Source organism: Gigantopelta aegis, chromosome 8 (genome assembly GCF_016097555.1).
Source record: "Gigantopelta aegis isolate Gae_Host chromosome 8, Gae_host_genome, whole genome shotgun sequence".
In the NCBI taxonomy this organism is placed as follows: domain Eukaryota; kingdom Metazoa; phylum Mollusca; class Gastropoda; order Neomphalida; family Peltospiridae; genus Gigantopelta; species Gigantopelta aegis.
Window position 1 is genome coordinate 46,426,143 of NC_054706.1, and position 128,896 is coordinate 46,555,038.

The 128,896-nt window shown below is 38.6% G+C and overlaps 1 protein-coding gene across 1 annotated transcript; it reads right to left on the reverse strand.

Annotated features, from left to right (window-relative positions):
• Nucleotides 1–532: 532 nt before the first annotated feature.
• Nucleotides 533–107,943, reverse strand: LOC121380025 (potassium voltage-gated channel subfamily KQT member 1-like). Its single transcript, XM_041508745.1, has 15 exons — nucleotides 107,188–107,943; nucleotides 78,993–79,489; nucleotides 56,073–56,163; nucleotides 46,882–47,008; nucleotides 42,641–42,719; nucleotides 40,000–40,096; nucleotides 27,340–27,468; nucleotides 26,448–26,558; nucleotides 24,123–24,218; nucleotides 18,496–18,751; nucleotides 16,168–16,291; nucleotides 14,650–14,725; nucleotides 14,135–14,229; nucleotides 12,875–12,977; nucleotides 533–3,207 (listed from the first exon to the last, which is right to left on the reverse strand). Exons 2-15 carry the CDS (start codon nucleotides 79,307–79,309, stop codon nucleotides 3,106–3,108), a joined length of 1,803 nt encoding a protein of 600 aa, XP_041364679.1. The 5' UTR covers nucleotides 79,310–79,489; nucleotides 107,188–107,943; the 3' UTR covers nucleotides 533–3,105.
• Between the last annotated feature and the right edge of the window lie 20,953 nt (nucleotides 107,944–128,896).

The window sequence follows — 128,896 nt, forward strand, 5'->3', positions numbered from 1 at the left end:
AAAAGTATTGAAATAGTGTATTTTATAGTAAAAATAAAATTAATTATGTATACTTGCTTGATTATCAATGTTATTTATAATCTAATGATTGCTTTAGCATTAACTGGGGTGGCTGGAAACTGTTGGAAATTACAGACGGGGTATAAGAGAATTTGGCTCCGCCCACAGGGGTATAAGGGATTTGTCCAACGGCAAAAAACCAATGAGATTAAAGAATTTTACATGAAGGCAAGATAAATATAGTTATTGAATTTATATCAAAGGGGCAGACCCTTGTTTTTAAACACTAAGGCATATTTTTCACTATTATGATAACTGAAATCAAACATAACTTACATTTTATTTTTTAGTTTGTCCATTTCCGTACAACCGAAGTGTCTCTGGTCATCCTTGTTTCTAATACCACAAAATGCATTTTTCGTATTTTTAAAAACGCACGTGCGTCTGAGATGTCATCATTATGGAGTCGCGTTTTAGTGTATTTTAAGGGTATTTCAACGTCACAAACTCTTGTTTCACTCCGTTGTATCCAAATTTGTTACAGGTTTGTACATTAACCAAACTTAGTGTCCATTTTTACGGGTTAAAACTAGGGTCTAGGTGGAAAATATGCCTTAATGTTTAAAATCTAGAGTATGTCCCTTTAATAAAACTTGTTTCTTAATCTCATTAAATCACAAAATTAATAATAATATTCATTTTTCAAAATCTATAAAAAGACAAAACCGATCAATCGTCATCAATCGTCATCAACATCGCAACAGTCTACAAATACAATGAGAATATTACATGATCACAATAATATCTGGTTTGGGGGTATTGTCCTTTTTTTCCTGTTTTTATTTTTAATCTCTGGTTTGAGACTTCAGACTTGAGGGGCTTTCGTCAAAACACCACATTTCTCGATTTATATATTACACGAGCACGTCCTCGTCCTTCGTCAGTTACATAATCTAAACAACGAAACAATTCTCGCGATCAAAATCGTATCTCTGCGCAAGGCAGAGTCTAAGGGATGTTTGGACAAAGTCGTGACTGCTACCACAGATCACTGCCACATGCTTTGTCTTATAGGAGGACTACCAAACTCCGGAACGACACATCCTTCCTAGTCGGCGTCTGTCAAGACTAGTTCGGCAAATGTAGAATGTTAACTAATATTTTACTGCCATGGGTGAGACAAAAAGTGAAAGCCAGCCTTTGACCTTCACATTGCAACATTGCTCGTAACAATATGTCTCAAACTAAATTTACAGAAGGCAGGTTTCTGACTTGCGTAGTTTGTAGAAAATAAAAGCCATATTCCGACTTTCATAGATTATCGCAAGTTGAAGCGTGCGGGGGTCACAACGAGTAGAAGATGTCATCCATCTTTCCTGGGTTACGGAAAGTAGAAAGGGCATCTCCGAATTTCCTGGGTTACAGAAAGTAGAAAAGCATCTATGAATGTCCTGGGTTACAGAAAGTAGAAAAGCATCTCCGAATTTCCTGGGTTACAGAAAGTAGAAAAGCATCTATGAATTTCCTGGGTTACAGAAAGTAGAAAAGCATCTATTAATTTCCTGGGTTACAGCAAGTAGAAAAGCTTCTCCGATTTTCCTGGATTATAGAAAGTGGAAAAGCATCTCCGAATTTCCTGGATTATAGAAAGTGGAAAAGCATCTCCGAATTTCCTGGGTTACAGAAAGTAGAAAAGCATCTCCTAATGTTTAGGGTTACACAAAGTAAAAAGTGCCTCCGAATTTATTGGGTTACAGAAAGAAGAAAGGTGCCTCCAAGTTTCTAGGCTACAGAAAGTAAAAAACCAAATGCTTCCGAATTTCCTGGGTTACTGAAAGTAGAAAAACACCTCCGAATTCTCCAGGTTACAGAAAGGTGAAAAGCGCCTCCGAATTTCCTGAATCACAGAAGGTATTACAGACCATTATCACAACATATTGGAACTGACAGTAGCTCCAAAAAAATGATGAAAACAAAGGCATTTTATGAACGAACGATACGATTGTCTCGCAGTTTAGCAAGCCAATATATATGATATGTATGTTCATTTCCCAGTGGTTGTACGATTCAGACATCACAATAAATGGTTTTATGTGCTGTTTAGCATCTGTTTAGAACTGACATCACAAACAGTGTTTTTATGAGCTCTTTAGAATGTTTGGAATTGACATTACAATAAGTGGTTTTAAGGGCTGTTAAGCATCTGTTTACAACTGACATCACAAAAAGTTGTTTGATATCTGTTTAGAATTGACACCACAAACAGTGGTTTTATGGGCTGTTTATAATATGTATATAAGTGACACCACAAACTGGCTTTATGAGCTGTTTAGAATGTTTGGAATTGATATCACAAAAACTTTATTTCATGATCTGTTTATTTGTTTAGAATTGACATCACAAACTGGTTTTATGAGCTGTTTAGGATATGTTTAGAATTGACATCACAATAAGTGATTTTAAGGGCTGTTTAGCATCTATTTAGAACTGACATCACAAACAATGGTTTTACGAGTTGTTTAGAATATGTTTAGAATTGATATCACAAACAGTGGTTTTACGAGCTGTTTATGATCTGTTTAGAATTAATATCACAAATAGTGGTTTTATGAGCTGTTTTAACATCTGTTTAGAACTGACATCACAAATAGTGATTTTATGAGCTGTTTTGTGTTTTATTAGCTGTTGTGTTGACATCACAAACAATGGTTTTTATGAGCTATTATGCAACTTTTTTGGTCTGACAACGCAGTGGTTTTATGAACTGTTGAGTAGCTGTTTTGGGTTGACATCACAAACAATGGTTTTATGAGCTATTATGTTGAGCAGCTAGTTTTGGTTGACATACAAGCAATGAGCTGCTGTGTTGAGCAATTGTTTTGGGCTGGCATCACAAATAGTGTTTTTTGTGAGTTGTGTTGACCAGCTGTTTTGGGTTGGCATCACAGAAAGGCGCTGTACCAGTCGTCTGACATCTGTTTTGTGTTAAATATCACAAACACGTAGTGCTGCAAGCTGCTTAAGGTGATTTTGGGGTCGACGTCACAAAACGTGGTTGTCTGTGAGTCGTTTAGCAGACGTCACAAACACATATCTGTTTCCACATCAGACTTGATCTTCCTGTGAACTGTCATTGACCTGTCGTTGTTTCAAAAGAGTATTCAGAAGGTATATTACTTGATCAATTTTTTGGTCAAGACTTAAAATCTGAAATTAAAAAAATAATTAAAGGTTATTACAACAGAAAGAAAGAAATGTTTTATTTAACGACGCACTCAACACATTATATTTTACGGTTATGTGGCGTCAGACATATGGTTAGGACCACACAGATATTGAGAGAGGAAACCCGCTGTCGCCACTTCATGGGCTACTCTTTTCGATTAGCAGCATGGGATCTTTTATATGCACCATCCCACAGACAGGGTCGTACATACCACGGCCTTTGATATACCAGTCGTGGTGCACTGGCTGGAACGAGAAATAGCACAATAAACCCACCGACGGGGATCGATCCCACTATTACAACAGAATGCATTTAACGTACAATTCAGACCGACGACGAATGGTGCAGTAGGTTATACCGTACATCATCTGCGTGCTAAATCACGAGCCAAAATAACAGCATTCCGATTTATGGTATCTGAAAATTATTTGGTGTAGTTCATACTCTTCTGCTGAATCGACCTATTACTGATAATTTAAACATACGTCTGCGGAATAGGTTTCTGGGATCAAATTGAGCCTAGTTTTCATAACATCTGTAAAACACCACAGATCGTCACAGACTAGAGGTATGTATCATTGTTCTCTACACTCCACTGGGGTCTCCACGAGTACTCAAGTACTCGAGTACTCGGGCACGGGCCCAGTCTAGTAAGACTCGAGTCCGTTAACAGGACTCGAGTACGAGTGCTAGGAAGAGCACTCTCATTTAATTGTATTGTTACGTCATTTTGCCATATGCTTGCCGCCCAATATATTATAGGACTATGAAACATGGAGGAAAAACAAAAGTCGAATGTGTGAAATGCAGTACAATGACATGATTTTGCATCCATGTTCAGCGCTGGAGTCAAGATGCATAATGCTATTTTACTTTATTGCTTAGTCTCATTGTCATCTAGTAAGTGTCGGGTACTCGGGTCCGGGTCGAGTTTGACCCTCGAGTACTCGAGTCCAACATTCTGGACTCGTGGAGGCCCTACTCTCCACGATTTCGTCTGTTACCGAGTTTCCATACAATGCAGTCTTTTGTCTATAATGATCTACAGTTATATGTGACGTGTTTCATAGTTTATGGCATAAAAGCTTTACTTCTACTTTCTAAGAAGCTACCCCTTTTTCCAGATCGCTGGCTATGGACAGTGACAACGCTCTACATCCATTTATCTGTACAATTGCATGCACTAAGAAAGAAAGAAAGAAAGAAATGTTTTATTTAATGACGCACTCAACACATTTTATTTACGGTTATATGGCGTCAGACATATGGTTAAGGACCACACAGATTTTGAGAGGAAACCCGCTGTCGCCACTACATGGGCTATTCTATTAGCAGCAAGGGATCTTTTATTTGCGCTTCCCACAGGCAGGATAGCACAAACCATGGCCTTTGTTGAACCAGTTATGGATCACTGGTCGGTGCAAGTGGTTTACACCTACAAATTGAGCCTTGCGGAGCACTCACTCAGGAGTCGGTATCCGGATTAAAAATCCCATGCCTCGACTGGGATCCGAACCCAGTACCTACCAGCCTGTAGACCGATGGCCTGCCACGGCATGCACTAACGTAAGGTTGTCAAAACAAAATACAACCTTTCACATAATGGTTTCACATTTGATGGTTAGCAAGTGATAATTGTTATGAGCCTAAATGAGGTTTAACACTAGTGGTCAGTGCCATATTTATAAGGGGACAAAGGGTGCAATTGCTCCCCCCCCCCGCCAGACGGGCCCCCCCAGACTAAGGACTTCCTTTATAAAAAAAATGTAATAATTATAAAATTAGTTCATTTTTTTTTATTTGTCATGTAATTTAATTTCTATGTTGAGGGGCCCCCGAACCTGAAGTGCCCCGGGCCCCTGCCCCGAGCCCCCAAGGTCTAAATCCGGCCCTGATAGTGGTGTCTCATTTCGATTTGTAACAATAGTGGTGACTGTTACAATCTAAATGAGGGTTAGCGAGTGGTGACTGTTATAAACCTAAATGAAACTTAACAATAGTGTTTTCTGTTACAAATGTAAATGATGTTAACGAGTGGTGACTGTTACAATCTGAATGAGAATTAACAGAAGTAGTAACTGTATACACCTCTAAATGAGTGTTAACAGGAGTAGTGACTGTATACACCTCTAAATGAGTGTTAACAGGAGTAGTGACTGTATACACCTCTAAATGAGTGTTAACAGGAGTAGTGACTGTATACACATCTAAATGAGTGTTAACAGGAGTAGTGACTGTATACACCTCTAAATGAGAGTTAACAGGAGTAGTGACTGTATACACCCCTAAATGAGTGTTAACAGGAGTAGTGACTGTATACACATCTAAATGAGAGTTAACAGAAGTAGTGACTGTATACACATCTAAATGAGTGTTAACAGGAGTAGTGACTGTTTACACCTATAAATGAGTGTTAACAGGAGTAGTGACTGTATACACCTCTAAATGAGTGTTAACAGGAGTAGTGACTGTATACACATCTAAATGAGAGTTAACAGGAGTAGTGACTGTATACACATCTAAATGAGAGTTAACAGGAGTAGTGACTGTATACACCTCTAAATGAGAGTTAACAGGAGTAGTGACTGTATACACCTCTAAATGAGTGTTAACAGGAGTAGTGACTGTATACACCTCTAAATGAGAGTTAACAGGAGTAGTGACTGTATACACCTCTAAATGAGTGTTAACAGGAGTAGTGACTGTATACACCTCTAAATGGGAGTTAACAGTAGTGACTGTATACACATCTAAATGGGAGTTAACAGTAGTGACTGTATACACATCTAAATGGGAGTTAACAGTAGTGACTGTATACACATCTAAATGAGTGTTAACAGGAGTAGTGACTGTATAGACCTCTAAATGAGAGTTAACAGAAATAGTGACTGTATACACCTCTAAATGGGAGTTAACAGTAGTGACTGTATACACATCTAAATGAGTGTTAACAGGAGTAGTGACTGTATACACATCTAAATGGGAGTTAACAGTAGTGACTGTATACACATCTAAATGGGAGTTAACAGTAGTGACTGTATACACATCTAAATGAGTGTTAACAGGAGTAGTGACTGTATACACCTCTAAATGAGAGTTAACAGGAGTAGTGACTGTATACACCTCTAAATGAGTGTTAGCAGGAGTAGTGACTGTTTACACATCTAAATGAGAGTTAACAGAAGTAGTGACTATATACACATCTAAATGGGAGTTAACAGTAGTGACTGTATACACATCTAAATGGGAGTTAACAGTAGTGACTGTATACACATCTAAATGGGAGTTAACAGTAGTGACTGTATACACATCTAAATGAGTGTTAACAGGAGTAGTGACTGTATACACCTCTAAATGAGAGTTAACAGAAATAGTGACTGTATACACATCTAAATGGGAGTTAACAGTAGTGACTGTATACACATCTAAATGGGAGTTAACAGTAGTGACTGTATACACATCTAAATGAGTGTTAACAGGAGTAGTGACTGTATACACCTCTAAATGAGAGTTAACAGGAGTAGTGACTGTATACACCTCTAAATGAGTGTTAGCAGGAGTAGTGACTGTTTACACATCTAAATGAGAGTTAACAGAAGTAGTGACTATATACACATCTAAATGGGAGTTAACAGTAGTGACTGTATACACATCTAAATGGGAGTTAACAGTAGTGACTGTATACACATCTAAATGGGAGTTAACAGTAGTGACTGTATACACATCTAAATGAGTGTTAACAGGAGTAGTGACTGTATACACCTCTAAATGAGAGTTAACAGGAGTAGTGACTGTATACACCTCTAAATGAGTGTTAGCAGGAGTAGTGACTGTATACACATCTAAATGAGAGTTAGCAGAAGTAGTGACTATATACACATCTAAATGGGAGTTAACAGTAGTGACTGTATACACATCTAAATGGGAGTTAACAGTAGTGACTGTATACACATCTAAATGAGTGTTAACAGGAGTAGTGACTGTATACACCTCTAAATGAGAGTTAACAGGAGTAGTGACTGTATACACCTCTAAATGAGTGTTAGCAGGAGTAGTGACTGTATACACATCTAAATGAGAGTTAACAGAAGTAGTGACTATATACACATCTAAATGGGAGTTAACAGTAGTGACTGTATACACATCTAAATGAGAGTTAATAGGAGTAGTGACTGTATACACCTCTAAATGAGAGTTAACAGGAGTAGTGACTGTATACACCTCTAAATGAGTGTTAGCAGGAGTAGTGACTGTATACACATCTAAATGAGAGTTAGCAGAAGTAGTGACTATATACACATCTAAATGGGAGTTAACAGTAGTGACTGTATACACATCTAAATGAGAGTTAATAGGAGTAGTGACTGTATACACATCTAAATGAGTTAACAGGAGTAGTGACTGTATACACCTCTAAATGAGTGTTAGCAAGAGTAATGACTGTATACACATCTAAATGAGAGTTAACAGGAGTAGTGACTGTATGCACATCTAAATGAGTGTTAACAGGAGTAGTGACTGTATACACATCTAAATGAGAGTTAACAGGAGTAGTGACTGTATACACCTCTAAATAAGAGTTAACAGGAGTAGTGACTGTATACAACTCTAAATGAGAGTTAACAGGAGTAGTGACTGTATACACCTCTAAATGAGTGTTAGCAGGAGTAGTGACTGTATACACATCTAAATGAGTGTTAGTAGGAGTAGTGACTGTATGCACATCTAAATGAGGATTAACAGGAGTAGTGACTGTATGCACATCTAAATGAGTGTTAATAGGAGTAGCGACTGTATGCACATCTAAATGAGGATTAACAGTAGTGACTGTATACACATCTAAATGAGGATTAACAGGAGTAGTGACTGTATGCACATCTAAATGAGTGTTAACAGGAGTAGTGACTGTATACACATCTAAATGAGAGTTAACAGGAGTAGTGACTGTATACACATCTAAATGAGAGTTAACAGGAGTAGTGACTGTATACACCTATAAATGAGTGTTAACAGGAGTAGTGACTGTATACACCTCTAAATGAGTGTTAACAGGAGTAGTGACTGTATACACAGCTAAATGAGGATTAACAGGAGTAGTGACTGTATACACATCTAAATGAGGATTAACAGGAGTAGTGACTGTATGCACATCTAAATGAGTGTTAATAGGAGTAGCGACTGTATGCACATCTAAATGAGGATTAACAGGAGTAGTGACTGTATGCACATCTAAATGAGTGTTAGCAGGAGTAGTGACTGTATACACAGCTAAATGAGGATTAACAGGAGTAGTGACTGTATACACATCTAAATGAGGATTAACAGGAGTAGTGACTGTATGCACATCTAAATGAGTGTTAATAGGAGTAGCGACTGTATGCACATCTAAATGAGGATTAACAGGAGTAGTGACTGTATACACATCTAAATGAGGATTAACAGGAGTAGTGACTGTATGCACATCTAAATGAGGATTACAGGAGTAGTGACTGTATACACATCTAAATGAGTGTTAACAGGAGTAGCGACTGTATGCACATCTAAATGAGGATTAACAGAAGTAGTGACTGTATGCACATCTAAATGAGTGTTAACAGGAGTAGTGACTGTATACACCTCTAAATGAGAGTTAACAGGAGTAGTGACTGTATACACCTCTAAATGAGTGTTAGCAGGAGTAGTGACTGTATACACATCTAAATGAGAGTTAACAGAAGTAGTGACTATATACACATCTAAATGGGAGTTAACAGTAGTGACTGTATACACATCTAAATGGGAGTTAACAGTAGTGACTGTATACACATCTAAATGGGAGTTAACAGTAGTGACTGTATACACATCTAAATGAGTGTTAACAGGAGTAGTGACTGTATACACCTCTAAATGAGAGTTAACAGAAATAGTGACTGTATACACATCTAAATGGGAGTTAACAGTAGTGACTGTATACACATCTAAATGAGTGTTAACAGGAGTAGTGACTGTATACACATCTAAATGGGAGTTAACAGTAGTGACTGTATACACATCTAAATGGGAGTTAACAGTAGTGACTGTATACACATCTAAATGAGTGTTAACAGGAGTAGTGACTGTATACACCTCTAAATGAGAGTTAACAGGAGTAGTGACTGTATACACCTCTAAATGAGTGTTAGCAGAAGTAGTGACTGTATACACATCTAAATGAGAGTTAACAGAAGTAGTGACTATATACATATCTAAATGGGAGTTAACAGTAGTGACTGTATACACATCTAAATGAGAGTTAATAGGAGTAGTGACTGTATACACCTCTAAATGAGAGTTAACAGGAGTAGTGACTGTATACACCTCTAAATGAGTGTTAGCAGGAGTAGTGACTGTATACACATCTAAATGAGAGTTAGCAGAAGTAGTGACTATATACACATCTAAATGGGAGTTAACAGTAGTGACTGTATGCACATCTAAATGAGTGTTAACAGGAGTAGTGACTGTATACACATCTAAATGAGTTAACAGGAGTAGTGACTGTATACACATCTAAATGAGAGTTAACAGGAGTAGTGACTGTATACACCTCTAAATGAGAGTTAACAGGAGTAGTGACTGTATACACCTCTAAATGAGTGTTAACAGGAGTAGTGACTGTATACACATCTAAATGAGTTAACAGGAGTAGCGACTGTATACACATCTAAATGAGAGTTAACAGGAGTAGTGACTGTATACACCTCTAAATGAGAGTTAACAGGAGTAGTGACTGTATACAACTCTAAATGAGAGTTAACAGGAGTAGTGACTGTATACACATCTAAATGAGAGTTAGCAGAAGTAGTGACTATATACACATCTAAATGGGAGTTAACAGTAGTGACTGTATGCACATCTAAATGAGTGTTAACAGGAGTAGTGACTGTATACACATCTAAATGAGTTAACAGGAGTAGTGACTGTATACACATCTAAATGAGAGTTAACAGGAGTAGTGACTGTATACACCTCTAAATGAGAGTTAACAGGAGTAGTGACTGTATACACCTCTAAATGAGTGTTAGCAGGAGTAGTGACTGTATACACATCTAAATGAGTTAACAGGAGTAGCGACTGTATACACATCTAAATGAGAGTTAACAGGAGTAGTGACTGTATACACCTCTAAATGAGAGTTAACAGGAGTAGTGACTGTATACAACTCTAAATGAGTGTTAGCAGGAGTAGTGACTGTATACACATCTAAATGAGTGTTAGTAGGAGTAGTGACTGTATGCACATCTAAATGAGGATTAACAGGAGTAGTGACTGTATGCACATCTAAATGAGTGTTAATAGGAGTAGCGACTGTATGCACATCTAAATGAGGATTAACAGTAGTGACTGTATACACATCTAAATGAGGATTAACAGGAGTAGTGACTGTATGCACATCTAAATGAGTGTTAACAGGAGTAGTGACTGTATACACATCTAAATGAGAGTTAACAGGAGTAGTGACTGTATACACATCTAAATGAGAGTTAACAGGAGTAGTGACTGTATACACATCTAAATGAGGATTAACAGGAGTAGTGACTGTATGCACATCTAAATGAGTGTTAGCAGGAGTAGTGACTGTATATACAGCTAAATGAGGATTAACAGGAGTAGTGACTGTATACACATCTAAATGAGGATTAACAGGAGTAGTGACTGTATGCACATCTAAATGAGTGTTAATAGGAGTAGCGACTGTATGCACATCTAAATGAGGATTAACAGGAGTAGTGACTGTATACACATCTAAATGAGGATTAACAGGAGTAGTGACTGTATGCACATCTAAATGAGGATTACAGGAGTAGTGACTGTATACACATCTAAATGAGTGTTAACAGGAGTAGCGACTGTATGCACATCTAAAATGAGGATTAACAGAAGTAGTGACTGTATGCACATCTAAATGAGTGTTAACAGGAGAAGTGACTGTATACACCTCTAAATGAGAGTTAACAGGAGTAGTGACTGTATACACCTCTAAATGAGTGTTAGCAGGAGTAGTGACTGTATACACATGTAAATGAGAGTTAACAGAAGTAGTGACTATATACACATCTAAATGGGAGTTAACAGTAGTGACTGTATACACATCTAAATGGGAGTTAACAGTAGTGACTGTATACACATCTAAATGGGAGTTAACAGTAGTGACTGTATACACATCTAAATGAGTGTTAACAGGAGTAGTGACTGTATACACCTCTAAATGAGAGTTAACAGAAATAGTGACTGTATACACATCTAAATGGGAGTTAACAGTAGTGACTGTATACACATCTAAATGAGTGTTAACAGGAGTAGTGACTGTATACACATCTAAATGGGAGTTAACAGTAGTGACTGTATACACATCTAAATGGGAGTTAACAGTAGTGACTGTATACACATCTAAATGAGTGTTAACAGGAGTAGTGACTGTATACACCTCTAAATGAGAGTTAACAGGAGTAGTGACTGTATACACCTCTAAATGAGTGTTAGCAGGAGTAGTGACTGTATACACATCTAAATGAGAGTTAACAGAAGTAGTGACTATATACACATCTAAATGGGCGTTAACAGTAGTGACTGTATACACATCTAAATGAGAGTTAATAGGAGTAGTGACTGTATACACATCTAAATGAGTTAACAGGAGTAGTGTCTGTATACACCTCTAAATGAGTGTTAGCAAGAGTAATGACTGTATACACATCTAAATGAGAGTTAACAGGAGTAGTGACTGTATGCACATCTAAATGAGTGTTAACAGGAGTAGTGACTGTATACACATCTAAATGAGAGTTAACAGGAGTAGTGACTGTATACACCTCTAAATGAGAGTTAACAGGAGTAGTGACTGTATACAACTCTAAATGAGAGTTAACAGGAGTAGTGACTGTATACACCTCTAAATGAGTGTTAGCAGGAGTAGTGACTGTATACACATCTAAATGAGTGTTAGTAGGAGTAGTGACTGTATGCACATCTAAATGAGGATTAACAGGAGTAGTGACTGTATGCACATCTAAATGAGTGTTAATAGGAGTAGCGACTGTATGCACATCTAAATGAGGATTAACAGTAGTGACTGTATACACATCTAAATGAGGATTAACAGGAGTAGTGACTGTATGCACATCTAAATGAGTGTTAACAGGAGTAGCGACTGTATACACATCTAAATGAGAGTTAACAGGAGTAGTGACTGTATACACATCTAAATGAGAGTTAACAGGAGTAGTGACTGTATACACATCTAAATGAGGATTAACAGGAGTAGTGACTGTATGCACATCTAAATGAGTGTTAGCAGGAGTAGTGACTGTATACACAGCTAAATGAGGATTAACAGGAGTAGTGACTGTATACACATCTAAATGAGGATTAACAGGAGTAGTGACTGTATGCACATCTAAATGAGTGTTAATAGGAGTAGCGACTGTATGCACATCTAAATGAGGATTAACAGGAGTAGTGACTGTATGCACATCTAAATGAGGATTACAGGAGTAGTGACTGTATACACATCTAAATGAGTGTTAACAGGAGTAGCGACTGTATGCACATCTAAATGAGGATTAACAGAAGTAGTGACTGTATGCACATCTAAATGAGTGTTAACAGGAGTAGTGACTGTATACAAACCTCGTTTTCCATTCTAACAACCCGTGCACTGACTGTCAGTTTTTCTTTATCACGACTCTGACTGGAGTAAAGTGTGTTAGGTTTTCCCAACGTCTGATCCAACCTGTTATATAATCAGAAACATATCTGTATGTTCATGGACACTTCACCGCATTTTAAAATATAGGTTTCGTCTCCATCCTTCGGTCTGTCCGTCTATCTGTCCGCCCATCTGTCCTGATATATAGTTTTCCAAAAGTTTGTTTTCACAATGCCTCAAGATATTGATCAAGATACTGATCTGAAATTTTGTTTATAGCTTTGTCAAGTACTATTACAGATCAAGTTTAACTCGACTTTAGAGATACGAAAATGTGTTTTCCGGACATTTTTGTTTTTGAAATGGCTCAAGATATTGAGCTGAAAATGTTTGTATAGGTTTACCATGTACTGTTATAGATCACGTTTGAATTTCACGGCAATATACCAATTGTTTTGCAAAGTTATTGCTCCTGAACTTAGGAAATACGAAAAAAAATTGTGCCCGGAAGGGGACATGTATTGCTTTAGCAGTACTCTCAGACTGTTTGTTTCAACACTTGGTCGAGAGAGAAGAGGAAGAAACCCGCTGCTGCCACACACTCTGATCATATAGATAAAGCAACAAGGGATTTCGTTTTTTATATTCACTTTTATATTAGGACGACCAGAAACGCGTCTTTAATACGAAATTTGAAACTTAAAATGATAAAGGGACATTCCTGAGTTTGCTGCAGTGTAAGATGTTTTTGACTAATAAAATATTTCTACGATTAAACTTGCATATTAAATATATTTTCTTGTTTAGAATATCAGTGTCTGCATATTCAATGCGTTTCTGATCGTCTTAATATTTGTAAGAAGCCCAAACCGGATTTTGTCTTCAAATAATTTCGTACGTACCAAGAAAAAATATTTTAGGAAATAAGATGAAATTTAACCTAGTACAAATATTAGAACGATCAGAAACACGTTTAATATAGAGCCACTAATATTTTATGCAGAAATATATCTGATATGTAATTACAATCGTTAAAAAGTATCTGTTAATCAATAACATCTTGAAAAGTGCAGCAAACTCAGGAATGTCCCTTTAATAATAATAATAACAAAAAGTAATGGTCTATTAGTCAGAAACATGTTTCAATAGCAGAAAAAGTCAGAACACTCGCTTTACAAAATACAAGCTTAGCCATCTGATATAAAAATTTAAATATGATAATGTTGAAGATCACAAATTACCTTCTCTGAAGTTCTTTTATCCTGACCATCATATTTAAATGTCCCTGAGAATACTGCTCTATGACGTCGCGCACATCGTAGGGTTTACGAGCTTGCTAAAATCATAAAGGTCTAATTTCAGATCAAGAAACAACAACAACACCCCTCCCCAATTATCCCCCGCACCCCAGAAAACCTTATTAAAAAAAAACCCAGAACAAAAACAAAACAACCCCCCCTCAAAACTGCAAGCGCGTTTGTAGTGGGGTGGGAATCTATTCATGCTCCCCCAAAAATATATATTGAAAAATAATAAAAATCTGCTTGAACACGGGAGTGGGTTCGACCATTTCTTTGTTATAAATTAATAAAAATGTTATTGTACATAATACGAAAATGTGTATTTCTGTTTAAAATTACGCAACAATTTTAAACACAACTTTTGAAAAAGAAGTTATTTGAAGCAAGCATAGCAATACTTATACTAATAATTGCTCAATTATAACTAAAATAAAACGAAGAAATGAATATCATACCTCGAATTTTCTTCTAGCTACGAAGTATTTTATCTTTCTCAAAACTCTAATTGCTGTTTTGTGCGCCTCAGTCAGTCTGCAATTGCAAAAAATTTATTTATTTATTTATTTATTTATGTATAACAGAAACAAAACGCATAAAACCACATAGAATAGCGAAGTAATCACCGCCGTTGATATATTTCTTAATTGATGACTACGTAGATTCATCAGATTATACAAAATCTCAGTGTTGGCCATTTTCATGCTTCTGTCAAGATAGGGGGACGGGACGTAGCCCAGGGGTAAAGCGCTCGCTTGATGCGCAGGTCGGTGTGGGATCGATCCCCGTCGGTGGACCCACTGGGCTATTTCTCGTTCCAGCCAGTGCACCACAACTAGTATATCAAAGGTCGTGGGATGGTGCATATAAAAGATCCCTTCCTACATTAGGAAAAAATGTAGCGGGTTTCCTCTGATGACTACGTGAGAGAATTACCAAATGTTTGACATCCAATAGCCGATGATTAATTAATCAATCAATCAATGTGCTCCAGTGGTGTCGTTAAACAAAACAAACTTCTAACATCTATCAAAATAGAGATTTGTTTTATCCATATTATGATCAGGATAATACCGTAACAGTACAGGGTCTCGCAAGGGGAGAGGGTGCAGTGTAATAACCAGCAGACACTCGTTAATGATATACTAGCACTCAGGCAATGCCGAAAAAAAAGAGGAAAAGAAGAATAGTGCCTTAAAAGTAACACATACAAAATGGTATTTAAACAATGATTGTTCTTGACAATACAAGCAAAGCGAACGTTTAAAGGGACATACCCTAGTTTTTAAGCACTAAGGCATATTTGTTTCTATTAGAGCCGTTTTTGATAACTAAAATCATACTTTACTTAGAGTTTATTGTTTAGATTATCCATTTCCGTACATTCGAAGTGTTTTTGGTGATCCTGGTGTTTTTAATGCATTTGTCATAGGTTACAGGTTTGTAGATTAACTAAACTTAGAGTGCATTTTCATGGGCTGAAACTAGGGTCTGTACCTTTAAGGTCTGACATGGTCAACCGACTGATCAATCTGAGCCCCTCTAACCACTCATCAGCCAAAATTCCAAGTCAGTGTGCTGTATTGTCAACATCATACACGTAGATATCCAAGGTCAAGTGAAGGAAGGAAGGAAGGAAATGTTTTATTTAACGACGCACTCAACACATTTTATTTACGATTATATGGCGTCGAACATATGGTTAAGGACCACACAGATATTGAGAGAGGAAACCCGCTGTCGCCACTTCATGGGCTACTCTTTTCGATTAGCAGCAAGGGATCTACTCTTTTCCAAGGTCAAGGGATGCCAATTATGGCTAATAAGCTCAGAATGTGCATATGTTTGTGTGTGTATTATGAATTTAATATGTTCCCTGCCCCCCCCCCCCCCCCCCAAGCAAAACTTGGCATTGTGACAAAAACCCTAAATTATTATGCCATCTTTCATACTGATAACTACTGAATGGAACCTACTTGACAACTTTTTCTGTGTTATCGTCTACATCGAAATCTGTGTCGTCGTATTGTTCATTGCCACCACCATTACCACCGCATATACTAGGGCGGTGACTGTCTTTGCGGTTCCCGCGATGAGTACCTGCAGAATACAAAGACAAATATAACCTTTATCAAGGGAAAAATACAATATTTATTCATCATCTCAGCGCAAGACAATTTACCACCTAATATGGTTATTTCCTTTGTGAAGGCTAACAGTAAAAAAATCTACAATAATTAAAATAAAGTGTATGATTTTTGCAGATTTACAGGAATTAAAGGGACATTCCTGAGTGTGCTGCATTGCAATATGTTTCCGACTAATAAACTATTTTTACGATTAAACTTACATATTAAATATATTTTCTTGTTTAGAATATCAGTGTCTGTATATTCAATGTTTTTCTGGTCGTCTTAATATTTCTAAGAAGCCCAAACTGGATTTTGTCTTCAAATAATTTCGTATGTACGAAAAAATAATATTTTAGGAAATAAAATGAAATTTAACCTGGTACAAATATTAGAACGACCAGAAACACGTTTAATATACAGCCACTAATATTTTGTGCAGAAAAATATATTTGATATGTAATTACAATCGTAAAAAAGGCTGTGTTAGTCGATAACATCTTAAAAAGTGCAGCAAACTCGGGAATGTCCCTTTAATACAAAGACAAATATAACCTTTATCAAGAGAAAAATATAATATTTATTTATCACCTCAGCGGAAGACAATTTGCCGTCTAGTATGGTTATTTCCTTTGTGAAGGCTAACAGTAAACAAATCTACAATCATTAAAATAAAGTGTATGATTTTTGCAGATATACAGGAATTAAAGGGACATTCTTGAGTTTGCTGCATTGCAAGATGTTTCCGACTAATAAAATATTTTTACGATTAAACTTACATATTAAATATATTTTCTTGTTTAGAATATCAGTGTCTGTATATTCAATGTGTTTCTGGTCGTCTTAATATTTGTAAGAAGCCCAAACTGGATTTTGTCTTCAAATAATTTCGTATGTACGAAAAAATAATATTTTCGGAAATAAAATGAAATTTAACCTAGTACAAATATTAGAACAACCAGAAACACGTTTAATATACAGCCACTAATATTTTGTGCAGAAAAATATATTTGATATGTAATTACAATCGAAAAAGTTTCTGTTAGTCGATAACATCTTTAAAATTGCAGCAAACTCAGGGATGTCCCTTTAACAATATGTGCTGCTATATACTAAGATAAACAAGTTTGGCAATTTGATACTACTGGATTGTAATTTAAACCCCAAGCTACATTAACTGACGTGACAGTTACCAATTTCATTTTGTATTGAAAATCTCCTGTTATATTACTTGTACCAACAAATTATATGCACCAATTAAATTCGATGTCTGATTTCACTCTGAAAGTCAAAATTTTTCTTTTATTTAAAAATACATTTTCCAAATTGCTAAACATTTTTGGTCTTAATATAAAAGTGTTCCAGCCAGTGCGCCACGACTGGTATATCAAAGGCCGTGGCATGTACCGGTACTATCCTGTCTGCGGGATGGTGTATATATATAAAAAATCACTTGCTATTAATGGAAAAAATGTAGCTCAGGTTTCCTCTCTAAGACTATATGTCAAAATTATCAATAGCCGATGATTAATAAAATCAATGTGCTCTAGTGGTGTCGTTAAACAAAACAAACTTTAATATAAAAGTTTAACAATCTGTGTTGATAAACAAGTTTAACAATCTGTGTTGATATGCACGTTTAACAATATGTGTTGATATACAAGTTTAACAGTCTGTGTTGATATGCACGTTTAACAATATGTGTTGATATACAAGTTTAACAATCTGTGTTGATATGCACGTTTAACAATCTGTGTTGATATACAAGTTTAACAGTCTGTGATGATATGCACGTTTAACAATATGTGTTGATATACAAGTTTAACAGTCTGTGTTGATATGCACGTTTAACAATATGTGTTGGTATGCAAGTTTAACAGTCTGTGTTGATATGCACGTTCAACAGTCTGTGATGACATAAACGTACGTGCATAGGGCAACTGCCCCCCCCCCCCCTCCCCCCGTGCTGGAGCAAAGCCTTAAATTGGGGCAAACAGTATAAAGATATTCGTTTGCAACCCTATATAGCTGTTTGGTAGTTATGCTAATATAAATAAATGATGTTACCCAGACTGAGGCATTTTTCTTTTATTCGGGCAAAAACCAGCCTGTCCCCTCCGCCGCCTGCAAAAATGTGTGTTAATATGCAAATTTAACAATAATCTTTGGACCTACCGAATTTTTCATCAGTGAAGGCCAAGGACGAGCAGCTGTCTCGGTGGTGAAAAGCTGCAGGGTTGATGGGGCTGAGCGGGTTGACGTTGGTGGCGTTCGAGTCGAGACGAGACATGCGGCGCTTACGCAGAGTAAGACTGGCGCGTCTCGCGACCCGCGCGAACATCGTCTCCTCGTTCCCGGGGTCGTGCACGTGGATCTTCCACGTGGCCTCCGACTTGGAAGATGGATCTGAGGCGTAGCACCTCCACAGACACTGAAAAATAATAATAAAAAATCCCACTGTATGCTGATGGAACTGACACCATGTAATCTCCCGATTTGCAGGATCTGAGGCGTAGCATTTCCACAAACAATGAAATATATTAATAAAAGTAATAAAAAAAACACTGTATGCTGACGGAATTGGCACCATGTCATCTCCCGATTTGCAAGATCTGAGGCATAGCATCTGCACAGACACTGAAACAATTTATCACACACACACACCCTACACATTGTGTAAGCTGACGGGATTCGAACTTACTGCACCACGTGACCTCCGACTTGGAAGATGGATCAGAGACGTAGCATCTCCACAGACACTGAAACAACACAATAAAAACTTAAATTGTGTAGGCTGACGGGATTCGAACGTTATCTTTTGATGTCCCTAAGCACGACTTCATAGAATATAAAAACAAAACAATATTTTGGACGACATTTTCCAGCTATTTACAAAGGTTCACATATATGTAGTAGAAGATTTCAGATCCAGTTATCACTGGATTTAAATCGAACGCCGGAATAATGTACAAACCCCCAACCCCCCCCCCCAAAAAAAAACCCCCACACAAAAACAACAACAACACACAACCACAACAACATTTGTGTCGAATTATTCTTACGTTATATGGCTCACCTAGCTTATTATAAGTGGAAGGAAGGAAGGAAGGACGGAAATAGTTTATTTAACGAAGCACTCGACACATTTTATTTAAGATTACATGGCGATGGACATATGGTTAAGGACCACACAGATATTGAGAGAGTAAACCCGCTGTCGCCACTTCATTAAAGGGACATACCCTAGTTTTTAAACACTAAGACATATTTTTGACTATTAAAGCCGTTCTTAATAACTGAAATCATACTTTACTTAGATTTTATTGTTTAGATTATCCATTTCCGTACTTTCGAAGTGTTTTTGGTCATCTGAGTGTTTTTAATATCACAAAATACATATCTCATATTTTTAAAAACGCACGTGTGTCTGAAAGGTAACAGTTATCGAGTCGAGTTTTAGTCTATTTTAGATGGTATTTCACCATTTGAAAGTCACAGACTTATGTTTCACTCAGTTGTAACTTTATCCAAATGTGTTACAGGTTTGTAGATTAACTAAACTTTGTGTTGATTTTCATGGACTCCCAAGCGAACTAGCGATGAGACTAGACGTTGTTTCGTGTGCTCTCAACCTACCCCCGCCACCTGGGGGGATTGATGGCTAGCTACGGCTTGCTGTTGGAATACCGCGTCGCGTACACCGGGTCACGGGCAACCGTGACCTTGGTGTACGGAGACGCGGTTTCAAACAAGAGGAAGAGGACAAGGAAGAAGAAACGTGCGCCAGGGGCAGCTCAGGCGGGGACAAAGCTGGTGGCTCAAACGCCAGCGGCGGTCCCGTCTGCGTCGCTGCCCCCACCACGACCAATCCAGACGGAGCGGAAGGAGACGACTCGTCAACCGACCGCACCGACCGTGCAGAAGCGGAAAGAGGAGCATCCCAGTGCACCACGGCCCGCATCACCTGTTCTCGCCCGTCGCTCATCAGCGTCGAGACCCCCATCCACGGGGGACTCCGCGATGGCGACATTGGATGTTGGAGTTGCCAAGCGGAAGGCCGTGACCCCCCCGGGGGACCAACCAGCCAAGACGCGGCCCTCTGCTTCCGCCAGGGACCAGTGGCAGCTCGCTAAGTCGAAGATCAAGAGTCAGTACTCCAAGTACTGGATCGGTGACGTCTCGGATCCCTACAAACTGCCAGGCGGGATCCAAGAGGAAGAATTCAAGATCTTCCCGGATGGCAACGAGATCGCCATCCATCCTGGGGATCTACGGGGAATCGGGAAGGTACTGGTCATCACCTCGCGCCGGGAGGGATTGTATAGACAAGGGATCCTCTACAAAGAGATGGACAATCACACCGTCCACAGGATCATCAAGATCATCGCCGGCGCCCAGTACCTCCCACTGGCCCAATGCCTATGGGCGCACGACTTCAGGAAGTTGGTGCCCCATTTCAACGACGGTTACATCATCTCGTCCCCGTAGACGCCAACCCTAACTAGGACAGGTAACCTCCTTTTTGGGCTTAGTTGGACTTTAAACATTTTTCGATCGAGCTTCCAAATTCTTATGTTTATTTTTTTTATAAATAGTCCAACGCATTTTACTTTGGCGCCCGTTCAATTGCTCAAATCACCTTAAAACCTTTTCGGCCGAGCAGTCAAACTTATTTTTGGGTTTAAATTCTTAGTCCGGACATGATGTTAGGTGCAGTTATTCTCCGTAGACATAGGTTTTTCTAGTTAGACCCGAAGGAATCGAAATTCAGCCAGTCAGAACACGGCCCATTTTCGGTGTCTACTAGTCGGTCCGCGCAGTCGCTGGACGCAACTAAATACTTATTCAAAATTCTGCCCACTTCAAACTCAATCCCCCCCCCCCCCCCCCCCCCTTGTCCTGGACTTAGTCACTGGCAAAGGCCAGAGATTAAGCCCAGGACAGGCGTGTGTGAAACCTTCGTGGTATATACGCACGTTAAACCTTATACCTGACCCTGATTTTCATGGGCTGAAACTAGGGTCTGTCGCTTTAACTACTTTTTTCGATTAGCAGCAAGGGATATTTTATATGCACCATCCCACATACAGGATAATACATACCACGGCCTTTGTTACATCAGTTGTGAAGCACTGGCTGGAACAAGAAATAGCCCAACGGACCCACCGACGGGAATCGATCCTAGATCGATCGCGCATCAGGCGAAAAATAAGTGAAGTGGCAGTAAAAGAAAGAATAAGGGCACAGAAATAGAGATGTCTTCTTCAGGTGCACAAGCAACAGATTCCAGTTTTTAAACACTCAGGCATATTTTTGGCTATTAGAGCCATTTTTGATAATTAAAATCAGATACACATTATCCCTTTCCGTACATCCCAAGTGCAATCAACATCCGATTTGTTGTCGTTTGCTTGTTGTTCATTTGTGGGATTTTTCTTTACAGTTCATGAACATTTTCAGTAACAATAAAGTTCAGACAAGTAAGTATCTCAATACAAAACGTTACAAACCCTAAAAACCAATAATTTTGCTAAGTCTTACGATATCTGGAGAGGGGATACAACCAGGACAGAACAGTTGGAACATGTCCAGGAGAGGTGAAAGGAACGCACCCCAAATCTGTGCGCACTCTGTGAAATTTGTCGTGACGTAGGCATTGTTGTGCTTCGAGCGACATCTACCGGTGACATCAGAATACTAACTTTCAAAATTATTTCAAGCAATTGGGACATGGGGATTCCCATGGTATTTATCGATATAAAACCTGCTTTTTCACTCCATTTGATAAAAACGTGATCTAAGTGTATTACAGGTTTGTAGATTAACCAAATTATAATTTATTTTCGCTGGATGGAACTAGGGCGTGCGGCTTTAAACACGTAAAAGGCACTTCTTTTAATTTGCTTGGAGTATAACTGTCACCGTGCACCCCCGCCATGAACGCCCTACACTAATACTATTGTGATGCGCAATCTGATAATCTGCCGTTGCACTGGTACCAGGGCTGAGTTCAGCCAGACCGAGCAGAAAAAACATCCACTGGACTGGTTTATGGCTTCACGTTAAACCAAATGACCACGTTGGGAACCAATCAAATATACTCTTCGAAAAAATACTCTTGGTAAAAATAATGCTATCGGATTATTTTTACAGAATTAAAGACATCGTAAAGACAATCAAGTATAAGTGAGCGAATGGTGATGTAAAAACACTATAAAACACGTTCGATTCGCATAAACGTAGCCATAGTCAACGTTTGTACTAAAAAGCAAAAGCGCAATCCTCAGAGAAGCACGTGCATCATGAAGTTCTGTAACTTTGCATGCCGAACCCTCTGTTGGTGGGGCATAAAAGGCCACATCAGCAGTGATTCAAACAGACGACACAACGACACTGTAGGTAACGCAATAATGCCAAGATTGAAGTCAGCTCAACGCAATAACGTCATTGGGAGATTGCAAGCAGGGGCAACTCAACAAGCTGTGGCAAGGCACTTTGGCGTCTCCAGACAGACAATCTCTGCTTGATAGGCACGGTATAACACCACCCAAAGTGTTAATGACAGGCCAAGGTCAGGTCGTCCCAGAGTAACCACCGCCGCTCAAGATCGATACATCCTGGTGTGTCATCTTTGAAATCGAACCACAACAACCACAGCGACACAAATGACACACATCCCTGGACTACGCAGAATGTCTGACCAGACAGTTCGTAATCGGCTGAGGGAGGCAGAAATTTTCCCTAGAAGACCAGTGCGACGTAAAGTTTTGACCCCACGTCACTTAGCGGAACATTTGCAGTGGTGCCAACAGAGGGTGAGATGGACACGTGCCAGGTGGAGGACTGTTTTGTTCTCAGATGAGTCTCGTTTTCTCCTGTCACGTGCTGATGGACACACGCGTGTCTAAAGACGTCGAGGGGAACGTTATGCTCCAAACTGCGTGCAACAAGTCGACCAGTTTGGTGGTGGCAGTGTCATGGTGTGGGCATGAATCCATCATGGTAGTAGGACGGCCCTTGTGCATGTGGCAGGAACACTGACGGACATCCGATATCGAGACGAGGTCCTGCAGCATCACGTAATTCCGCACATGAACGGTGGAATGTTTCAGCATGACAATGCCAGACCACATGTTGCACGTGTCAGTCAGGAGTTTCTACAGCGTCACAACCTTGACCTGCTCGTTCACCGGATTTAAACCCAATAGAACATCTATGGATCAGCGTGTGCGCCGGATGAATCCACCCCCCCCCCCCCCCCGACACTTTCGCAACTTCTTACGGCACTGCAGCATGTTGTGCAACGTTTGAGTGCTTCCATACGTCGCCGTTGTCAAGCTGCCATCAGGGTTCGCGGTGGTCATAACCGACACTGACATTTTGCCCACCCCTATGTCACACATATGCCTGCATACATGTTTCAGGTGGATCCCCAGAGATACTCTTTAGGACATGTACAGAGTAATCCCCTTCCCATGGCGTCTTGATCTTTGGTTACTTGTATCATGTCTACCAGGGTTTTTTTATGATTAAAGTTTGAAAATCAATGTCAGGTTTATTTTTGTTTGAAGAGTATAGTTCGCAAACATCAGTGAAACGTTTGCTGGCTGAACTGGGGACAGTACTCTCTTTGAATCAATAGCCATAAAACGTGAACAGACAAGAGACCCGTCATTTAAAGGTACGTTTTCGTAATGAATATTTAAAACTCAATAGACATTTGTTACAAACACGAATGAACACAATATGAGCATGAATAATTCAACGCGGTTTAACCACATGACAGGTCACACGGTACGTACTTGTATGAGTGTAGCCGCCGCCGGAATCTGCCGGTTAAAGTGCTTCTGTCTTTGCTTCTGTTGGACCTTCAAAGCAAACCCAGAACCCAGGATTCCCTGAAAGACAAGCAATGGGTCAACATAAGTAATTCAGTGTGCGATTTTGGTTTTAAAAAAATTTACAAATCTTTAGAACCCGCTACCAACCCAAACCGAGCCCTACCACGCGTCTCTAATGGAACAGAGGATACACTAAATCTTTTTCATGAAACCATTGAAAAGATCGCTATTCAAGACTGTGGTTTCCTAGGATTTTGAGATATACGTTGACTGTGTCATTTCGAAGAATCAATGTAATTTGGACAAATCAATTTTACGAGTCATGCGGGCTCGTATGCTAGCCAGGCTGGAGAGTCCTACATGCTTTTTGCGAGCCTCGGGCTCACGGACACGCCTCCTCAAAATCACACACTGTAATTTATATGTTTTGTACAACTGTAATTTTGTTCTTCAAATATTTTACGGCATCACAAGAGTACACTGATTAATAAATCATTGGCTTTTGGATGTCGGATATTTGGTAACGGCGACACGTGATATATACCAGTTGAGTGCTATTGGTTGGGATGAGACCCTCCTCCTCACCCCACTCATATAATGGGTCTACCTTCAAAGCAAACCCAGAACCTAGGATTCCCTAAAACACAAGTAATGGGTCGACATAAGTAATCTATGTTTTGTACAACTTGTACAACGTTACACTAATGCTGTTTAACGACATCAGTAGAGTACATTGATTAAATAGTCACAGACTATTGGATGTCAAACATTTGTTAACTGCAACACGTAGTATATCAGCTGTGGGGCATTGGTTGGGATGAGAGAGAGAGAGAGAGAGAGAGAGAGAGAGAGAGAGAGAGAGAGAGAGAGAGAGAGAGAGAGACAGACAGACAGACAGAGAGAGAGAGAGAGAGAGAGAGAGAGAGAGAGAGAGAGAGAGAGAGAGAGAGAGAGAGATGAGGGGGGAGGAGATATAGTTGTTTTATTTAACGACACCACTAGAGCACATAGATATATTAATCATCGGCTATTGGATGTCAAACATTAGGTAATTTTGACATATAGTCTTAGACCCGCTACGTGATTTCATTAGTCACAAGGGATCTTTTATTTGCACCATCCCCTATACAGGATAGCACATACCACGGCATTTGACTGGTTGGAACGAGAAATAGCCCAATGGACCCACCGATGGGAATCGATCCCAAAATCGACCGCGCATCAAACGAGCGTTTTACCACTGTAATTATGTTTTGTTAACATTGCTCAACTGTTTAACGGCATCACAAGATTACACCGATTAATAAACCATCGGCTTTTGGATGTCGAACACGTGATATACCAGTTGAGGGCTATTGATTGAGATGAGGGGGCGGGGGCGGGGGCGGGGGCGGGATGTAGCCCAGTGGTAACGCGCACGCCTGATGGCCGATGCGCGGTCGGTCTAGGATCGATCCCCGTCGGTTGGCCCATTGGGCTATTTCTCGTTCCAGCCAATGCACCACGACCGACTGGTATATCAAATGCTGTGGTATGTGCTATCCTGTCTGTGGGATGATGCATATAAAAGATCCCTTGTTATTAGTGGATCAAAAGTAGCGGGTTTCCTCTCTATGACTGTGTCAAAATGACCATATCTTTGACATCCAATAGTCGATGATTTCTCGACGAGAGAAGAAAAAACAACCCCTCAGAGAATGGGTCTACTGAGGAAATTCGATAATTCGACCTAAACCCCTCGGGTGAGCGCTCTACTGAGTTAGCTAGATCCTTCTCCTAACAATGTTTAACGGCCAGTTCAATATTTCATCAATGCTTCTAGAAGAACGATATTCGTCCCGGAACCAGCCACTGGCGATACCAGACGCTGTACTCGAGAAGGGCGTGCCCAATTCAACATTGATTTGATATGATCACATATACAAGGTGACTATGGCTATATATACTCGTATGTGAGAAACCAGGTTCTGAGAGAGAGAGAGAGAGAGAGAGAGAGAGAGAGAGAGAGAGAGAGAGAGAGAGAGAGAGAGAGAGAGAGAGAGAGGGAGAGAGAGAGAGAGAGAGAGAGAGAGAGAGAGAGAGAGAGAGAGAGAGAGAGAGAGAGAGAGAGAGACAGAGACAGACAGACAGACAGACAGACAGAGTCGGAGAGAGAGAGATAGAGAGAGAGAGTCGGAGAGAGAGAGAGAGAGAGAGAGAGAGAGAGAGAGAGAGAGACAGAGAGAGACAGAGAGAGAGAGAGAGAGGTTAATGTAGACGGTTATGCAACATATCATTTACACTTACTGCTGGAAGAGCAAAGAATGAAATTGCGAAAACAGCAAAACAGGAGGCAACTATTTTCCCCATCCATGTTTGTGGAACTTTGTCTCCATATCCAATAGTCATCACAGTAATCTGAAATAAATCAAACAACAAATAAACATAAGTATGTGCCACCATCCACAAATGTTGTACCCATGGCCTGATTAAATTAAAATATGAAGAGACTTAGATTCTGAAGAACTTATAAATTCACTACGATCTAGTTACGTCTGCTGTTGAATTTAAAAAACGCTACCAATTTGTCTACCTACAAAACACAAGCACACACCAAGGCATACACACATGCACACGTATGTAATACTAAATTGAGTCTTTGTATTAATTGTTCTTATATTAAGATTTTGCCCTATGAACACAGTTGTAAGTGTACTGCACTTTCGTCTATATTTCAACTTATTTTCGTGCTTATATCCAATTAAAGTTCAAACATGCTGTCTTGGGCACACACCTCAGCTATCTGGACTGTCTGTCCAGGACAGTGAGTTAGTTTTTAGTGAGAGAGAAGAAGGTGTAGTGGTCTTACACCTACCCATTGAGTAATTTAAAACTCGCTCTGGGTGGGAGCCAGTACCGGGCTGCGAACTCTGTACGTAACCAGCCTCACGTCCGATGGCTTAACCACGACACCACCGAGGCCGGTTTCGTCAATAATATCCCGCGCTCATTAAATGGACGTTTACCTATTTCATGTGTAGACCGTACAATATAGTAACAACAGATATCCTTAGCACATAAGTAGAATCGGTAACGGTTCAAACTGCATATGGGTGTGGTAGACATTGGTAGCAGTTTGACGAAGTTCTCCCTTCTATCTTTATATACACTGGACGTAAATGCATAAAGCGAAACTTACTACTCCCCACCAGAGAGCGTCTGCATAGCTGGAAAAATCTTTTCTCCCATCCTCTCGCTCGGCTAGGTACACGAAGTAGGATGAAAATATAAGGCCTAGAAATCCTATATACAGTGTTGTTATTAGTTCCTGGAAGACAAAGAATAGACATGAAATGAATTGGAGTAGAATAATAATTTAAACCAAATTCTTTGTCTTAAAAAAATTATACACAATCATATTGGTTCGTATCTTGGCAGATAAAAAAGAGCACATTTTAAAGGGACACACCCTAGTTTCAACCCGTGAAAATTAACACTAAGTTTAGTTAATCTACAAACCTGTAACACATTTGGATAAAGTTACAATTGAGTAAAACATGAGTCTGTTACTTTAAAATGGTGAAATACTCTCTAAAAATAGACTAACACTTGACTCCATAACTGTTACTTCTCAGACGCACGTGCGTTTTTCAAAATATGAGAACTGCATTTTGCGATATTAAAACACCAGGATGACCAAAAACACTTCGAAAAGAGTAGCCCATGGAGTGGCGACAGCGGGTTTCCTCTCTCAATATCTGTGTGGTCCTTAACCATATGTTCGACGCCATATAGCCGTAAATAAAATGTGTTGAGTGCGTCGTTAAATAAAACATTTCCTTCCTTCCTTCCCTTGACCTTGGATATCTACGTGTATGATGTTGACAATACAGCACACTGACTTGGAATTTTGACTGATGAGTGGTTAGAGGGGCTCAGATTGATCAGTCGGTTGACCATGTCAGACCTTAAAGGTACAGACCCTAGTTTCAGCCCATGAAAATGCACTCTAAGTTTAGTTAATCTACAAACCTGTAACCTATGACAAATGCATTAAAAACACCAGGATGACCAAAAACACTTCGAATGTACGGAAATGGATAATCTAAACCATAAAATCTAAGTAAAGTATGATTTCAGTTATCAAAAACAGCTACAATAGTAACAAATATGCCTTAGTGTTTAAAGACTAGGATATGTCCCTTTAACCATTAACTAAAAAGGCACTTTGTCGAAGTTCTGAGGCGGGGAAAACTCACCTTTGTCTCCATAAGCGTAAGCAAGCAACGGGATGGGGAAGGGGTGATGCAATTACAGGAGTAAATCCTCAAATTCGTGCAAAACACGGTAGAGATATTCGGGCAAAATTAACTGACCTGAAACCTTTTCACCATATATTTCCATCATTCTACTCATACTATTGGTTGTAATCCATGTAAGAATGCGTAGCAATTTAATTGCAACCCTATCTAGCTGTTTGGCAGTAATGCTAATAATAGTAATACGAATAAATGTTTTCGTTTAATTCAGGCAAAAACCCAGCCTCCCCAACCTACAAAAATGGGAGCTGTACGTCTGTTAGCCCCATCCCTCGAGGTATGGATGGACAAGAAATAGAAAAAAATGCCAACAGATTTTACATTGCTTTTTATTTACTTATTTATGATTTTTACCTATTTAACACTTTATCAAAATGTGGCAGTGAAAATTTGACTTTACAAAAGTCTGGGGCGGGAGGTAGCCCAGTCGTAAAGCGCTTGCTTGATGTGCGGTCGGCTTCGGATCGATCCCCGTCGGTGGGCCCATTGGGCTATTTCTCATTCCAACCAGTGCACCACGACTGCTATATCAAAGGCCGTGGTGTGTGCTATCCTGTTTATGGGATGGTGCATATAAAAGATCCCTTGCTATTAATTAAAAAATGTAGCGGGTCTCCTCTCTCAGACGATATGTCAAAATTATCAATTGTTTGACATATGTATGCTACTACTAATGGAAAAATGTAGCGGGTTTCCTCTCTAAAACTAAATGTCGGGTAGCATTATTGAATCTTCACACAACAGGTTCAATGTCCTCACGGCCTCCCCGCCCCAACGTTATCATCTATCAACGTCTAGCCTTTCGCTTCACGAGACACATTGAGAATATCAAGTGTTGAAAAAGAGAAACGATTGCTGAAGAATACAATGCAATCGTTTGTTGACCGAGTTCTGATTCTGAATCTTATTCCAGAAAGGAAGGGTTGAATATAGACAGTTAAAGACGCTTTACGTCATGATGGTATCATGTTAGTTAATGACTGTCTGTTCGTATATTGTTTTTACATCGCGTAGGAAAGGGGAAAAAAAAGAAAGGAATATTTGTTTGCCACCAGCTAAATTTTAAACCAAAAGTTAAAGTTTGTTTTGTTTAGCGACACCAGTGGCGGATCCAGAAAATCCATTTAGGGGGTTGCAGTGACATGAGGTGGAATGCCAAGGGAACTTTGGGGAATGTTTGGAGGGGGTCGTAAAAAAATTAAAATATATAATAAAATTATAACTATCGCAAAATTTAGAAGGGTCCGGGCCCCTGCACACCCCGCCCCCCCCCCCCCCATCCGCCTCTGGACACCACTAGAGCACATTGATTTATTAATAACGGCTATTAGATGTCAGGCATTTAGTAATTATGACACACAGTGTTAGAGAGGAAACCCGCTACATTTTTCCAGTAGTAGCAAGGGATATTTTATATGCACCATCTCACAGACAGAATAGCACATACCACGGCCTTTGATATACCAGTCGAGATACACTGGCTAAAACGAAAAATACCGCAAATGGGTCCACCGACGGGGATAGATCATTGACAGACCGCGCATCAAGCGAGCGATTTACCATTGGGCTACGTCCCGCCCCATTGGAAATTACGGATGTACAGTGTCTAACATGTTGTTCAATCGATACTTAGTAGAGAGAGAGAGAGAGAGAGAGAGAGAGAGAGAGAGAGAGAGAGAGAGAGAGAGAGAGAGAGAGAGAGAGAGAGAGAGAGAGAGAGAGAGGAGAGAGAGAGAGAGAGAGGGACAGACAGACAGATAGAGAGAGAGAGAGAGAGAGAGAGAGAGAGAGAGAGAGAGAGAGAGAGAGAGAGAGAGAGAGAGAGAGAGAGAGAAGAAACCAACTGCCACTACATATGCTCCATCCTACCGATAAATCACCTAGGAATTTTATCTGCACTTTCACATAGACATGACAATATATACCACGGCTTGGAACATTAATTGGGACGGGAATCCACCGAGGAAGATCGACCTTGCGACCAATCGCACCTGAGGCGAGCACTCTACCACTAAGCTAACCCCCCCCCCCCCCCCCCCACCCCCCCCCCCCCCCCCCCCCCCCCCTCCCCCCCCCCCCCCCCCCCCCCCCCCCCCCGTCTGGTGAAGCCTGATTGGTAGGTCGCATGATACATGTATGTCCTCACAAACACACCCACTGTGTTAGTTTTCATACCAGTCCGTCTGGCAATCTCGGCTATTTTATGTGCACTCTTGTCTGTGACATATCTGCACTCTTGTCTGTGACATATCTGCACTCTTGTCTGTGACATATCTGCACTGTGATATATATATATCCCGGAAGAGACCAATGTCTTGACATCTTCATACACATTATAACACAAAGCATATTGAAAGAAAATAACAAAAAGAAACATTTTGGAAATATATCAAAAAGTGAAAGGAAGGCTCTAAGGAAACTAATAATGGATGATTCAATTGTCATAAAAAAAAGCCGACAAAAGTTCTACCATTGTAATTATGAACAAAGACAGTTATATTGCAGAAGTCAAGAGACAGCTATCAGACAAACGATTTTACAAAAAAACAGAAACAGATTTAACTGAGGCTCATATAAAAACTGTTAGCAAAATAATACATCAAATGCGCAATAATCAAGAAATTACAGAGGATGTATTTAAATGTTTAAAACACGAGGAACGTCAGACTCCACAGTTCTACATTTTACCTAAAGTACACAAAACTGTTAATAAAGACCTCCCTCTGGGATATCCAGGACGCCCAATCATATCCGGATGTAATTCACCAACAGAACGTATTTCGTGTCTCATAGATGACATTCTGAAGCCACACGTCGAAAAATTAGACTCATATGTACGTGACACATCGGACTTTCTTACAAAATTGCGTAATATACCAAATGTATCCAAAGAATCATTCCTCGTAACTATGGACGTTTCATCTTTATATACAAACATTCCTCACAACAAAGGGATTGAAGCAATAGAAAGAACTCTAACTGGTGATAATTACAACTCCAACATACCCATTAAAACAATTAGTAAACTAGTTGCAACAATATTAGAATCAAATAATTTTCAATTTAATGGTGAAAACTTTATCCAAATACAAGGCACTGCAATGGGTACAAGAATGGCCCCTAGTTATGCTAATTTATTTATGGGTTGTTTTGAAAAAGTTCTGCTGAGCAAATGTGTTAGATCGCCGCTACTTTGGCGTAGATATATAGATGACATATTTTTTATTTGGGACCATTCTGAACAAGATCTTAATAAATTCATTGAATCTGCCAATCAACAGCACCCTACCATTCAATTTACATACACATATTCAAGGAATAAAGTTACATTTTTAGATGTCGATGTCATTAAAAACAGATAGTGGGTCTTTTTCATCAACTGTTCACACAAAAGTAACAAACACACACCAATATTTACATTTCAAATCAGCTCACCCCAAGGCATGTAAAAAAGGAATTCCTTTCAGTCAAGCTAAAAGGTACACCAGAATCATTTCAAACAGTGACACGTTACCAACTGAACTAAATAGTTTGAAAAAACACTTCTTGAATAGACTTTACCCTCCTGCCATTGTAAATAATGCTATAGAAAAAACATTAATTGGACCCAAAGAAAAACATATCGAATCTCCTGCATCTACGTCTGAACAAGAAACAATGATACCTTTTATCGTAACATACAACCCATGCCTACCAAATATTGGCCATATATTACACAGATATTGGGGAATTCTCGAACAGTCAAGTAAACTCAACATACTAGCACAAAGTAAACCAATTGTTGCTTTTAAAAGACCACATAATCTTAAAGACATGCTTGTTCATTCTAAACTACAATCTAATTATGATAATAAAAAGCACTCTGCATTAAAATGTGGTAAAAATAAATGTAAAACTGACAAATTCCTTGAAGAAAAAACGCACTTTGAAAGCAGTCAAACTGGACGCGTTTATCCCATAAAACATACTATGACATGCTGTTCTTCAAACGTGATTTATCTTATCACTTGCACAAAATGTAGTATGCAATATGTAGGACAAACAGGGGGTAAGCTGTCTTTACGTATGAATGGACATCGTAGCGACATCAATTTATATCCTAGCAAATCTACGTTGGTTAATACCCACTTTAATACGAATTATCATTCCATATCTAACTTTTCGTTTATGGCTATTGAACAAGTATTTAGCAATGATGAACATCATCGACTAGTTAGAGAAACATTTTGGATACACGAACTGAGAACCAAAACGCCACATGGACTTAATGATAACGTTTTATTTCATGTAAACACATCTTAGGCATTCAGTAACGTTATAAATATCCAATGCAGTACAGTGACATTACTTTGTGTTTCCATGTTCCATAATTAATTAAATAATCTTGTCTTTATAGTAATTTAACAAAATTGCTATAAAATGCATTTATACACTTATTATTACCTTTTTGTATTTAAAATGTGACATTGTTCTTTAAAATTTCAATATGTTCAGTTAGTGGTCTAATGTCTGTTTTGACGGTTACTTTTCAATGCATTAACCTGCTGTTTTTAGACTACTGTTGTATCTACGCAGATCCTGTACAAATTGATAAAACAATATTACAATAATGGAAATGAGAGTGTATAAAAAATAAAAAATAATCTGTTTATCTCAATGACGTCATGATGAGAATGACGTCAGGATGACTTTACGTCATCTTATTGTTAATTTGAAAAAGGCAATATGCCGAAACATGACCATTATTAAATAACTGAACTGTTGGTAGTAGTTTTATTATTATTATTTTTTTTAAATGTAATTTTGTTATATATATATATATATATATATATATATATATAAATATACTGACCCATAAAGGAAACGCGAATATATTATTTTTAGTTTCCTCTAAATTTCTTTAAATTGTTCATTTTGAATCCCAGTATTTTGTGTGTGTGTGTGTGTGTGTGTGTGTGTGTGTGTGTGTGTGTGTGTGTGGTGTGTGTGTGTGTGTGTGTGTGTGTGTTGAAAGTATCAATATCTTGTGAACATTTTAGGCCCAGATTGACAGTCAGCTTCACCTATGTTATTTCAAACTGTGAAGGATTTTGTAGTAGAAAATAGAACTGAATCAAAACATTTACCAATAAGTCTAACTATACATACAAGAGATGGACACATTTCTGATAGTAGTAGTACATATATAGAAACATTTATTTGGGATGATGATAAGAAGAATGAGTATATTGCAAATATTGTTAACACTACAAATTCTAGTTTGTTAATTAATGCTATATCAGTGGTGCGAGTTTAAGGTGGGCGGAATACGAATTTAGTAGTTAGGTCAAAGACCTAAAGCCAAAATGAGCTCATTCATACAACTCATGTCTGGACAAAAATTTAAGTCCAAAGAACAAAATTAGACTGCTCGACCGAAAGGGTTTTAAGGTGATTTGAGCAATTTAGACGGGCTGCCAAAATAAAGTGCGTCGGACTGTTTACAAAAAAAAGAGTCCAACTAAGCCCTTGGAACGGTTGGCGACTACGGGGACGAGATGAATTGCTTGGCGTTGAACTGTGGCACCAGTTTCCTCCAACGGTGGGCTAGCTAGCTCGACGTAATGGGCGCCGGCGATGATCTTCAGTACTCTGTGGATGGTGTAGTTGTCCATGTCTTCGAAGAGTATTCCCTGTCTGTAGAGATCATCTCGGCGCGACACGTCTTTCCTCATCGAAGGCATAGCTCGGTGAGATGGTCAAGTATTGTGAAAGAGGTATCCAGATGACACCAGATCTTACAGAAATTATGATGTTGTTATTTGCAGACGATATTGTTTTACTTTCAGATACACGAGGGGGGCTACAAAAGCAACTAGATATACTGTATAATTATTGTCAAAAATGGAAGCTGATTGTAAATTTACAGAAAACAAAAGTAGTAGTATTTCGAAGAGGGGGAAAACTTTGCTTTAATGAAAAATGGTATTATGGAAAGGAAATACTAAATGTGGTTCACCAATATATCTATCTTGGGATATGTTTTAATAGTCAAACAAGTTTAGCACAAGTAACTAGTTATTTAGCAGTTAAAGGTAAAAGGGCATTAATAGAGGTTTTGAGAACAATGTCAAACTACAAAATATTCCCATTTCATATTTACTTTAAAATATTTGATACACAGGTATTACCTATTTTATTGTATGGATCTGAACTAGGGGTTTTTCAACAGTTCGAAAGTATAGAAAGAGTACAATATATGGCGTGTAAACGATTTTTAAATGTAAGTAAATATGTACCAAATGTCATGGCACTAGGGGAATGTGGAAGATATTTGATATACCATAACAGTCTCATTAGGTGTATACAGTATTGGATAAAATTGTTGCAAATGCCAATTTTCAGATATCCTCATAAAGCTTACAACATGTTATATTTCTTAGATAATGCAGGAAGATATACGTGGGCTACTGCTATCAAGAAAATTATGTTTTCTTTAGGTTTTGGATATGTGTGGATATCTCAAGATGTTGGGGATAAGTCATTATTTATAGCCACATTCAAACAAAGAGTAAAATATATTCAAACACAACACTGGATTACGAAAATTAATTCTAGTAGTAGGTATGATATATATTGTAAATATAAATTAAATCTAGAACCTGAATTATATCTTACGTCGTCTGCACTTGACATATATAAAAAGGATATAGCACTAGTTAGAATGGGAGGAGTGGGTCTAGCGGTGGACGAAGGTAGAAATATAGGTTTAAATAAAAGGGATAGGATTTGTAAATTATGTAATAAAAGAGAAGTAGAAAACGAATTCCATTTTATTATAAATTGTCCACTATATGAAACTTTAAGAGAAATGTATATACCTAGAAAGTTTTTGACAAATAGATCCTTGTATACTTTTAGTGAATCGATGTCTACAAGAAATGAAAATATACTAAAAGGTTTAGGTATTTATTTAGCTAAAACATTGCAGTTAAGAAAGGAAAGAAGTGGTGAAAGTTACAGATCTGGTGTGTAATGTAAATACATAGAAGATTATAGCTATGATGTTCATATAGTGGTACTTTGGAATAATGTCACCTGCACAAAGGTCCAGTTGTTCAACAATCATAAGCTGACTACATGTTGATAAAGAGTGTGTATGTGGGTGAGGGTGGGGTATGGTAATAAAGGAAAATAATAAATATGAGAATAAATGACATTAATCAAAACTATAATAGTGGGATATAAGTTAATTTGTAGACATATATCAGATAATGTACACCAAAAATAATTGTTAGAAAATACAAATATTGTTATTCTTCCTAAAATCTATATACAAACTAATTGCAGTTAAATAATATTTAGTTTACTGTATGAATTGTTGAACAACGGGTCCTTCAAATGTCACCTTTTGTTGTCTGTAAATAAAGAAAGAAGTGTTTTATTTAACGACGCACTCAACACATTTTATTTACGGTTATATGGCGTCAGACATATGGTTAAGGACCACACAGATTTTGAGAGGAAACCCGCTGTCGCCACTACATGGGCTACTCTTCCGATTGGCAGCAAGGGATCTTTTATTTGCGCTTCCCACAGGCAGGATAGCACAAACCATGGCCTTTGTTGAACCAGTTATGGATCACTGGTCGGTGCAAGTGGTTTACACCTACCCATTGAGCCTTGCGGAGCACTCACTCAGGGTTTGGAGTCGGTATCTGGATTAAAAATCCCATGCCTCGACTGGGGTCCGAACCCAGTACCTACCAGCCTGTAGACCGATGGCCTGCCACGACGCCACCGAGGCCGGTGTCTGTAAATAGGTTATGGCCTAATAAAACGGAATAAAGAATTGAAAAAAAGAAGAAAAAGAATTAAGTTTTATCATGAAATTATAATAAAATGTTTTTTTAAATCTTCGAGGTTTTTTTTTTTTTTCTTTTTTGTTGACCGGCCTCGGTGGCGTCGTGGTAGGCCATCGGTCTACAGGCTGGTAGGTACTGGGTTCGGATCCCAGTCAAGGCATGGGATTTTTAATCCAGATACCGACTCCAAACCCTGAGTGAGTACTCCGCAAGGCTCAATGGGTAGGTGTAAACCACTTGCACCGACCAGTGATCCATAACTGGTTCAACAAAGGCCATGGTTTGTGCTATCCTGCCTATGGGAAGCGCAAATAAAAGATCCCTTGCTGCTAATCGGAAAGAGTAGCCCATGTAGTGGCGACAGCGGGTTTCCTCTCAAATCTGTGTGGTCCTTAACCATATGTCTGACGCCATATAACCGTAAATAAAATGTGTTGAGTGCGTCGTTAAATGAAACATTTCTTTCTTTCTTTCTTTTTTGTTGGGTATATTTGAAAGATCCCTTGCACTGTTAACATTACCTGTCTAGGAGAGCATTGAACCCTTGCTGTGAAATAATCCGTACTGAAATAAGGTCTACATGTTTTGTCGTTATCGAAGTAATGCTTCAATCGATAACAAACCCACGTTTTATCGCAGGTTAATGATACATGCTTGTTTGTGTGTATGGTTTCTGATGCAGGAATAAATATATTTACATCCGTTCGAGGCACATCAATATAACGATAATTAGAGTATTCTAGTTTGAACTGATATTAGCGCATAATATTAAACTTAAAAGCCTTTAAATTTGATAACTCATTATAAATGTAGAAACATCCCCCAAACCCTTCCCCCCAAAAAACCCCCCAAATAACACCCCAAAAACAACAAAAACAAACAAAAAACACCAAAGCCACAAGAAGAAGAACAACAAAGGCACACAAACCCCCACCCCAAACCCGAACAAAACCCCGAACAAAACAATAAAAAACAAAAACAAAAAACAACACCACCCCCCCCCCCCCCTCCCCCCCAAAAAAAAAAAATAACACACACAAAAAATCAACCTTTGAAACAACAACAAATAAACAAAAAAAAAAGTAAATGAACATTCTAGCGAAGTCAGAATTGTCTCCACGACTGCCGTGCTTGAAGAATCTTCTGATGAAAGCATTCCAGAAACTGACCCCACACTCAGTGACAAACAACTGTCTAATTACCTCTCTAATTTAAATGACATAAATTTTATCCTCACATTATTTAACAAAAACCCGACAACAAATACAGAATATTTAATTTTGCAAAAACAAATACAGTGTATGTTACAACTATGTCTAATGTCAAGATTGTTCTTCGTTAAGCAAACATCATAACGAATCAATTAATTAATGTTTAACAACACCCCAGCACGAAAAATACATCGGATATTGGGTGTCAAACTATGGCAACTATTTCTCGTACACCATGACTGGTATATCAAAGGCCGTAGTATGTGCTGTCCTGTCTGTGGCATGGTGCATATAAAAGATCCCTTGCTACTAATGGAAAAATGTAGCAGGTTTCCTCTCTAATACTATATGTCAAAATTACCAAATGTTTGACATCCAATAGCCGATGATTAATAACTCAATGTGCTCTAGTAGTGCCGTTAAACAAAACAAACTTTAAAAATGGCAAATATGTAAATGAAGTGATAATTAAAATCTATAAAAAAATTCAAGATTGCAAACATCAGAAGAAGTTTGTTTTGTTTAACAACACCACCAGAGCACATTGATTACTTAATCATCGGCTATTGGATGTCAACATAGGAAACCCGCTACATTTTTGTAATGCAGCAGGGGATCTTTTATATGCACTTTCCAACACACGGGAAAGCACATACCACGGCCTTTGACCAGTTGTGGTGCACTGGTTAGAACGAGAAAAACCCAGTCAGTTGAACGGATTCACCGAGATGGTTCGATCCTGCGACGCAAACACCTCAGGCGAGCGCTCAACCGACTGAGCTAAATCCTGCCCCCTCCCCACAAACATCAGAAAGACAAACAAGCAAAATCAAGAACATTGTGATGTCATAAAAAATCTAAACTTTAAACAAAAAGAACGTATGCATAAAAAAAATTCTGCAGGTATTTCTTAAATTAAAAACATCAAAATATCGAAATCCATTGAACTGTGAAATTCATTCAACTGGGTAACTACTATCAACATGTTATTTTATTAATGTAATCACGGATGCGACTACTTTGACGGTGTGAGCTGGTATCTGTGAATGACTAAATAGGAATGTAATGTGCAAACTAAACAAGAGAAACCACGGGATTTAATGGAAAGATAATGTTCTTTAGAAAGCGGCCCGCCACAAAATCAATAGTTTCCATTAACGCGTGTGTAGTGCCACTACAATAAATAAATAAACATATAAATGATGTTGAGATACACAGGTTGTCGTGGAGTGACCCGATTAGAGATAGGTCACGCAAGAGAACAGTGACAGGTTATGACCCGATTAGAGATAGGTCACGCAAGAGAACAGTGACAGGTTATGACCCGAGTAGAGATAGGTCACGCAAAAGAACAGTGACAGGTTATGACCCGAGTAGAGATAGGTCACGCAAGAGAACAGTGCCAGGTTATGACCCGAGTAGAGATAGGTCACGCAAGAGAACAGTGACAGGTTATGACCCGAGTAGAGATAGGTCACGCAAGAGAACAGTGACAGGTTATGACCCGAGTAGAGATAGGTCACGCAAGAGAAACAGTGACAGGTTATGACCCGATTAGAAATAGGTCACGCAAGAGAACAGTGATATGTTATGACCCGAGTAGTGATAGGTCACGCAAGAGAACAGTGATATGTTATGACCCGAGTACAGATAGGTCACGCAAGAGAACAGTAATAATTTTTTTTTTTTTTTAACGACACAACTACAGCACATTAATTTATTAATCATCGGCTATTGGATGTTAAACATTTGGTAATTTTGAAATAGTCTTAGTAGAGAGGAAACCCGCTACATTTTTCCATTAGTAGCAAGGGATCTTTTATATGCACCATCTCACATACAGGATAGAACATACCACGGCCTTTGATAAACCATGTGCACTGGTTTTGAACGAGAACAGAAAAGATATGCTATTGTATTCATAAATATCTTAAACCATCTCAATACGGACAGTGACCGGAGTAGAACATAGGTCACGCAAGAGAACGGTAATATTTACTGTGATAACCTCGACCTTAGCGGTAGCCCGGGGTTTTTGGCTACCGATTTCTTACTCGGAACCAGTAACCCGGTAGTCCGCCGGGCTACTAGATTATACATATTTTACATATATGTTTAAACATCTCTGTCTTGTTAAATACGGAAAAGTGACCGGAATAGAAATAGGACACGCAAGAGAACAGTAATATGTTATTGTATTAATAAATACGCTTAAATATCTCTGTCTTATTAAATACGGCTCTGACGTGACCAATACCAATACCAACAACTTTTATGCTTATCTCGAACCACCGATATCTCGATCAATTTGGATTGGTACCTTCAATCTCAAGATAATTGGGCTTGATTGTGTTTTAAAATTTGTTGTTTATTTTGTTTTGTGTTTGCTTGTTTTCCACAGACGACAATCTTGCAAAGCACCTGACTAGGTATCCCCCTCCCAAAACAAACAAACAAACAAACAAACAAACAGATAGTCACTAACCTGTCTGTGAAGATATATGACAGATCCTAAAAGTCTCCAAGTTCCTCCTTGTCTATCTACATGAAGCATTCGCAATATTTGTAAAAATCTCACACCCCTGTAGAGTAAAAAGGTATATCAGAATTGAAAATATTGCAAAAGATAATTCCGAAGCTACATGATACTATAAATAGAATGCGAGCGTGATGTGGCAACACACCACCATTTGTCGTGTCGTGTCATGTCGTGTCATGTTTTTTTTTGTTTTTTGTTGTTTGTTTTTTAAATATAATCCGGTTTAGAAAATAGTTCCTCATAAAATAAAAAAACCCTTCAAAATTCTGATATGCTTTTTGAAATCTTTCTTTGATGATTACACGTAGGTTGACCTCTGTAGTTTGAAGTAATTAACTTGATATATGTAGTACTGATAACCACTGTGCAAGTGATATGGTGCACAGGGGCCATTAATTGAAACATTTACGGTGGTCGACCTATGTTGATTTTTTACATGGTACTTTTCAGTCGAGAACACTCCCTTAAAATTAGTAGTGACATGACCCTCTCGACAGTATTGATTTTTTCACAGAATATATTCTGACGTAGAAATTGTATTGAACTGCATGGAGTAATTAATGGTGGTGTGTAACCTTGAGTATGATGTGAAGGAGAATGAGTACAAGGACAGAGAGAGAGAGAGAAAGAGAGAGAGAGAGAGAGAGAGAGAGAGAGAGAGAGAGAGAGAGAGAGAGAGAGAGAGAGAGAGAGAGAGAGAGAGAGAGAGAGAGGGAGAGGGGGGGGGGGGTGGGAGAGAGAGAGAGAGAGAGAGAGAGAGAGAGAGAGAGAGAGAGAGATAGATAGAGAGATAGATAGAGCGAGAGAGAGAGGGAGAGATAGAGAAAGGGAGAGAGAGAGAGAGAGAGAGAGAGAGAGAGAGAGAGAGAGAGAGAGAGAGAGAGAGAGAGAGAGAGAGAGAGAGAGAGACAGAGGGAGGGACACACACATATATATATATATATATATATATATATAGAGAGAGAGAGAGAGAGAGAGAGAGAGAGAGAGAGAGAGAGAGAGAGAGAGAGAGAGAGAGAGAGAGAGAGAGAGAGAGAGAGAGAGAGAGAGCTACAAGATAAGAACGAAAAACTAGAAAGCGAGGAATAGAGAGACTAATTGTAGGTTATGTGATAAACAATCCCAACACAGATAATCCGATGCAGGTGCCTGCACCACAGACAGATCAAACTTTAGATGATAAGGAATCTGCGACATTGATTCATGTTATGCGGTGAGAAACAATACGGAATCATTTAATAAAGTATTCGGTGGAATTACTGCAGGCATAGTTTTAAATAAGTCAGTAATCCTCATGGATTTTCCTTCAATGTCATCAACGGAAGATGCAATCTGTATCGTGAATATCAGGATACCGGAGACAGAACATCTGCGCGAATTGTGGTCCATGAAAAGGTCACGAGAAAATCATTAGCATACTAACACATGTCTATCTGCACACAATGCAGTTAAAGTTTGTTTTGTTTAACGATACCATTAGAGTACATTGATTATTTAATCATCGGCTGTAAGATGTGTAAAACATTTGATAATTCTGACTCGTAGTCATCAGAGGAAATTCGTTACATTTTTTTTTTAATTTTAAATTTTATTAGCAGCATGGGATCAAGATAGAAATTACTGATATATAGAGAATGATACATGAGTGGCCGTTAAATACCATTTATCTCACAACGAGTTGTTTTAAAACGTATCTAACGAGCGAAAGCGAGTTTCATATGTTTTTAAACAACGAGTTGTAAGATAAATAGTATCTAACGGACACGAATGTATTATTCTATTTCTTACATATCCTCAAAAACCAGGTTTCAAGCAAATATTAACATCCTTTTCGACTAAAAGTTATTTACAGCCGTTGCACGTGTATCTAACTTACGCGTCACAGACCCATGGTTGTCAGGTTAACTATATGTCACAATGTAATCAATTGCCATCGTGTAGTTTTTCATTGCATGTATGGCAGTGATGACCTGGTCATCACCTAGGAACAGTCACTCTTATGTCTTGAAATTGTTAACACGCGTACGTGTGTAAACAACTATGTGTTATCAAAAAATAACTACATGGTGTTCTCACCAACGGGTGTAAGAATTTAAGCAATTGTAACATGCCTATGTGAATCGGTCATTTCACAAACCGGCCTCGGTGGCGTCGTGGTTAGGCTATCGGTCAATAGGCTGGTAGGCACTGGGTTCGGATCCCAGTCGAGGCATGGGATTTTTAATCCAGATACCGACTCCAGACCCTGAGTGAGTGCACCGCAAGGCTCAATGGGTAGGTGTAAACCACTTGCACCGACCAGTGATATATAACTGGTTCAACAAAGGCCATGGTTTGTGATATCCTGCCTGTGGGAAACGCAAATAAAAGATCTCTTGCTGCTAGTCGGAAAGAGTAGCCCATGAAGTGGCGATAGCTGGTTTCCTCTCAAAATCTGTGTGGTCCTTAACCATGTGTCTGACGCCATATAACCGTAAATAAAATGTGTTGAGTGCGTCGTTAAATAAAACATTTCTTTCTTTTGTTTCGGTCATTTCACAAATTGACACATTTTACGCGTTTAAATATTCATATTTTGCGAGCTTACCTAATGGCAGAGGTAGCAAAAACTTGGCCTTCAGAGCCTATGCTGAAAACGACGCATGATGCAACAACTACAATAAAATCTGAAATAAAGAAAACAAAACATTAGTTGAACATGAAACCCGTAGACCAAGAGGCTGATGAACTCATACTTTAGAATAACGACGGAAGATATAACAGCTTATATCCTGTGAAAGTAATAATGGGAGAAAAGGTCAACGCAAACAATACAGAATTGCAATAACTAATGATCCATATAATGCAATGAATTGTCTAAAACCTCATTGGGGGTTTGCAAAGTCTACATAAAATCTATAAATCCAATTAACCTGGAACTGAACAGTTTGGACGAACATCAAACCGTATATCTTATGGGATTAAGCTACGTTTGACACATTATGAGTTACGAGATCGTAATATTCACTTATGAGCACCAGGTTCCATGACCAGATGACGATGGTGATTAAGAGATCGGCTGGTTGGTGATGGTGGTCAAGAGATCAACAGGTTGGAGATGGTGGTCAAGAGATTGGCTGGCTGGTGATGGTGGTCAAGAGATCGGCTGGTTGGTGATGGTGATCAAGAGATCGGCAGGTTGGTGATGGTGGTCAAGAGATCGACAGGTTGGTTATGGTGGTCAAGAGATCGGCTGGTTGGTGATGGTGATCAAGAGATCGGCAGGTTGGTGATGGTGATCAAGAGATCGGCTGGTTGGTGATGGTGGTCAAGAGATTGGCAGGTTGGTGATCAAGAGATCGACAGATTGGCGATGGTGGTCAAGAGATCGACAGGTTGGCGATGGTGGTCAAGAGATCGACAGGTTGGCGATGGTGGTCAAGACATCGGCAGGTTGGCGATGGTGATCAAGAGATCAGCAGGTTGGCGATGGTGGTCACTGTACAAGATTGGCTGGTTGGCGACTTCTGTATAAAAGCCATTTGCACCCACAGACATCCCTGCTGCTGGTAATAACTTGGTACTTGGTGATGCCTCGACCAGAAGCGGTCAGGCCCTTTATAAGGGCCCTATGGGCAACCTAGGGAGACATCACATCATCGTAAAGGTCTAAAATTAACGAGCTACTCTCGATTCACTAATATCAAAACCTATATTAGCTCGGCCATTTACCTTTCGACCGACCGTTCAAAATTGCGCCAAATTCCCTCAATTTAAATTGCGCACCCTTTTCTCTTTGGCATTTAACTGCTCCATTCAAATTCCATAGCACCACCCCCACCCCCACCCGCCTGCTACCGATTTGATCGGGCTGCTGGTGCTCCCTTGCACCTGCCAGTGCAGCCGGTCCCTCCTCTCCCCTCCCCCCACCTTTCCTGTCATGGACGGAGGAGCCGGCCAAGGCCGGCTCTTGTGTCCACGACAGGCGTGCGCTACAACAGCTTGTTCTGAATGTGCACGTAAAACCCTATGACATGACATGACACAGACATCCCAGATAGCTGTAGTATTTGTACAGAAGCACGTACATAAATACATTGAAATAAAACACCATCACGTATGACCAACTATGATAATGCAAGTAAAACCCACCATTATCCTTTGTCTGATAGACTTTCTATTTACATACGGCTATTTACATAGCTTCCAAAACAGAAATTCAGTTAATGGATTTCCAGTACATTCAGGCACGGCGGAAGCAAGTAGATATTGTGTGTGTGTGTGTGTGGGGGGGGGGGGGGGGGGGGGGGGGGGGGGGTGGGGGCTCAGATCGAGAGCACAAAGCAACGTTTCTAGGGGGTTCAGGTTCAGGATCCCCTGTAACTTTTGTAAACTAGATATCATGAAATGCTATTTCCTGCATTCTACAAGCATAATTCATCTCTGCCTTAAGATTTTCTATCATGCCTGTACTTCTTGAAAAAAAACCCAACACCAATATATACATATATATTAACTTAATTATGTTTCAGTTAAATGTGTTAAACGTCATAACAGTTATGAGCAGAACGTTGTCTTTTCCATATATAACTAACTTACAGTGTGTATAAAAGTGGCCAAAATGAACTGTTAATAACGAAATGCTATGCAAGTACCTAATTAGATTTGTAAAATTGTATATACGTCATTCATTCAAAGTTACTCTCAGAACAGACTATTCTCTGCGTTTCTAATATTAACAGAACATGTTATTAGTCAGGCGGTTATATCATTAAACGGATTTTTATATAATGCACTGCAAATAGAAGCTTCCAGCTGCCGTTCACTTTAATTAGCTTATTGAGCTGGTCTGACGAGAAGAAAAAAACCAAACAAGTCGATTTGTTGTACTTTTAACCAGCGCCTTTGAAATTCAGGGTTATTAAAAGAAAAATAGGACAAAGTCATACACACATGTCGGCGTAGTTATTTTATTCTGTTTTGTATTTTCCATGATCGATATTGCCATTTACACCTTTATTGTGTGTGCGTTGTGTGTGCGTGTTATATCTCACCACATTTATGATTTCATGTTCATAGCCACTTGAAGGGTAAGCACACTGTCTAGGGCATACGTATCACTTTCCAGGATACAAAAATGTCACGGATTTTCCATGATCGATATTGCCATTTACACCTTTATTGTGTGTGCGTTATGTGTGCGTGTTATATCTCACCACATTTATGATTTCATGTTCATAGCCACTTGAAGGGTAAGCACACTGTCTAGGGCATACGTATCACTTTCCAGGATACAAAAATGTCACGGATTTTCCATGATCGATATTGCCATTTACACCTTTATTGTGTGTGCGTTATGTGTGCGTGTTATATCTCACCACATTTATGATTTCATGTTCATAGCCACTTGAAGGGTAAGCACACTGTCTAGGGCATACGTATCACTTTCCAGGATACAAAAATGTCACGGATTTTCCATGATCGATATTGCCATTTACACCTTTATCGTGTGTGCGTTATGTGTGCGTTATGTGTGCGTGTTACTCACCACATGTATGATTTCATGTTCATAGCCACTTGAAGGGTAAGCACACTGTCTAGGGCATACGTATCACTTTCCAGGATACAAAAATGTCACGGATTTCCATGATCGATTATTGCCATTTACACCTTTATTGTGTGTGCGTTAATATCTCACCACATTTATGATTTCATGTTCATAGCCACTTGAAGGGTAAGCACACTGTCTAGGGCATACGTATCACTTTCCAGGATACAAAAATGTCACGGATTTAATGATCGATATTGCCATTTACATGCATTGTGTGTGCAGTGTGTGCGTGTTATATCTCACCACATTTATGACTTCATGTTCATAGCCACTTGAAGGGTAAGCACACTGTCTAGGGCATACGTATCACTTTCCAGGATACAAAAATGTCACGGATTTTCCATGATCGATATTGCCATTTACACCTTTATTGTGTGTGCGTTGTGTGTGCGTGTTATATCTCACCACATTTATGATTTCATGTTCATAGCCACTTGAAGGGTAAGCACACTGTCTAGGGCATACGTATCACTTTCCAGGATACAAAAATGTCACGGATTTTCCATGAACATATTGCCATTTACACCTAATTGTTTGCGTTGTGTGCGTGTTATATCTCACCACATCCCACTTGGAGGGTAAGCACACTGTCTACGGCATACGTATCACTTTCCAGGATACAAAAATGTCACGGATTTAAATGTCTCGTCTACCGTAATAAACAGATGTAGCGGATTAAGAAATACACGCACTAGTAATTTGTAATGTAAAATTCAAGATTAATCTGGATCTTAAAATTAAAAAGTCGAAATCTGGTAAAACGTTTTAAAAGCTGCATTAATTGACCATTCATGCAGTCATTAACGAAATGTACGCACGTCTTTTCGTATTTAGGATTTTCAACACAATCCTAGATTTCGTAACTACAATTTTGTTTTTGTTATTGTGAATCCCTAAACGAAATTTCTCAGATGAAAACATTACGTTTTTTGGGGGGGGTGGCCGGGGGGGGAATGGCTACAAATTGCCCTCAGATTAGGTTAGAAAAGTATGTTCGATATAAGCCTAAATTAAAAAAAAAAAAAGGAAAAAGCTCGTACATCGATAAATAAGCGCTTTTCTTGAAAATGGGACCTGACTAATATATTATTCAATTAAAAACATGGTGCATTGATCTAGGAAAAGTAATATATGTACCTATATTCTCACCATTTAACATCGTCATTTTCATTTATTAAATGTTTTCCCACATTAACATACCATATGGATGATTTATATTAGGAAAACGAAAGCCTCACCTATTATTGAAATTGGTTTTGATGCAAATTTAATTCGTCCTCCTAAACCCATATATTTACTTCGACACCCAGCTGACCACAGCCGTACCACGTATTCAACACCAAAAAATATCACTAGAAATATTTCCTGAAAAAAAGAAAAAAAAAGAAAGAAAGAAAAATGTATTCGTTTAAACATTCCAATAATTATAATATTAATCGTGATATTTCCGTAAAAGACAAAATATTAAATTATACTATTATTTTGGAATGAATTAATGAATGAATGCATACGCGTACGGGGGGCAGACTGACTTTTGCCCGAATTAAACGAAAATGCACGAAACTGAATAACAACATTTATTCATATTAACACTGTGACCAAACAGCTATATAGGGATGCAAATGAATCACTACGCATATTTACGTGGATTACAACTTACTTTCAGGGCAGAATGATGGACATACATAGTACAAAGTTTCAGGTTACCGAATATCTGTATAATTTTTGCACGATTGAAGTTTTGCTCCAGCACTGCAGGGCGTGGAGGAGGGTGTGTGTGTGTGTGTGTGTGTGTGTGTGTGTGTGTTCAGTTGCCATCTCCTGTGTCGTACGTAATGCATGAATGCTTAACGACACCCCAGCACAAAAATACACATCGGCTGTTGGGTAAATATTAGTATAGTATGGAAATATTATTTCATTAAGAATAAAAGAAAGAAAGAAAGAAAGACATGTTTTATTTAACGACGCACTCAACACATTTTATTTACGATTATATGGTTAAGGACCACACAGATATTGAGAGAGGAAACCCGCTGTCGCCACTTCATTTTTTTCCGATTAGCGGCAAGTGATCTCTTATATGCACCATCCCACAGGTCAGGGTAGTACATACCACGGCCTTTGATATACCAGTCGTGGTGCACTGGCTGGAACCATTAAGAATATATATTATGGGCCAACAGAACAAAGCGTGTTTATGTCTTACACGCGTGTAACTACATACATTTACAAAGCTTAAACACCCGTGTTAAGAAAAACAGGCTTCGTAAATTTGGTACTATATATACTGATGGAAAGAAATAAAGGATCACACAGATAGCAACAAGAAATAATGACTGCATCAAAAATCAATTCATATTGTCAGAAGTTGACTGGGAACATATAGGCAGCACATTCAACACTACAGACATTCAATCCCACATTACAACTTGGTATGAAATACAGAAATTACTACGCTAGTAGTGAATTAAATTTGGTCTACAATTTGATGTGTTCCCTTATTTCTTTCCATCAGTATATATTTAGCATTTCAAAATGTGTTCCAGGTAAAAAGTTTGGTTTGTGTAAAGACACAACTAGAGCACATTTATTAATTAATCATCGGCTATTGGATGTTAAACATTTAATAATTCTGACACATAGTCATCAGAGGAAACCCGCTACATTTTTTTTTTAATGCAGCAAGGTATCTTTTATATGCACTTTCCCCACAGATAGGAAAACACATACCACAATCTTTGACCAGTTGTGGTGCACTGGTTGGAACGAAAAACAAATCCAATCAGTTGAATGGATCCACTGAGGTGGTTCTATCCTGCGATGCAAGTACCTCCAGCGAGCACTCAACCGACTGAGCTATATCCCGTCCCATGTTCCAGGTAATGCTGATTATGGTAGGCCATGGTTCGTGCTATCCTGCCTGTGGGAAGCGCAAATAAAAGATCCCTTGCTGCTAATCGGAAGAGTAGCCCATGTAGTGGCGACAGCGGGTTTCCGCTCAAAATCTGTGTGGTCCTTAACCATATGTCTGACGCCATATAACCGTAAATAAAATGTGTTGAGTGCGTCGTTAAATAAAACATTTCTTCTTCTTCTTAACCAGTTGTGATGCACTGGTTGGAATGAAAAAAAAAAATCTAATCAGTTGAATGGATCCACCGAGGTGGTTCGATCCTGCGAAGCAAGCACGTCAAGCGAGCACTCAACCGACTTAGCTAAATCCCGCCCATTGTAACCATTCAATATTATGTGATTCTTAAACAGGTTACTTATATGTATGTCGATCAGTTTAGGTATTTCGGTGCTGTCTCCCGCAGTTCCTTGAATAACTCTATGGAGACTGCCTTTAAACCAAAGATTGATTAGCAAGTGATTGGTGATTTTTGGCTCCTTGGATTGCTCGTGATAAATGACAGTACACTTTAGACTGGCAGCCGTCTAAACCGCTCAGTTTCATCTGAAAAACTTTTGGCAGAGCAGCAAAAATGTTTGTTTAGCCTTAATGTTTGAGTTCGGTAAAACAAAAGCCCGTTTGTATATTTTTATTGCAAATTCTGTATATATATACCCCCCCCCCCCCCCTTTCTGCTCTGAACCTTAATTGGATGTAGACATGTAATTATTGTTTAGAATTTAAGTTTGATTTCTCTCAGTTTCTTTCAAGTTCATTGCTGTCATTGGCCATTTCTTTCATTTCAACTTAATTTCGTGCTTGTATCCAATTAAGGTTCAAGCACGCTGTCCTGGACACACACACACACACACACACACACACACACACACACACACACACCTCAGCTATCTGGGCTGTCTGTCCAGGACAGTGGATTAGTTGTTAGTTGATTAGTGGTTAGTGAGAGAGAAGAGGATGTAGTAGGCTTACACTTACCCACTGAGCCCTTTAGAACTCGCTCTGTGTTGGAGCCGGTACTGGGCTACGAACCCTGTACCTACCAGCCTGTAGTCCGATGGCTTAAGGCCCTATCTAACGATCTAACAGAACATAATATCCAGAACAACACTGAACACAACATCACACTTAGTGTTCTATTGAGGAAGGAAGGAAGGAAATATTTTATTTAACGACGCACTCAACACATTTTATTTACGGTTATATTGCGTCGGACATATGGTTAAGGACTACACAGATATTGAGAGAGGAAACCCGCTGTCGCCACTTCATGGGCTACTCTTTTCGATTAGCAGCAAGGGATCTTTTATATGCACCATCCCATAGGCAGGATAACACATACCACGGCCTTTGATGTACCAGTCGTGGTGCACTGGCTGGAGCGAGAAATATCCCAATGGGCCCAATGACGGGGATCGATCTCAAACCGACCGCGCATCAAGCGAGCACATTACCACTGGGCTACATCTCGCCCCCTCTTCTATTGAGGAGTTCAGATATACACCCACAAAAAACACAACAACAATGAGGCAATTTATGATGGACATGATATCTTTTTGAATTGCAATTGTATTGAAACAGATGTCAGTTCTTGTTCAAATTATGGTACTGATATTTTTTTTTAGTGTTTTGGCACAGGCATGTATGTATGTTATATTACTGATATTGTTAAAATAAGTCGACATACTGTTTGAGAAAAATGATATATGAATAAAACCTTTAGTTGCAGCCTACATTTTGTGGGGGGAGTTTATGTCAGTTATAGGTAGTACTAAACCAAATAACATACGTCTGCCATTGGTGATAATGTGACAGTGTTTGTTGTGAAAGAAACTTAGTTTCATCTAGTTATTAACTTTTATATCAAAGGCCGTGGTATGTGCTTTCCTGTCTGTGGGATGGTATATAAAATACCCATTGCTACTAATGGAAATATGTTGAAATTACCATATGTTTGACATCCAATAGCCGATGCTTCATAAATCAAATGTGCTCTAGTGGTGTCGTTAAACAAAACAAACTATAGCGAAAAATGTTTCAAAATGGCAGCACACTCTTTAAATCGTTACTACAATCTGTTACTTGGTGTTAATTTGTAATTTAATTACTGAATTAAATCTCATTTAAATAGGCTGGAAATATTTTCAGCATTAATGCAGTAATGCATTGAAACGAGGCTTAAGTTAGCTTTCAGTAGCATTGTTCGGTTCATTCCTAGAGTTTAAAGAATGACAATGATATATGTACATACAAAGAATGTTTGATTCAAGACATTTTTGTTGAATTAACCGTTTTCAAATTAGTCTCGTCATTACATGTTTTCTAAACAGCTACAACATTGTTCACTGTCGAAAAAAGCCAATCTTGTATGCAAAGTCATTTTATAAAATGATCTGTGTTTAAATCAACATCGTCTGGATCCCAAGAGATGTGAGTAATTTTGTGTTCTAAACATCTGCCGCATTGTTCCACGCCAAATAAAATTGCCAATTAAGTATGCAAAGTAGAGGCAAGCTGTACGAAACCGACCCGTCGGGAAATAAGCTGTTTTTCTGTTCATTATATCAGAAGAATAGGTGTATGCCTTTTTGAAAAAAAAGATCTATTGAATTCCCTTGCTGCTAATTAAAAATAATAGTTAATTTATCGGCAACATGATTTGCACTTCTTAATCTTCGGCTTTAAGGTTCTAAAATCTTTATTATTCAAATAGACTTCCTTAAAAACCTTTTTGACATATTGCTAAATTCTAAATGTGGTAATAATTAGTACAAACATTCTAGTCACGTTTGAACACGTGTCATGTCATGTGTTTAAAGACTTGTAAAATTGAGTTCGTCTAACGTGGGTTGCAGGGTCGATCCTCTTCAGTGGACTCTCGTTGTTTTCAGGCGCATATGTAGGGATTTTAGCAAGGGATGAGTGGTGGGGGTGGATGTGGTGGTCTAGACTGTAGCAAGCGAAGTTTAGAGGAAGGATCGAGACATGCTGCACGGAAAAAAGGTATTGAAAAAAAGAAGACAATGTCCTTGAGACACCCCCACCACCCTCCTTCCCCTGCGCACGCGCCTGGATCCCTACTCAAACCAAAGCTCCACGACTTGGACATCAAACCTGTGGTATGTACTGTCTTGTTCATGGGAAAGTACATATGAAAGACTCCGTGCTGCTTTTCTTTTTATTTGAGTATTATGTGTGACAGCAGTGGATTTCCTCTATTTCTCTCTTTGAGTATTATGTGTGACAGCAGTGGATTTCCTCTATTTCTCTCTTTGAGCGCGTCGTTAAATAAAACATTTCCTTCCTATTTCTCTCTTTGAGCGCGTCTTTAAATAAAACATTTCCTCTATTTCTCTCTTTGAGCGCGTCGTTAAATAAAACATTTCCTCTATTTCTCTCTTTGAGCGCGTCGTTAAATAAAACATTTCCTCTATTTCTCTCTTTGAGTGCGTCGTTAAATAAAACATTTCCTTCCTATTTCTCTCTTTGAGCGCGTCGTTAAATAAAACATTTCCTTCCTATTTCTCTCTTTGAGTGCGTCGTTAAATAAAACATTTCCTTCCTATTTCTCTCTTTGAGTGCGTCGTTAAATAAAACATTTCCTCTATTTCTCTCTTTGAGCGCGTCGTTAAATAAAACATTTCCTCTATTTCTCTCTTTGAGTGCGTCGTTAAATAAAACATTTCCTTCCTATTTCTCTCTTTGAGCGCGTCGTTAAATAAAACATTTCCTCTATTTCTCTCTTTGAGCGCGTTGTTAAATAAAACATTTCCTTCCTATTTCTCTCTTTGAGCGCGTCGTTAAATAAAACATTTCCTCTATTTCTCTCTTTGAGCGCGTCGTTAAATAAAACATTTCCTCTATTTCTCTCTTTGAGCGCGTCTTTAAATAAAACATTTCCTTCCTATTTCTCTCTTTGAGCGCGTCGTTAAATAAAACATTTCCTCTATTTCTCTCTTTGAGCGCGTCAAAACATTTCCTCTATTTCTCTCTTTGAGCTTTAAATAAAACATTTCCTTCCTATTTCTCTCTTTGAGCGCGTCGTTAAATAAAACATTTCCTCTATTTCTCTCTTTGAGCGCGTCTTTAAATAAAACATTTCCTTCCTAGCGCGTCATTAAATTCTCTCTTTTTGAGCGCGTCGTTAAATAAAACATTTCCTCTATTTCTCTCTTTGAGCGCGTCGTTAAATAAAACATTTCCTTCCTATTTCTCTCTTTGAGCGCGTCCTAAAACATTTCCTCTCTCTTTGAGCGCGTCGTTAAATAAAACATCTTTTTCTCTCTTTGAGCGCGTCGTTAAATAAAACATTTCCTTCCTATTTCTCTCTTTGAGCGCGTCGTTAAATAAAACATTTCCTCTATTTCTCTCTTTGAGCGCGTCGTTAAATAAAACATTTCCTTCCTGTTTCTCTCTTTGAGCGCGTCATTAAATAAAACATTTCCTTCCTGTTTCTCTCTTTGAGCGCGTCATTAAATAAAACATTTCCTTCCTATTTCTCTCTTTGAGCGCGTCGTTAAATAAAACATTTCCTTCCTATTTCTCTCTTTGAGCGCGTCGTTAAATAAAACATTTCCTCTATTTCTCTCTTTGAGCGCGTCGTTAAATAAAACATTTCCTTCCTATTTCTCTCTTTGAGCGCGTCGTTAAATAAAACATTTCCTCTATTTCTCTCTTTGAGCGCGTCGTTAAATAAAACATTTCCTATTTCTCTCTTTGAGCGCGTCGTTAAATAAAACATTTCTCTCTTTGAGCTTTTCCTTCCTATTTCTCTCTTTGAGCGCGTCATTAAATAAAACATTTCCTTCCTATTTCTCTCTTTGAGCGCGTCATTAAATAAAACATTTCCTCTATTTCTCTCTTTGAGCGCGTCGTTAAATAAAACATTTCCTTCCTATTTCTCTCTTTGAGCGCGTCATTAAATAAAACATTTCCTTCCTATTTCTCTCTTTGAGCGCGTCGTTAAATAAAACATTTCCTTCCTATTTCTCTCTTTGAGCGCGTTTCTCTCTTTGAGCGCGTCGTTAAATAAAACATTTCCTTCCTATTTCTCTCTTTGAGCGCGTCATTAAATAAAACATTTCCTTCCTGTTTCTCTCTTTGAGCGCGTCATTAAATAAAACATTTCCTTCCTATTTCTCTCTTTGAGCGCGTCGTTAAATAAAACATTTCCTTCCTATTTCTCTCTTTGAGCGCGTCGTTAAATAAAACATTTCCTTCCTATTTCTCTCTTTGAGCGCGTCGTTAAATAAAACATTTCCTTCCTATTTCTCTCTTTGAGCGCGTCGTTAAATAAAACATTTCCTTCCTATTTCTCTCTTTGAGCGCGTCGTTAAATAAAACATTTCCTTCCTATTTCTCTCTTTGAGCGCGTCGTTAAATAAAACATTTCCTTCCTATTTCTCTCTTTGAGCGCGTCGTTAAATAAAACATTTCCTTCCTATTTCTCTCTTTGAGCGCGTCATTAAATAAAACATTTCCTTCCTATTTCTCTCTTTGAGCGCGTCATTAAATAAAACATTTCCTCTTTGAGCCTATTTCTCTCTTTGAGCGCGTCATTAAATAAAACATTTCCTTCCTATTTCTCTCTTTGAGCGCGTCGTTAAATAAAACATTTCCTTCCTATTTCTCTCTTTGAGCGCGTCGTTAAATAAAACATTTCCTCTATTTCTCTCTTTGAGCGCGTCGTTAAATAAAACATTTCCTTCCTATTTCTCTCTCGAAAAAAGTATCGAAATTATCACGCGTTAGACATGTAATCGAAGGGGGCAGGATTTAGCTCAGTCGGTTGAGCGCTCGCTTGAGGTGCTTGCGTCACACGATCGAACCACCTCGGTGGATCCATTTAAAGGGACATTCCCGAGTTTGCTGCAGTCTTTAAGATGTTATCTACTAACAGAGACTTTTTAACGATTGTAATTACATATTAAATCTATTTTTCTGCATAAAATATTAGTGGCTGTATATTAAACATGTTTTTGATAGTTCTAATATTTGTACTAGGTTACATTTTATTTTATTTCTTAAAATATGTTTTTTTCGTACGTACGAAATTATTTGAAGACAGAATCCAGTTTGGTCTTCTTACAAATATTAAGACGACCAGAAACACATTGAATATACAGACACTGATATTCTAAACAAGAAAATATATTTAATATGTAAGTTTAATCGTAGAAATATTTTATTAGTCGGAAACATTTTACAAGGCAGCAAACTCGGGAATGTCCCTTTAAATGATGGGACTTTTCTCTCGTTCCAACCAGTGCACCGCAAGTGGCCCCAACACTACCGCTAAGGCACACTGATTACTTAATCATCTGCTATTGGATATCAAACAGATGATAATAATTCTGTTACGTAGTTTCCATCAGCAGCTAGGGATCATTTATATGCACTTTCCCACAAACAGGACAGTACTAACCGCGGCCTTTGATATACCAGTCATGGGACACTGGTTGGTTGCCTTGATGACTTCTGGCATACACGTTTTATAACTGCAGCTAAAACAGCGACTAAAAAAAAAAAAAGTTTTTTTTAACGACACCACTAGAGCACATCGATTATTAATCATCGACTATTGGATGTCAAACATTTTGTAATTCTGACATAGAGTCACAGAGAGGAAATCCGCTACATGTTTTCCATTAGTAGCAAGGGATCTTTTATATGCACCATCCCACAGACAGGATAGCACATACCACGGCCTTTGATATACTAGTCGCGGTGCACTGGCTGGAGCGAGAAATAGCCCAATGGGCCCACTGACGGGGATCGCTCCCAAATCGACCGCGCATCAAGCGAGCACTTTAACACTGGGCTACGTCTCGCCCTCTAATGGAGAATTAACGCCAAATGTGAATTCGTGAAAAAAGAATTAACGAGCCCCATGGGGTCGTATTAATTGTGTGTTTTTTACGAATTCTCACATTGGAGTGCATTCTCCTACTTAATCGATTATTCATTAAATTTTTAACGTGACTGCAAAAAGTAGCTGATATTTACATTATTTATTGAAAAAAAAGAAGTTAAAATGGTAAGGAATATTCACAATACTTATGACCCCAAACGACAGGATCTTTTCGGGCCGAATCTGAACGATTCGTCCAGCAAATTCTTAGCTGTGGATGGCTGGTATTAAGGCATGTTACACGTGCTAAATGTGTACTCTATTTATAATTTCTGATTCATGTTTTTAAAACTCAAATTACAATTGTATGGCCTCATGGGCTAAAGTGATGTCCTTGTTTACAGTGTAAAAGTTCAGTCAGTTGTGGGATCGAATTAACACACACACACACACACACACACACACACACACACACACACACACACACACACACACACACACACACACAGAGACACACACACACACACACACAAATCAAATTGTATTGTTCTCATCTGTAGGTTCTTTACAGTTAGAACAATAATGTGACGTCGCATGTATGGATTAAATTTTGATAACATTCCACAAAATGAATAAAGAGACGTGCAACTTAAACCCATACCTACCATCCAAAATAAAGTTTCATTTGCAAATGATGTATATTGGTCAATTGTTGATAAGACACTGAAGATGAGACAGACAAGCACCATCATGAATCTGCAACACAAAACGCAAGACATCAAGATAATACACGATAAATAAACAATATGAATTAATGAATGATTGATTACTTGAACGAACTAATGAATTAATGAATGCATGAATGAATAAATGAAAGAACGAATGAATGAACGAATGAATTTGGAATACAGATCAACATATGGCATCGAAATAATTCTTATTAACATAAAACAATATGAATAAAGGGAAGAATGAACAAATGAATGAATAATTTAAAGAACGAATGAATAAATTAATGAATTAAAAGTTTGTTTTGTTTAATGACACCACTAGAGCACATTGATTAATTAATCAATCGGCTATTGGATGTCAAACATTTGGTAATTCTGACTCGTAGTCATCAGAGGAAACCCGCTACATTTTTTCCTAATGCAGCAAGGGATCTTTTATATGCACTTTTCCCACAGACAGGAAAGCACATACCACGGCCTTTGACCATTTTTAATGCACTGGTTTGAATGAGAAAAAAATCAGTTGAATGAATCCAACGAGGTGGTTGGATCCTGCGACGCAAGCACCTCAAACGAAACACTCAACCGACCTGAATAAATGAATGCATCTACAACACCAACCAACATTTATATTCACATTCAAATGATATTTGCTAACATAAAACAATACGAATGAATGAATAATGAATGAATGAATTAATGTATGAATGAATGAATGAAATCAACAACAAAACAATTATTATATCTTAAGGCGTTTCTCTGCACAAGACAGAGCAAAAGGGATGTTGTGACAATGCCGTGGTTGCTATCATGAATCATCATTCAAGATATTTGTCTATAGTCCAGCTGCCACCCCGACCCCCCACCCCCAGAACGAACGAATGAATGAAATGAAACTATCGACGACCGTACTGTATGTCAAACAAAAGTAAGTGAATGAAAGCATGGACGATGTATAACAACATAACAATATGAATATTACATAGCTATACAAACACACACAGGCGTCAAAACGGAACAGATGAACTGGCATGTAACGCCACACTGATTAACATTATAACTTACATAAAACAGCATATTATTAAGTTTTAAAACTGCATCCACACACAAAATTTATAAGACCGATTAAAAAAAATCTCGACAAATTACAATCAAATTAATAAAGTAATGAAGACAATGGGCTGAACGGCCAGATTAAAGTAATTGCACGTGCGTTTTTGTTATCCTATGCGTACTGTATATCAATTACTAATACAAATGCAGGTGCATTTGCTTTTTTTTTTTAATCACGCACAGGACAGATCACAGTGGATATATATATATATATACACACACACACTCACACACGCACGTACGCACGCACACACACACACCCTCGCACGCACGCACGCACGCACACGCACACACTCGCGCACGCACACTCACACGCACGCACGCACACACACACACACAGACACACACACCTGTAAATTAATTGGGCACCATCTAGGTTTGACCATGTGACTTATACTTTGTGACCATTTCAGATACCAAACAAAGAAATTAATGTTCAAAGAGCCTTTGTTGCAAGCGACTGGAGCGTAAACGCGCCGGAAGTAATTTAGTGCATGTTTGGGCCGCTTAGCGCACATGCAAATCAAGGGCAGATAAGTATGTTTCTAATGGAGGCTATACGGAGGATGTTGAAGAAGACTGACAGCAAGTGACACTGTCATTACGTCAGTCTTTAATGAGTTCTAGAGAAAACGACAGGAACTTTAAATATGCATGGGAATGTATGACAAATAACTATGGAGTTGGAATCACACTGATGTACTTCTCTGAAGTAAAATTTATTTATGACATCTCGGTAAATACCAAGTAGATACAGGATATGTAAAAACTATAAATATCAGGTTTAAACCTCGTCGGCACGGACAGTCACTTCTAAGCGCATTGTTTCGGCTGCAATACAATGTAGGCGATGCTTAATTAATTTCCAGATGTATACATAGACATTTAATTTCAACTTATTTTCGTGCTTATATCCAATTAAGGTTCAAGCACGCTGTCCTGGGCACACACCTCAGCTATCTGTCCTGGACAGTGGGTTAGTTGTTAGTTGGTTAGTGGTTAGTGAGGGAGAAGAGGGTGTAGTGGGCTTACACCTACCCATTAAGCCCTTAAGAACTCGCTCTGGGTTGGAGCCGGTACCAGGTTGCGAACTCTGTACCACTGCGCCACCGAGGCCGGTTATACATAGACAGCTGCGAAAGCAGAAGCGTACCAGACAGGGGACGGAGGGTGTGTGTGTGGGGGGTGGGGGTGGGGGGGGGGGGGGCGGTGGTGTTGTGTGTGTGTGTTCAACTGTCCACCTAGTGCTGAAGCAAATTCTCAAATTCGGCCAACAATGATAGAGATATTTGGGGAAAATGTGTTAACCTGAGACCTTTTTAACCATGAATTTCCATCATTATATCCGCAAAATTAGTTTGTGCAACCCTATATAACTGTTTGACAGTAATACTAATATAAAGAAATCTTGTTATCCAGATTCGGGCATTTTCATTTAATTCGGGCAACCCCCCTGCCCCCCCCCCCCCCCCACCTACAAACAATAGGGGCCTATCCATGCGCCTATGTGCGAAAGAATCTTTTTGATACAAGTAGCCTATAACAAGTTCTCTAGGTCACGTTAGACACTTAATGACTCATATCGTGCTGCTAAACCAGCATTGTGTTCCATTTCCACTGCTAAACCAGCATTGTGTTCCATTTCCACTGCTAAACCAGCATTGTGTTCCATTTCCACTGCTAAACCAGCATTGTGTTCCATTTCCACTGCTAAACCAGCATTGTGTTCCATTTCCACTGCTAAACCAGCATTGTGTTACATTTCCATTCATTTCAACTTATTTTCGTGCTTATATCCAATTAAGGTTCAAGCACGCTGTCCTGGGTACACACCTCAGCTATATGGGCTGTCTGTCCAGGACAATGGGTTAGTTATTAGTTGGTTAGTGGTTAGTGAGAGAGAAGAGGGCATAGTGGCCTTACACCTACCCATTGAGCCCTTAAGAACTCGCTCTGGGTGGAAGCCGGCACCGGGCTGCGAACCCTGTACCTACCAGCCTGTAGTCCGATGGCGTAACCACTGCGCCACCGAGGCCGGTTACATTTCCAGGGCAAGGATTAGTGAGGATCAAGCGATCTTCACGTCTCTTATTTGGTGATTTCGACATAATATATAGTCTCAGAAAGGAAACCCGTTACACTTTTGCATTAGCAGCAAGGGATCTTTTATATGCACCGTCTCACAGACAGGACATCCCACGACCTTTGATATACCAGTCGTGGTGCACTGGCTGAAACGAGAAATAGCCCAACGGACCCACCGACGGTGATCGATCCCAGACGGACCGGGTATCAAGCGAAGGCTTTACCACTGGGCTACGTCCCGCCTGGTCTCTTACAAAGAACATTATTTTAAGGCGCCTGCAAATCCTATGTGTTATAATATTAGTCACTGCCGTGTCTCCATCACGAACACTTATCTCCATCTCCCACGTATTTCTATTCATCATTCGAGCACACACAAATCAGGACCTGGATGAATTGCATGGCAACTAAATCAATATAGGCCAGGGATGTTTTTTTTATGAGTGTCTCAGAACTAGACTTTCTGTATGTAAGGGAGACATTCCGACAATTTTTATTTGTCGAGGATTTTGTTTTTTTCGTTCAGAGCCTGAAGCGGCTGTATGCAAAGCTAGCCTGGTAAGCTATAGACCGAAATATTTCTGTCTCTGTAAAGCTTTATTTCATGTTTAATATTTAATTGTTTTAGATTTGTCTATTTTATGTAAAATTTATATTTTAGGCACAAAAAAAAAAAAAAAAAAAAAAAAAAAAAAAAATCGGTTTCAGGTCAGACCAAAGTTCCAGAATTGACGCGGTGATGCGGCGTTTTTTTATTTTATTTTTATTTTTTTTATTTGTAAAGCATGGGTTACACAGAAAAGGTGGGTATATTTGATACCAAAATAAGAGGCATATTTAAATTGAAATCGGAATGCATGTTCTAGTTCATGCACGATGACCTTTCGGCAAAAATCGATGTCACACCGCGGGAAATAAACAATAAAAATGAACAAAATTGACGCACGAGGATAAAAATCGACGCGTGCACTGACAGAGATTTATTTTGATTGTCCTTATTTTCAATATAAAATAGACAAATCATTAAAAAAGATACATATAAAACATGAAATAAAGCTTTACAGAGACAAAAATATTCGGTCTTGGTAAACCATAACTAGAAAATTCTGAACCAAATTAGTCTGGCTATTCAACAATATGCATGGCTACTTTAGTTTAATAAAATAAATACTTGTTTTTCTAAATTATGAAAAAAAGAAGAAAGAAATGTTGTTCTAACGACATCCCAGGAAATGTATAAATTGTGTACGGGTATTAGGAATCAAACATCAGTGGTGTAATGATTAAGCCATCGGGCATAAGGCTGGTAGGTACTGGGTTCGCATCCCGGTACCGGATCCCAACTTGTGCGATTCTAACGACTCGATAGAAAAGTGTAAGGCCACTTACAACGACTTCTCTCATTAACAACTAATCCACTGTCTTGGACGGACAGACAAACAGCCCAAATAGCTGAGGTGTGTGTGCCCAGGACAGCGTGCTTAAACTTTAATTTATATAAGCACGGACATAAGTATAACTGAGTCTGACTGCAACTGCAACTCTGGAGACTAAATAATTTTATTATATAGGTAAATTATATATTTTTAGACCTCCCCTTCTAAAATTGCGTCAAATTAAATTTTTATTATTAATATAGAATAGGGTTACATATGTATCAAGGACGCAGTCAAAAATTATTAATGATGGCGTAGTGTTATTTAATATTTTGGCCTTATATTAAAAATTTTTTTATTTTTTTTATAGTAGTTAGGTTTATCCTGCCCCGAGTCAGACCACCGATCATATCGGAGGCCGGACTCTGGGTAGGCGTGTTCGAAACCATAAAGGTATATGAGCACCTTAAAAACATATCCAAGTTCTAAGCAACTGCAACAGTAGGAAACTCTCAGTCCATTCGTGCTGTTCGTGTACAGACATCTCAGTATATTATGTTTGTCTGTTGTTTGCGGGCGAGATTTAGCTCAGTCCGTTAAGTGCTTGCTTGACGTGCTTGCGTCACAGGATCGAACCACCTCGGTGGATCCATTCAGCTGATTGGGTTTTTTCTTGTTCAAACCAGTACACCACAACTGGACAAAGGCCGTGGTATGTGCTTTCCTGTCTGTGGAAAAGTGCATATAAAAGATCCCTTGCTGCATTAGGAAACATGTAGCGGGTTTCCTCTGAAGACTGTGAGTTATAATTACCAAATGTTTGACACCCACTAGCCGATGATTAATTAATCAATGTACTCTAGTGGTGTCGTTAAACAAAACAAACTTTTTTTTAACTGTTGTAGTTTTGTTTATTTAAAATTCATACTAGATGTTGATTAAAGGGACATTCCTGAGTTTGCTGCAATGTTTAAGATGTTATCGACTAATAGAGTCTTTTTAACGGCTGTAATTACATATCAAATATATTTTTCTGCATAAAATATCAGTGCCTGTATATTAAACGTGTTTCTGATCGTCATAATATTTGTACTAGGTTAAATTTCATTTTATTTCCTAAAAAACATTTTTTCGTACGTACGAAATTATTTGAAGACAAACTCCAGTGTGTGCTTCTTACAAATATTAAGACGACCAGAAACACATTGAATATACAGACACTGATATTCTAAACAAGAAAATATATTTAATATGTAAGTTTAATCGTAGAAATATGCTATTAGTCGAAAACATCTTACAATGCAGCAAACTCGGGAATGATCCTTTAATATTCTAAATTTTATTATACTTATCTGTGATATTTTTATTTAGCAAAACGTACACTGTATTTAAAATTAAACTGATAATTAATATGCATATACTTACCTTTCTTTGACACCCAACAACCGATGTATTTGTCGTGCTGGGATGTCGTTAAACACCTTCATTCATTCATTCATTCATTCATTCGGTTTTGTTTAATGTTTTCTTACTGTTTATTTTTTTAAACGCACACAAGCACGCTCGCATCCCCTCCACAAACCCAACACACACACAGACACACACACACACACACACACACACGCACGCACACACACACACACACACACACACACACACACACACACACACACACACACCACGCAAGCACAAACACGCACACCACATCCCATGCTATGACATTTGATTAGTCCGGCAGAGTAATGCGATTTTTCTCGAAAGTCGAAATTGGGGTATTAAGTTTTTTTTTTATCGTTTATTTTGTTTAATGAAATATCCCAGAATGTATTTCCGGAGGATGACATGATGTCATCTTTGAGCATTTTTAGATATATTGCTTTAAACTACCCACCGTTCCCAATGTTTAATTTATTTATTATTTTGTAAAGCTATTTTATTTCCCTCATTGGTGATACATGACCCCAGGTATTTGTTTCAATCTATAATATAATACGCAAGGGCATTTAAAAAATCTGGCCGCTTATCTTCTTTTGATTTGCACTGCCGACAACCTTCTTCGTATTTACCCAAATGCCGCATTTCGTAAGGATCCTTTTGCGCTCAGGACCAGTCGACTACAGTACAAACATCGTGCTAAATATTGTGTACAAATATGAATTGTATAAATACAACCGTCATGGAGGTCGCCATATTTGTTACTTAACACATAAGTCGCTACATACACGTAGGCCTACACGGCGGCCGTGTATATAGCCTCGGCTAATGAGCGTTTGTTATCTACATGGCAGTCGTATTTTGGGGGAATGCCCTGTGTAGGACCACCGCACCCCATGGGTTACATCTATTTCAGATATAATATGAAATATATTTAAATATTGCCGTGAGTTTCGTGATCTTTATGTTTAATCATTGCAGCAATCGTGTGGTGATATTCGATGTGCAATGTTGGTTTTTGTTCGACTATGTTCGAAAGTAAATCTACAACAAATTATGAATTATCAACGCATCATTATCACATATACAATACTGGTGATAAAGCATTCCAAAATGTCTTTGGAATAGCTTGACACACTTTCGTTTGAAATTGTCCAAGATCTACAAGACTGACCGGCAAGGTGAAGTCTTCTTCCAAATTCATTCCGTGTGTGTTCTACTAGAAAGAAACTGAGTGAATACAATAACCAGTCCATTCTGTTTGTAACATATAGCTGCTTCAGATTGGGTGGGATAGGGGTGGATATAATGTGCTTTCATCTGTAGTCTGTTTAAAAAGTAATAATGTGCATGTTATGATTAAACTATTGTATTGTTCGAAGAGTGACTGAAGAAGGAAATGTTTTATTTAACTATGCACTCAACACATTTTATTTACAGTTATATGGCGTCGGGAAGAGTGACTGAAGACATGTGATTGGCCTACGGTCTTTCGGTGTATATATGCTGGTTACATGATGTTCCGCGTCTAGGAGGCGACTATGAATATACCATATGAATGCAAATAACAAACATATTCAAGGCTATAAACAAAAATAATCTGGACAATAGGATATACATTGTCTGACAAGTGATTGATTTTGTGTCAGGAAGAAAGGTTTAAAAATAAGTCAGCTTGAGATGGTCGAAATATCATTACAGGAGATATATATTTTTAATGTATCTTCTTAAACTATTGTGAAACATAATTATGTTGAATTTTACCCTAACCAATTTATGAAAAAGATATTCATGTGCCAATGAAGGCTGCAGTGTGATAACATAGCAGTTGTAATGTAAATTAATTTAATTAAAGAGACAGATATTCCTAGTAAAGGCCTGTGAGATATTTTGAAGTTTCGAAGGTACTTGGCTATATATCGCATTCAAAACATGAATGGCATAACATGTTATTAAACTATGATAATCATATGGGTTTCATCTAGAAAGCAACAAAGCTGTCATTACTAGACCCAGAAGTAGGCAACACAAAGCCTGACATGAGTAGCATGGATCAATGCATCTAGTGCACTCCATCAACAAACGTAACGGGCATAGGAAGGATCCTCTGTAGAGAATGTCCATTACCCATGTTGCAACACATATGTTTTTTTCTGGTTGTGCAAGAGGACAACCGTCGCTGCCTGGTCTTTGGAAAATAAACCACAACAAGAAGAAATATCTGAAGAAAACAGTTTGTACACAGATAATCTTGCACTGCATTTGAAAAACTCAAACCGAGGAAGGCTGTTTGGACAATCTTGAATCACTTGTTTTTAAAACGAAAGGGCAACATGGAACTGATGTCATCAGACATTGGGTTACTTTAAGAGATACATGCCTGTACATCAGGGTATCAATTGGCCCTCGTTTGAGAGATAATGTTGTATCTGGCCAAGGTAACGGTTAAGGATAAAATGATATTCACTTTTCCAGAAGCGTAATTGTTGTTTAATTAAACATGGTGGCACTAGTTTTTACACTATTGAATGGCACAACCTAAACAAAACAGTCACTATTTTCTTTAAAACCTTTGTCAGCGCTCGCTCTCTCATGGTTGCTAATATACAATAGTATTAGGGGAGATATTCCTACAAGCACTATTAAACACAGTCCAGAAAGGCCAAGAAGCAATGATCTTGAAAGCAGATTCACCTATGCCAGGCCTGGAATCAACTGTACAGGAAGTATTGTAATCTGTTATCAAAGAGTGTGTACCATAAGGAACAAACGGTAGCGGGTCCACAGTGTTCCATACCCTGACTAACCACTGAATATCGTATACTTGTAATACTACCCTAGACACGCCGTTAGCAGCAACCATCAGCAATAAGAAGGTTTACACCCACTGGTGTAGCCTGGATGGTGGTGGAGGGGCATGGGATATTGCTCCCTAAATCACACCTCTTGTTTCTCACCACAATGTATATTTGCCTGTCGTGTAGGAAACTCAAAGACAGTGTGGTTGCCCCCTCCCATGTGGGTGGCCCCCGATAAAAAATATGCCGATGTTTACTGCTAAAACAATCAAATGCAACATGTTTTACATTTAATTTCTATAGTTATAACTTTCACCTGAATTTGATTCTAACTATAAAGTGCACAGTAAACAACACAGACTTCTCAATGTTCTGTCTAAATACAGTTTAACCCAACTACACACCATGTAGAAATCCTTCCTAATTTGTATCTACTACTGAGACAATATTACAAGTTACTGACAATAAAATGACTAAATATATATGTTACAGTCAGTCTGAGAAACCAGTCATTACGCGTAATGCCTAAACAAATCAGTCATTTCGAGAAGTGCATGTGACCACCAGGCAATACGCGAATGACTGAAAATTCCAGGCATTTCACGAAATGACTGAAAATCATGGCCAGCCATTACGCAAAATGACTAAAGTGCTATCTATAATACCACACACCACTCAGGCTTCAGGTCTTAAATATTGATAAAATCACATTTTAAGAATAAACAAGGATAAGTGTATTGATTATACGATTTAAAATACTATTTAATATTAATTATTTATTATTATACAATAACTTAATATTCACCTTTTGCTATAGTTTCAGATTAAAGAATCTTATAGAAAATATGCTTAATAACACTTGAATATTACTAGCAAAAGGTTCTGGTAATTAATGTTTCTCTGGTTTATTCTCAAACAAACAACACAGAATCTGCTATATTACAAACAAAAGGTTCTGGTAATTAATGTTTCTCTGGTTTATTCTTAAACAAACAACACAGAATCTGCTATATTACAAACAAAAGGTTCTGGTAATTAATGTTTCTCTGGTTTATTCTTAAACAAACAACACAGAATCTGCTATATTACAAACAAAAGGTTCTGGTAATTAATGTTTCTCTGGTTTATTCTTAAACAAACAACACAGAATCTGCTATATTACAAACAAAAGGTTCTGGTAATTAATGTTTCTCTGGTTTATTCTTAAACAAACAACACAGAATCTGCTATATTACAAACAAAAGGTTCTGGTAATTAATGTTTCTCTGGTTTATTCTTAAACAAACAACACAGAATCTGCTATATTACAAACAAAAGGTTCTGGTAATTAATGTTTCTCTGGTTTATTCTTAAACAAACAACACAGAATCTGCTATATTACAAACAAAAGGTTCTGGTAATTAATGTTTCTCTGGTTTATTCTTAAACAAACAACACAGAATCTGCTATATTACAAACAAAAGGTTCTGGTAATTAATGTTTCTCTGGTTTATTCTTAAACAAACAACACAGAATCTGCTATATTACAAACAAAAGGTTCTGGTAATTAATGTTTCTCTGGTTTATTCTTAAACAAACAACACAGAATCTGCTATATTACAAACAAAAGGTTCTGGTAATTAATGTTTCTCTGGTTTATTCTTAAACAAACAACACAGAATCTGCTATATTACAAACAAAAGGTTCTGGTAATTAATGTTTCTCTGGTTTATTCTTAAACAAACAACACAGAATCTGCTATATTACAAACAAAAGGTTCTGGTAATTAATGTTTCTCTGGTTTATTCTTAAACAAACAACACAGAATCTGCTATATTACAAACAAAAGGTTCTGGTAATTAATGTTTCTCTGGTTTATTCTTAAACAAACAACACAGAATCTGCTATATTACAAACAAAAGGTTCTGGTAATTAATGTTTCTCTGGTTTATTCTTAAACAAACAACACAGAATCTGCTATATTACAAACAAAAGGTTCTGGTAATTAATGTTTCTCTGGTTTATTCTTAAACAAACAACACAGAATCTGCTATATTATTGATGTCTTATTATCTAGGAGCTTCTTTTCATCTTTTAAAAATATTATATTAATCACTTTTCTAGATGACGATGATTGTGTGTGTGTCTATCAAGATTAGTACTGTTTTAATAATTGTACAGTCTGCCTGTTCTTCCATACAATAGACTTTATACCTAAATATGTAGAGGATAAATATTCCTTGATTATAAATCTATGTATGTCCAAATTATGACTATGATTGATCAATAATCTTTTAGTGAGAGGATTTTTTTTTCAAAAGTCTAATCTTTACCTAGAAACTAAATAAAATGTGCATATTGAAGATTTATATGATTTCCATGGATTTTTGCATATTATAGACCGTGATGAGAACGATATGTACGCAATTTGTGTGAAAGCAGGGATTCTAAAAGGGAGGTTTACACGCAATCAGTTTGATTTGTGCCCCCAGCGTTTACTTACTGATGTTGATGTAAACCGTACAAAGTCAGTGACCTTACACCAAGCTGTTAATCACGAATCCAACTGTGGTGGACAGGGATATGTTAGGTGTAACTGTGCTGGTCCTAAGAGATGCGAGTCCAGTCGATGCAAAATGTTTCAAAACCAAAATTCAATGTTCCAGCCGTTGTCATGGTAGTCTTGTGTGCAAAAACAAGTGACCTTTCTATACCAATATGTTACTTTCATGATTTGACACTAACTATTTGGTAACATTCAACTTCATCTTCATGTACAACTTCTGAAATGATTTGATTCGAGTTTAAATAAAGCGTTACATTAGGACTTGAGTGGTGTGGTATTATAGATAGCACTTTAGTCATTTTGCGTAATGGCTGGCCATGATTTTCAGTCATTTCGCGAAATGCCTGGAATTTTCAGTTATTTCGCGTATTGCCTGGTGGTCACAGGCACTTATCGAAATGACTGATTTGTTTAGGCATTACGCGTAATGACTGGTTTCATAGATTGACTGTAACATATACACTTTAAAATCTCAAAATGCCCAAAGGTGGCACGAGGTCATCCTTCAGATCTGTGAAATAGATGTCCTAAACAAGTATAATCAGCAACATAAATAAACTTAACACCTTTAATTTGGGGTTTAGTGGTTCGCTGCCGGACTAAATCAATACGTTATTCTGAACGAACACAATCTGTGAGTAATCAACAGAACGGAATCAAAATAATTAATTATCAACATGGTATTACATAACCGACTGCACATAATGGTGATTGGGACATCAATGTGTCACTTTCAAAACAACTAACCTACTGCTGGTAGATTTTGTTTTCAGATTAATGAAGTAACCATTCAACTGTTTAACTTCGTTCAGAGTGCCGAGGCTTGTTTTTCAGTTTCACAGATTAAACCAATTTTGCATTTTCCAGTGAGCACATCGGTGGGTACATTGGGCTGTTTCTCGTTCCAACCTGTGCAGCACGACTGGTGTATCAAAGACCGTGATATGTGCTATCCTATTTGTGGGATAGTACATATAGAATATCCCTTGCTACTAATGAACTAAAAGTAGCGGGTTTCCTCTCTAAGACTATATGTCAGAATTACCAAATGTTTGACACCCAATAGCCGATTATTAGTAAATCAATGTGCTCTAGTGGTGTCGTAGAACAAAACAAAACTTTAAACATATTCCAGTGAGCACCGTGGTCTAATAAATAAAACATTAAACACTGAAGCATCGGTGGTGTAGTGGTTAAACCATCGGACTTAAGGGCTGGTATATGCTGGGTTCGCATCCCGGTACCGGCTTCCACCCAGAGCGAGTTTAACGACTTAATGAGTAGGTGTAAGGCCACTACACCGACTTCTCATTTCATGTTATCTTATTTTCGTGCTTATATCCAATTAAGGTTCAAGCACGCTGTCCTGGGCACACACTTCAGCTATCTGGGCTGTCTGTCCAGGACAGTGGGTTAGTTGTTGGTGGTTAGTTGGGAAACCCCGCTACATTTGTAGGAAATGATCTTCTATATGAACCATCCCATAGAAAGGATAGCACATACCACGGCCTTTGATATGGCAGTCATGGTGCACTGGCTGGAACAAGACATGGTCTTATGGGCCGCCCGAATGGGCATCGATCCTAGACCGACCGCGCATCAGGCGAACGCTTTACCACTGAGCTTCGTCCCGCCCCTATTCCTCATCATGCGTGACGTGACGTAATTCGACTCTGTAGCAGACCAACATGTTCCAGTAGCCCAGAATGTTCCAATTTGAACATCTTGGGCAGTTGAGACATTTTGGGCTGCTACACTTTCGCCAAATGCGCAATCGATTTAGGATTGATCCCCATCGGTGGGCGCATTGGACTATTTCTGGTTTGGGCCAATGCTGGTGTAACCAGTGTAACAAGAAGGAACGAAATGGTTTATTTAACGACGCACTCAACACATTATATTTACGGTTATATGGCGTCGGACATATGGTTAAGGACCACACAGATATTGAGGGAGGAGACTCGCTGTCGTCACTTCACAGCAAGGAATCTTTTATATGCACCATCCCATAGACAGGACAGTACATACCACGGCCTCTGATGTACTAGTCGTAACGGTAAGAACATCAGTGTTGATGGTCTATTCAAAATTGATAAATAATAATAGTGATAATACACAATCTTACTAAAACCTTTAGTTACGTTCTTATTCTTTTGTACCACGGCCTTTGATGTACCAATCGTGGTGCGCTGGCTGGAGCGAAAAATAGCCCAATAGGCCCACTGACGGGGATCGATCCCAAACCGATCGAGCATCAAGCGAGCGCTTTACCTGCTGTGCTACGTCTCGGCCCTCTGGTGTAACAAAGGCCGTGTTAAGAAAGAAAGAAGTGTTTTATTTAACGACGCACTCAGCACATTTTATTTACGGTTATATGGCGTCAGACATATGGTTAAGGACCACACAGATTTTTTTAGAGGAAATCCGCTGTCGCCACATAGGCTACTCTTTTACGTCAGGCAGCAAGGGATCTTTTATTTGTGCTTCCCACAGGCAGGATAGCACAAACCATGGCCTTTGTTGAACCAGTTATGGATCACTGGTCGGTGCAAGTGGTTTACACCTACCCATTGAGCCTTGCGGAGCACTCACTCAGGGTTTGGAGTCGGTATCTGGATTAAAAAGTCCATGCCTCGACTGGGATCCGAACCCAGTACCTACCAGCCTGTAGACCGATGGCCTGCCACGACGCCACCGAGGCCGGTCCCGTGTTAAGAAGTACACAGGTGCTGTCATGTGTGTGGGATGTTTGTTTTGTTTTAAGACACCACTGGAGCATATTGTTTAATTAATCATCGGCTGTTGGATGTCAAACAAATCGTATTTCTGACACAGCCATCAGAGGAAACCCGCTGCAGTTTCTTAACGCAGCAAGGGATCCTTTATATGCACTTTCCCACAGACAGGATAGCACATACCACGACCTTTGACCAACTATGGTTTGAACGAGCGAAAACCCCCAATCAGTTGAATGAATCCATAGAGGTGGTTCGATCCAGCGACGCAAGCACCTCAAGCGAGCACTCAACCGACTGAGCTAAATCTCTCCCAGTGTGTGGGATGGTGCAAATGAAAGATCCTTTGCTGCTAATCAAGAAAAGCAGTCCACGAAATGGCGGAAGCGGGTTTCCTCTCTCATTACCTGTATGGGCCTTAACCATATCCGACGCCATATAACCGTAGATAAAAATGTGTTGAATGTGCCTTGTTCAATAAAAATGTGTTGAATGTGCCTTGTTCAATAAAAATGTGTTGAATGTGCCTTGTTCAATAAAAATGTGTTGAATGTGCCTTGTTCAATAAAAATGTGTTGAATGTGCCTTGTTCAATAAAAATGTGTTGAATGTGCCTTGTTCAATAAAAATGTGTTGAATGTGCCTTGTTCAATAAAAATGTGTTGAATGTGCCTTGTTCAATAAAAATGTGTTGAATGTGCCTTGTTCAATAAAAATGTGTTGAATGTGCCTTGTTCAATAAAAATGTGTTGAATGTGCCTTGTTCAATAAAAATGTGTTGAATGTGCCTTGTTCAATAAAAATGTGTTGAATGTGCCTTGTTCAATAAAAATGTGTTGAATGTGCCTTGTTCAATAAAAATGTGTTGAATGTGCCTTGTTCAATAAAAATGTGTTGAATGTGCCTTGTTCAATAAAAATGTGTTGAATGTGCCTTGTTCAATAAAAATGTGTTGAATGTGCCTTGTTCAATAAAAATGTCTTCCTTCCTTCTTTCATATTTCTCAAATAACATAATTAATTTTGTCTTTGTTTTTGCTTAGGGGAGAGGTTAGCTCGATGGTGGAGCTCTCGCCTGGGGTGCAATGGATCGCAAGTTAGACCACCTCTTTTTTTCCCGTTCCAACCAGTGTCCCACGAATTGTACCTTAAAGACCGTGGGATGTCCTGCCCACTTTATTGGAAAATGGGAAATAAAAGATAACTTCTGCTGTTTTTTTCGGTAGGAGCGACGGTAAAGCGCTCGCTTGATGCGTGGACGGTCTAGGATCGATACCCGTCTGTGGGACCATTTGGCTATTTCTCGTTCCAGCCAGTGCACCGCGACTGGTATGTCAAAGGTTGTGGTATGTACCATCCAGTCTGCAAGATGGTGCATATAAAAGATCCCTTGTTATCAATGAAAAATATTTCCTTTCTAATACTAATTCCGACGCCATATAATCATAAATAAAATGTGTTGAGTGCGTCGTTAAATAAAATATTTCCTTCCTTCCTTCTAAGACTAAATGACAAAATTATCAAATGTTTGACATATAAATAGCCGATGATTAATAAATCAATGTGCTCTAGTGGTGTCGTTAAACAAAAGAAACATCAAATGGACATCGAATGGTCATAGTTTAACGTGTGTTCAGGATTCGTTAAAGGGACATTCCTGAGTTTACTCCATTGTAAGATGTTTCCGACTAATAAAACATTTCTACGATTAAACTTACATATTAAATATATTTTCTTGTTTAGAATATCAGTGTCTGTATATTCAATGTGTTTCTGGTCGTCTTAATATTTCTAAGAAGCCCAAACTGGATTTTGTTTTCAAATAATTACGTACGTACGAAAAAGCTATATTTTAGGAAATAAAAGGAATTTTAACCTAGTACAAATATTAGAACGATCAGAAACACGTTTAATATACAGCCACTAATATTTTATGAAGAAAAATAAAATATATTTGATATGTAATTGCAATCGTTAAAAAGTCTCTTAAAAAATGCAGAAAAGACAGGAATGTCCCTTTAAACAAACTTTCATTTCCTTTCTTCGTTATTATTCTATTAACGGACTGTTTGTTTTCCTTTGTGGTGCTTTATTAATATTAACGGGTTCTATTCGTATAAGCGGACTTTCTTAATATAAATTTTGAATGTACTGTCAGTCTCTCCGCTACTTTGCATTGAGATCTGAACTGTCGACTAAACTGTATCGATCTGTCCGATGAGTGAATTCCACTTCTGCGGTGCCGTTAATAAAGCAGGCATGACCCATTGGTGGTGAATGCTAGCTGCAAGTGCCTCTTAACGATATGAGAAGAGAACCCACCACGTTGGTTTGTTTGCTTGCTTAAACAGTTACGTTTTAGAATACGGTAACCGTGTTGTCCTTCCGATTTAAATACGGTTATTAGGCGTAACATGATCAACACTTGACTGAGAGAAGAGCAGCCAAAGTCGCCACATAACCACAAAGGATAAAAGAATACAGGAAATGAACATTTAAAGGTCCACGGATATGGCATATTATTAATACACAGTATATATAAAAAAGTATTCTTCTGAATTGAATTTTAAAGAAGAGTCTGGCAACCTAGAGCCGTACCACTATATTTTACACTGCCGCCTCTGCTCTGGTACCCTCACCACCCCTCCCCCTCCCCCTTTTGAGCTCTAGTTTAGCTGGTGCTCGTCGTGGTTTCTTGTTTACTGTGTCATACGCAATTGTAGAATATGTGCCGGTGGGGATACTTATCGACCACCTTAAATAATTGTCGTAATCCCCAGTGATGAAGTGGTCATTGCAGATTCTATTCCATCGTGATGGTCCTTTCCATTACGCACGGGTTCTGTTTAAGAACCGCTTCCACGTAAACCTGTGATTGTCGGTTTGTCTAAAGTTCGGAAAAACTGCAGCTTTGATACATCCAAACACGAAACCATATTTTCACCATATTTTACATTTGAAAACTATCTCCAAAAGAATATTCCATCCATACAATTCAATTCAACAGAATAAAATTTCCGCATTTTAAAAATACACGTGTTCCACCTTACAAGTAAAATGTCTAAAAGGCTGCGAATCACGCTTTCATGTTACGCCTGTTAACACGTCACGGAGTCACGTGACTTAGCTCTTGGAGTCGAGAGGCGTTTTGGCAAGCGATGGGAAAAACGCGACTTTTTATTGCGAATATATTAAAAACGGGTCAAATTTTTGAAACTTGTTTTATTGATACTTCATATATATTGTAAAAGGTATACGTAGATACCAAATAATAGTGAATTAAGTTTTCGTTGAGCCTGGACCTTTAAGAGATTTAGAGAATGTGTTTATTAGCATTCCTCACTTCTGTAGAAAGTTAAAGTGTGTATTGTTTAACGACATTGATTTATTAATATCGGCTATTAAATGTCAAACATTTTGTAATTTTGACACATAGTCTTATAAAGGAAACCCGCTACATGTTGCCATTAGTAGCAAGGGATCTTTTATATGCACCATCCTACAGACATAATAACACATATCATGGTCTTTAATATACCAGTCGTGGTGCACTAGCTGGAAAGAGATACTGGTTTCAACGTCTTATTTACTCTGCACAGCATTAAGTATGTGCATGTTAATTTATTGGGAATAGTTAATGATATTTGCACAAAAACTATTACAAATTATATGTTAATTATTATATAGTGATCGTAAAGCGTTTTAGCCATATGTGGGTTTTGTTTTTATGCTCTAGTGTTTTTAGTACAGATGTATGGTACAGAAGTAGGGCTAGTTGATTCATAATTATGGCTACTGAATTTTAAAAAGCACCGAATCCACTGCTAGTGAATTCTAGAAGCCCTGACATGGCTAGCATACATGCAGGTGACGGCGGTGTTTTCCTAGGGAAGGGATACAATATTCAAACAGGAACCTACAATACTACAAAGTACACTAACATGTATTATATACAGGCAATCTTCCTGTAGAAACACCCAACATACCAAGTTATCACATCTCCCCAACTAAATAGAATAAATTCAATATATTTATACATTAAACGCTGTTAGTGTTTTGATAGTGAGGCAGTTTGGGATAGGTGTACGCCCTTCAGTTTCGCGCCTGAACCAGGATACCATAAACCACATTTGTCATATACCCTTTGTCAGAAAGAAGTTGGAACGGGAAATTTCCAACTGGGTCTCTTCCACTAGGTAAGAGGAACATCCTAAGCCATATCGCAGCTCCAACGAGCCTCACCCACTTTCATTATAAGGGGCGGTATGTAGCTCAGTGGTGCGATGGGTTGTAGGATCGACGCTATGGCTATATAGTAAAAAGTAAAGTTTGTTTTATTTAACGACGCCACTAGAGCACATTGATTTTTTATATTATCATCGGCTATTAGACGTCAAACATATGGTCATTCTGACACTATTTTTAGAGGAAACCCGCTGTCGCCACATAGTCTACTCTTTTACGTCAGGCAGCAAGGGATCTTTTAGTTGCGCTTCTCACAGACAGGATAGCACAAACCATGGCCTTTGTTGAACCAGTTATGGATCACTGGTCGGTGCAAGTGGTTTACACCTACCCACTGAGCCTTGCGGAGCACTCACTCAGGGTTTGGAGTCGGTATCTGGATTAAAAATCCCATGCCTCGACTGGATCCGAATCCAGTACCTACCAGCCTGTAGACCGATGACCTAACCACGACGCCACCGAGGCCGGTCTATGGCTATATAGAGAATACTACATGAATGGCCGTTAGATACCATTTATCTTACAACGAGTTGTTTATATAGAGAATACGATATGAGTCGCCGTCAGAAACCATTTATCTTACGAGTTGTTTGTGTAACGATACGACATGAGTGGCCGTCAGAAACCATTTATCTTACAACGAGTTGTTTGTATAGAGAATACTACATGAGTGGCCGTTAGATACTATTTATGTTACAACGAGTTGTTTGTATAGAGAATACTACATAAGTGGCCGTTAGATACCATTTATCTTACGAGTTGTTTGTATAGAGAATACTATTTGAGTGGCCGTTAGATACCATTTATCTTAAACGAGTTGCGAATGTATTATTCTATTTCTTACATATCCACAAAGACCAGTGGGCCCCATTTCACGAAACATCGTAAGTTACGTCTGCTACTAGCAGTTATGCCGGCCGTGCGTTTACACTTGTTTGGCATCAATTTCACGTAGAAAATTACATCATTACGGAAGCTGGAGTATTTTAAAGACAAAATAAAATAAAATATGTGCTCTTCTAACTATATTTGTTAAACTATAATAGTAATAAGAATCGTAGATTTACGTTTACGTGCAAAACGTAACTTACGATGTTTAGTGAAATAGGCTCCAGGTTTTAAGCAAATTTTAACATCTCTTTCGACTAAAAGTTATTTACAGCCCTTTCACTTGTAGCTAACTTATGCGTCGCAGACAAATTATTGTCAGGTTAACTATACGTTACAGTTTAATCGATTTTCGACCGTGTTTTTTTTTCATTGGATGGTACGGCATTGGTGACCTGGTGATCATCTAGGAGCAGCCAGTGGTATGTCTTGAAATTGTTAACAAACGAACATGTGTTAGCAAATATTTGTTATAAAAAATCAACGAATAATGTTCTCACCAACGGGCGTGTAAGAAACGTTTTTTTTTTTTTTTTTTTACCCGTCCCAACCAGTGCCGCACTACTGAAACTTCATAGGTAGTCGTATATGTACTGTCCTGTTTATGGGAATGCGTATATAAAATATCCCTCACTGTTTTATCGGTAGGAGTCAGCTGTGTGACGGCAGCGGGTTTTTCTATCTATTGACCAAATGTCAAAATAATCATATACGTTGGACACCAAATATTTGAAGTTTTAAATGTTTCAAGGTGCCGTTAAATGTCCAACGCCATTAATAACAGCAAAAAAGAAGAAGAAAAACCCCACCATCGAACACTGTCTCAAACGGCTAAACAAAAAAAAGTTTGTGTTGTTTAACGACACCACTGGAGCACATTGATTTATTCATCATCGGCTATTGGATGTCAACCTTTCGGTAATTTTGACATATAGTATTAAAGAAGAAACCCGCTACATTTTTCATTAGTAGCAAGGGATCTTTTATATGCACCATCCCACAAACAGGGTAGCACATACCACGGCCTTTGGTATACCAGTTGTGGTGTACTACCTAGAACGAGAAATAGCCCAATAGTTCAAAGCACGAATGACAAAAAGAAAGAAAGAAATGTTTTATTTAACGACGCATTCAACACATTTTATTTACGGTTATATGACGTCAGACATATGGTTAAGGACCACACAGATTTTGAGAGGAAACCCACTGTCGCCACTACATGGGCTACTCTTCCGATTAGCAGCAAGGGGTCTTTTATTTGCGCTCCCCACAGGCAGGATAGCACAAACCATGGCCTTTGTTGAACTAGTTATGGATCACTGGTCGGTGCAAGTGCTTTACACCTACCCATTGAGCCTTGCGGAGCACTCACTCAGGGTTTGGAGTCGGTATCTGGATTAAAAATCCCATGCCTCGACTGGGATCCGAACCCAGTACCTACCAGCCTGTAGACCGATGGCCTACCACGACGCCACCGAGGCCGGTACGAATGACAAATAATAACATGTCTGTGGTACGAATGGTATAAATTCACCGTTCTAAGACAGATCAGGCCACACGAAAAATTATCATGTCAAACCAGCTACACCACATACAAATTGGTTATCTTTACCAAAATGATGACAAAGTCTGCACAGTGCTAAAACAGGGTATTGTACCAATAAGCATCAGTAATCAGTATCACGCACGCTGTGATTCCGTGAAAGGAAGTCAGGAAAATCAACGGTTTAACGAGTCATTAGATGACTCAGACCTAGATAGAATAACCTTTTTTGTGTGTGCTAGAGTGACAAGGTTTTGTTAAGAACTAAAATACTGTTGACAGCCCGGAAGCTAAGACTAGTATAAAATTACCAGATGTTTGATTCAGCTGATGAGTTGTAAGTAAATCTCAAGGCAAATAAAGAACTTGAACATGACATCCAATAGCCGGTGATTAATAACTCAATATGCTCTAGTGGTGTCGTTAAATAAAAACAAATTTTAACTAAGAATAGTAATCCCCAAACGATGGAGCAGAATGTATACTGAATCTGAACGAAAAAATTGTAATACGTCATCAAGGCCGTATCTCTGCACAATCCAGAGTCAAATGGTTGTTTGGCAAAAATTTAATAGTGGTTCATTCCATGTATCTTTATCTTGTGCCTCGTCTATAGGAGGATAGCCACACCCGAGGAAATCCTTCTTGCACCGCCACAAAGGAGACCCCCACCCCCACACTAGTTTACTAAATCAAAACGGTCATGGGAATAAGTACAGGTATGATTACATGCACTCATGAATCACTTTCAAAACAGTGATGAAAACGCACCACCCAATTTTCAACTGTTATTGCCATCGCATGTGTAAGGTTCCTATAAAAATACACAATAACCCTCTTTGTTTCCTGCCATAATACCTTCAGTTATACAAAATCAGTTTTAGTATTTCTTCTCATATCCCTTTTAAACAACTACCGCATCCCTGTGGTTAAGCGCTCGCTTGATGCGTTTCGGTTTCGGATTGATCCCCGTCGGTAGGCCCATTGGGCTATTTATCGTTCCAGCCAGTGCACTACGACTGGTATGCCAAAGGCCGTGGTATGTGCTATCCTGTCTGTGGTAAAGTACATATAAAAGATCCCTTTCTGCATTAACAAACATGTAGCGGGTTTCATCTGATGACTACGAGTCAGAATTACCAAATGTTTGACATCCAACAGCCGATGATTAATTAATCAATGTACTCTAGTGGTATCGTTAAACAAAAACAAACTTTAACTTTTTTTTAAACAACTACAAATCTGATTGCTGCGTTTATAGGGGACTCCAGTATATTGGTCGATGTAAAAGGGAAGTTAAAGCCATCAGTTTCAATGTTCAGGCTTTTTTAACGCGGAATCTCAAGTGAAAAGGTCAATGTATGGAACTGACATCGCGCCCACAGTAGCTTCCTCTAAGTTTATCCTTTGCTGGGTAAATCAGTGGATGATGATATACAATGTATCTACTGAATGACATTATATGATCATTATGTGATCATATAATAGTGTACAATTAACCTGTTTGTGTTGATATTTATTTCTCTAAGACTTGGAATGATTACTTAGTAAGTCGTATTGATATCCCTGGAATGAATGGATTTTCTGCTAAAAGAATGGTATGCATTATGCAGCATATATATGAAATACATCTACCTAACTACCAAACTACCAACCTATGTACCCATGTACTTATGTACATATGTATGTATGTTTTTATGTATGTATGTATGTATGTATGTATCTTTCTACCTACTACCTATCTAGTGTCCAAAAGAATAACCTATAGTCAATATTATAAAGGTGGTGTAAGTCAAGGTCACGATGATACAGAGAGAGAGAGAGAGAGAGAGAGAGAGAGAGAGAGAGAGAGAGAGAGAGAGAGAGAGAGAGAGAGAGAGAGAGAGAGAGAGAGAGAGAGAGAGAGAGAGAGAGAGAGAGAGAGAGAGAGAGAGAGAGAGAGTTGCACCTGTTTACATTTGCCACACCTGAATTAAATACTGAATGTAACATTTACAAAACCAATGTATGTTCATTCTACATTATATAACAACAACATAAACTCAAACAACCGTGACGATTAAAGCTATATATATATATATATATATACTTACACTGTAAAGTGATATATAAAACACTTCCACCCGGTTGGTCTCTCCAGGAAGTTGTAGATCCGCGCCTGGGCCGAAGTCTTTCCCGCGTACAACTGAGGGTACGTCTTGGTTTCCGCTGACTGCAGTGCCTGCTGCAGACTCTTGCAGTCGACCGAGTGACTTGTCGACGCCGGGTACTCCACCTGCAGTCGGTCCGGCAACAGAGACGGGTAGCCATTTCCTGACACGCTCGATTTGCCCCGCTTAAGAAATCCGCGCAGATCTCCCTTTGGCAAGATGGCTTCCGACACGAAGACATCGGGGCTATTCTTTTCCATGTCACAGAGTGCGGGAGATATCCAGATTTATCGGTTAGTGGTACACACGGGAGCAGGAATTAAGTGTTAGAACCATTAATCACAAGGACTGAAGAATATAAGAACTCCAACAACGTTAATGCTTCCTCGTTTTGATTCTGCTGGCTGTAGTAGGTCGGCATCGTCACATCTGCCAAAGATCTAGTAAAAAAACAAGAACAAAGAGAGAGGAAAAGATCAACTGTCATCAAATGATATATGTAAACTTGCAATAATCATAAACAAAGGGTAGACATGTTGGTTTAACGATTCTGCGGATATTTAATAGAGTTAGTTCGACATTTGGTCGATAGATAGAACGCGAGGAAATCTGCTGACATCACATAGCCTTCTTCTACCGATACAGCAGCAAAAAGAACTTTCATAATATTATGTACTTTCCCCATACGCAGGACAGTACATACCACAGCCTATGATGTATCAGTCCTGCGGGCTCGGTTGGAACGGGGGATAAAACAGAGAACACAGAGGGTGATTAGTCCTGCAAACCTCAAACGAGAGCTCTAAGGTAGGCACTAAGTTCGCATCTCGGTTCCGGCACCCACCCTGATTGAGTTTTTTTAATGACTCAGTGGGGAAGATGTAAGAAGATGTAAGACTTCTACACTCGATTTTCTCTTTTCGTACTTATATCCAATTGAGGTTCAAGCACGCTGTCCTGGACACACACACACCTCGGCTGTTTTGGATTGGCTGTCCAGGACAGCGGGTTAGTCGTTAGTGGTTAGTTAGAGAGAAGTTAGGTACCGGTACTAACAACTAACTCATTAACCCACTCTCCTGAACAGACAGACCAGAAGGCTAAGGCGTGTGCCCAGGACAGCGTGCTTGAACCTTGATTGGAGTTAAGCACGACGATAGCTTTAAAACAACAAACCGAAGAGAGCCTGATGTTTTCGTGTACGCTTCACCACAATATTGTTATCAGAAGAGAGAGCGAGAGCGAGAGAAACAGAGAGAGCAGATGGCATTCAATAGCCGGATCAGCCCGATCACGGATATGAATAATGAAGTGGACAAGATAGCCAACAGGGCTGTTACCATATAATAATGATGTGTGTCTCTACAAGCAATCAAATGTATGCCATAACCGTAAAACGTATTCCCCTGTCGTGGATCGTATGTCAGGCACCACCAGATTGAAAACCTGATTCAAAGTAAACGTTTTTCACTGCTCAGACTAATAAATGAGATTGACGCTTCTCCAGCTAAATGGTGCATTTCACCAAATCAAATCACACGGACAACAATGCCAACACTGCTGTAGTTGAGATGTGGTGGTTTCCTTCCACCAAATCAAATCACACAAACGACAGTTCTACAACTACTGTAGTTAAATCGTGTTTTCCCCACCAGAAAGAAATGTTTTATTTAACGACGCACTAAACACATTTTATTTACGGTTACTGTCTAGACATAGTTGTACGGACTTCCATTTTTGGAAGGGGGCAGGCTGGTTTTGCCTGAATTATACAAAAATGTTCAAATCTGGATACCATTTATTCATATTAGCATTACTGCCAAACAGCTATAATTATAGGGTTGCAAACGAATCACTACGCATTTTGACATGGCTTGCAACGATTTTTATTAGTAGAATGATGGAAATGCATGGTAAAAAGGTCGCAAGATTTTGTCCGAATACCTTTATCAGTTTTTGCCACCCCACCCCTCTGCACCCCTGTCTCTTACGCGTATATGTCTGGATGAAACGATAGCAACGTTACGCCTCCAATAATTATGAAACGGGAGTAGATAAACGTGGGTTCCGGTTCATTGGTTTGGCATGCGTTACTACATTGTCTGGAGGTTTTATAGACACCAGGACAACCAAAACCACACCTGAAGTAGATAATTTATTAAATGGATATTCTTAGCAAGATACTTCAATCTTTAAGGACGTCACACGCATACGATTTGTAAGACGTTGCCATGCCATTAAAAGCTCAAGACCTTCGCTAGAGACACAAGTACCATACTATTTTATTTTTAAGGGCTATTATCTTCGCAAGTCAAAAATTTACTTTTCCGTGACGTTACTCCATAATTACACACTGATCAGTCAACACGGAATAAGGACTAATATACACCTGGTCTGGGTCTGGCTTTGGTTCTGGGTCTTGGTCTGGGTCTGAGTCTGGCTACATTTTGAAAATATCTTAGCTACAATTTCGTAAAACCGTCGTAAGCTATAACATCTTTACGATATCTTCGAAAATCTGGTCTGGCGAGTATGGTACCAGTCGAATGTGACAGAACACAGCGTCTGTGCTGGCATGAAATAGAGACCCGGCAATGACCACTGTGTGGGACCCACACCAGATATTGGTACTGTTGGGGGGGGGGGGGGGGGGGGGGGTCACTTACCATAATCAAGTTCGTACACGTTCATATAACTTTAACATTGCAGAACACAATTATGTATAATAACCCCTTTCTTTCATTAAAAATTTAAATTGCGACTGTACGGCGAATTGTAATACCAGGTTATTTTTACAATTTGAACGACGTTTAAATTTATTACGTATTCAGACTTACCTGTTGGCGTCTTTATTTGCTAAAAGTCTCAAATATCAAGATTTTAAGTTATACAGTTATATAGAACGCTCATAGCTACTATAGTACCAATATCCGGTGTCTACCCATCTTCATAAATCAAGGCTAATATTCGTTCCTCGTATTCAGCCTTGATACATGTAGTCAAGATTACTGATATCCACTACTATTGGAAGAAAATTTGTAATACCGATTATGTCCCTTACACGATGACATCGCTGACCAATCCTTTTTTTTTAACATATCGTGACAAACACGACACGTTTCCACGGACGCTGACGCTGCCATCTTTGTTTACGATAACAAGGGAATCTATAAGGAGCGTTGCGATTCGTTGCAATCAGATCTCATCGCATCCAGTGAAATTTAAGCATTTTGTGGCACGATATTTTGACGACATGTATCAAGGCTGAATACGAGGAACGAATATTAGCCTTGATTTATGAAGATGGTGTCTACCATACACAGTGCAGACGTTTGTCGGCAGACGTCGTTATCTTTAACCATCCGTGCTACAAATGAAAAAAATGTAGCGGGTTTCCTCTCTGACTATATGTCAGAATTACCAAATGTTTGACATCCAGTAGCCGATGATGAATAAATCAATCAGTCTGCTGTAGTGGTGTCGTTATACAAAACCAAATATTTTATTTATCGTCTGGTTCCACATTCTCCAGACACCGACCCAGACCCAGTCTAGGGGTGTTTTGGACCTACGACTATCAATCTCTACACCTACCATAACTCATTTCATGTTTTTGACATAAAGGTTGATCTGTTTCCATATTGTTTTTAATATTATTGTTCAAACATTAGATAAGTCAGCGCCTGTGTCGGATTGTTGCAGCGTGGTCAGCGATACACCAATACACCGAGTCACAATCCGGGAAATCGCAAACCAAGTGTAATAATGGATTTGACGTTTTATTATTACCTGCGAGTCGACATTGCTTTTGCGTCGATGCATCCGGAACTAAAGAAGACGAGGAAATATAGTCAATCGATACAATTCAGATTTTCATTTCCATAACTAACGGAATTAGAGCAACAGATTTTTTTTTTCAATTAATTTTTATCGTGGGAAATATAATCCCGGCTACATCTCGTGTTAATTAAGTCAGCAAGTTAAAACATGTAAATATCTCACAATTTTAAAGGTGCATATACCACCACATGTTTATCCATATACACATTGATTAATCGGCGTCTGTTTCCGTACAGTATATATATATATATATATATATATAGATAGATAGATAGATATATATATATATATATATATATATATATATATATATATATATATATATATATATATATATATATATATATAGATAGATAGATAGATAGATAGATCCGCGTTTGCGTATGATTTGTTTTGTGTGTCCCAGATGGACGTAAAATAAAATAAATAAAGTTTGTTTTGTTTAACGACACCACTCGGCTATTGGATGTCAAACATTTGGTAATTTTGACGTATAGTCTTAGAGAGGAAACCCGCTACATTTTTTCATTAGTAGCAAGGGATCTTTTATATGCACATCCCACAGACAGGATAGCTCATACCACGGCCTTTGATATACCAGTCGTGGTGCACTGGCTGGAACGAGAAATAGCCCAATGGGTACCACTGGGCTACATCCAGCCCTTGACGTAAAAGAAATAACGGACAATCGTTATAAATAATAATTAAATTTGAAATATACCTACAAATAATAACTCTTAACAGTTTAAGTTTTAGTTTGAATTGTATAAATTTTTTTGGTTCTTAAACAAGCCTTGTGTACACGAACATACTTTTGTCAAAAAACCCCAACAACAAACCACCCCCCCCCCCACAAAAAAAAAAAAAAACCAAAAAAAAAAAAAAAAAAAAAAAAAAAAAAAAAAAAATGCTGGGCATGTGGTGAAAATTGTTCCCACTTGTTCACGTTTATATAACTCTGTATACACGATGCAGCTTCTTGGACTTTGTTCACATTTGTTGCAGGCTGTTGACGTTTGTATAGAATTTGCATAATAAACAAAAAATGGTGCAAAAAGGAAAACGGGAGATATATAGATACTGATACGGTAGGTAAACAAATAGTCAGACAGAGAGGGAGAGAGAGAGAGAGAGAGAGAGAGAGAGAGAGAGAGAGAGAGAGAGAGAGAGAGAGAGAGAGAGAGAGAGAGAGAGAGAGAGAGAGAGAGAGAGAGAGAGAGAGAGAGAGAGAGAGAGAGAGAGAGAGAGAGAGAGAGAGAGAGAATACATGCGCGTTCGTTAGATACCATTTATCTTACGGCGTTTGCACTTACACGTTTAACTTATATATAACGGATCATTCAGTTTTTGGTGATATTAATTTCATCGGACAGCGTGGATTTTGCGTCTGCGTCATGACTGTGATAAAGACAAACACAATCTCTTTAAATCAATCATCGTATGATATCACTCGTCTGACATAGTGGTCTCCACATTTTGAAATGTTCGCAGCTGATACAGTTAATGTGGTCTTGTTACAACGCTGTAGTTTTGAGCAAAAACGTTTAAAGTGTGTTTTGTTTAACGACACCACTAGAGCACAATGATTTACTAATCATCGGCTATTGGATGTCAAACATTTGGTAATTCTGACATATAGTCATCAGAGGGAACCCGCTACATTTTTCCTAATGTAGCACCGGCCTCGGTGGCGTCGTGGCAGGCCATCGGTCTACAGGCTGGTAGGTACTGGGTTCGGATCCCAGTCAAGGCATGGGATTTTTAATCCAGATACCGACTCCAAACCCTGAGTGAGTGCTCCGCAAGGCTCAATGGGTAGGTGTAAACCACTTGCACCGACCAGTGATCCATAACTGGTTCAACAAAGGCCATGGTTTGTGCTATCCTGCCTGTGGGAAGCGCAAATAAAAGATCCCTTGCTGCCTGTCGTAAAAAGAGTAGCCTATGTGGCGACAGCGGGTTTCCTCTAAAAACAGTGTCAGAATGACCATATGTTTGACGTCCAATAGCCGATGATAAGATAAAAAATCAATGTGCTCTAGCGGCGTCGTTAAATAAAACAGACTTTACTTTTCCTAATGTAGCAAGAGATCTGTTATTTGCACTTTCCCACAGACAGGAAAGTACATACCACGGCCTTTGACCAGTTGTGGTGTGCTGGTTTGGAACGAGAAAAAACTCAGTCAGTTGAATGGATCCACAGAGCTAGTTCTGAGCAACGTCATTCTCCTATGGAAAGAACTGCAATAAGTTTGATAACATGTATAAAATGTGTAAATAGGTACACGCTGGTGTACTAGAATCTTATTAGTGGTAAAAAGAAAAGACAAAATCCATACTGCGATACTGATATGTCGAGAATTATATAAGTGGCGTGTTCTTATGCGGCACGTCGGTCAACAACTTTTTAATATGAAGGAAGGAAGGAAAGAAAGGAATGTTTTATTTAACGACGCACTCAACACATTTTATTTACGGTTATATGGCGTCAGACATATGGTTACGGACCACACAGATTTTGAGAGGAAACCCGCTGTCGCCACTTCATGGGCTACTCTTTCCGATTAGCAGCAAGGGATCTTTTATTTGCGATTCCCACAGGCAGGATAGCACAAACCATGGCCTTTGTTGAACCAGTTATGGATCACTGGTCGGTGCAAGTGGTTTACACCTACCCATTGAGCTTTGCGGAGCACTCACTTAGGGTTTGGCGTCGGTATCTGGATTAAAAATCCCATGCCTCGACTGGGATCCGAACCCAGTACCTACCAGCCTGTAGACCGATGGCCTAACCACGACGCCACCGATAGATAAGGCAGTTATGTAAATTTGCATTTTTTTTTGCTCAAGTCAGTAAAATGTATTTATTTTTATTTTTAAGACTATCCAGAATTAGAAATCCATTGGTAGCATTTTTCTCAGTCATTTGATCATGGCGGCCATCTTGAAATTCAAAATGGCAATAATTTTGGGATATTTTACATATATTTTGACTCCCAGTTAACATAGAAAACAAATTCTTGTGTTTATTTATATTTTTGGGGGCAATGAACTCGCTGATAACATTTAATTTAGTCATTTGGGCACGACAGCCATCTTGAAATTCAAAATGGCTGCCAATTAAATATTCTTATATATATATATATATATATATATATATATATATATATATATATATATATATATATATATATATATATATATATATATATATTTACTCACAGTTGACCCACAACAACAATTTAGGTATCTGTTTACATTTATGAGCTCAGTGAATGAAGTTGTCAAAACAAAAATTGTTGCCTGACCTAAGCATCCATCTTGAAATTCAAAATGGCCACTCTTTTAGTATATTTTCCCATATATATCAACTCTCGGTTAACATAGAAACATAATATTTTTTTGTCTATATGTAAATTTATGTAGCCATGAATTTATTGGTGACATTTTTATAGTCATCCAATTGTGGCAGCCATCTTGTAATTCAAAATGGCCACCATTTTTTATATATCGTAACTTCCAGTTAAGCCAGAAGCACAATTATTTTTGTCAATGATCAATGAATTAAAGGGTGACATTGTATAACCATCCTCCAGTCATGAAACCACGTTAAAATTCAAAATGGCAGCTATATGGAGATTTAAAAATGGCCACCAATTTTATCATTTGGCAAATACTTTTCCTCCTAGTCCACATACATTTTATATGAAATAATAAAAATATTGCATTACTAATGACTTTCATGTTCTAGATTTTAAACTAATGAAATAGAGGAACAGACCAATTGTAAACTGTAATTCACAATGACACATTAGCAGGGCTATACCCATTTAGAATATGGCTAATTGAATGTTGTTAAGATTAGCCACTTTTTAATAATTTCTAAAGAAATATCCTACATACGTGTATCTGAAAATTGACTAAAACTAATTATTTTGCTATTGTGACCCCTGATTAGGCATCTACTTCGTTTGTAATGGCATGTGTATTGCAGCAACCATCACCGCTTATAGAGTTCTATACATTGCAGGTTGTATTCCTTACATGAAAACTTATTGATACCACAGTTGCATCTGATCAGTTCTATCACAGCCTCAACCACATTGACAAATATATCCTCCTTAATCCAACCATGGGTCTAGATCACTGGATGTAGCATGGAATCCTAAGCTAGGATATTTGCTTGGAGATATGCTCTTTGGGTATACTGTTAATATATATTTGGCAGTGTTTCCACACTTTGGTTTGGTGATGGTGTCTTGAACTTCTATCCTCTCAGAATAGCTGCATCAATTATACAAATGACGCTTGAGCTTAGTACCATGGAGTATTGACCTCTTTGTATAATTCATCAGTAATTCCAAGCTGGCTAAGAGCTTCAGATATAGCCAGTGGAGCTTTCTCGAATACATTCAATAACATTTGTTTGCATACACCACCAATTTGTCCTGTTGTGTCACATCCAGTTACTACATGCAATCCTGGTAATGTTGCTTTTCTTTCTGAACCCAGTTCATCATCAATTAGTTGCATGTTGATCTGGTTGCGACTTACGTCTGTGCCGATAATTAGTGGGATCAGTGTGTGTGATCTTCTCAGGATAAGAACTAAGTCTGTGTCTGGTGCAGAAATTCACTTCTAATCTGACATATATGTTGTCAGTGAACAGAAGCATTTCCTGCATGCTTTGATTCACTATTAGATGGTTACATGGGTGTAAGATTTATTTTTGAACACAATAATATTTTTGAAAGATATTTCCACAAACCAGGCTACAAATTTTCGAAGCTATCTGAGTGCTACGATATCGAAAACTACTGCAGGCCATGATGTGACAATGACACATGATTCCCCATACTCATGAAGTAATCGGGCCAGGCAATGAGGTGGATTTCCACATCAAAGACACAGACTGTTGGAGTTTTATCACCATTACCATTGTAAGTCACAACCAGATCAACCTGCAAACATTGTATAATGAACAGTATCCAGAGATAGACTCGGATTACCAGATGGTCATGCTGTAACTGAATATGACACAACAGGACATTTGGTGATGGTGGACATCAATAAAGAGAATTCAATGTATTCACAAAAGCTCCATATATAAGTAACACCAAAGTCAGGTTGGAATCGGTAATAACCATACAAAGAGGTCAGTGAAACAATGTGAAGATTTTACTGCATGAAGCCAAGCACAAGGGTCATGATGCAGCTACTCTAAGATGAAAAGTTCAAGAAACCATCAACAAACCAAAGTGTGGAAACACTGCCACCTACCTCTGGGGTAAGAAAACAGCATACCCAATACAAAGAGCATATCTCCAAGCACATTTCTGAGCTCAAGATACCATGCTACATCTGGACATTCTTGATCCATGCAAACTTGGTTGGGTCAAGGGGGTTGGTATATTTGTAACTGCTGTTGGAGGTGCAAGCTGCACCAGAATCTGTGGTAGAACTGATCAAATGCAATTGTGGTGTCAGTAAGTGTTCAGATAGATCTACTATAATTTAGTGTAAGCAACACAACATTCAATGTACAGAGTGTTGCACACATGAAACTGATGATGACTGCTGCAATGTGCATACTATTATAGATGAAGTAGATGCCTAATATGCTATTATGTTTATGTATTACAATTTACAGTTGGTATGTTCCTTTATTTCATTGGTTTGCCATTAGTATTGCAATATTATAATTATTTGACTTAAAAATGTACTAATAAACACAAAAGTTGCATTTTTATGTAGACTAGGAGAAAAAGTATTTGCCAAATGATTACCTTGGTGGCCATTTTGAATTTCCATATGGCTGCCATTTTGAAGTTTAAGATGTTTGCCATAATTGGATGACTATAAATCTAAAGAAGTTGATTCATTGACCACTGAAATATACATCTAGACAACAAAATTGTGCTTATCCATTAACCATGAGTTGAGATATAAGACAAATGTATTAAAATGGCGGCCATATTGAATTTCAAGATTGTTTTCATGATTCATTAACTATATAAATGAAAACCACCCAATGCATGGAATACAGAATTGGACATGGACAAAAAATTATGCTTCCACGTCAACCGGGAGTTGAAATATTTGAAAAATATATATTAAAGTGGTAGCCATTTTGAATTTCAAGACGGCTGCCAAGATCAGACAACAATTTTCCTTTTTACAAAATAATCATCTGAGCTCATAGATGTAAACTGACACCAAAATTATTTTTCTGTCTTTAATGGGAGTAAAGATAGAAAGAAAAAATATAATGGAATGACGTCCATTTTGATTTTCATGTAAGATGAATAATAATAATAAAAATTAATTCACTAACATAACATGTTTACATAGACCCTAAAAATATGTGTCTATGTTAAATGGGAATGGAAATATATAAAGAAAATATATGAAAATGACGGCCATTTTGAATTTCAAGATGACTGACATGATAGTGGTCAGAAAAAATGCTACCAATGGATTTCTAGTTCAGGTAGGTCATGGGAACATATGACCAAAATTTTATTAACTTGAGCAAAAAAAAAAAAAGCAACCTTCAAAAACATGAACATAACTCCCTAGACTACGAGGCCGGTATGAAGGAAGGAAGAAGGAAATAGTTTATTTAACGACGCATTCAACACATTTTATTTACGGTTATATGGCGTCGGACATATGGTAAAGGACCAATCAAATATTGAGGGAAGAAACCTGCTATTGCCACTTCATGGGCTACTCTTTTCGATTAGCAGCAAAGGATTTTTTATATGCACCATCACATAGCCAGGATGGCACACACCACGAACTTTGATGTATCAGTCGTGGTGCCCTGGCTGTGGCGCTTTTAAATATGAAGCCCAGAGGTACATATTACATTATATATCGCTACTTAGAGTGATGATGGCCTGTACTTACTCTGTCTAAAAATATATCCATCCATCCGCCTATTAATCCAACCTTTTATCCAACCACCCACTCATCCATAGATCCATCGAAAAATTCCTTCTGTCCATCCATCCATCTATCCTTCCATCCATCCATCCATCTATCCTTCCATCCATCCGTCCAATGTTCCATCTTTCCTTCCATCCTTCCATCCATCCGTCCATCCACCCATCCATCCATCCATTCATCCATCCATCCATCCATCCATCCATCCATCCATCCATCCATCCATCCATCCATCCATCCGTCCATTCGTCCGTCCATCTATCTATCCATCCATCCATCCATCCATCCGTCCATTCGTCCGTCCATCTATCTATCCATCCATCCATCCATCGATCCAGTATGTGTCATGCATGATTAGGAACTGGGTTGACACAAACATACTGAATTTAACGGCAGAAATTTCAGTTTAATTTGTGTTAAACAAAAAATCTGTTTTTAAGCTTTACAAAAATGTTATTTTATATTTATTTTGAATTTCTAATCTAGATTTTTTTTTTTACAATAATCAACATGTCGAGTTTCGATATAGTTTCATTTGAAAGGGGGGGGGGGCGGGGGGAGGTCTAATGCTGTATTTTTCTGAATGTAGCAATTCAATACGGAGCAATTTACAATTTGTCGCTTTCTATTAAACTGATTTGCGTTGCAGTCTGTTTTCATACATGGTCAGGAACTAGTTTGGCACCCAATAAGTGACTGACAGACTGAGTGACTGGTTGAGCGACTGGAAGACTGACCGAGACAAAGAACCAACTAACGAACGGGTAATGATATCGCAGCTTTTTAGAGGCTTCGGCCGGGATTTTCAATCTAAATTAAAAACACAGGGTTATCACATAAAACACACACTATCGATCGCTTCTACGTGTTTTATAAATACAGAGCATTGAGCACTGTCGCCGTTGTCCGATATAGCGCTGGCTATTGTTATGTCCATTAGTACCGGTCTCTTTATTGTCCAAAAGTCATGGAAAAACACCAGTTCCGTTTTACCGTCTCTAGGGTTTTTACACTGATTTTATTGGTAATGATGGTGAAAAAAAAATACTTCCTGGTTAAAAGAGTTTGTTTTGTTTAACGACACCACTAGAGCACATTGATTTATTAATCATCGGCTATTGGATGTCAAACATATGGTCATGTTGACACAGTCATAGAGAGAAAACCCGTTACATTTTTCCATTAGTAGCAAGGGATCTTTTATATGCATCATCCCACAGACAGGATAACATATACCACGGCCTTTGATATACCAGTCGTGATGCACTGGCTGTGACGATAAATAGCCCAATGGGCCCACCGACAGGGATCGATCCCAGACCGACCGCGCATCAAGCGAGCGCTTTACCACTGGGCTACGTCCCGCCCTTGGTCAAAAGAAAAACATCCACCATTTGAAACATGCATCCATTCATTTATTCATTTATGGTTATTTTCGTGATTTTATACACAATTAAAGTTCAAACACGCTGTCCTGGGCATACACATCAGTTATGTGGACTGTCTGTTAGGAACAGTGGGTTAGTAGTTAGTGAGAGAAAAGTCGGCGTAGTGGCTTTACACGTACCCACAGAGTCATTAAGGTCGCTCTGGGTAGATTCCGGTACCGAGAGGCGAACCGAGTACCTACCAGTATTAAGTTCGATGACGTAACTGTGTAACACTAAGGCATATTTTTTACTATTAGAACCGTTTTTGATAACTGAAATCATACTTTACTTAGATTGTATTGTTTATATTATGCATTTCCGTACATTCAATGTGTATTTTGGTCATCCTGGTATTTTTAATATCACAAAATGCATTATATTTAACGACGCCACTAGAGCACATTGATTTTTTTATCTTATCATCGGCTATTGGACGTCAAACATATGGTCATTCTGACACTGTTTTTTTTTTTAGAAGAAACCCGCTGTCGCCACATAGGCTACTCTTTTACGACAGGCAGCAAGGGATCTTTTAGTTGCACTCCCCACAGGCAGGATAGCACAAACCATGGCCTTTGTTGAACCAGTTATGGATCACTGGTCGGTGCAAGTGGTTTACACCTACCCATTGAGCCTTGCGGAGCACTCACTCGGGGTTTGGAGTCGGTATCTGGATTAAAATTCCCATGCCTCGACTGGGATCCGAGCCCAGTACCTACCAGCCTGTAGACCGATGGCCTAACCACGACGCCACCGAGGCCGGTATATTTTTGAAAACGCACGTGCGGCCGAGAAGTAACAGCTATGGAGTCGAGTGTTAGTCTATTTTTAGAGGGCATTTCACTATTTCAAAGTCACAGACTCGTGTTTCTCTCAATTGGAACTTTATCCAAATGTGTTATAGGTTTGTAGATTAACTAAACTTAAGTGTTAATTTTCATGGGCTGAAACTAGGCTCTGTCCCTTTAATTGATTCCGAAATTGTAATGTGTAGCCACTATAAACAGTGTTTTCCCTTATATTAGAAGCCGCGTCAATCTGTTGGACACCCTTATTGGGTGTTCCAGTAATATAAAATTTATAAATAATAGTCATCGAAATTATTCGGTTATAATTTGTATGGGCACACAAATCAAGGTTTAATCTTTACAAAAAAAAGAAGTAAAAAAAGTAAAAAAAGAAAAAGAAATCTATTTTATAGTCATTATGCGATTTTGAGATTGCCTCTTTAACACCGGTGACCGCTTAACAGAAGTGGCCACTAAAGCAGGTTTGGTTGTATTAGCTTCGGCTTCTACAAGCGCCGTCTTAGCAATCAGTTATCCAGTGATGAATCTATAATCGATCCGCATGACGTGCCCTTTAAACATAACACATAAACAATCGTTTGTTTAGCGACACGCGCATGTTTTCAATTAACACATGTCAAATTAGACGTGAAATATATGGTGATTGCGACACTTTACTCAAAAGTGAGAGAAGAAAGTCGCCTCCGCCATACAGGCCATTCTCTTCGATTAGCTTCGTAACACTCTTCTCTATAGCACATCCCCACAGACGGGAAATATTATTCCATTGCATTTGATATGCCACTCGTTCCGTGGCGTGGAATACGCCTACGTAATTACGGAATGGGTATAGCAGTTCATGTTTATTGGCATTTTATGCCCGTTCCAAACATGGACGGCAATCATACGCTTTTGTCAGCATAATGTGTAAAATAAGATATGAGTGACCCCGATCTTCAACGCTGATGTACCCCGTAAAAAAAACCCTAACCAACACCCCCAAATACCCCCACAAACACAACACACACACAAACACAACACACACAAACACGCACGTACGCGCCCACACACATATACACACACGCACGCACGTACACACATACACAAACACACACACACTAATTATAAAGGGAACATTTTGTTTTCAAAATCTTGATTAGCGATTGGCAAGGAATCTCCCGCAAATTGCTGACTAACCACGATGCGTTCTGAGCTATCCATACATATGTATGTATGTATTGATGTATACATATCTATATATTGTATGTATGTCGAGGTTGACTATTACATACATAGATATTAACGCACTGGCGCAGGGGATAATTAAATCCTTTCTGGCCTCACAAAATTGTCCCATGCCGTTGCTGGGACTCGAACCTGTGGCACCGATTCGCCCGCAAATTGCAAGACTAACCACGATACGCTCTGAGCTATCGAAGCTTCCATAAAAAGGAAGTATCTTTGTAACTGTGTGTTATATATGCATGGGGCCTACAATCTACGCGGTCGATCCCGCTTACGTGCATGAAACAGTGGGCAGAACCTGGCACTGTCTAGTATGTATTAAACCCGGATGTATGTATGTATGTATGTATGTATATATGTATGTATGGAGATGGATGGATGGTGTATGTAAAGATGGATGTATGTATGATTTTTAAAAATGGACTATATATTGTATGTATTCGAGGTTGACTGTTACATACATAGATATTAACGCACTGGCGCAGGGGATAATTAATCCTTTCTGGCCTCAAAAACACACACCCATGCCGTTGCTGGGACTCGAACCTGTGGCACCGAACACGCCCGCAAACACAAGACTAACTCACGACACGCTCACACTATGTATGTACGTATGGATGGATGTAGGATGTATGTGTGTATTTGTTATATGTCAAAACCATGTATGTATGTATGTAACATGTATTAATGTATATATGTATGTAGTATGTATGTATTAAGTATGTAAAATGTATTAATGTATATATGTATGTAGTATGTATCCTGCATGTATGTAAGTATGTTTACAAAAAATATATAAGCCACACATGTGTATATAGTATGTACACTGGGTACTTATGCATGTATGTAAATCCTATGTAGTATGTATCATATGTATGTATGTATGTATGCATGTATAAAGCAGTGAAACCCGCCATCTAAACCGGACACCCTCGGGACCAAGGAAAATAAATAACACTTAAGAGGTACATCCGGTTTAAAGAGGTTACGCTCTGTACTGATTTTTAAAAATGGACTGTGAGTGGGATTCCTGTTCACAGAGGGTACCGGTTTGAGAGGTATCACTATATATATATATATAGACACACACACACACACACACAAAAACTCACTCACACACACACACACACAACACACACACACACACACACACACAACCACACACACACACACACACGTGCAGAATATATGTGTATTTTTATAGGTCAAAACCATACACATACATCAATACATTATTTTGGGTTAGTTTGCCTAAGCGAAAAAAAAAATCACGTTGCTCGAGTTCATCCTGCGGAAAAAAAATCTATTTACAAAAAATCAATAAGCCACACACGTGTATGAGCGACCAGTGTCACACTGGGTACTTATGGATCCAAATCCTGTGAGTATGAAATCAATGAGTGCGGAGTAATTGCATTTAACACCGCCATTGGTAATCATAAACACATCTCACGTGATAATAAATAACACTGGTGACTAATGTAGCGGTTTGAAATCTGCTGTTATCGAACATGTGTCAACAGTGTATATTATTATATAATTTATTTTAATCTGTTGCGGTGAATATTGGTAAACAAAATGTGTTGTTGTTTTTTTTTGCTCCATAAAAATGGTCGTAAAGAGAACATCAAATAACATCGAATATGCTTTGCTGTTAGTTAGCATTAAGGTGTGGTTTTTTTATACTATTCTATTCTATTCTATTCTGGGGGCGAGACGTAGCCTAGTGGTAAAGCGTTCGCTTGATGCGCGCTCGGTCTGGTATCGATCCCCGTCGGTGGACCCATTGGGCTATTTTCGTTCCAGCCAGTGCACCACGACTGGTATATCAAAGGCCGTGGTATGTGTTATCCTGTCTGTGGGATGGTGCATATAAAAGATCCCTTGCTGCTAATCGAAAAGAGTAGCCCATGAAGTGACGACAGCGACTTTCCTCTCTATATCTGTGTGGTCCTTAACCATATGTCAGACGCCATATAACCGTAAATAACATGTGTTGAGTGAATGAATGAATGAATGAATGAATGTTTAACGACACCCCAGCACGAAAAATACATCGGCTATTGGGGTGTCAAACAGGTGGTAAATGCAAGCCGCATATGTGTTTTATGATCAACATGAATATAAAAATTTAACAGTTAAATAAAAACACAGTGTAAAGGACTGTGTAAAAATACAAATATCACAGATAGATATAATTAAAATTTAGAATAAAACTCGGTGTCACGTAAAAATTGTAAAATGCGTTCAGGATGGAATCGAAATGATTTCATCACATTACTTTGACGAAAAATATCTTTTCGAATTTCATGAAGATGCTTACACTCCACCAAAATGTGGCGTACCGTCAGAGTACACTGACAGTGCTCACACTGAGGTGGAGGATCTTTCTTTAAGATAAATGAATGGGTCTGTGTTGAGTGCGTCGTTAAATGAAACATTTTCTTCCTATTCTGTTCTATGCTATTCAGACAGAGAATATTAAAAACGCATTCTTCAAGATGCAAGTGTAATGTTTCGTGATTTCCACATGTATCTATGCTGATGATGATAACTAGTTTAACGTGCCCATACACCACTAGGGTTTCGAACACGCCCATCCCGAGTCCGACCTCCGATAAGATCGGTGGCCTGACTCGGGATGGAGGGGGGGGGGGGGGGGGGGGGGGGGATTGAAAATGGGCAGAATTTTGAAAAAGTTAATAGAATAAATTTAAAAAAAGAAAAAGGTTACAAGCCAAAAATAAAAAGAATTGACTGATCGGCCGAATATTGACATAATTTGGAGCATTTTAGAAGGACAGTCCAAAACTAAATAAGAGAAAGAAGAGAGGATCAGACTATTTAATAATATTTAAAAAAAAAAAAATGTAATTTCGACATAAAAACACGTCTTACCGCGTGGAGCTCCAGACTGGGAATGCATGTATCTATGATAGGTAGTTACAAATTCATGGATCCTACCACGACTGGCATATCAAAAGCCGTGTGGTATGTGCTCAAAAGTTCCGCGAAGAAGGTTTGATCATTTTACCCAATCACCAAATGCGAGCGCTCTACCCAATAGACTAAATCCCGCCCTTGAAAATATAAACAATTCTTTCACAAGGTTATACAATGACAAGAAATGATTATAACGGTTGGTCTAGGATCGATTCTCATCAGTGGGCCCATTGGGCTATTTCTCGTTCCAGCCAGTGCACCACAACTGGTAAATCAAAGACCGTGGTATTTGTTATTCTGTCTGTGGGATGGCTCATTTAACGTAAAGTGTAGCGGGTTTCCTCTCTAAGACTATATGTCAAAATTACCAAATGTTTGACATCCATTAGACGATTATTAATAAATCAATGTGTTCTAGTGGTGTCGTTACAAAACAAAACATTTTTTTTTATCGATCATACATATACAGTATTTGCGTATTTAACTGAACAATACCTGTGGCGGCTGGAGAGACAACGACTGGGATGTGGAGGTGGACAGCGAAAGAATTTGAAAGATAGGACGAATTGCCAGATCGGGAAGAATTGAGACGGAATTCAAAGGAGAGAAAGGAAAGGGGGAAGTGGGATAAAACAAAATTGTAATGTGTTGCAACTGGGCGTAAACAGTAGTTTTTTTTTACTGAGAATCAGCTAGCGCACCACGACTGGTATATCAAAGACCGTAGTATGTACAATCCTGTCTGTGGGATGGTACAAATAAAAGATGCGTTGCTACTAATGAAAAAAAAATGTGGCGGGTTTCGTCCCTATGACAGTGTTAAAATGACCATATGTTTGATATCCAATAGCCGATGATTAATAAATCATTCTGCTCTAGTGATGTCGTTAAACAAAACAAACTTTCATCGGTAATTCTTGCGAAGAGTACGGTACATAGAAATTATTCATAGCGTATTCATTAAAACATCGGCCAGTTCTTTGATAATATGGAGATGCTATCCAAGTTAAAACTGTGATACGACATAAAAACATTTTTGTCACCCTTATTGAACTTTACAGTAATAATTATACATATAAATTTATAAATACATATAAAATACATATTGTAGTAATGAAATTATTTGGATTTGGATTTAATTATAAGGTATAATTCAAGGTATAATCTTTACAACTGACTACAAAAACCCCAAAAACTTTTGATCATTATACAATTTTTAAACTGTCCCTTTAATCCCGATTATTCTCAACAAGGATTGAGTAGTTTACGCAATGTAAAGTTTACTCAGATTGCATCCAAATACTACTACTACACAATGTAAAGCTAAGTAATATACATTTATATTAAATAGCCATAGCGTGCATGCAAAACGAGCTCATGGATAAGTTAAAGGGACATTCCCGAGTTTGCTGCAATGTTTAAGATGTTATCGACTAACAGAGACTTTTTAACGATTATAATTACATATCAAATATATTTTTCTGCATAAAATATTAGTGGCTGTATATTAAACGTTTTTCTGATCGTCCTAATATTTGTAGTAGGTTAAATTTCATTTTATTTCTTAAAAACGATTTTTTCGTACGTACGAAATTATTTTAAGACCAACTCCAGTTTGGGCATCTTACAAATATTAAGACGACCAAAAACACATTAAATATACAGACACTGATATTCTAAACAAGAAAATATATTTAATATGTATGTTTAATCGTAGAAATATTTTTTTAGTGGAAAACATCTTACAATGCAGCAAACTCGGGAATGTCCCTTTAATGCAAAATAATTTAACAAATATTTAGGATATTTCATGTTTTAAAATCTTTTGCATGCTTAAAACAATAAAGTATTCATCATTCCCCACTCCCATTTTAACGGAATTTAAATATAATTATGTTGTTATAATGTGAAATTACTTTTTATGTTTAAAACAATAAAGTATCCATCATTTTCCACCCCATTTTAAATGAATCCAATTATAATTATGTTGTTATCATCTGGAATTACTTTTGTATGTTTAAAATAATAAAGTATCCATCATTCCCCACCCCCATTTTAAAATAATTTAATTATAATTGTGTTGTTATAATATGAAATTACTTTTGTATGTTTAAAACAATAAAGTATCCTTCAATCCCTACCCCCATGCTAAATGAATTTAATTATAATTATAATGTTATAAAAAAATCTTTAAAATATTTCCCATCATCAAACACAAAGTAATAATATTCCGTCTCGATGGCCCTGAAAGCTGATATTCCTCTATAAAATAATGTTTCGACGAACAGCATGGATACTGGGTACATTCAATAACTACACAGGCCTCGACTTACAACTGCGCGGGTGGTTATCCTTTGCAAGAGCGAACACTATTGGAGAAAATAATTATATACAGTGTTTTCCAGTTTATCAAGGACATTGGTCTTAAACCACAGACCCATCAATACCAGCACTGTTAGAATTTCCTACATGGTCTGTGTCTTGTTTGGAAACCAAAAACACGCCTGCGTTCAGCAACACCGAACATCTCTAACGCCAGTGAACAATTTCACGGTGTTCCTCTATGTGGTTAAGCGGTTTAATGTTACAATCTCTCCTCGCCATATTTATGAACGCAAGTAGCTCGAGTCACTTCTAGCCATCCACTTATTGATATGTTATATCAATAAGGGGAGGGCTAGAAGTGACTCGATACAAACACAGCTATGGTTTTAATAAAACTCGTGTTATCGCTATTAACGGTTATAAAGTTTATTTGTTTTGTTTAACGACACCACTGGAGCACATTTATTAATTAATCATCGGCTACTGGATGTCAAACATTTGGTAATTCTGATACGTAGTCATCAGAGGAAACAGAACAGAACAGAACAGACTTTATTTACTCTCATGGCCCCCATTCAGTGGCATCAGAGGAACATAAATAATTATAAACATACAAATTGTCAAGATGATTTCAGAAACATATATACCACAATACAAACAGATGAGCAGCTAAATATTAAAAACAGTTAAAAACCCACCACATTTTTCATAAGCAGCAAGGGATCTTTTATATGCACTTTCCCACAGACAGGAAAGCACATACCACGTCCTTTGATCAGTTGTGGTGCATTGGTTGGAACAAGAAAAACCTAATCAGTTGAATGGATCCATCAAGGTGGTTCGATCCTGCGACGTAAGCACTCCAAGCAAGTACTCAACCGATTGAACTAAATCCCGCCCCCTATTAACAGTTATCGCCAGCGGCCTTCATACAGCGTCTGTCTGTCACCAAAAATACTTTGTAACACAAACAATTTGTGATAAAATACGATACATTTCATCAATTAATGGTGATTTAATTTTTCTTAAATAGACGCGTAGGCAGGGATGGGCATGTTGGGCATCACCCCTCCCCCACCCCAACCCCGGAAAAAAGACTAGCCACTCTTAGATTTTGCTGTTCACTTTTGTATTCAAATTTGATGTTTGGTCTTTCATTATTTAAAAAACCCACATGAAAGATGTTCGTACCAGAATGGACAGACCCAACAATCTATAGTCCGTCCCATCATTCTATAAACAATCTATAAAGACAGTGCAAAACGGAATTAATTTTAAAAAAGAGCAGTAACGCGGATGACCGTTTCGTTATGTAGACCTGACTAGGATTGGGTGTGGAAAATCTCAGAGAGACATGGCAACCGTGCAGTGACCATTGTTATATCCAAGAGGTAAGTCCCAAGTATAAAGATCTGCAAGATCTACTCCTGGCCCCAAGTATAACAATCTACAAGATCTACTCCTGGCCCCAAGTATAAAGATCTACAAGATCTACCCCTGGTCCCAAGTATAAAGATCTACAAGATCTACCCCTGGTCCCAAGTATAAAGACCTACAAGATCTACCCCTGGTCCCAAGTATAAATATCTGCAAGATCTACTCCTGGTCCCAAGTATAAATATCTGCAAGATCTACCCCTGGTCCCAAGTATAAAAATCTACAAGATCTACCCCTGGTCCCAAGTATAAAGATCTACAAAATCTACCCCTGGTTCTAATTATAAAAATCTACAAGATCTACCCCTGGCCCCAAGTATAAAGATCTACAAGATCTACTCCTAGTCTCAAGTATAAAGATCTATACGATCTACTCCCGTTCCCAAGTATAAAGATCTACAAGATCTACTCCTGGTCCCAATATAAAGACCTACAAGATCTACCCCTGGTTCTAATTATAAAAATCTACAAGATCTACCCCTGGTCCCAAGTATAAAGATCTACAAGATCTACTCCTAGTCTCAAGTATAAAGATCTATACGATCTACTCCTGGTCCCAAGTATAACGATCAACAAGATCTACTCCTGGTCCCAAGTATAAAGATCTACAAGATCTACTCCTGGTCCCAAGTATAAAGATCTACAAGATCTACTCCAGGTCCCAAGTATAAAGATCTGCAAGATCTACTCCTAGTCTCAAGTATAAAGATCTACACGATCTACTCCTGGTCCCAAGTATAACGATCAACAAGATCTACTCCTGGTCCCAAGTATAAAGATCTACAAGATCTACTCCTGGTCCCAAGTATAAAGATCTACAAGATCTACTCCTGGTCCCAAGTATAAAGATCTACAAGATCTACTCCTGGTCCCAAGTATAAAGATCTACAAGATCTACTCCTGGTCCCAAGTATAAAAATCTACAAATCGACACCTGCGCCCATGACAGGCATGTGCTACAACAGCTTGTTCTGAATGTGCACGTTAATACCTATGGCCTGACCTGACCTGACTCCAGTTCACACTGCCAATACGTCACTCTTTCTACACAAATCTGACAAATGCTGAAGATGCTCTTTGCGAAGGTTTGTTACATGACTGAGTTGAGGTGGACAACTGAAATGTTCAGTATTAGTTCCACATCCGTCTCTGTGTGCCATTAAGCAATAAAAAAACCCCTCATTATTCTTGCTTCAGTGTCAATTAAATTTTATCTGTGCTTGTAATGAAGGAGATGTCTAACTTTGTTCAAATGATGAATATGTTCACATTCAGCACGCAGACATGTCTTATCCAACCAAAACCAAAGTTTGTTTTGTTTAACAACACTACTAGAGCACATTGATTTATTAATCATCGGCTATTGGATGCAAAACATTTGATAAGTTTGACATAGTCTTAGAGAGGAAACCCGCTACATTTTTTCCATTAGTAGCAAGGGATCACCACGAAGACAGGACAACACATACCACGGCCTTTGATATACCAGACGTGATGCACTGGCTGTAACGAAAAATAACCCAATGGACCCACCGACCACAAACCGACCGCTCATCAAACGAGCGCTTTACCACTGGGCTACGCCCCGCCCCTTATCCAAACAGTTTACAATGCTAATTTATATCTAATAAATAAATATTTAACATAAATTCACAGCTGACTGCTATTATAATACTGCTTATATCTAATGGCCCAAATGTTTGCTTTTGGTTTTGTTTAACGACACCACGGGAGCACATTGATTTATCAATCACCGGCTATTGGATGTCAAACATTCAGTCTAAGAACAGAAACCCGCTACATTGTTCCATTAGGTTAGGTCAGGTCGTATGATTTTACGTGCACATTCAGAGCAAGCTGTTGTAGCACACGGCTGTCGTGGTCACAGGTGCCGGCCTTGGTCGGCTTCTCTATCCAGGACAGGTTTTCCCATTAGTAACAAGGGATCTTTATATGCACCATCCCATAGACAGGATAGCACATACCACGGTCTTTGGTATACCACTCGTGAGGCACTGGCTGGAGCGAGAAATAGCCCAATAGGCCCTCCGACGGGGATCGATCCCAAACCGAGCGTTTTACCACTGGACTATATCCAGCTCCGTATGCCCAAAGATACAGTAAAAACTAAACAACAACAACAACAAGGACATTGAAGTCGTTTTCCTCAAAACGTCTCAAAAATGTGATGCGGGCGAATCACGTTTTGAGTGGTTCTACTAATCGTTACAGTGTCCACAACACAATGAATCCAATCAGAGCGGTATATGTTTACTTATCGATTAGCTGATCATTTTGTGCAGAACGCCTCATTTCATATTAACGTGAAACGACAGCTTATTGACAGCGTTGTATCACCGACAATTCGTTTACCTCTCCGGTTTAGCCAGCTACATGGCACCTTCAGTACATCTGAACGATATTTGTTTTATTTAGAAAGAAAGAAAGAAATGTTTTTATTTAACGACGCACTCAACACATTTTATTTACGGTTATATGGCGTCAGACATATGGTTAAGGACCACACATATTTTGAGAGGAAACCCGCTGTCGCCACTACATGGGCTACTCTTCCGATTAGCAGCAAGGGATCTTTTATTTGCGCTTCCCACAGGCAGGATAGCACAAACCATGGCCTTTGTTGAACCAGTTATGGATCACTGGTCGGTGCAAGTGGTTTACACCTTCCCATTGAGCCTTGCGTAGCACTCACTAAGGGTTTGGAGTCGGTATCTGGATTAAAAATTCCATGCCTCGACTGGGATCCGAACCCAGTACCTACCAGCCTGTAGACCGATGGCCTGCCACGACGCCACCGAGGCCGGTATTTGTTTTAATTAGAGTTACAACGACGCGTCACCATATTTAGTAATGCAAAATGGAAAATGTTTTATTTAACGACGCACTCAACACATTTTATTTACGGTTATATGACGTCAGACATATGGTTAAGGACCACACAGATATTGAGAGAGGAAACCCGCTGTCGCCAATAATGCAAAATGGACAATAAGCATTTTCCTTTTTGATAAAGGAACGGGACGTAGCCCAGTGGTAAAGCGTTCGTTTGATGCGCGGTCGGTTTGAGATCGATCCCTGTCGGTGGACCTATTGGGATATTTCTCGTTCCAGCCAGTGCACCACGTACGACTGGTATATCAAAGGCCATGGTATGTGCTGTCCTGTCTGTGGGATGGTGCCTACAAGATCCCTGGCTACTAATGGAAAAATGTAGCGGGTTTCCTCTCTAAGACTATATGTCTACATTACCAAATGTTTGACATCCAATAGCCTAACCGATTCAACTGATTGTTTTTTCTCGTTCCAACCAGTGCACCACAACTGGACAAAGGCCGTGGTATGTGTTTTCCTGTCTGTGAGAAACTGCATATAAAAGATCCCTTGCTGCATTAGGGAAAATGTAGCGGGTTTCCTCTGATGACTACGAGTCAGAATAACCATGTTTGACACCCAATAGACAATGAGTAATTAATCAATGTGCTCCAGTGGCGTCGTTAAACAAGACAAACTTTTTCAATAACCTATGATTAATAAGTCAATGTGCTCTTGTGGTGTCGTTAAACAAAAACAACCTTTTTTTCATTAATAAACTCACGAGTTATCGCTGTTAGCAGTTATTTATCAGCGATCTTGATAAACCATGCACATCTGTCGCCATGTTTTTAATACCATGTAATACAAACCAGTGAATGGCGGCCCGCTTAAACGTTTTATATCTGACAGTAATACAATTTGTGTCCGATGTAGCGAATATAGCACTGGCCTCGGTGGCTTCGTGGTTAAGCCATCGGACATAACATTGGTAGGTACAGGGTTCGCCGCCCGGTACCGGCTCCCACCCAGAGCGAGTTTTAACTAGAGCTAGGCGGTATACCGTATATACCGTTCGGTATTGGTATCATGTCAATACCGATTTATGTACCGAGCAAATTTCAAAATACCGAAATTAGGTATTGAAAAATGTTATCCACGATTTAGTAAAGCACTAACAATATATCTGACGAACGCAAAGTTGCTGAAAGAGATGAAATTAGCGGGGGAGACTTAACTCAGACATGCATTTAAAGCCGAGTATACCGAAAATACCGTTCGATATCAGTATAGGTATTGTATCAATACCGAATACCGCACCGATAAATCACCCCCAAAATACCGATACCGATACCGAACCTGAAGTTTTAACGACTCAGTGGGTAGGTGTAAGACCGCTACACCCTCATCTCTCTCACAAACCACTAACAAACTAACCCCTAACTCACTGTCCTGGACAGACAGCACAAATAGCTGAGGTGTGTGCCCAGGACAGCTTGCTTGAACCTTAATTGGATATAAGCACGAAAATAAGTTTAAAAGGAAAAGCGAGTATAGTCAAATGATATCGAAGAATGGCGTTCATGGGTATTATAGTATTAATCTGAATGGGTCAGGGTCAGATATTGTGCCCAGGAGAGACGTGCTTGAACATTAATTGGATATAGGCACGTTAGTATGTTATCCAATCCAATCCAGTCCCATGGACCAGGACAGTGGGTTAACTTAATGAATGGTTAGTTGTTAGTGGTTAGTGAGATGACATTCGGTGTATTGCTATGCACGTACCTACCAAATGAATAGTTAAACTTAAAAAATTCGTTCTGGGTTGTGGCCGGTGCCGGAATTTGAACCCAGTACCAACCAGCCTTAAGTCCGACCATGGTTTGATCACTACACCACCGAGGCCGAGGTCAGGTCAAGTTAGGTCAGGTCAGGTCAGGTCAGGTCAGGTTAGGTCGACTTATGCTGGCTCCTCCTTCCAAGACTGGAACCGAGGACGACATCGTCCACGTCTTAAATTTCATTTCAACTTATTTTCGTGCTTATATCCAATTACGGTTCAAGCACGCTGTCCTGGGCACACACCTCAACTATCTGGAATGTCTGTCCAGGACAGTGGCTTAGTTGTTAGTTGGTTAGTGGTTAGTGAGAGAGAAGAGGGTGTAGTGGCCTTACACCTACCCATTAAGCCCTTAAGAACTTGCCCTGGGTTGGGGCCGGTACCGGACTGCGAACCCTGTACCTACCAGCCTGTAGTCCAATGACTTAACTAACTCGCAACCGTACGACATACGCACACGTTCGTATTTTTACACTGCTACAAAATAACAAGAACCGTCGAGCTGTAGCGACCGCTTTTGAAGCCGAGTTACATCACGGCACATCTGCTGTCTCGTAATGCGATTGCCGTCTCCTGGATACTGATTCCAATTTCATTCAATAAATAAGGCCATGTTTTGCATAGAAAAAAAAAACCTCACAAAAAACCTCACACAGCGTGGTTAAGCAGTGAAGCAAATCAAAGGAGTCAAACAACGACGCGGCATGAATACTCGCCAACACCAAGTTGCCTATGTAGGGATTCTTGTGAACAGAATTATGTAATTTTGCATTAAAAAAAGGCTGCATATATCCCCCAAATAATCATCAATTATCAATGGTTAAAGTAATACATCATACTCACAAACTGAAATCCTGAAAAGTGAGCCTACTTTAAAAAAAAATTAATACATCATCCCCGTGAAATAAATTTAACTTAACTTTGACAGAACCAAAATCCTCCTTTAGCTAGAATCTAAAGCTAAATTATATTGCATACTTGCTGTCAATTTTTCCCGGTAATTGATGAAGCCCGACTTCAGATTCGCTGTCAAGTCTCCTTTTGAATATATGCATTGGCAACACTGACCTGGTTTATATTGATCTGATGACATTTTCTTGGACTTTTATTTTAAAAAGTATATTTTATCATCAAATTGGGTTTCTTAATGATTTAGGTTGGACGTTTTTTTTAATGTATGAAAATTTGACTGCATAATTTTGTGTGACAATGATTAATTGGATGGCAAACATTAATTGATTCCGACACGCAGTGTTCAGAGGAAGTATGTTAGAAAGAAATGTTATATTTAACGACGCACTCAACAAATTTTATTTACGTTATATGGCGTAAGATACACAGATATTGAGAGAGGAAACCCGCTGTCGCCCCTTCATGGGCTACTCTTTTCGATTAGCAGCAAGGGATCTTTTATATGCACCATCCCACAGACAGGGTAGTACATACCACGGCCTTTAATATACCAGTCGTGGTACACTGGCTGGAACAAGAAATAGCCCAATGGGCTAACCGACGGGGATCGATCCCAGACCGACCGCTCATCAAGCGACCGCTTTACCACTGGGCTACGTCCCGCCACTAAGTATGTTAGAAGCAAAATATTATTTTATATGCAATTTACCACAGATACGACTGGTAGCTCAAAATACATTATATTCCGCGACCTTTGAAAAGAGTATCATTACAAAAAATATACATAAAATTCTATGGCACGAAAGATAACAAGAGAGTTGCCACTGAACACGTATTTTCCATACAGTGCACATAGAAAGACTATCTCAGGTTTTTAGTAGATGTAGCAATGTATCATAAACATGCATTATGATTTTAACTATTAAAATGAAAATTATTATATACTGAAGTACAGTGTGACTGTCGATAGCTATATTTTCGTAATTCATCTAAGCAAAGTGTGAAATACCAAGAACATTAAAAAACCACGTCACAATTCATATTAATTATCGAGAAAACGATTTCTGTCAACAATATTCCGGTACACCCTGTACATTAATTAATCGTTAGGTGTCTGTCGCGTCTAAATAATTAAAAAAGAAACCCGCTATCACCGGATGGAAAATGATCTTTCGTACGCTCTTTTTCACATACAAGATACATACTACCATTATGTTTGACATACAAACGATGGATGGAATGAGAAAACCAAAACCCATCTGGGTTTGATCCTTGATTCAGGGTGTGGGGGAGGGTGTCGATCGTGCGACCTATTGCCCGTAAGATGATCACTTAACAACCGTACTACATTCCTCTCAAAACGAATGAAGAAAAACAATATTAAGATAAAAAAAAAAAACATTTGAAAGCTGCCATTCTTTACATTTTAAATTATCGATTGCATGTGGTTGTTATAGCAATGTCTAAAAAGCACACTGCGTCAAGGTATAATTTGTCTACGTCCGCCCGTCACAGAAGCTATTATTATTATTATCTTTTACTGAAAAGTGTTCGGCGCTACACGGTGAATGGCAATACTTTTAAGTAAATACTTACGTTCGGCTAATCCGTTGTCTCGCGGGCTTTCCGCCAGCACGTTGCGTTCAGGGTTGACGATAATGCAGTCGAAGCGACACCGCCATTGAATACGATTTCTAATGTGTACGCGCGACATTAGCCTGCTTCCCGACACTTGCTTCCACAGAGCTGGTGATCTTTCAAAAAGAATCGAACGTGTTCCTCGCGTATCCCATGAAATGAAAAAAAAAAAATCACCAGGAGAAAAAAACCGAGACCACTATTATCATCCACGGTCGGCAAACAAATCTTCAGCTCCGATCCAGCATGCGTGATACACGACAGGGGAATTAATCAACGCTCTGTCATTACGTTGGTATACCAGAAACGATTTTCAGAACAGAGATAGATAGATAGAGAGATAGAGAGAGAAATAAATAAATAAATAAAAAGCTGAAAACACAGACACGGCGAGAGTTTACCAGTGTGATCCAGCTGTCGTATATCGCTCTGAATGCGGATATTGAATGCTACGGGAAGCAACAATTCCACGCTGTACCTCTATTGATGTGGTGACAACCAATACTGAATCAATGTATGGACGAATCTTCGTGATTATCTCGTAAACAAATCACACTTTTTTTCCCCCGCTCGCACTCAACATTCGCTTTTGATTTAAATTTTTGTTTTCAAAAATGTTTTTTCTTTCTCTCTTGGTTTTTGTTTTTTTAGTTTAACTTGTTGTAGCACCTACAGACACTGCCTGTAAGTGGTCAGTTATTTCAGAAGAGTAACTTTGACACCACGAGTCGTTATTGATCCGAGCCATTCAAGAGGGCTTTGACAACCCACTGAAGGCTGTCGGCTCCGCTATGAGGTATGGGCAAGCTATTGGATAATGGATTTGTTTAAGCAGTCGCAAGTGATGATCGTACAGTACCAGATGACGCCAATCAACAAGCGAAATAAGATGGTTCGTCAAAACGAAACGCCCATGGACGTCATCAGCGGTGAGATATCAAATTTGATCTTCTCATATTCGCTATTTTTACATGTATCTGTGATAAATAACTGCAAATTAATCGATCCCACACACACTCTTTGCATAACTAACTCGGGGGGTATCGAACTTATTGTAATTGTGCTTACACGCTGCGTAAACAAAGTCACACTGAGTATGACTTTATACATAGTAACGAAACTTATCTAATCTGGGAATCCACCAGTTCTGTCATGCTGACCGACGGCAGCTATATAGAGTCAGGGCATATTTCAAAGTAGTTGTTTTGGTGTTGGCTTAGCTTAACTTAATTGTTTTAACATGCTTATATACCACTAAGGGTTCAAGCATGTCTGTCCCGGGTCCCGCGACTTCGATTCACACTTCGATTCTCACTTCGATTCTTACACTTCACTTCGATTCTTGAGACAATGAAGTTGACTAGCGAGAACGTGGTGATTTCTCTGCCCCCCACCCTGGGGGCTGTGTTGCGTGTACTTGGCCCACTAGTCAAGTACCGCATTGAACACAACGGAGACAGTGCTGTTGTAACCTTGAGTTACGGAGCTACCAAACTCATCAGTATCGAAGAGGAGGAACCGGAGGCGGCGACCTAAGACTTCGCAGGGGGGACCAAACCTGGCGGCTCAACCGCCAGGGGCGGTCCCACCTGCCCCGAAGAGGAAGATTAGACCAACGGGAGCGAGACAGGGTGATCCAAACCCGGTGGCTAAACCACCGGGGGCGGTTCATTCTGCGCAGCCGCTCCCAGTTTCTGACCGGAAGCACTCGCCAGGAGCGGAACAGGGGGGACCAAAGCTGTCAGCTCCACTGACAGTGGCGATCCCTCCTGACGACCCACCTGCTGATATGGAAACTGGACACGTCATCGTGACGGACCCCCCAGCGAGCCCACAAGCGCCTTCCATTGCTGTTGTTGCTGACCCTGCAGCCGGACGGGAGTCCAAGAGGAGGAAGATGTCAACGGTGTCCGAACCGGGGAGACTCGACCAACCCGAATGGACTATCGTCTGTGACAACATTCCATCCAAATGGCAGGGAGCTGTCCACGGCGATTTCACTGACACCAACCAACTGAAGGGACTCTGGAAAGAAAACAATTGGCGAAAACTACCCAACGGAATTGGAAAATACCAACTTCACACATCAGGATCTGGCAATCAGATCCACGTGACTGCACAACAGGACGGACTGTTCAGGCAAGGACTCTTGATACCGGATATGACCAACTCTACGATTCATCGTATCCTCAAGATAGTGTTGAGAGATATATATCCGGCAGCCATCGACAGGAATATCAAGGTCTTGATTGAAGGACTCCCCAACTTCAGGCCTGAGCAGTCCATCACCTCGCCATGAGTCCTGTTATACCAACCTCCTACCAACCTCCTTTGCCTCTGTGAGTAACCTCTTTTTTTGGGCTAGTTAGACTTTAAACGTTTTCGAAGCAGTTCAAAATTCTTATGTTTATTTTTTTATAAGTAGTCTAACGCACTTTATTTCGGCGCCCGTTCAATTGCTCACAATCACCTTAAAAACCTTTTGGCTGAGCAGTCTTAACTATTTTTGGTTAAATTTTAGAGTCCGGACATGTTTTGGATGCAGTTACTCTTTGTAGACTTAGGTAAAATACAGGCTTCACCGAGGAATCGAAATTCAGCCAATCAGAGCACGGCTCCCACTCGGTGTACTTCAAGTTTACGAAGTGTCTGCTATTTGGTCCGCGCTCGCGTCGACCTTACTAAATGGTTTTATTCCAAATTCCGCCCACCTCAAACTTACCCCCCCCCCCCTGCGAAGTCAGAGGCTAAATCCGTGGTGGGCGTGCCTGAACCTCTGTGGATAGGGGCACGTAAAAAGAGTTTCCCGTTCCGTTCCCGGGTCCCGCTCCTGGATAACTAGGGGTCTGATCCGTGACAGAATAAGTTAAGGGGACAATTTAGAATATTAACAACAAAAAAAGAAAAGGGGAGTTTATTTAATATGTATGCGCAACCAAAATATAAATATTATTAAAACATAAATAAGTACTCATTATAATTTTAGGCGCAGTTTAGAGCGGGCTGCCTAAATTCAAAGATATTTAAAAATCACTTTATTTAGTGTTGGATGAAATTTGAAACTTTGTTCTTGTATTCGTTTTAAGTCATTCACATTAGGAAGTAAAGTAATATAGTTGTGTAGGAGGCAGGATGAGCTGCAGTAATACCATGCATAACAAATTTCTTAATTAACCCATTTTGACTCAATGAAGTTCAAATAGTTTTGATGTCGGAGATTGATGGAAATCAAAGATGCCAACTTAACAGAATCAGTGCAACGTTCTATCAAAAGTATATGGGGGGGGGGGGGGGGGGACATTGAATGTTTGAAATCTAGATTAACTGTCTTCTATAGGCACTTTCGTTTTGGTGTCGGATGAAAATTATATTTTGGTGTCGGATGGAAATAAAATTTCATATATTTCATCAGTATAATTTTAATGAACACTTTATACCACATCTGTATATATAATTTAAAACGCTTTCTTCATCATTATACTTCATTAAGAAATGACAGTCATGACTCTTAAATGGGAATTCTTGACTTTATAGACATTTAAACATATCACCTGCTAACAAGGCTTTTAATGAATAAAACGGGATATTAATTACATTTTCTTGCTCAGAATAGACCGGCCTCGGTGGCGTCGTGGTTAGGCCATCGGTCTACAGGCGGTACGTACTGGGTTCGGATCCCAGTCGAGGCATGGGATTTTTAATCCAGATACCGACTCCAAACCCTGAGTGAGTGCCACGCAAGGCTCAAACCACTTGCACCGATCCATAACTGGTTCAAGAAAGGCCATGGTTTGTACTATCCTGTCTGTGGGAAGCGCAAATAAAAGATCCCTTGCTGCTAATCGGAAAGCGTAGCCCATGAAGTGGCGACAGCGGGTTTCCTATCAAAATCTGTGTGGTCCTTAACCATATATCTGACGCAATATAACCGTAAATAAAATGTGTTGAGTACGTCATTAAATAAAACATTTCTTTTGCTCAGAATATTAATGTTTGTACACCATGTGTTTATAATAGCTTAAACTGTGTTCTTTTTGTACATGTGCGCAATTATTGAAGGCAAAATCTAGTTTGAGCTGCTAATTAAAAAATTTGGGTCTTTTAAAATATGCCCGCCACCAAGACAGGTGAATTGCACAGAAACAACAAACATATCGGCAACTCCCGACTGTCATAATGTTACGGAATATTTGTCTTAAAAAAATAACTCGCTATATTCCGACAGTTGTTCTAAAATAAAATTCTCCAATAACATAATTTTTTTCTGATAAATAGAGAATATTTCATGTTTTTTGTCAAATCTGATTTATACTTAATCAAGTGTGATATGATTGCAAACTTCACGAGATGAGATATAAATCATATTTGACAAAAAATATGAAATTTTCTATTTTTAATAACTTTTGGCAATTTACCTTTATTTTTAAAATGCCAGCAGCAAAATAATTCCGGCTCTCTTACATTGAAGATAACACTTTCTACAGTGGAGATAACACATTTTAGAGTGAAATAGTGAAATTTTCACTCTAAAATGTGTTATCGTCACTGAGTGACTGATAACACTTTTATTTCACTGATATTTGAAGATATTTCACTAAATGTTATATAATAAAGTAAATTATTTGGTTATAATTGTACGGGAATTTAGTTGAAGATATAATGTTTACATTTTAAAGCAAAAGTTAATAAATAATTTTGTCGGGAAGCCGTCATTATTTAACTTTAATAGGGAATTTACAAATAAGTACAATAACATGGAAACAAAACTAAAATTACACACATATCTTACACATGGATAAAGCCATTTTTATAGTAGTAGTAGTAGTAGTAGTAGTATTAGTCATAGGTGTGCGGACTGATTTTTACCCAAATTAAACGAAAAATGCCCGAATCTGGATAACAGGGTTTATTTATATTTGCATTTTTACCAAACACCTTTAATAAACAAACCACTACGCATTTTTACACGGATTACAACTAATACTGTGAGTAGAATGATAAAAATACATGGTGAAAGTTTTAAGGCTAACTCATTTCGCCCGAACGTCTTCATCATTTTTGTCCAAATGTGAAGATTATTTGCTCCTGTATTGAGGGTTGGGAGATGACCACCTTGAACCCCTCCCGTATCATACACTTGTGGTACTTAGTAGTGATGGTGGTTGTAGGTAGTATAGTAGTAATAGCAGAAGCAACAGTAACAGCAGTAGCAGCAGCGACAGTAGCAGTAGCAGCAACAGTAGTTGTAGCAGCAGTAGTACCAGCAGTAGCATGTAGTAGCAGCAGTAGCAGCAGTAATAATAGTAATAGTAGTAACAGCAGTAGCAGTTGTAGTTGTAGCAGTAGCAGTAGATGTAGCAATAGTGGCAGCAGCAGTAGTTGTTGTAGCAGCAGCAGTAGCAGTAGCTGCAGCTGCAGTAGCAGTAGTAGTAGCAGCAGTAACGGTTGGCACCAACTCCCAGAACAGGCAATCCTCGTTTGCTTCAAGCTCAACAGACAATCCTCGTATGCTTCAAGCTCAACAGGCAATCCTCGTATGCTTCAAGGTCAGCAAGCAATCCTTGTATGCTTCAAGCTCAGCATTTACTCATTCCTGACGTGACGTATTTTGCGCCACGTGACTACATACTCACAAGGAGGCGTATTTGAAGAATGGAAGAAAAATTGCTGCGCCCAATATGTAGGGAATTTCACATTAATTTTTGAAACCCATCATAGTTGTTATCACTGTTGTGTATAGATTCAGAAAAAAATATAGTGCCATTTCTTCTGATGATTACAAACATCATTGAAAGGTCATCAAAGGTCACCACTCCAAATATGTTAAGACGTACCTTGAAACAAGCTGTTATTGCACTATATCTTTAAAATGTTGGCATGTAAAATAGCAAAAGAAATGTTACACTAAAATATGATTAAATATTTATTTGGTTGACATTTGTTGTTGTTATGGTTATTTAATTTTCTTTTTGTTATTATGCAGTAACAGTCCAGGACAGTGCAAATAATGTCTCGCAGAAACATAATGAATTAATTTCAACAATGAAGTAGTCTAGCCTAGTGCAGAAAATGGAAGACTTTGATAAGCAAAAACAGTCTTCCTCTTTCAAGGTGATCCGAAGTTACATGGATTCCGTGTTGACACTTCTGCTCTTCATCCCAGCTACCCGTCAAGGATTGTGGAGTATGCATCTTGCTTCTCTTGAAAAAGCTATGCCCTCTCTTATTTGCACGAATCAGGATTAAATATACACAGATGGCTCTAGGTTACATCGCTCAAATGTACAGCCTAAAAGAATCTGATCCAGAAATATGGCATAAATTCGAGAAAGGGAACGTTTATGTAAATAAGAGAGAAGTACCATTCTGCAGCATTGGTGTGGACCATGCTATAGAACACACCAATCGTATGATGACGGTCAAAGGAGGTCTCAGTAGCATAACCCTCAAGACATCAGCTTTGAAGAGATTTTTCTTAACAGCCCCTGAATTGACACGCCTATTTGAAGAAGTGCATGGGATGGCAGATGTTATATCTCATAAACGAATTAAACACGATGAACATTCAGCAGCAGTTGTTAAACGTCAGTCATATGACGTGCAGACACTACACGGCATTATCCATGAGAACAACCCATTACACGAGGGTTATGCTAAAGGATGTCAAACAGGATATCCTAAAAGCTGTTGAAGCTGGGAAACAGTGCTACACTAACTTTGTGGAGAAACGTGTGGTTGGTACAGTTAGCGTTTGAGAGAAGATGACAAAGTAAAAACTTCGTTGTTGAAAGAGTGCATGCAAAAGCTGAAAAGTGGTTTTACATTCCCAAGTAGTTGAACTGAAACAGAACCGATCACTGTTTGCCAGACTGCTCATTGTTGCTAGAACTCGCTCCGAGTTAAACCTTCAGGAAGCAATTGGTTTGCATGAGTTCACCTGCATTCCAAGATCTCTCTTTTCTCCAAATTGTTCTCTCCTCCACTGTCTGAATAAAAGCAAGCTTATGGCCATCTTAGAAGCATCCACACAGTCTGAGAATCAGCCAACTAATATAAACAATAACCAGTCATATAGAGAATCATTTCATTGATGGCATGGCTATAGTCCAAGAACTATCAACATTGTCTGCAACAACATGTCAAGAATTTGCTGATCACTTCATCCGTACAGTTGCTTGCAGAGCTAAGAACTACAATGCAGCCATCGTTATGGTAAGAATGCCAGTGCCTACAGCTATGAAGTGACAGACTCAACACACCTTAAAGTTCCACCGAAGAAGTTCTTTAGCAGCAGCAAGACTAAAAACAGGCTAACAGTTTATTTTGCAAGCAACACATTAACGCATTTTGAATTAGGTGACCAAAGCTTTGTTGTGTCTACAAGAAAAAGGTGTTCAGTCAAATCGCATTGATGTAGATCAGTTGTCTAGCAATCATGAAGAAGCAGACACTGTTTTAATCCTTCATGCACTGTATGCTTCTCGACTAGGCAACATAGTGCACATCATGTCACCTGATCCTGGTGTGTTTGTTCTGGCTGTAAAAAGACAACCACAACTTGGAGACGGTATATGAATGGTAGTGGGGACAGGTGACAAACGGCGTCGTGTTCCTCTGCAACCAATTTATGATGCCATCGGGCCAAATGTGACACAAAGCTTACCAGGATTCCATGCATTTACAGGGTCAGACACTATTTGGAGGTTCGCAGAAAGGGGTAAGCTGACATGCTGGAATGCTTTGCTCAAAACAAGACGGAATGTTCTTGAAGCTTTCAAGCAGCTTGGTAAAGAAAACACCCCATCTGAAGATGAGTGTAGTGGATTGGAAGAGTTTGTGTGTCAGCTGTACTACCCATGCTCAAACGTAGTTGACATTGAAAAGATCAGATGGCAACTCTTAAAAAAACCTCAAGCAGAGGCAGAAAACCTTCCTCCTACACGTGCTACTTTGAATTTGAGATTTCACTACCAAGCAATGGTATGGCGTAATGACTCGATAGCGAATCCAGTCACACCTTCACCTCTGGGATATGGTTGGAGACTACAAATAATATGAACATTACACCAGGACCCACAGCCATCTTAGAACTGGCCAATGTGGTTGTAAGGAAGGAAATGTTTTAATTAACGACAACATGTGGTTGTAGTGCCAGCAAATATGCTACATCATCATGTTCTTGCAGGAAACACAACCTATCATGTACAGAAATACGTGAATGTGAAGCGGACGATGCAAGCTGTGAGAACATTTCAAAGGAAGCTTTCCTGGATTATGAGGAGACAGATGATGAAACAATAATTATTGACTGAATAAGGTGCAAATCATCAATATAACTGAGCCATAATCAAAGTAAACATGTGATATGTTGGTTTTGAAATACTGGTTAATATTAACCTAACAATACAATGCAAAAAGATTCATTTAGATGAAGCACATTTTTTTGTCACAAATTTATTGATTTAAAATTTGTTTTATAACCCTATATCCAATATCCATATGTAATATTGTCTTTTTTTTATTCCACTAATCATAAGCAGTCGTTGGATATATTACATGCCTATGTTTCTGAGACAGTTCCGCCCACATTGATGCCGTAAGTTAAATTTGGGCCCTGCCCTTGAACATGGTCAAAATTACCTTAAACTTTATTAGAAAAAATGGCACCATATATTTTTTAAATCTACAACCTATAACCTTAACAGTCATCATTGGTTCCAAAAATTAACATGAAATTCCTACGGATTTACATATGCCCCTACACTATAATACTAGGCTAAGATGCCCATGGTGGTCACCTGGACTAAACTAGGTTATTTCTGTTGTGAATTTCACATGCCCGGGTTATGCTAATCCTGCGACAAACTACTCTAGGCAGTGGCAGTCCTCCTAAATGCTAAATATCTCCTTTCCAGGGACTTGTGAAGAAGTCCTTTGGACTTCTACCTTACAAAGATACATCTTTGAATACGTTATTATTATTATTATTATTGTTTTTTTAATATTATTATTACTATTATTATTATTATTATCATTATTATTATTATGATTATTATTATTATCATTATTATTTTATATTAATACCGGGCAGTCTTTGCATTGTTTGATCATGTACTTTGTTTTTCCGCTGGGTTTCTGCAACAGAATATTTGAAAATAGATTAATTTTATATTTATAAGAAATCGTGTTTAACGTCGATCTATGTAGGTTATATTTAGAAAACCTTAATCGACACTCGCACATGAAAAAAATATATCGGCCAAATGTAAGTAGGTCTACTACTATGGGTATGAAAAATATGGATGCTATTAATATTAAATTATTATTTAAAGGGACATACCCTAGTTTTTAAACACTAAGACATATTTTGTACCATTAGAGCCGTTTTTGATAACTGAAATCATACTTTACTTAGATTTTATTGTTTAGATTATCCATTTCCGTACATTCGAAGTGTTTTTGGGCATCCTGGTGTTTTTAATATCACAAAAAGCATTTCTCATATTTTAAAAAACGCACGTGCGTCTGAGAGGTAACAGTTATGGAGTCGAGTTTTAGTCTATTTTTAGAGGGTATTTCACCATTTCAAAGTCACAGACTCGTGTTTCACTCAATTGTAACTTTATCCAAATGTGTTACAGGTTTGTGGATTAACTAAACTTAGTGTTAATTTTCATGGGTTGAAACTAGGCTCTGTCCCATTAAAAAAACAATAATACCAAATACATTGTAAAGTGGAATGAAAAATATTTATGTCATTATAATTTAAGTACATGTATATTATAATTTATGACAGAAATATAAAATCAGTTCCTGGTGGAATCTAAGTATAGGATATTTCGCTTAGAAAGTCTTAAACATGATGACATAATAGACAGATAACTATGTGCTTCTATCGTTCCAACTAAGTTTAATGTGCATACTCGAATAAGCTCTAAAGGTCTACAGACAGATAAGCAGACAAACAGATAAGCAGACAGACAGATAAGCAGACAGACAGTTTATTAAAGTCTACCTCATTATTAGATAATAAAACTACAACATATACTCACAATCAATAGAATTGTTATGAGCTACACAGGTGTTCTAATATCTCCCAGACAAAGCTCAAGTCGCTGGGTGCGTATACCACCTAACATCTGTTGGTTAGACATCATGACGTTTGTGTGTAGACCCATACATAATACATCAGGCTTAAAGTTAAATCTAATTTAAAGGGACATTCCTGAGTTTGCTGCATTGTAAGATGTTTCCAACTAATGAAATATTTATACGATTAAACTTACATATTAAACATATTTTCTTGTTTAGAATATCAATGTCTGTATATAATGTGTTTCCGGTCATTTCAATATTTGTAAATAGCCCAAACTGGATTTTGTCTTCAAATAATTTCGTACGTACGAAACAAAATATGTTTAAGAAATAAAATGAAATTTAACCTAGTACAAATATTAGAACTATCAGAAACACGTTTAATATACAGCCACTAATATTTTATGCAGAAAAATATATTTGATATGTAATTACAATCGTTAAAAAAGTCTGTGTTAGTCGATAACATCTTAAAAATTGCAGAAAACTCAGGAATGTCCCTTTAAAGCCTATACAATTGAAGCATGACCTTTTGGTCTGCCCATAACTTTTAAAATGTTATTGTTACCTTAAGTTTCGGTGGTACTTGAATGAAATCGGCAAGTATAGTTTTCGACATTTATTTTAAACAGAATTTCGTCGTGAATAACAAGCATTATGAGAGTACTGCTAAAGGTAGCACTAAACCAAATAACGTCCGGCTGGGTCAAAGTTCGAGGCGCACCGAACATTTGATAGAGAAGTTAACACCACAAGTCCTGTGATTGGTTATAAATGTGAGTGTGTTGGTTGTAAAAAAAAAATTAGTTTCATCTGGGCTAAAATATATGCAATTTTATTTCATCTAGTACCACTGTGTCAAGTAGCCTTGTAGCATGTATGGGGTACCTGTAAAAAAAAAGTACTCAGATTTTGTGTGAAACTAGGGGTGTTGTAAAAACATATGGCTATACCGAAAATAAAAGCTACCATTTTCTGCAGTTAATACTTTAAGGTAGGGGTTGTAGTACTGATATTTATGGGTCACAGTGTGGTTGATATATTGCATATAGTGTTTTTGAACACAAACGTTAATGTGGTCGCCTATGGGATTGTATTTGATATAGCATTTACACAAGGCGACCAACCTAATGGAAATATCTTCCCGGAATTTTCATTGTTATGCGCGCAAAAGCCCTTTTTAAAACAATAATTTAAAGTGCGCGAAAACGTCATTTTCATAAAAGTAATTTTAAACAGTGCGAAAAATATTTGCAAAATGATAATACAAATGAGTATATCATTATTTATATGTGAATTGCAACTTCCTCATAAAAAGACATAGCCCCCCCCCCCCCCCCCCCCCACCTACACCAAAAATCATCAACAAGTACACACAAAAAAACCCTACTTTATTAGCAAATATTCTATTACAGTTTAAGACTCCCACCTACAGATTAGCAATAAAGTGACAAACAAACTTGGGACCAATGTTATTTTTATGTAGGTACATTGCCACATATGCACTATTTCATCATATGCATGTAATGGCGTCGAACTGATTTGTGGCGAACTGGTTCGGGGACGAAACGTCTGCTACCCACATTAAGACTGGCTGCCGTTTTGCATTACGCTTACATTACTATTACAGTAACACTTTTGGGAAGCCAGTGTACAGAAGAAAAAAAATCGCGTTATTATTTAACTTACTTGAATAAAATAATATCGGTAGGTGTATTAATATCATGGATTCGTCATATAATAGAATAGTGGTGGCCAAATATTATTTAGTCAAATGTTGCACGTGAAAGCCAATGGAAAGAAGAAAATTGTCGGTTCGGGGTTTTTTTTTTGGTACGATCGTAGCATTCTTCTGTTGTATATTCATGCTTTCATCCACGGTGGCAAAACTGCATACATCGCCACAATCTAATTAAAATTAGCTCCACTATTACATGCAGACCAGTAGAGCTAATTTTAATCAGATTGACATCGCCATAGAACCGATGCCTGCCCCGCAAGAACATATGTCTATGATATTTAAAATATCTTTAAAATGAATACATAAACTATTCTAGTATAAAAAATAAGAAAGAAAATTTTCATATATGGCTTCAGTTTACTCGACATTTTCATTGGTCGGCTGTGGACAATAGACACACGCCCGCGGCCTTGATAATGGCACAAAACTAGACAAAACGGGAGCTCAGGTTGAAATGAGTGATAAAGATATTTATTTCTAAGAATGTAGAATGTAATAAGAATTAGTTGCTTAAAAAAACAATTCAAGTGAAATTGAAAATTTTTCCGGACATTTGGCATCAATTCCGGAATTCCGAGTACGTGATGAAAATTCCGGAAAGTTGGTCGGCCTGTTTACATGTTCCCTATCGGGCCCAACACATTTTTTTTTATCTCATAAATGTAAGGGACATAACTATGTGGACAATGGGTAAATCGCCATGAAAGTTATACTTCATCTAAAAAAGTTTGTTTTGTTTAACGACACCACGAGAGCACATTGATTTATTAATCATCGACTGTTGTATGTCAAACAGTTGGTAACTCTGACAACAGTCTTAGAGAGGAAACCCACTACATGTTTCCATTAGTAGCAAGATATCTTTTATATGCACTTTCAAACACAGGAAAGCACATACCAGGCCTTGACCAGTGGTGCACTGGTTGGAATGAGAAAAAACTCAATCAGCAGAATGGATCAACAGAGGTGGTTCGATCCTGCGACGCAAGCACCTCAGGCGAGCACTCAACCGAGCTAAATCCCGTCACAAATTGTGAAGAATGTTAGTATCTACAAACACAAACCTTTCTAAATTGTAAAAACTGTCAGCGAAAAAAGAATATTTTGGTTCAGGATTCACCAATAATAACTGTTTTGTACTGCAAGAGGATTCACATGGTAAGAACTGTTTAAGAGTGTTTTGTTTTTAACAGTAATGTGTTTGTTTAACAGTTGATTTACCCAGATCGATATAACACATTACTGTTTTGTTTCTATATTCCCGTCGTCGGGCCCATTTGGCTATTTCTTGATCCAGCCAGTGCGCCACGACGGATATTTTAAAGACCGTGGTATGTGCTATCCTGTCTATAGGATAATGCATATAAAAAAATCCCTTGCTACTAATGGAAAAATGTAGCGGGTGTCCTCTCTATGACTGTCAAAATTACCCAATGTTTGACATCCAATTTGACATTAATAAATCAATGTGCTCTAGTGATGTCGTTAAACAAAACAAACAAACAAACAAACTTTGTTTCTGTATCCATAGTCGTAAATATACCCCAAAAAATGTCTTTCTTAGTTTTGATGTGCCTTGTTTTCTTGAGCATCATCGGGAATGTTAAAGGGACTATCCCGAGTTTGCTACATTGTAATATGTTTACGACCAATATAGCTTTTTTGTTAACTAAAAATTACATAATCGAAGATATTTTCTTGTTTAGAATATCAGTGCATAAACAAGGTATTTGTTGTCCTAATAATGTTTGTAGTAACCCAAACCGGATTTTATCTCCCAGTAATTTCGTACGCACGAAAAGTAAAAGTAAAATGAAGAAGAACTGCTATAAACATTAGCACACGACCGCAAACACACTGGATTAGTAAACACTGATATTCTAAACAAGAACATGCATTTAATATGTAAATTTATCATCCATTAAAGGCTTTTGTAGGAGATATCGCTGGCACTATAATCTGCGAGATCTCCAGCAATATTATCCGCAAGAGATATCGCTTCTTATAATCTTGATTGGTCAATTTTTAATCACAAGACAATATTTTGTTACGTCACTATGTTTGTTTCAGCGCTAAACACATCGTTAGTGACGTCACGCCACTGCCGTTCTGCTAGTTAACGAGTCTACCGCTGCCAAATATAGTGACATTCAACCCACATTACTGACATTGTTTACGACTGTCGCAAATGAAAAGGTTAATAATGGATGATAAAAAGAAATACCCCCTCGTGTCTTGTGATATCATAATTTATCAGCACTCGTTGATAAAAGTATAAAAACCCTCGGCAAGCCTTGGATTTTATACTTTTATCAACTCGTGCTGATAAATTATGATATCACAAGACATTCGGGGAGTATCCTCTATGTAGTGACCAAAAATACCCTGATAGTCGAAAACATCTTACAATGATTGCAAACTCAGGACAGTCCCTTTAAAAAGACGATCGTTTTTGTAATGAACAGTGTATGGCTAACACTTTGTTTTTCAAAATAAAGAATTGCGAAAACGAAAACATCACCGAAAGGGGTTCGATATCATTTGCAGCCCCGAGACCCAAAGTCGATGACGCATTTGTTATTGTCCAAAGACGTTTGTGTGAACGGCTTCGCCAGTTCACACAGTTTACGAATTAGGTTTTTCGGTAAATGACGTTGGCTATTCCGAAACTCTCAGAGAGGTACATTCTCCGCGTTGTTTATTTAAACAATATATTAAACTGTCGAAGAGACAGTTGACCGATATTCGTAGATAACGAAATCGAAGATTCACAAAAATATTATGTAGATGTATTTAATGTCTTTTGCATTACTAAATTTTGTTATAATATGTTAAAATCGACCTCTAACCGGTTTTTTCCCCCAAACGTTTTACAATAAGTCACATTATTAATAATTGAGGTGGTATATATATATATATATATATATATATATATATATCTCTGTCTCTCTCTCTCTCTCTCTCTCTCTCTCTCTCTCTCTCTCTCTCTCTCTCTCTCTCTCTCTCTCTCTCTCTCTCTATATATATATATATATATATATATATATATATATATATATATATATATATATATATACATATATATATATATATATATATATATATATATATATATATACATATATATATATATATATATATATATATATATATATATATATATATATATATATATATATATATATATATATATATATATACATATATATATATATATATATATATATATATATATATATATATATATATATATATATATATATATATATATATATATATATATATATATATATATATATATATATATATATATATATATATATATATATATATATATATATATATATATATATATATATATATATATTTTTTTTTTAATAATGTAATGTTTATGTATTTTTTTAATATACTTTGTATTAATAAAGTGCCATAAGCCTGGACCTTTAATAAAATCAGAAAGAAGAAAAACAGCGATATTATAACACAACTCTATTAATTCGACTGGATAATTACGACAGAACAATATGCTATTTAAATCATTATGTTTAGCTTTCAGCACACAACGTCACGACGTCCTCATGAAAAGGCGATCTCATTAAACTAAATGCCCGTGGATGCCTCACGGGACGAGTTCTTTATACCCCGAACTGTCTCGAAATGGCGCATGGCCGGTAGCACAATCCGAGTGCTTTCAAATCGGGTTTGCGTGTCGTCTGCTATTTATATAGTCAAGTGTTTGCGAGAACTCTAATGACCACACGTTGCTGATGGCAACACCACGTAGTAGCAACTACTGCATTGGGAATTGGGTTCCAGGAATGACGATTCCACTTACCGTGTTAGTATTTGTATGACGTGCCCTTACTAATAAGTCCCAAAGATATATTTTTATACGCCATTGTTTTATAGCGTGTTTTCAGGTAATAACAAAAATGATTAAAAAAAACAAATATCCATGTAAGATGCACTTGAATCTGTGTTTGTTATTTTCAAGTGTATTCGTTATCCTTTATTATGAGACAGTATTTAAGGTCAAGTGAAGCTTATCTGTGTTGACTTACATTTCGTGAAAAACAAACTATTATAAATTAACTGATAACAATATTATTTGTATGTCCAAGGAAAGGATACTAATTGGATACTCTCCAATGCCACCACACAGGGTAATAAATATGCCACAGTAAGACTAGCACAATTGTCCTCCAGCCCTTTCTAGTTTTTATGTCGAACCAGGGCTAGAGAGTACTCTACAAAACAATTTGTCAATTTTCAACAAACAAAATGGTCGCCAAGTATTGTGTCTCAAACACACACATTTTCCTAAATTAGACACTGCAGTCACTTATAGTCCGACCCACAGGGAACGCATTTTTTGTTCATACTATGGAATTTACTACACGTTATTTATTTGTGAGCCGATTGATTTGTAAATTTCACACAAAAATAGTATTGTTTTTGTTATTTCCAAAACACTTTTACTTTTCTTCTTACATCAAACCAAACTGAAATTATATACAAAAAATATTTTTATACAATGATGGGATGGACTATGGTTTTATTCTTTTCAAGTTTACTCATAACGTTAAACTAACATATACTCTTCAAAAGAAGAAACGCAAAACCACATTGTCGTAACATTTGGAGAATTGATTTAATTATTGAATGGTGAGTCCGATAATTACCAAATGTTGCAGGATTGTTCACAATTCACTCTAGTCCATTGTGAGTAAGTGATAGGACACACCACCAAGGTCAAGGTCATCTGGAGTCAATACCGGGTGTGGCCTCCGCGTGTGTTGACAACTGCCTGGCACCGCCTGCCCATTGAAGCAACCAGAGTACGGATGACGTCCCGGGGGATGGTGGCCCACTCGGCCTGCAAGGCTGCTGCCAGCTCGGGCAGGGTCTGGGGCTGTGGTTGTCGCTGTCGGAGGCGTCGGTCCAACTCGTCCCATAGATGCTCAATTGGGTTCAAATCCGGTGATATCGATGGCCAAGGAAGGACATTAATGTTGTTGTTCTGTAGGAAAGCCGTTGTGAGACGTGCTGTGTGAGGCCTGGCGTTGTCATGTTGGAACACTGCGTTGGCGTTGGCCATAACTGGAACGATGTGTGGCCGGAGGATCTGGTCAATGTAGCCCTGTGCATTCAGGTTGCCCTGCACGTGGACCAGGTCAGTTCTGCCAGTGTGTGAGATGGCTGCCCACACCATGACACTACCCCCGCCGAATCTGTCCACTTCCTGCACGCAGTTTGCCGCATAACGTTCACCACGACGCCTATACACGCGACATCTTCCATCATGACGTCGGAGCAGAAATCGGGACTCGTCACTGAACCACACCTGTCTCCATCGCAGTTGAGGCCATTGTCGATGAATCTGGCACCACTGCAGTCGGAGTCGACGGTGTTGTGGTGTTAAGATGACACCTCGAACTGGACGTCTGGCACGAATTCCTACCTCACGTAGGCGGTTCCGTACGGTCTGGTCGGATATCCTGCGCAAAACCTGGTATTGCTGCGGCTGTGGAGGTGGCAGTAGTCAATCGTTCCCGAAGGTGGCGTACCCGGATGTAGCGGTCCTGCCCGGGGGTAGTGACCCGTGGTCGACCGGATCTAGGGAGGTCACGTGTTGATCCATGTTGCTGGTAACGGTCCCACAGTCTGGAGATGGTGCTTGGGGACACATGGAATGCCCTGGCAACGGCCGTTCTGGATTCGCCTGCGTCTAGTCGGCCGATGGCATTGTTTCTCTGCGGTTCACTGAGACGTGGCATGTCCTGGATTGTCAACTGTCGGCCAGATACAGAGGCCAGGCAAGCGAACACCCTGCACTTTTATACTGTCGGTGTTCATGTTGCACGTGCAGTGGTGACATGGTTTGCACGTGGCTGCGTTTTTGCGAATATTCACATTTTGGAACTTTATTGTACAGTAACTGCGTTTTATCGAATGTAACCGTGGGAATGTGTTTGGGACATGCAATGACCTTATATTCACAAAGCATGAACCGGTAGGAAACATAAAATCGGAGTTATAACCCATTTGTACCCTTTTGCGTTTCTTTTTTTGAAGAGTATATTAGTACAAACGTTGCGAGAGGAAACCCGACACCCTTATCCGAAACCATCTGACTCTGTGTTTCGGATAGTAGTGTTGGGTTTCTTGTTGTAGGTTGGTTTATACCAATTAAAATCCCATAGGCGACCATGTTAACGTTTATGTTTAAAAAACACTTTATGCAATACATCAACCAAACTATGACCTATATATACCAGTACTACAACTCCTACCGTAAAGTATTAACTGCAGAAAATGGTACCTTTCATGGCTCATTTTCGATATAACCAGATGTTTTTACAGCACCCCTAGTTTCGCACAAAATTTGAGTACTTTTTTTTACAGGTACCCCATACATGTTCCAAGCACAAGGCTACTTGACACGGTGGTACTACATCAAATAAAATTGCATACATTTTTAGCCCAGATGAAACTAATGTTTTTTTTACAACCAACACACTCACATTTATAACCAATCACAGGACTTGTGGTGTTAACTTCTCTATGAAAAGTTCGGTGCACCTCGAACTTCGATCCAGCCGGAAATTAATTGGTTTAGTGCTACCTATGTGATATTTGTACTAATGAGAAACATGTAAGTTTAATATTATGAGTGACCTTAAAAATAATACAATCTGTGGCATCAGATTTATAAAAACTGTCTGTCCATCTGTCCCGGATCAGGCCCCTGGGCCGGAGACGGGACCCGGGACCCGGGACCCGGGACGGACATGCTCGAAACCTTCGTGGTATATGAGCATGACAAAATTATCCGCTCAGCTCCACTGTGCACACTCTAGTCCTGTTGTGAAAAACACGAGTCCTATGCTCACTAACAAAGAAAAAAGGTCTGGAGGACACTCAAGCTACAGTTAAACTAAAGCTAGATTTATATTTCACCGCCGACTCTTGTTGGCGAGTAGTTTGACTCTTCCTGTCAGTTCAGTATGATTTTAACACAGTTCATATTAAATTTAGCTCGTGTTGACGCTTTTTAGTTTACCTAATGATACAATAAAATTCTGTTGCGCATGAGGTCGGCGATCAAAGTATGAATTGACCTTTACTGGAAAGAGTCACCGATGCTTCGTAATTAATTCTAATGCACAACAGTTAACCTGTTTTGTAATATTAGCCTAATATTCATATACAGTAGAACATCGTAATCTCGATGTTGAAGGGAACCAGATAAATATAATAGATGTTGATGGAAAAAATGCCATTTGATTTATTTATTAATCAACCTCGAGATATCAGATGTCGAGATAACGTTAGAATGCTATTCAATCACAGCAAAGCTTCCACAGTCTGTGAACTCTGACGACTAAGCAAACCATCTTGACAGTTGCGTTTGTAGCTTTCTCCAACTCCTGACTTTAGACTGGTGCGGCCGGACTAAGAACTAATCATTCGGCAGTCCGCTTCGATCATGATGTCATTTACATGACGTTGCATGCAGACGCAATCAATTTAGAAGAAACAGACGAAAATGGGAATGTCTCTTAATCTAACTACAGTCACCGTTGTGAGACTTCGCCGGAAACCGATCTTCAGGAGGAATAGTCGACCAGCCACATATTGTCACTGCAGGTGTGCAAGGTGCTTTTGAAAACCTGGACCCCCACCGTATGTCACATTTCGACAATTTCCTCTTCTACAGTAAAACACTGGTTGAGACGGGGGAAACTCAAAGATTCCGCCGAGAAGGTTAGATAATTTTACCCAATCATTCCAGGCGAGAGCTCTACCGAATGAACTAAATCCCGCCCTTGAAAATTTAAACAATGTTTTGATAATGAAATGAAATGAAATGAAATGAAATGTTTTATTTAACGACGCACTCAGCACATTTTATTTACGATTATATGGCGTCAGACATATGGTTAAGGACCACACAGATATTGAGAGAGGAAACCCGCTGTCGCCACTTCATGGGCTACTCTGTTCGATTAGCAGAAAGGGATCTTTTATATGCACCATCCCACAGACAGGATAGTATATACCACGGTCTTTGATATACCAGTACTGGTGCATTCGATGTAACGAGAAATAGCCCAATGGGCCCACCAGTCGTGGTGCACAGTTACAAAGTGACAGAAAATTATCATAATTGTTGGTGCAGGATCGATCCCCATCAGTGGGCCCACTGAGCTATTTCTCGTTCTAGTCAGTGCACCACAACTGGTATATCAAAGGCCGTGGTATGTACTATCCTGTCTGTGGGATAATCCATATAAAATATCCTTTGTTACTAATGGGAAAAACGTAGAGGGTTTTCTCTCTTAGAACTATATGCCAAAATTACCAAATGTTTGACATTCAATAGCCGATGATTAATAAATCAATGTGCTCTAGTGGTATCGTTAAACAAAACAAACTTTAACTTTTGATGATAAATTAACCGTTTTGTAATCATTGCCCATTCTGTGATAAAAATAGGTGTCCATTTTGTAATAAAATTGGAACCATTTTTCAGTAAAACAAATAAGTACTCCTTTTGCAATAAAAGTTTACCCATTCCGTAATAAATATTTAAAACGGTACAAATCAACCCCCCCCCCCCCCCCCCCCGCCAGGCAGACCCTAAGAAGACCTACTGTATTTCTCCCGTTCCACCCAATGCTCTAATCGGTTAGATTTTATTACATTTGTTTCTTTAAAGACTAGGTATTAATACAAAAACAGACAGTGAAGAAAGATGAGTTTTAATTACAGTTTGACTATATATAAAAACAACAAAACAATCACAACAACGATGCTAGTAAAAATAGAGTGCCAGGATTTAGCACCTGGCATCGTCACTGTTTCGACAATGTTTCATGAATGTATCACAACTCCAAAACCAGTCCTGCAGAGATGAGGACTGAGAGATGAGATCTGTGAAACTGGTCTGGGAAGTGGCAGTCCTTCAGACAAAACACTTGACAATTACGCATGGTAGCATACCGTCACCACCTCGTCAGAAGGTCCTTTGGACAATGTATAGAAACACGAGCTTGACTATATCAATGTTCCGATAGTTAGTTCAAGACAAAACAAATACACTAGAGTCTATCAACAGTTCGCACCAAATGAATTTCTGTTCAGCGCGTTCAGATATAATCATTGCCAATGTCTAAACAATGTTTCATATAACTCGGAGACAAACGAAACAATTCAATAAATAACACAATATAGGTCATACACGTGTATTGTTGACAAAACACGCCATCGTTCCCGTTACTACTGCCGGAATCGAGATCTATGCACCTGAGCAAAAGTTAAGCACCACCGAATTCTAATTCAGATATTTTATAGAGTGTTCCCAACAACCTTCCTTGCAAATTGGACACAAAATCTACACATGATATTTACATAGGATGCTACTAGTTAAATATTTTCAATTTAATATAAACTACTCTATATATCTTTAGCTCTTTTAGAAGCTGCACAATACTACATATATAACCAGGCGCGAATTTAGGGGTGGGGGCACAAGGTCCCCAAGCACCGTTATTTTTGGTCACATTTCATTTTGGTTTGCATCAGGTGAGAAATAAGAAGCATCGTTTATCAACGACATCGTACAACATTACGTTAATATTACACCCTCTCCCCCGTCCCTATTAAAAATGCCTAAATCTGCGTCTGGCACAAAACAAGAATATAAACCTATAGTATTTCCCACAGGGAACATCCTTTTTTCATACTATGGCATTTACAACAAATTTACCGGCCTCGGTGGCGTCGTGGCAGGCCATCGGTCTACAGGCTGGTAGGTACTGGGTTCGG

What these genes read in the sequence shown, in the direction of transcription:
- LOC121380025 (XM_041508745.1), bottom strand. Translation starts at nt 79,309, where the DNA reads ATGGAAAAGAATAGCCCCGATGTCTTCGTGTCGGAAGCCATCTTGCCA. An exon ending in ATGAAACTTTATTTTGGATG is followed by an intron (nt 47,009 to 56,072) that starts GTAGGTATGGGT and finishes TCTTTTTTTCAG; the next exon opens with GAAATATTTCTAGTGATATT. An exon ending in ATAAAAGAACTTCAGAGAAG is followed by an intron (nt 12,978 to 14,134) that starts GTAATTTGTGAT and finishes ATTATATAACAG; the next exon opens with GTTGGATCAGACGTTGGGAA.